The sequence below is a fragment of the Oryzias latipes genome, chromosome 19, assembly GCF_053564925.1.
Source record: "Oryzias latipes strain Hd-rR chromosome 19, Olatipes_Hd-rR_3.1".
NCBI classification, from domain to species: domain Eukaryota; kingdom Metazoa; phylum Chordata; class Actinopteri; order Beloniformes; family Adrianichthyidae; genus Oryzias; species Oryzias latipes.
In genome coordinates this window covers 18443296-18546187 of record NC_136255.1, presented here as the reverse complement: position 1 = coordinate 18546187, position 102892 = coordinate 18443296, and the positions used below count along the sequence as shown (strand labels likewise).

The window sequence follows — 102892 nt, the reverse complement described above, 5'->3', positions numbered from 1 at the left end:
AATCAGCCTTTATTAAAAGATTAACCAATGACAGAAGCAATGAGATCCGAGGTTTTGGACTCTCCTGTCAGTTGGGCAAACATTAGTTGACATGTCTAGGCAACATTTAGTGTCGCTGCAGCGAGTTGGATTATTTGAGCTAATATTTGTAAGGAAAATTATAACGTTTTGAACTATAGAGGAAAAATATTCAAAGGTCTATGCTCAACTTTTCAGGGAATCCACAGACCTCAGGTTGAAAAAAAATTAATTATTTTGTTTATTAAAAAATAAAAGAAAACTGCCAAAAAGGGCTTGGAGGTTTTCCACTGTTTTCATGATTGTTTCACACTTTTACAACCATCAGCAGATCGTGCGTTCTTGCCTACCTGAGTAACTCTTGAGAGAAGAGAACTGTAGCAGCAGAGGAGTTGAGAGATGCAACAAGTTGAGTGGACACCATGAGCTGGAACATATCAAAATGCATCTTGCAGTATGAATTTGTGCCAAATGAATGCTAAGCTGGGAAAACTTCCGGCAATAAGGTTTTGGTTTTATTTGTATTAAAATGTATTCAAGGATTTCTCGACATGAAGACGCTAAAACACAAAATGAAGGGATTGTGACGCATTTGCTAGGTTGGGGTAAATATCCAAAAAGGCGTATATTAATGTAACATAATTGTAATTCTGCCCATCTTGAAGGCCCAAAGCGCTTTCCAGGCATAGTCCTATTCACCCATGGACCCACACATCCACACACTGCTGCTGGCTTTACCCTGGAGCTAACCTACAACCACCAGGAGTAATGTGGGGTTCAGCGTCTTGCCCAAGGACACTTAGACACAGTTGGGCATGGCAGAAACCAAGCCTGCGATCTTCCTCCTTTTTTAAGGTGGCACCTTAAAGAAGAAATTATTCGTTTTTATTTATTTGCTTCCATTTCTTTTTTTTTTTATTAAAATTTCTTTTGTGTGGAAATAAAATAAAGAGTTGTTCTAACATAATTTAAGGTTTGACATTGTGGCCTGTGCTTAAGAAATGCTTACTGCTATAAGCCTAAAAGTTATTGGAAAAAAAAAAAAAAAAAAAAGGTCGCCACATGCATTAGATGTGCTGACAGTCCTGCAGCATGTTTATTTTCCAACAAAGTGCACTGACACGCTGCACAGCAGCCCAGCCGCCCCGCGGCCTGTCTGAAGTGTCTGAGGCTCCCGAGTTTTCCCCTTCCTTTGCTCTCCACTCACTCCAGGGGCACATGTGTGCTGGAATTCTCCCCCAATTAAGACAGGGATTAGCTGGGTCCACTGTGGGAACCGGCTGAGTGTGGGAAAGCTCGTCCCTTCCCTCCTTCCCTCACTGAGACTCAGCCTCATTCTCACTCGCTCCTGCTCATCAAGCTGCCTCCCTCCTGTCCTCCTCACCCTTACCGTGACTCTTTTGTAACCCTTTATACTGTACACTCTCCACTTTCATCATTTGGGAGCCTTCTTTATAATTTCACTTGCTTTTAAGCTTAGCTCAAAAAACATCATTTATTTTTAGTCTTTTCATCTTTGTAATTATGCAAAAATCCCTCTTTCCTCACGACACGGCATCTGCATAGCTTTCATTTTTAATTCTTCAAGGTTTTCTGAAGTGCATGGTATCTCTACGCTCCCTTCCCCTACCCTTTCCCTCCTCCCTCTTAAAGCCTCTCCAGTCTTTAGCTTGTCTGGAGAAAAGCTGAGGACTCGGGCTTGAATTGTTCCAGGCTGTCAAGCTGACAGAGGGGGAGAAAAGACAGGTGTCCTGGAAAGTATGCCGTTACAGTTCTTCCAAAGTTTTTTTCTATAAAGAAATATTTTCTTTCTGCAAGTGTTTTAGTGTTTAAGGAGCTAAGAAAACCTTTTTTTTTTCCCCTGTCATTTCCCACCCCCCATCTTTCCTTGCATTCCCATAAAGTCCTCCCCTTTGCAGTCTTCCACACAAGCCTTGTCCATTCCAATTACAGCAGGGCCATCCAGCTCACGCTCACCGCACACCCAGGGAAGTTCTCATTAAGCCTGTATCAATTAGACATTAACCTCTTAAAACAAAGGAGCTCTTGACGAGCGGCCCATTGTGAGCCATGCGAGATACTTCCTCTGCACTGCTACACCCTGCTTCCCATCCTCAGCACAACACCGTCAACCAACCTTTTCCCCAAACTTTCCCACCATCAAAACAGAAATGTGCTAAAGTAACATCAACAAAGCAGAAGAAAGTGAACGGGAATCACATGTTTTTATGAGACCTCGCATGGTCTTTGTGCCTCATTTTAAACCCATTTACTTCAGAGTATAAGTACAGAAGATTTACTGTTTTTGGATAGTTAATTAATAGATTTTTCATACAGATGTATTGATGATATAAATGTGAAGCGTCTACAGTTCAGAAAGGAACAAAAAACATGTGGCATCTCAAAAATGACATGTGCATGCAATACATTACAATGTTTATGCAAACTGCATTGCAATAGTTTTTAGTTTGCGTTAAGAAAACTTTTAAAGTCACTTGACTTTTCAAAAAAAAGCTGAAATTCCTGCAAAAGTGAAAAGTATGACAATGGAATTTTAAAGAGAACATTAGTATTTGATAAGAAACTTATAACCTACTTATAAACAAAACAAACAGATTCTATCTTGTTTATGACATATAAAATATTCTTTGCTAAAAGATAATACAGACCAGGGGGCCATGATTAAGTGATTACAAGGAAAAATGTCACATTTTATTTTAGAAGCAACTATATTTTTTCTGCTTTGGATTCCAAAGACAAAAACTTTTTTTCCGTCCTCTTTGTTGTTTGAACTTTGCTTAAACTATAATGTGCTGCTGTTTTTGCTCAGTGACTGAGCAAACAGTGAAACCCAGTCAGGACTCCATGTAGGAGTTCAGCTGGTGGAGCGGAGGTTGACTCTTTTTGTGTCTAAGAGCCGCCGTCTCAGAGCTTTAAAGAGCCAGCACTGTAAAACCTGCTCCACTTATAGTTCAAATTCTGTGATGTGGTATAAAAGGGTTAAATTGAATGTTATGTCTAATTTACAGCTATTAAAATATAAAGTTTTCTGGAGTTAAAAAATTGATCTACAACTGCAAAGTTTGTCATCCACATTACTAGTTTTCAAATTAAAACGTATTTTTCTTGACTCTTTTAACAGCGGAACTGAATCTAAAGTCTGTATTTACATCATAATAGTGACCACCTACTGTAAGAGATGGACAAATATCCAGAAGTCAAGTGTCTGAAAATGCTTCAATCCTGGGGGAAAGTTGGCACGTTGCCTTGAGGACCAGCTGTGGTGCTGCACACATCTGAATATTTCTAATATTATGACTTTTTTACACACAGATTTTTGGAATATTTACAGGAACCATTCTGAATTTCTATCCGCATCTTCTTCTTTTTTGGTGAATGAAATCAAACAACAACCAGGTTTGGATTTTCCCAGAGTTGCCTGTGAGAGTATAGTGGTCCCCGACACACAGAGCTTTGGCATGGTGACTATGTTGGCAAAGGCCCAAGCCGAGCAACCCCCACCCCTTTTCCCAGGGCCATGGGAGTGTAATACATTACTAACAAAATCCCACTTCCCATTCCTCTCATCTCAACCCCCCCCCCCCCCCCCCCCCCCGTTTTCCTCCCTCCCATGGCTGGCATGGCCCCATGAAAAGGGAATTGGGGTGACATGCGTATGACTCTCCTCTGCTTTTCCCATCATTCCTCACCGCACTTCACCGTAAACATTTTAGCCCTTTTACTTGAGTTTTCCACAAGATTATAAAAATAAAAGCTGAGCAATTTACCATTTTGCTCTAAAAACCTACAGTAACCCCCCCCCCCTTCAAAAAAAGACACAACTACTGATTAAAGGGAATCCTTAAAATACAAACCCCGCTTCTTTATCCTGCAGTTCTCAGCTCAGACATAAAGGGAGAAGTATTCACAGGCGGGTACATGTCTGGGTAACATGCAATGACATTATTCTCACCGGGGTGACCCCCTCATTGTCACAAGGCTTTCTTCTCCTGAGCTTGTGAAATTGACATAAGCTTTGCAAACATTCCAGGCATTTTTTTCTCAAGGCCACATCTCTTTGGGGGCTTTTCAGTGTGAGCACCACCTACTGATGGCATGGTCCCACTTCAGACAAAAACCCCAAATTGGTTAGAGAATGAAACACATACATGGAGCCATTTAGAAATAAGCAGTAGGACTTTAATTAGACTGCAGTAAATTAACAGCAACAAAAGATGTTTCAAGATGTTTACAACTTAAAACTCTTTGGATCATTTATCAACACACATCTGGTGTGGAGCTTTGTCGAAATTCCAGTTAAAGAGATGAATGAGCACATTTTACCTTTCTTTTCCCAGGCAGTCTGTAGTGATGTGCAGTTTTGTGTCTGAATGGTGTGGTACAGTTGGAGTAAACATAAAAAGATCTATGCATGAAGCCATACTTTAGTTTAAAGTGCAAAAGCATTTTTAAAGGAAAACCATTAAAAAATTTGACTTTTTTTGCAAAGCCTCCACACTTTTGCACCAGTTTCCTCACTTCAAATTCAATTTTTTGTCTTGATCAAAAGTCCTTTTTTATTCTGTCAATGGAAGAGAATTTAAAACAGGCAGGTGAAGATGAATCCCCTTACATAATTTTAAAACAATGTAAAATATCTGACATTTTCTTCAAATATGTAAAGGTATTGATTGGTTCTGTTCAATAAAGAACTTTTGCCATTTACTTTACCAGATGCATAGGCCCATAAAATGTGCAAACTACATTTCCATAACAAGAATACAGACTTTACAGCCCCCCCAAAAAACTGGGTCATGTGAGGACAACTTGCAGGAAAAGTTCTAAGAAACGGCCAAAGACTTTTTATATTTGACACTGTTGCAAGGCATTACAAATGTAAGCAATTCCATCAAGCTGCATGTTGTAAAGTCAGATTTTTGTCTTTTATTTTTATGTTAGTAGAGTTGCATAAAAAGAAAAAGCATTGGAAATTGATCAATTGAAAAAAATAGATTTAAAAAAAAGTAGTTTTATTTAATTTAGCATAACTATGCATTTAAAACTCAAAAGAATGTGAATAAACACACCACAAGCTAATGTTGCTGCAACAGTTCAAACTATTTTGGCTGCTTTTTCCCTGAGACATGATGTACGCGACTACGGACATCCATGTTGTGTCTCTGAGGGGCCAAAACTTTGAAGTCATTTGCACAGATCCCCCTTCTCACCAAACAAAACCTCTTGGGCGTTATTCGGGAAGTGTGCACACAAACAAACAAGACCCAATATAAGCATTATTCCAACAAAACAGAAGCAGATCATCCCACTTCAAAGTAGTCGCCACTCTGGGCCGCCTACAGCTGACCCTGCAGTCTCCCCTTTTCCTGATGACAGCGCTTCAGCTCACTCAGGTCACTGCGTTGAATTCCAGACTGGATTAGGTTTCAGATCCTTCAGCGTTTTAGATACTTTTATTTCTAAAATGTATATTTTCTGAACTGCTGTAGCAAGAATGTATATGCAATTCATCAAAAATACCAATCTTTTGGTATTGTAACGAAGTTGTCGACGTGTTTAATTTGTTATCTGTACTCTCCCATTGTTTCCTGCTTTATTTTGAAAATATCCGTTTGCCTCCTGACATTATCCTAAAGTTTGTTCTTTCTTGGTTTTCTTTGTTTACTTGCTGGTGTGTCATTGTTGTTCCTGTTTCGGTTTTTTGTATTATTAAAATATGGGAGAATACTTGTTCATGTGTAGAGAAAACTAATTGAAACTGCCCAATCAAGTTATTAGAAAAGCTATATGTATAAATCTAAAATAAAATAAAAAGTTATTAAGCCATTATAATTTTTTTTCCTAAATATTTCATTCTAGCCACCGTGCTGATGGCAAAACAGGGTCCCAACCACAAGAGAACTAGATCATTCTGAAATGCAGAGCCACATCACAGACAAGAGCAGAGAAACCACATGAACAAACATGTGCACATGCAAACATATGTCAGAACAAAAACAGTGTGGGAGCAGCAACAGACCTTCTCATTCAAATGAATGAGGTGTGTCCAAACTTTTGGTCTGTACTGTACATCCTGAGACGGGTTTGACTAGAAAGGACGATGGGATGTTGTTTAATTAAGTTCAGTTTTGTGCATAAGCAACAACAGCTGTTCTGTATTTTCTTTAGCTCATTTGTGATCTCATCTTAGTTTAGAAACTTCTGAAATAATACATAAAAATCCATCAAGAAACAAGCACCAGCTCAAACAATTTCCTACAAATCTTCTGCTTTTTAAAACAACTTGAAATGCTTTTTTTTATTGTGAACATGAAACATGAAAAGCAGCATATGTTGATCAGAAACTTGTATTTTAGACAAACGTAAGACAAATGCTTCAAATATTAAGGCTTAAAAACAATTCATGCTCATTGTTTCACGGTCTCTGCTTTGATTTGTTGTAAAAACATTTTTGGACCTTCTTGCTGTTGCTTTGTGGAGCCTGGGGTTGATTTTTGTTCATGGTTAGTGTATACATTGAAAGTTTAAGTCGCTCTTCAACACACATTTTCAATAAACAAATGCAAGAATCACATGTAAAGGAACTTCAGATGTTCCACAAAGGTGTATGAATTAAAACGGCCAATCTCTGCTTTAACTTCAAACCAGATTTAAGACAGGTTCCTCAAAAGTGAAAGTCAGAGTACAACTTAAGACCATTTTTGTCTCTCGGTCAAATTCCACCCGCTTTAATCTATCAAAGCCCTAAAGTTTAACTTAAACGTTTTCTGGTTTCTTGTGATTGACAGCTTTTTTTTGTTGCCATGGCTACAAACGCGGTTCCCATAGCTTTGGCTACAAACTCTTTTCATGTTCTCTTTGACACAGTTTACGATGGTTTTTAACTGAAATTAGAAAGAGAAGCGACCAAACTTTTAGTGTATAATTACAGGATTGTTTCTTTATCTTGATCATTTTTAGCCCACCAACATCATCTTGTTCGTCTGTATTTAACCTAGAAGAACAGACTCCGCCCCCCTAACACTGACTAAATCCTTAACACACTTTTACATTTAGCAAATGTAAAGTTCCATCTGAGTTGGTTTTTCCTTTGAGTTTCAAAGACAACAGCGCCACCTTGTGACAAGAACTGGACATTACTACAGTCTGTTGTTTTATCTAAAAAAAAAAGAAAAAAAAAAATTCATGTAAAAAGGTTTTGACAGAAGACAATTTTTAAAGATACAGTGAGTGTCTGATTCTACAGGTTGGCTTATCAAAAATATTTCAGTAAAAAATACTTCTCAGCAGCACAAATATTGATGGGCAATATTACAATTTACACATCAGAATAAATTTGATCTTCAGGGCAAAAAGAGGAACCTGCTATCATTGTAGGATTTAAACAAGTGTCAGCTCATATCAAGAGTCTTTTTGAAATTTTTGGAGAAACTTTTTTAATTTGCATATCTTCCTCTGTGTTACTGTCAGAAGCTTTTTGCAGCCATTTTTGTGCCTATTTTATTTTCAAACAACTTTCAACAGTAAATTAAAGATACATAAAGCGTCTAAGAAACAACTAAAGGTCCTCCTCCACTTCATCCTCATCTGCTACTCCAGCTCTGCTACCAGGACCTTGAAGCACCTCCATCTTTGACTGCAGAGCCTGTAAACTAGTCTGGCTGATGTAGCACGCAATTTTCTGAGACGGCAGCAGCTTCTGAAGCTCGGCTAGCTTATGATAGGCCTAGACAAGAAACAAAAAAAAAAAGATCAAATGAAATAAGACTGCAGCTGAATGCTTTGGACTCATCCTCATGAACCCAGTCCAATTCAACATCATGATCACAAATGTAAACAGAGGAGCCTCACCGCTTCCAAGTTGCCTTTCTGACAGTGGTGATCAATCAGGAACCCAAATGCGTCCCCGATCCTGATGGGGGGGTCCAACTGTGGCTCCTGCAGCAAAGCTTCACATAAGAGTGCCGCCTCCTGTGCATCTTCAGAATACAACCTGTAAATCAGAAAAAGCTGGATTCTCAATGCCCAACAAGAACATTTGTGTTCTGGCAACCAGATATACATATAACATAAACAGATAATATTGTCAAGAAAAAATACATCTTAACTTTTTTCTTATCAACAGAGGAATTCCAGATCTCCATCCTGCAGTGTTAAATTTACCTTTGCATGTGGATAAACTTCTTGATGAGAGTGATTTTATGCTGTAGCTCAGCTAATCTCGTTGCCTGTTGTCCTCCTGAAGTGTCCTCGGCTTTTGAGAGACACTTAAAAGCTTCTGTCAAAGCATCCAGAGCCTTTTCATAATTTTGGTAATCATCAATTTCCACCTGAAACACAAAACCCCCCTAATTTAGGATTATTGAAACTTGACAAGTCTTTTTCCGCAAACTAAATTGAGACAGTGAGGATGATACTGAAATATTAGGGAAATTGAATATACCTGAGCACAGGCTTCATAGAAGCCAGCAAGGAGAGCTAATGCCTTGCCTTTAATGTAGAACTGTATTATGGTCTTTAAGATCTTTGGATCTTCATGCCAGGCCAAGGACTGGAGATAGTTAGCTGCCATGATGAAAAGCTCTTTCTGGCGACAGAGATTGGCAAAGAAAATCACCTTTTCTGTGTCGCCTGACTTCAGGAGTGCCTTCATTGCCTGTTAAAAAGAAGCAAACAAGCAAAAATGATAGTTTAGGTTCCCACAGCCATGCTTTAAATGTAAACTGAATTGAATGATAAGTTTGGGATTTTTGTTAAGGAAAATCATGAATACGCAGCCACAGCCAGAATCTACCACAGCTTGAGCTAAGAGCTTATCAAATGACATCAATATTTCTAATATGGTAGAACAAAGTATCTCTTGTTGTACCACCAAAAACCTAAAATTTTCTCTCAACTTTAAGAAAATACAGATTTACCTTCACCCTGTTTTCTGCTTGTGAATATTTCTTTGCCGCCATATGATAGCTGCCCTGTCGCATGCAGCAGTCAGCTATCCTCTCCAGGAGTTCATTGCGGGCCTCTTTAGATAAGTCCTTTGAATCAGTAACTGTCATTCTCTCAGCCAGATCATTTGTGATGGTCAGGTTGTGACTCAAACACAGCTCCAGGGCCTGATGGTACTGAGGATCATACAGAAATAAAAAAGGGAGGTATTGCATTGGTTTGATTGGTCTGTGCAAAAATGGTACACCAATAGGTACCTTCTTGGCTGCAACTAGTAGTTCCAGAGCCTTTTCATATTGGGAGTGTGAAACGAAGAAGTCAGAGCAGCGAGCTAGAAGGGCTGGATCGGAGTTTTCATTCAGATCTTCTGCAATTTGCTGAAGGGCAGAGAACTGCTCTGTGGAAAATGCGAGCTCCAGAGCTTTGGAGACATGACCAGCCTGAAAGAAAGTAACAAAAAATAATAATCCAAGTTCTGGTTTCCATTTCAGGATGTATCTTTGTTTGTGTACATGTTCTATGATCGCCCCCTTATGGACAGCTTTAAAATGCATCAGCTGTTCACAGAATCTGGACTGACAATTGTGATCAACCTTGTGATAGAGCACCACAGCTCGGTCCATGTGGCTGCCTTTTTCTTCATAGTAGCGGGCAGCCTCCATCATGTCCTCTGGGTTACTGAGCAGAGCCAAATTCATCAGCTGGTCATCCAAACCATTCTCCTGAACAGACATGGGTCAAGTCACAAGTCATTTATTAGAATAAAAAAATTAGAACAATACTTAAAAACATTAGCAGCTCAGTGTTTTGGTGAATTAAAAGATACTTGTTGGTCCACTGTACCTTACAAAGTCGTATAGCATTATTGTAGGCCTGGGCCCTTGTGTAAAAATGGACTGCCTGTTTGAGATCATCGTGGCTCTCATAATACCTGGCCAGGTGGTACGATGCTGCTCTGTTACCCGTCGCATTTGCTATCTGAGATGCCTATGAAATCAATAACACATCAACAACACATTTCTGGTTCACTTTCAGGTGCAAATAAAAAAAAAGTTAAAAACCAAACACAATTTAAGGTTGTTTTTTTATTTAAATAGCAAAAAAAGATTCCTCATAACCTCACTTTTTGAAAAAATTCTGTTATTCTGTTTACCTCTTGAATGCTCCCCATGAAACAATGCACCCGGACCAACGAGAGGTAGTCCTGAGCGAGCTCATAGAAATGCAGTGCTGCATCCATTTTTGACTGGCTCTCCAGGTACTGGGCCCACCACTTGTATATGCTCCTACGTTGACAGGATACAAGACTGAAACTCAGAGCATGCTCATAGCTTGGAATTTGTATTATAAGTAGGTCATGAGTTGCAGACTCACTTGTCCTTCTTTTTGTTTACATAAACCTCTAAAGATGAAGTGTCATCCTGTAGCATTCTGGGCACCTCAACCCTGTGTGTGTCTGACTTCTCGTAGCTACAAGAGAAAACATTAAAAAATCCCACTTTTTATTTACTTTTTAACAACTTCCTTGTAATAGAAATCTAATTCCCCCTTACAAAGTAATTGCCTGCATTTTGTCACCCATAGACTCCAAGCATTTGGCATAATTGTAATAGGTTGTGCGCAGATGGATGCGATCGTGAATTTCTGCCGTCTCCAAAGCTTGCTGCCATTGGCCAGAGGCCTGGTAAAAAGTATTCAGCAGGTCAAACCGCTGACAGCTCTTGTACAACTTTTCTGCATCTTCCTGTTGGAGAACAGGAAAAGATCATGGAAAGGTAAATGCTTTCAATAAGGAAAGTCCCACGGCTTGTGTGTGGTGACATGCTCAGACCCAAACAGAGGATGTGTTATTTGCAGAAAAAGGATGTAGCTTTACTTTATGTTGGATAGCAGATAATTTATGAAAACCACAAAAAGAGATCAATCTTCTTTAGGTTTTATCTTAGCTCTAAGCTGACTTTTTATGTTTTCCTGGAAAAGAAAATACCAATAAATAAAAATGGAGGTCAGTTTGCACCTTATACTCTATATTGTGTTCTTCCTTTAAGGCTAAAAGTTGTTTGCAATCAAATGATTAAAGGACTTACCAGCATGCCCAGCTGAATGGCCAACATTGCTACTTGGGCCTCTGGTTCAGGCTCAGCCTTCGCCTCTCTCAGTGCTTTCGCTGCCCTTGCATTCCCCATATTCCCAAGGCACACTTGGGCTACATCCAGCCGGCGGGTTTTCACACACATCCTTGCCATGTTTTCCCACACCGCTTTACTAAGGAGAAAAAAAAAGAAACGACTGTTTGCAAGGCTGATGTTTTGCGCACTCCAGGGGCATTTTATTATTCAGTAGACAAAACTATGGTGCAAACGTAAACACTTCCTGAATGGAAAAAGGCAATCTGTGTTGTTTTGTGTTCTTTATTTCCACTTATTTGAAGCTGAAATGTGTGTCCGACTCAAAGTGTGCATCTGAAAATGTTGACAAAGAAGATTCCCGTATTAAAACAATGACAAAAAGTAAAACCAAACTGAAAAGAAAAAAAACAAGAACTGATGGTTCAAAGTTCCTTTAGTTACTGACATATTTAAGTCATGATCAGGTTTAGCTTCATGTCCAAATTTAAGATTCCACAGCCATCTGGTTTCTATTTGCATCCACTCCCTCCGCCTTTCTTCAGCAGATACAGATGTGGGCTGTTTATTGAAAGTTGAGCAACAGGAAATACCCAGAATTTTAGGGGCCTTGCTTTTGGAGGGCTAACAGAAGTTAAATGCATACAAAATTGTAAACAGTCCTAAGTATGAACCAAAATCAAACTTAATATGGTGAGGGAATATACTGAGAAAAGTCAAGCTTGTTGCAACCCAAGTGGCGAGATCTACAGAGCCACAAAAGGAAAGACGAGAGAAAAAACGAGTCTACATGTGGCCCCTCTTCCCATTCTCTTTTCCTCTCAGGAAACACATCCTGTTGCTAGCTGACTGTGGCCGTCAGTATGTTTGTTGCACATAAGAGAGGGCACTTCAGTGACGCCCCCTGGTCCCCAGACAAAAGAATACACTGAGCGGTGACGTCTGAGACGGCGTCTTTTAGACGCTCTCACTCCAGCACGCTGACAAAGAGTCATATTTGAAATGATCATGAAGGAGGGCCGTGTCTGTTTAAAGGAGGCTGCACTGCAAACGAAGGCTTCGGGTCATGATTAACGGCAACTCCCCTGCATTTTAACTCTGACCTCTGGCAGGCAGAGAACATTTTAGAAAGCCGGAGAGAGGGAGAGCAGCGGGAGGTGGGATTGTAGGACTTCTTGTTCCAGCCAAACAGCAGGAGCTCTTCAAACCAGGACGGACTTGGCCAGGCTTTGCAGAGACACTACAATGTTAGGTCTTCACCAGGCTGTCGAAAAAACATCTTTTTGATTTTTTTTTTTAAAGCAATGTGCAGCTGCTGAAGGCAGAGAAAGTAAGGAAAGAAAAAAAATCTTTAAAAACATAGAAGTTAGGCAGATATAAAGGAAAAAACTTGAAAAACAGAGAAGAAAAAGAAAAAGGTCCAAAAACCCAAAAAAAAGATTGAGATCCAAAAGTCAAGCTGCAGCCAGTTGGAGCCAGTGGAATGGACCCAAGTGCAAGTTGGATCAACCCCCAAGTACCCACACTGCTGTCCGAGGAAGAAGGCTGAGGATCTGCTGCAACAACTAACACCTGAATGAGGATGAATGGAGATGTTCTTTAGAAAAGCCTACAATCAACAAGTTTGCAAACTCTTCTGTGCAAGCTGGAGGCGTACAAACTAACAGCTGGAAGAAGAGGAGTTGTTGGAGGGGAGTGAGGGGGCCCCGAGCACCGCTCGTGCCTCTGGCCCGAAGCAGAGGGAGGCAGACTGCAGAGACACTCAGAGCTGCAAGAGGGACACCACGGAGGGGAAGAAGTGGCGGGCGTCAGGTGTCGCATGGCAGCGCAGAGGCTGGTGGCGGCAGCAGTGGTGGTAGCCCTGCTGTCCCTGGTATTAAACAATGTTGCAGCCTTCACCTCCAGCTGGGTCCTTCAGGCTCTGGAGGATGGACGTAAGCGCAGTGTGGGACTCTGGAAAATGTGCCCTAGTGGGGCGGAAAGGGCACGGGATGATCTGCCCGCTGGAAGTAAGGTGCAGGGGACGCAGAGGCAGTGCGAAAGCCTCGGATGGGGCTCAGAGTATGCAGGTTATCAAGAGTCCCGCAGCACAGTTAAATGTAAGTTTATTTCATTAAAAAAAACAAAAACAAAAACAAAAAATAAGCGTATGATATTTTTCCAGCAAATGTTGACCGACTGATCAATTCCTTCTACGTAAAATTTATTAAGAAAAAAGATGATTAAAAAAGGCATTGCAAAAAGTAAAGGAACAAGATGTGATATCAGCACGTTCAGACATAAAACATGAAATGTTGAGTTCTAACTGGTAGTTTTACTGTCGTTTTTGTCTTTCATGGTGGCTTTGCGTTTCTGAGATTCGTAGCTGAAGTTCCATTAAGAAAATGCCATTCAAGAAATGCCCAACTTTCATTGGGAGAGCAGTGGGCAGTGCTGACTGCTGTTACAAAGTAGAGTGCTGAACCCATTCATGAAAAAGCAGTCATGGCTGGCCGGTGCTGCCTTGTTACAAATGTGCAGAGGATTCCTCTGTGGGGTGTTGATTACACCTCAGGATTCATGTTTTTTTTGTTTTTAAAGAAAACATCACAGATTTAGAATTAGTCCTTGGTATCAGAACAGGTGATTTGACGCCACTTTTGCTCTGCTTCTTAAAGTGCAGTTCAACATGATGCGAGCATGCAACCTGATGGCAACAGTGGCCCTGACTGCTGGTCAGCTCATCTTCCTTCTCGGCTTGATGGAGCTGCCCTTCTTTACACAGGAGTCCCAGTGGTGGGAGGAAGCCATAGCGGCACTCTTCCAGCTAGCCAGTGAGTATTCATCTGTAAGGCCAAACCTGTACTACGTTTGTTGTCAAAGTTATGGACATTTCAGTCTGGCATGCGTCATGCAAAGTCTTGAGAATGAGAACGCACATCTGTTTTGGGAAGGAAGGAATTGTAAAATATGTTGTTTATTTTTACATGTCTTGACCTACAGGCCAACGGTCAAAACATGTAAAGATAGGGTATGAAAGCATTAAATCCATCTATCCATCAACATTGAGAATTCACCAATATGGCGTATCAGTGCCCCTTTTCAGGAGCCCTGTTGCCATGCTATGTGTCCGTTCAGCTGCATGGCATTAAAGAAACATGAAGGGGGTCTGCTCTAGGTCTAAATTTAGTCCCAGTCCATAATCCATGGCCCAGGGCTCCAGCTAACCAGCAAGCGACTGCCGGGCGCCAGGATATCCCTGCTCAGGACGAGGAAATGTCTGTGACTACCTGTTATGCAAACCCCTGAGCTGAAGAAGGAAAAAGAGGGGAGGGGGAACGAACGGGAAAGACAGCGTGCAACAGGCGCCGTTGTGTTTGAGTGCGCGCTTGGAAGGGAGATTATGTTTGTGTGTTTTTAATGCGTGTTTTGATTGTGTGTTTATGGCATGCTTTGAAAATGTCCCTCGATACACATGAAAGAACGGTGGGAAAATGGCCAAAAAAATCTCATTACATGAAATTTCCAAGAATTAAATTAAAGAGATAATTAGCTATTTTATTTGTTTATTTAATTCACATTCCAGAAGGCAGGACCATGTTTATCCAAAGCGTTTGCTAAAAACAAGAGATGAATATAAAAATAGGACTACATGTTTTACAGTAGTTTTGCAGGAACAACGGAGGAACATCTGGGTGGGTTAAAACTGTTCTAACAAAAATGGAAGCTCTGTTTGTCTGACCATGTTCAGAAGCACAAAATTATTTCCCAGTTATGCTTCCAATCTCATATGGTCACGAAGTTGCTAAATAATTAGATGCAAATGTGGATAACTAAGCAGAAGGGATGTCCTCAAAAAAAAGATGCACATTTGAAAAAGTAAAAACAAAAATGAAAATGTTTCATGTTAGTTAGGCCTAAATTGCATAGCTGTATCTAAATTCTTGAATATTTATTTAGTTTGGCTTCACTAAAAAAAGTAAATATTAATCATTAAAAAAAAACTATAAAAGACCAACATTTGTCTTGGTTTTATTGCATAAAAGGTTGAGTCACATTTCCAAAAGTTTAGAGTATGGATGAAGGTTCTTACATTGCATTGAAGTTAAATCATGGCATCTGGACTTAAAATCATATTTCTTGAAATGTTCAGTCTGAAGCCACTTGGATGAGTGTTGAAAGGTCTCCAGAATATTGTATGCCCAGAAGCTATGATTCGACTTCAAGATAAGTTTGGAGTCAATTTGAGTTTATCTTAATGTGATATTGGAGCTAATTGTTAGGGTCACTCTAAAGTAAAAATAGCTTAATGCCTAATTATGAAGGCAAGAGTGTCCTAAGTGGTCGTTTAATTATGATGATGCAGTTTTTAGCCAAAATCAGAAGGTACCGATCAATTTTCTGAAGAATTAGAAATTAGCCTTGAGTTGTGGACAAGACTGTTGGCACTAGGGCTGCACGATATGAAGAAAACTCGCGATATGCGATATTAGTAATTAATATTGCGATAACGATATAATTTGCGGTATATAAACAATTAGCAAAACAGCCAAAAATATTATTCCCATTCCATTACAACAGCTTAAAAATTGTACTACAAATAACCCTTGTTGACGTAGGAGGCGAACATACAACATAATAGGGCGCCATCCGATTAGTTAACAACGTGAAGGGGTCCATCTGATTGGTCAAATGCAGAAAGGGATTCTTTCGATCCATTAAACACTTCAAGCTGCCATAAGATTGTTTGGCCACATCTAAGGTAACCATTTATTGCAAATTTGCTGTCTTTTGCGATATGCATATTGCACAGCTTGAAATTGCGACAACGATAAATTTGCGGTATATTGTGCAGGCCTAGTTGGCACAGTAGTAATCCTTCGCCGATGTCCCATCCACCCTTTGTTTACAGACTCTCCCACTAGCTTACAGCTCCTTGCAACCCTAAGCTAACATTACTAATGCAACAAAAACGGTGAGCAAAATCGAAGCTATCCGGCCGTACACCTTTAAGCCAGATGCCAGCTCAAACGAGGAAAACCAAGACGTTAATGCACCTATTTTTCTGCAGAATGGAGTGGAGCAGAGAGACTTTAGCCCGCCCATTTCAGTTGCTGCCTAACAACTGAGAGCTTTTTTAAATGGCTGGTTTTTATCTGCTGCTAATGCATCACGATTTGAATACAGAAATGCAGTTTTAGTCTTACATTTTTTCTATATGCCCTCCATCATGATAAAAATGCTACAAGAACATGTTAAAAACACCAAAATGATGTTTTTAATTGGAGTGGGTCTTTAACAAAAAAAAAGTTTTCTCCAACTGCACAAGAAAAGGCTGAATAAACCTTTGCTGCTTTACAGCATAACATCTAAGCAAAGCTTAAAGTCTGGCATTAAACTTATCATTTATCAAGTCTTTTTTTCTATGTTGACATGAATTTAGCTTATTCCTTCAAAGAGACGTTTCTTTAGATTTGGAGGAAATTGCCAATCGTATTTCCTGTGTTTATTTCTTAATAATTCACTAACAATAAGCAAATGATAAATAAAATCATTTTTTGCTGTTTAGAAGTAAGCAGAACTACTGGAAGGAACTTGGGACAAGACAAACAAACTTTCAAGAACTAGCATTGATACAGAAACTATTTTGACGTCTTGTCAAATGTCCAGTAAATACATGAACTTGGAAGCCTAGGGAGTGGTGTGGAGGGAAGGAAGGAAGGATGGAAAGAGGAAGAAAGGGAAGGAAGTTTGGGAGATAGGTTTGTGCCAAAAAAAGAGGTTCACACACACCCCGAACTGGCTGGGACACGGACAGGAGATTATTCATTTTACTGGATAAGGAGCCAGACAGGTTAACATGAACAGATTAGGCAAACAGTTGCATGTGTGTGTGTACACAGAGGGGCAGACACACAATGACATACAGACAGAATTATCCACATCCTCACTTTAAACAATGACAGTCATCATACTGTAGCGGAGGAAGAAATATAAATGAACTCCCCTCAGTGGTGCCGCTGACTGTTCCAGGAAATGTATTGATTCATATCCTACAGAACTAACATCCCTGCTTCCACTCATTATTTTGGCTCTTGTATTTATACCTCTGCAAAAAGGTTTCAGACATCTAAACAGGTGAATGGCTCCAAACCATCTCCTAAAGCAATGAGCAACAAGTCAAATGTAGGTCACTTCAAAAGCAAAGTCAAGAAGACTGATTTAAGGGAACAGAAAGCAAAAAGATCAAAGGCATTACACTTTTTTTATGTCTTTGTGGCCTTGCATGCAAACACACAAGTTCCTCATTGCGTGGCTCTAACATCAATGAATGAAAGAAATTTGCGGATGTAACAAATCAAAGGATTTTGGGACAATCTATCCCAAGCTCGTGTATTTTTACGCTTTTGAGAACTTTTATCTCAAAGTCTCTGAAGTTCTTCAGAAGAGGAAGCAGATTCTCTCATTTAAAGGCCTCCCACAGAGCTCCAGCTCTTTGACAACTGGAAGAATGCAAGTAGTATTCAAAAAACTATTTTCTGGAGCTCCTAGAAATAGTGTTTGGCTTTGTAGGTACATGAATTAAAAGATGTCAGCATCTGTTTTGACTCACGAAAAGCGCTAATATCTTGAAGTGACCTGAAATTGGGAACAGATTTATCCATTTTCGACTATTTTCTGGGAAGTGTTGGCAAATACCAATTCTCTAAACAGTTACCTTCATTTTTTATAAATATAACAGGCCTCAACTCGTGTCAAAGTGCATTCTTCCCAAAAATAAAAAAAAAATAAAAAGATAATTTCCCATCTGCAGCGATTTCTACTAAAATTTTACAGTAAGTATATTTACCGTACTTAACAAAATAAAGTTGGTTGTCTTTCAAAATAAAAGTTGTTTTGTTGGTTTCTCCTGAAGCGTACATTCTCAATCTTAAGGGTTTTACCTTCTTAAACCAGATGTGAAACACTGTCTAATACAACCATGAACTAACTGTTATTAACAGGTAAGGATTGTGCATCAATGCAATATTCAAAATGTTTTTAACTTTAGCTTTATTGAGATGGGCCTATTCATTAACCTTTAAGACAAAAGATTTTAGACAGCCTCAAATGAAATTTTCATTAAAAAAAAACAGAAATAAAAAACTGTCTCTATTTTAAAAGTAACTATATTTTCTCTACATTGCTGTCAATAAAATGTGATAAAGAATCTTGACTAAGTGTATTTTTTTCTGCTTCTGCTCAGGCTTTGTGCTTGTAATTGGACTTGTGACTTTCTACCGGATCGGACCCTACACACACCTGTCCTACTCCTGCTATGTGGACATAGTAGCTTGCCTTCTGGCCACACTGGCCGCAGCCATGCTAATCTGGAACATTCTGCACCGGCGGGATGACTGCCTGGCTCCTCGAGTTATAATCATCAGTCGCTCGCTCGCATCGCCTTTTCACCCACGCCTCAGCAACGACTACGTGGAGTCTCCGTGCTGAGGCTTCATGAACACAGAAGGACTAATCGCAGAACATGAGAGGACTGCTTTCTCCACCATAACTGTTTTAGTCCTAATACTCATCTGAATTGTGACTCTCAGGAGTAAAAAAGGTTTTCTGTGGCTCTGAAAGCATGTACCTGCTACTGCAAACACAGTTTATTTTACTTATTAGAACAGTTCTGCTGCTTCAAGCACAGGAGTCACGTATTTAACAAAGATAATGTATTAGGAAGTCTTTAAGCTAAACAAATACAGACCTAATGACACTTCTTCACATATTTACACTTGGGTGAGCTGGTAGCAAGTAGGAGATGGACTTATGGAAACCACCTTTAGAAAAAGATCAAGCTGGAACTTGACCCTTGTGGCAAAAAGGAGCTTTTTGAATAACTCCCTTCATAATTTAATTTGGAAATAAATACAACACCACATTACCTCATGTTTGTCTCTATCTTAAAAGTCATTCAATTTCAAAGGAATATTTTATAATGAATCTGTTGGAAGTTGGTGAATCAATAAGCAAAAACAAGTTGTGCTTCTTTTTATTTTGTCTGTCACATTCTGGGACACTTTTCACTTTTAACCATCTGAATTGTGGTTACATGGAACTCTTTTTAAGAATGTTCTAAGAACTGAGAAAAAAATGGCTGCTTACAGAAAAAGCAGATGTGATCACAGATCAGTTTTGGTTTCCAAGCACAATTTTAGTAACTAAAATGAATAATAGTCATCTTGTAGATGAAGTGAATCGGGATTGGCAGGAAAAAGACCTGGCTCAAATAATGTTTGTATTAAGCATTTTAAATGAACAACTGTTGCTTTTGGTACATCTTGTATAATTAAAAATGTAAGAACTTTAACTCACTGATATGCTTGGACCTTTCACTGTCAGATAGGAGCGGGTCAGATAATATATATAATATTTTTAATTTCAATAAATGTATTGCTTACTTTGGAAAAACTGTCTTTTTCAGGCCTAACAGATGGGGAGGAGGAGAATTAACAAATGAAATAAAAATGTGGATTAAAATCTGTTTAAAGCATCAGATGTTTGGTCTGAGCTGTAATATTTTATTTTTATGGTTTTTACTTTCACTTTAAAGAGTCAAAACTAGAGTTACAATATCGACTACTTAAAAATGAAGGGACAGAGGTTTGGACAGTGCTACTTAAAATGAACATTTTCTATACAATGTTACATAAACATTAAATGCATTCCTAAAGCTGCAAAATTGACGTTTTTTTCTTTCTTTTTTTTACATGCAAGTATGTAACTGTGAGAGCAGCATGTGTGCATATAAAAAAACAAAATAAAATGAGTATATTTATTTTTGTCATTTGAGGACTGCAGCAAAATAGTGACCTTTTAATACTTACTTATGCAATAATGTTAAATATGGATCTATGTTCAACCAACCAGATGAAAAATTATGTAAAAAAAATAACTTTAGCCTTTTTGCAAATTCTATTTTGAAGGATTACTTAAGTAAAAAAATATGTCATCGCCTTGAGGAATAACTAACCGTAAAACAAATATTTTAATTAAAACAGGTCTCACGTACAAAAAAAAAAAACAATAAATGAAGATGAGGATTTTAGTTTTTCACTGACAAAAATGACAAATTCACATCGATCTCAATTGGGTTCATACACTGACGTGTTTAGGCTTATAAAAACAAGAGTAATACTTTTTCACAGAAAATTCCATTCTAAAGTAACTTCACAATAAGAAAAAGGCTCTGAAACTAAAAGCTGGTTTCAAACGTAAATTCAAAATGTTGCTTTATAAAATGTTTCTTATTTGCTTTTATCAGAATTATTCTCATTCTACAAACTCATACATCAGCACATTATTTAGAGGTTGTTAACTTCAACCCATAGAGCTGTAAGGAATAAACTGCCAACCTTTAAAATGGAAGTTCATCTCTGCCCCAACTAATTACCAATAAGTCTGTATTTTACGTGAATACCAATTTGATTAACCACTAAAGCAAGGGTGGGCAATTTTCAGGGTTCAAGGGCCCGTGTCCTCATGTTTCCCAGATATCACTGCCCAACTCACGGCACATTACCTGGATCAGGCGTGTCAAGCCAGTCAGAACATACCAGAGCAGGATATGCTGGAGAACAAGCAGGAATGCACCCCTCTGTCATCAGCCGTTAAATAAAGCATCCTGAAATTTGACTGACACAGACATACTGTCCATCTATGTGAACAGAGGTGATGCTATCAAGTACATTCCTTAAAAAAAAAAAAAAGGAAAAAGCTAAATTCATATCTAAAAATGAAACCCATTGTTGATCAACCCCACAGTCAAAAGCCCCTAATGATACAGGTTACTCCTGCAGGAAATGCACACTCATGTGGGTGGGAGTCAAACACAATATCAACTTAAGCGGGCATAAAAATAGCCATCAATAAGGAACTCAGTAAAACTGTCATCATGACTATTAAATTCTTTGGAATATCCGGCTGACGGACTGTTTGACCATGCCAACGCCGTTTTGCCTTTTGCGTAATGTTTGTACGTGAGAAAGTACTAGGACTTGAAACGAGTGCCCTCAATCACGTATTCTCCCCAAGATAATATCATATCAGTGATGAATATCCATGTACCTTTCTTTTACACACACTCGCGCATGCACACACGCACAAAGGAAACGAGCACACGCACCCTTCTGCTGACATGATTTCATGTTTGGAAGAATGGAGCGGGCACTCCTTCTCCATCAAACTGGCAGGGGAACTTCATGTGTGTGTAATTCAGAATGTGTTTAGAAAAGTACATCCCTTCAGAACACACCCGCACAATAACAAAAACACTCACACATATACACACACTGAAGAGTTCCTTCCCTCCATGCAGATACCAAAAAAAACATTAAACATCTCCTGTGTTGTTCCTTTTTTTACTGTAAGTAGCATATTAAACTAATAAAAGATTGTCAGTTGTATAGGCAGTTCATTCATGATCTGATTATTTCTTAATTCTTAGAGAAAAAAAGAAGGATTTTTTTCCAAATAATTATGAAAATCTTTTATCAATGAAGATGTAAAAAGGGAGGTCTTAAAAACGTTTGCAATCGTATTTTGTGCTGATCATCAATAGTGAAGAACTGCTCATTTATGGGATCTACAAGTTTTTTTTTCAATTAAAGGTCATATTTTCCTTTTTCACAATTTTTCTTATTTAATCTTTAAAAAAAAATCTCCTTTAATTTACATTGGGCAGGCTATGTTTTAGTATTATTATCTTACCTTTTTATGAGCTTGATTGACCTAAAGGCCTTGTCCATGTCACCAGTGGTCAGATAGAAGCTGAAGTTGAGCATGGCATCCCGAGTGGCCTTTTCACAGCTCTCCAGACCAACAAAGTCTTTGAGAGGCCGCCTGGACACCATATGAGGGAACTGAGAAGGCTTGGATTTTGATGAGTGGGTCTGATGTGAAAGTGATGAGGCCTCAGTTGAGCCTTGATCCATCTCACCAGGCTGAGAAATGAAAGGCAGTTTTAAAAAAAATTGTGATTTTGCAAGTAACATTTATGGAATTGTGTTAAAAAGTTCTGTTATTTAAAAAAAAGCAAGGAAATACATTCAACAAATCTGGGGGAAACAAAAACTCTGCGGTTGTTGCGGAACAACATTGCATCACAGATCTACTCTATCCACCAACACAAGAGTATACAGGGCTGACGCTGAGGTCCAAACAAAGCATGGATGCATTTGTGATCATCTTTAAAGTTTCCTTTTTTAAATAAATGCATCACAAGGTGTACACAGTTGAAGGGGCTGGAAGCTGGGAGGCAACATTAAAGCTTTTTTGAACATTTTTTCAGGGAAAAGACTTACATCCGGTCGAAAGACACCACCTTTCCGAAATAACAGCTAGGGTGTGTTGGGCCAAACATACAATTTCACATAAAAAACAATGGTGGGCGTCAACAAAATCCCAACAAACATGTCAACATAAAAATGAGCGGAGCAGATCTATCTCTGTCCTCACCTTACAGCTGTAATAATAATAAGGCACATCCAGAGCGAGGAGGGCCTGCAGGCCTAAAGGTTTCAGGTAGTAATCGTGGAGAAGGAGTCCATCCTCCTGAGTACAAAACAGTGTCACAACGGACACATCCGCCTGAGAGAAGAGAAGATGTTTAGGTGTCATATGTTCCTAAACTGAAGTGGTCCTAATAAAAAACTGAACACTCTTGGAGAGTAAATAAATACAATTTCATAGAGAATAGATTCTTTAAAAGCCTCTAAAAGCAATCATGTAGTAAAATGTTTCGTGATTGAACATTAATCTATGCTATTGAGAGAAATGTTTATGTTTTGCATCTACCAAACAGTGAGGTAAATAATAGGGTATTAAACCCTATTACATAGATAATAGGTATAAAAACGCAAATAATTTTAAAAAAATGTATTATAATAGATGCACACATTTTATTTATTTTAGTAAAAAACCTTTTATTTACTTTGTTTTGTTTGGAGTTTTCACTTCAAGTGACTACCATTGACACATTTTGAAGAAGATTGGGATGTACCAAAGCAGGGAAGTCAAGTCTTTTATTATGGACACTATAAAGTGTGTTTTACAGTCTTGAGACCCGCGGTCTTGTCTGATTTTTCATTCCACAGTCCCATATGATGTCTTCATATGTGGATGCCAGGTCTCAAGAGGTTTCATTAATTTAGCTGATTTATGTTGGAGATTTAAATTATGCAGTATATTTTATTAATTAATTATTAATGATCAATTATACTTTTATTTTATTAATTGTCCTTTATAATTTTTTGTTATTGATGAATTGGTTTAACCCCTCCTTGTGTGTTGTATGTAGGCTACTTGTCTGCAGCTATAAACCTTCCCCAGTGTGTTAACCAGGAAGTGGACTTTTGGGGTATTCATTTTGTTTCTTTCTCTTTTTTTTTAGGCCCTAATGATTTTTTATGAACAAAGAATCTCTGTTTATTATTATTTGTATTATTATTATATTTTTTAAACAGGGAGAAAAAAGAATAAAAGGAACAAACAGCCTCCAAGCAAAACAACCTGACTGCTGCTGACTGATTGTGGACCTTCACATTACTTTTTAATAAATTTTACCTTTTGCTTGTGTAAATTTAGTCGCAATATTTTGATCATTTTTATTATTGTTTAGTAGCAAAGATCTGCACCTGACTAACTTATTCTTACCATATCCAAGAAAGATTCTGATGAAGTTTCCGAGCTGACTGGCACCGTCTCGCACGCAAAAAGACGAGGCTCGCTCTCATCCCAGAAGTGAGACACGGGGTAGCGACCACTTACTTCACTGTGAGAAGACTCCTGTCTGGGACTAAATAATACAAACACGAAGATATTTGTAAATAAAATAATCTAAAAAAAAAAAAAACTATGAATTTAAAAAAAGAAGTCCATTAATATACTTTTCACTTTCTTCTGGTTGGGAGATACTGCTGGAATGTCTGCCAGTAAAGAAGTCAAAGTGTGTCAAAGTGTCCATCTCGATGTCATAAAAGTACACCTTGTGGTCCAGTCGTCCATTAACCTGTAAAAAAGGTGTTACAATCCTCAGAGAAAAGCACCAGATATTTTTTCCTCTTAAATTTAAGTGGAAAAGGGAATGTTCTCGTAAACCTGAGAGATTAAGATGCTGATGTAGGAGCCACTGGAGTTACACTTGACGGACCTCAAGGCTCCCAGATTAGCAATGTGGTCTGCCAAATTCTTAGTCTTGCAATTAGCTTTGGCATCTCTACAACATACAAATGAAATGTCAGTCAAGACATCGATGCAGGTGAAGTGCTTTTGTTTCTAAAAGGAATTTTGGAGGCAAGATACTTGTACCTTCTGGAAAGGTCAAAAACTTGGATGTGTGCCGTGTCTGTACCCACCACCAGGTAAGACTGGCACACGTTGAGTAGCATGGGGTTCCCTTCTGCCTTCGAGAAATATAAATGCTGTTTTACCGTGCCCTGAAGGAAACAGAGTAAATATGTTCAAACAAGTTTTGAGCTACATCAATTCTAAATCATTGTTCATTCACTATTAGGCAACCGTTTTGAAGTGGTGCACTCAGACCTGTAGTGTTCGGATTTGCAACTTGTTTGGTTCTACTGTGTAGAGGTTCTCGTCATGCACGGCTACCACATGGGAATCGCAAAGAAAGGATCCTGGGAAATTACGAAGAGAGAGTAGAAAGGGGAGAATGGGTGAGGCAGACACATAGAAACAGAACAGTGCACTGTTGTACATGCCGATAGGAACGCTCATTAGTTGCTTTGGTTTGTACTCTACCTGTGTTGTGCAAAGCTGTCCCAGAAAGCTCGTACACATTAATCAATTTGCCATTCCAGACTATTACAGAGTCCTGCAGGTGAGACAAAGAAGTGATGATAGAATCAGCTTTGTCTGCAATACAGTTGAAGCCTGACATCTTTGCTCTTACCTTGGTGACACAAACTCCTTTGATGTGCATGTCAGACTGGAGAGCAAGGTGCACCCCTGTGGTAAAGTTAGAGATGCTGAGCTGTGTTGGGCTGAGCTGCACTGCTGCCACCTGCTGACTGAAGTGGGCAGACATCAAATGCTCGCAGAGGATTAGCACCGTCTTTGAATTGTTTGCAGCCAACAGATTCAAGCTGCAGCCCCACTGCAAATTTAAAGGACTGGTTAAACTTTTGGAATGTTGCCCATGCTACATCCCTGTTTATTATTCCATGTCAGATGAGTGTGTTGCTAAAAAGTTTGTTTGGACACTACCTGAAGTTGTGTAACGTTTCCCTCTATTTCAGTGGGTGTCTGTAATTTCCACTGAGTCTTGGTGTCTGATCTGCTGCTGAACTTCTTCCACATTGCTATGCGTCCATTGGAGGTACCAGCAGCAAGAATTTCTAGGATTCAAAAATATGAACACAAAACCTCAATCAACTCAGGTTCTAAGTACCTTTCAAAGAAAAATTATTAAGCAATAATTTATAGAATTAGTGTGTATGTAACAAATATTAATGGGTTACCTTTTGCTGAACAGTATGACACACAATTGATCAGCTCGCCTCTATCAAATCCCAATGTCTCATCGAGAGACAAAATGTAGTTGTCATCTCTATCCAAGTCCCATAGCCTAAAAAAAATGAAAAGAAGCTAAATTAAATGATTACTTAAGCCAAAACAAAGTATGGAGGTAAACATAGCACGTGAAAAACCAACCTGATCATGTGTTCCCCTGTTGCTGTAATGAGGAGGTTGTTTTCTGTCCACACAATATCGACATTCTGCCCAGACTTGCTACTCAGCTTAACCTGCCATGAAAAGTACAGTAATAAGCACAACATCTATTCTAGGCTAAAAGCACCAACAAATATGGTGTAAACATTGACTTTGCTGTTACATTGTTGTGTGCATTTTATGACCTTCCTAAGGAAAACACTGATTTAAATCACTTAAACAAAAATGTGCAAAAATGTTGCTAAAGTTCCATCTGTTGACAGGTTCTATGAAACACAGTTAGACTGTTTTATCTTTCCTTTACTCATTTCAAACCACAATGTTAGCTCTCATCCTGGCAAAAAAATGCCTATTTTTTGTCCCTTGACTATCATTTGAGTGTCACTGTTTCAAATATACACAAAATAAAACGTGTCATTGCTTTAAAAACACAAAAAAAAAAATTTTGGGAATACCTTCATGAAATCCTGTGCCTCACCCTCTGGTCCCAGAGTGTACTGAGACAGCATGAGACTGTCAGTGATCACTGCCAGGACCTCTCTCTTCTTCACAAAGACAAGTTTCCTGATGGAACCCTCAACACGAAGAAGTGGGCTTGTTTTACCATGCTCATCCACGCTGTGGACTTTCCCTGCACGTGACGGACAGAAATAGTGGCACTTGTGTGGATAAAGGATAGAAATTCTATTATTCAACAAAAGTTTAATTTACTTTTGTCAAAATTAATAAAAATTAACAACTGAGCTAAAAATAGACTTTATTCAGTGGTTGGAACAAAAATACACTCTTACCATCAGCAGAGCTGACGTAGAACACAAGTCCTTCCTGTGGTCCCATCTTCAGGGGAGCTCCCTTCCAGCTGAACATGTCCAGAGCGTTTTCATCCCCACTCACCGATGCCCGAGCAAGCTTTGCCACATCACTGTTAGACATGAGAGTTCAGATCAATGGGAATTTTGAACCAACACTTTCCACGGTATCCAGGAGTGACTAGACTGAGCTTAACTTTTTATTAATAGAGGTGTAACAATGAATCAACTTAATCGATATATCAATTTACATTCCTACGATCCAACCAGATTGATCTGTCTGAGGCAAGTTGTTAATCAAATTGGCCTATAGCATTATAAAATCGCTTCAAAATGAAATAAATCAATTATAATGGATATTGGAAAACACTATTTGGACTGAGGTAGGATTTTACTAGAACGTAAAAACGACCAAGTGCATCACTTTGAACAACACACATGTAATGGCAGCAAAAAATGATAAAGCCTTCAATACAGTCCAATGTGTGGAAACACTGAATTTTGCAAAGACATGTGACCATATAGTGTGGTAGAATGTTCTAATGTTTGGATTATTTTGATGTGGAAAAACAACAGTGGACTGAACTTTAGGAAACTAAAATGTGAATGAATTTGCCATTGACTCTTGTTTACTTGTTTGTTTGTTTGTACACATATTTAATGCATACTTGATTATCTTGCAAGAAATACAAGAAATCTGCAAAACTTCACCTGCACTGTTCAGTAGCCAGGTATTTCTCTCTGAGTCACACTGGTTACATGTTTAGCTATGGATGTCCTGGATTTATAGGTCAATAAATTGTATTGTTCAAAATGAACTAATATCAACTATGAATGGTTTCATAAACCACAAACTATGAATCCTTGTTAAAATGAATCATTACACCCCTAATTATTAAGGTTACATTAAAAATTTTAGCTGATGAAGCAATAGCACATTTTTGATCTAATCATCCCATATGGACACAAATGAAAAGTTACTTACATTCCGGGTAAAGCTGGTCTGAAGAGGCAGTAAGTCAAAGGTTTGTTGTATTCATGCTTCACTAAATGGTTTCCCTGAAGTCTTCCTCTAGCGTCCACTTTCCAAACAGCTAAAACTCCAGTCTGCCAACAAAAAATCCCACTACATTGAAATATATGTAAAAATGAGTCCAATTTATGTTCAAATTAACTTGAAACCTGAATAAATTTTATAAAAACTTCAGATTGTCTCACTACTTACAAACAAACATAAAGGCTTGGTTAATTAGCTGTCAAATAATCAAATGGACAGGTTAATTGTATCTTGGAGTTTCAGGTTGTTGTTTTTTTCCAGCTAAATACCTGATCTCCAGTTACCAGGCGGCTGCCAGAACTACTCCATTCCAGCAGAGTGATGGAAGCTGTGTGTAGGCTGGGTAGAACTGTCTGATCTCCAGAGGGGTGCATGAGCAGCACCACTTCACCATTCTCCCAGCCCAGAGCCAAAACTGGCTTTAAGGGATGCCAGTGGAGCACCGTGGGCTGATGAGGACGCTCTACATGACAGCTCTCTACATGTTCTCCCTGGACATGAACAAGAACTACAATCAAATACTTTTTAAAATGAGTCTTCTCACTAGTAGAGCAAAAATGTTTACCTGTTGCAGATAGAGATCTACATTCCCTCCAGCTGAAGGGCTGTGAGACGCCACAGCCAGAACAGGAAGAGTGGAGTGCCATGTCAACTGACTGGGAACATCCCCGTTTTCTGGAGCATCGATGCGGTGGTCAAAATACACCGCCATTTCCCCGCTGCGCCCCTAAAACCCTGACGAGAAAATCCGAGCGTGTATTACAAAACCACTCAAAGCGGATAAAAAGTTATTTGGATGACTTGAACGGTTGCTAATACTAGCAACTCAACAATTGATCTAGAAACGCTGCTACTTCGCCAAACAATAATATATTTATGCAAACCTATAGATTAGATACCCAGTGACACTGATTGAAGAAAGCCAGGCTTAACGAGAAAAACGTTTTGCAAGGAGCTAAAAAAAAAGGCTTGCATAGTAGTTTATTTTACTAGCTGCTAGCATTAGCTAAGCTAGCTAAATTCGTTCTTTCTCGGACTGTCGTAAATAAAATACAAACAAACCAAAAAAAAAAAACGTGTCGTTAAGTTTCTCAGAATCTTACCCCACTGTCGGTTTCTTCGTAATAATTATATATATATTTCAGGAAATTTTTAAAATGACCCGTTACTTCAGATGTTGATGTGTAGCTTCCTGCGTGAGTACAAAGCGTCTCACTCTGGTTGCCCATGGCAACATCGCAGCTGTAGTTTTTGTTTTTTGCAGATGGAGTAGTGAGTAGCCTAATTAAATTAAAATAAAATAAAATAAATACTTTAAGAACATTATGTTTAATTTTATCTTCGTGAGTTTATTATGTGAGCCAGTTTAAAAGACTTAAATGAGTTATCCTTATTGTTTATTTATGCATCTATGTTCCAGTGAATTCAGATTTAGACTTAGATTAAATTTTAGTGAGCTCTACTGCACACCAAATCATTTATATGAGCTCCTAATAATAATTGAAAACAATGTTTATTGACATGACATTTTTCTTATATTTAAAAAAATTTGGTATTATTTTTCGATTAAGGGTGTTTTTTGTCTGTTTTACAATTTTGTCAAACTGCAATTGCACCTCCATACAAATAAAATATGTTATTTTTGTAATAAGAAGATGAAGAACACCTGACATGTTGAGTTCAACCTTTTGAAACCATTTGTAAGACAAAAGAATTACTCCTGTTGCCAGTTCACTTTATTCTCATCATGGGGCTAAACTAAAAATAAAAATAAAAGTAATCAAACCTATTTTTCAAATATGAGAGCTAAAAAACAAGTTGATTCATTAATGTGGATAAAAAATGTAAATATATATATATATATATTAATAAACATTATACTTTACGTTTTATTTAACAGAATAATTGACAAAAAATTGTATTCAAAAACTGTTTTTAATAAATAAAGATAAGTGATTTAGGTTAAGCCCCTTTACAGAAACACAAAAACCTATCCATTTGAGTTTTCCATTGTTCCAGAGCTGACAGATAAACACTCCTTCCACTGACAGTGACCACAGGAAAGAGCGGTAGTATTCCCATTATTTGTAAAGGCCTACATGTACAAGGATATTCACAGGATGTCCTTGTGAAACAAAAGTGCAGAGAGGAGCTTGTTTGTCCAGGAAGATGTGGAAAAGGATGTCACCATTATTAATAAACTTAATTCTTTTTTAAATTATGCATATGGAAAGAAAGTGGCACTTTTTTTTTTGCTTAGACAAATCTTAATTTATTTAATCCAGAATAGGCATGTCATTTGAAACTATAAAATATGTGCATTCAAAATACACGTGATGATAATGCACTAATATGCCATTTTAGGGCAAAATGTGCTCTTCCAGAGAACGAAAGAGAAAAAAGAAATGTCGTAATATGGTTTTATGCCAAAGTGATACCTTAAATCAGATCTTGGATCAGATATTGACAGGTTTGCTACGTTTCTAATATATTATTTGTCAAATTATTTCATCAGTTCTGGTGGTTATGCTTCTTTGAGGACAGGTGAATGTGTTAGAAGATCACAAATTTCTCACCAAGTCAGATTTTGCTGAAATTTCATAGACTTTATTGTTCAAATGATCAAGAATCCAGACTTGGTTGTTTTGAACCTTGCAGCTGCTTTTTGAGACTCTCGTCCAGAAGCACCAGACTCTGCACAGCTAAACTACGACAGTCTGCATCAGGATCGCTCTCAGCTACATCTGCAATGACAATAGCGGCGAGATAAAAGTCATTATTCATGGTCAAGAAAATGAACTAATATTCTGTAGAAAAAAATTAGCCTATGCCCATGAAACAGGTCAATTACTTTCAAGTCACTTCTGGAAAATTAAGAAAAACAAGTTACTGAAAATAAACCCCAGCTGTTCACATCAGAAACAGCTATATAATACAGGAAATCCTGGTTCCTCATTGACTTCTCAGAAACGCTCAGTCCAGCTGTGCGAGTGTACCACACGTGTCCGTACATAGGAGAATGAAAGTGTATTACTGCGGCGATATGATTGTGTAGTTTTTTTTTTCTTTTAACACAATACTGGCTTCTGCATCACGCTCCACAACAATGGCTGTCGTTTCCCTTAGGAGGTGAACTGAATTGGCGATTGGAGTTGAACTAAAACTGCACAGTGAACATTGCTGGCTGAGTAACTATGCTGCACACAGGTCGTTCCCTCGTCTCCTATGCTCTTAATGGCTTCAACTTTTACATTTAAATTTTTGTAAAAGAAACATCAACTCTGTCTACAGACAGATCTCACAATGTGTTTGTAGCTTTGAAAGTTTGCTTATTTTTTTTTACCTGCAAGCCAAGTCCTGGTCTCAAACAGCTGGTCACTGAGGTCTACCAATAGGCTATGACTAGGCATGCTCAGGAATACTGAACAGACAGCAAAAAGGATCCCTCGTCTCACCATCCTTTACCAGAAAAAGAAAAACAAATCTGATTAGAAACCTAAAAAGCATTGCTAATCACTTCCTAAGTAAATTTTAACAAACAAAATGTCCTTTTTATTTCACAGTAATGCATGGAGAAAGAATCTGCACAAAAGAGAGGGATGAATCAGACGTACTGGTCTGTGTGGTAGCGGACCGTCCAAATGAAGTCTAGTAAAGCACAACCCATTTGTGCAGCAATCTGTGAGAGGAAAAACAAATCCTAAACATAAATACTTCTTTCATTGCAAAACATAATATCATAGATATTTATTTTTCTAATGTAATTCAATTTAACGGGACTTCAGCTATAAAATATAAATCTAACAGGTGGGCATAAAAATAGTCAATAATGAGACATATTTTACAATAGGATGATTAACTACATGACAATTGAGTCCTAAAGAAGCAATTCATTTTCATTGTTAAATTGGTAGAAAGAGTCCCTACATTTATAAGAGAAGAAGACATTCACAAAATGTATATTCTGCAGAGAAATATCAATCTTCCAACACATTCTGTACTAAAAACATCAGAACTGGAATGAAATAGTGTGTTAGATTACCGGTGCATTAACAGCTAGGTGCATAAAAATGCCCAGGGTGTGGATCAACCTGCCCAGTACCAAGTGGTCGCTTCCCAGGAGGTCAAAGGTCACCTGAGGTCTGCACGAAAAATGCTACCATCTTATTTGATTGTTACAGCACATAAAAACTGTGTTTTAACATTTTCTGCACAAATGAAATACCTACTTGTCATAATTTCTCAGCAGGGGAAAAAAGAAGTATCCAGCAACGGCAGCGTAACGGCTGCGGGTGCCCTTGGGTGCAGGTTGGGAAGCACCCTGCAGCAACAGGACAAACATGAAATGATGACCTTCAGGGTGAGCATTAGTTTGAACAAAGAAAAGTTCATTCATTTATTCATTCGTCTTCTAAGCCGTTTTGTCCCTTTCTGGGCTGCTGGAGTCTATATTGGCTACTTGGGGACATCCTGGACAGGTCGCCAGTCTGTCGCAGGACCACAATCACACACCCATGCACTCTCACATTCACACCTAGGGACAATTTAGAGTAACCAATGAACCTATGAAGCATGTTTTTTGGACAGTGGGAGGAAGTCGGACAAAAGTTGATTTCTTTAAGCACCTTTGAGATGTATTTTGTTTTGCTTTGGATTCGTTTTTCCACAACTTGTCTCCAATGAACAGGGTTGTCACCTGGATAAGGACTTATTTCAGTGGATGGCACAGAGTTTACAAGCGGAGTTTTGTCACCAGCAACTGGTTTAGAAAGCTCTTGGGCTGCTAAGGCAAGGACCTATAAAAAAGCAAATAATATGTCCTTGTGTGATAATAAGACAGGACATAAACGCTTTGAAATGTGGTAACGCTATTACACTCACCTCTAAAATGTCAAGTCGCTGCCGAAGACTGTAGTTCAAGGAGTAAAACTCACTTGTCAGATACTGAGTAACCTTAAACACAACAACAAAGTTGGAAATTTTCTTTGTAAATATAGTTTTTAGTATTGAAATTTGTGGTTAAAGATTTTGCTGATTATAAAAGGAATTTACAGGTAGGCAGTCGGTGACTGTGAGAGCCACCATCGTTGCCTGTCTGAGGTTCAGGAAGCCATCGATGCTGTATTTGTCCTCCATGTGAAGAAGCACTTTGGTCATCTGGACACTGATCTGAAAATGTTAAAGGATTGTGAGCTACGATACCGACAGAGAAATCCTTCAAAGCGGCCTTCTGGATGAAATGCTGCGATACCTCCTTCGCTGCAAAGCTGTTTTTCCGCACCAAACCTTCAGCCGCTATTAAACTGAGCTCCACACGTTCTGGGTCCGCAGATGACAATAAAACTAAAAAAAAAGAACATTTTAATCCAACTGAGATCAAATAATAGCATTCCATAAACATAAACATCAGAGCAATGGCCACATACTTTCCAGACAGTCCCGGAGGTAGCGCGGTTGGGAAGCCTTAGACATCTTTACATCTTCTGACATGTCATATGGGGTTAAGTCATCATCACTGGGATCATCCCAGAGAACAATGGTTAACATCTCTTCTTGACATATAAACTTACAGCAGACAATAATAAGTTTTTCCATTTATTTGCTCTAAAAATGCTTGGGAAGACTCACCTGTCAAGTTCTGAGTCTGGATCAGTTTTTAATTTAGGTTGTGATGATTCTTTCTGAGGAGATGGATCTGATTCCTCTGAAGAACAAACTCTGTTGATGACAAATACAAACAGACTTAAAACATTCTGGTTTGATCGGAATATAAAAACAGGAAACATATTCAGCACAGAACAAGTTCTAATATTCTGTTAGAAAACCGCACCCAATTCCAGGCTCGGGTTCCGACTCTTCGCACGGGTCGGGATTCATAAGAAACAGCAACTCACGGGTTTCTTCATCCTGCTCATACTGAAACACAACAACAAAAATTCTTATTGTAAACAGAATTATTTTTATGATATGAAGTGTTTAAACTGATCACACCTCAAATTTGAGTTTGATTCCACCGAAGTCCATACGGGAGCTCAGACACTCTCCCACCACCATGCCCATGTTTCTGATCCGCACCACACTGCTGTCCAGGTGGCTCTGCATGCCGCCCAGCATGCACTGGAGTAACTCTAAGAGAGAGAGGACAGCGTTTCACTAAACAGAACATAAACATTGTGTACTTGTAGATCCACCAGAAGGAAAATATACACAGTTCTGTACGTCTTTGCCAAAGCAAAAACATGGCTGAATGACAAGATTAAGGACACCATCTGATTAAAAAAAAAGGTGTTTTACGTGTTTTTAGCATTCTCTTGATGCATTTTTCTGATTATGCAGGACATATATAAAGAAACCTAAGCTTAAAATGTCATTTCTGTGTATTTTTTTTAATTTATTTTGTAGTGAATTAGGAGCAGACGCAAAAATGGCATTAGAAAAAGACTGTATTTGTAAGGCAGAAAATACGCTGGGTGGGACACAAGCTCCCTGATCTGGTCCATTCCGATCACTTGAAGACAACTAGATCCATGTACGTCTTCTTTTTTCCTCGTCCAAGCTGGTATCTGGTTTGAAAGTAGATGTCTGGACAGCTCCGACATTGCTCTCAATTTTTGTAAGATGTGAGGGGCTGTAAGCTAGCGGTAGAGTGTGTAAACACATGGGCAACAGGGAGAAGGGGGTTGCTACACTCCAACATCCACTCAGAGGTGAATTTCTAATAAACAACTACTGCTCTGCAGAAACTATGTCCCAGAAAAGGACAAAGGTTTTTAAAAATTTGGCTAAAAACAGCATAATCATTATTAAAAGACCACTGGGAACACTTTTAAAATAGATCAAACGATGATTTTCAGTGTAGACACTCAGATAATTCAAAGCAGCAGAAGTTTAAGCTAGGAAAAAAATGTGGGAACTGTTGGAGCTTTACATATAAACTCTCATTTTCAAGAAATTGTTTTTTTTAACAACGTTTAGGCAGGTTTTTAAAGTACCGGTACTATAAGAATATTAGTCTCTCTGATCGTATTCTTTACCTGAGCGGAGGTCCTGCAGCTCAGAATCCTTCAGCAGACTCACACTCAGCAGTAAAGCTTTACTGACATAGAACTGCTGCTCTACAGGAGTGTGCTTTATCGCACTGGGGTTTGCCCAGGCCTGTGACAAGGACCGCAGCACCTGATAACACGCAAACATACACACGTCAAAACCATGAATGATACATACAGGTCACTTACCTCACACAGTTGAATCCACAAACCTGGATGAGTAGTGGTCTTCGGTCCCTGTCTGCTGCGAGGTAACTGAGAATAGTTCTCAACACTTGGGTCTGTGAAATGAAAATAAAAAAAGATGTAGCAAATGATACAAGCATGAGTCACTGCAACTAAACCTTATTTTACCTTGTATTTATATTGTAGTAACAAAACTTTATGCGTAATGACGAACTGAGCCGTTTTATTTGTTAGGACCAGATTTCCAATAATCCTACCCAAAGCGTCAGGTCTGGGAATACAGAAAGATCCCTGCTTCAATAAAAAAGGATGGAAAAAAAAAGCTTATCTACATGTTTTCTTTTTGCAAATCAAGCTTTACCCATGGACGGCCTGCACCAGCCCAGTAAGCACACTCTCCATCCATCGCTGAGGAACGTTCTCCAGGAGCTTCCAGCAAACTCTCTGCCACACCATGTCGTTGAACGTGCAGGCAGAAAGATGAGGCGCCATGCTCGCCATGATGGCATCTATACAAAGAAAAGAGTCCTTAAAAGAGCACACTAACAGGGATCCTGTTATTGTGTAAACGATAAAAGTGTAACACTGAATCAGAAAAGTCTGAGTTTTAAAATACATTTAAATGTGTTTTTTTATCAAATGTTATATTTGTTTTTGTTTATGCACAAGGAGTTAAATGTAAAGATCTTATATTGGCAAGTAAAACAAAATTTATTTTCTACTTTAAGTATTAATAATTCATAAAAAAAACTAACAAAAGTAAAACTACATCACTATGAGACATGAAGCCAAACAATAGACTGAAAAAAGTGTCACTATGATAAAATACTGTTAAACTCACCACTGTGGCCCTGGATACAAACTTTTCCAAAGGTTTGAGCCACAAACATCAATGAACAGTTTGTGCCATCTGCAAATGACATAACAAAGATTAAGTAAGAATAAACACAAATAGAAACACATTATGACAGGAAACTGAACTGTGTAACCTCTGAGTGCTTGACAGGTCCGCTCCAGAGCAGTGAGCATCTCTTTGGCGAGCAGTGGGTAATACTGCTGAGGGGAAAAGAGCGGTCTGTTGTTTGGGTGTAGTTTATTGGCTGTCAGGTCAGGGAGCGCGCAGATACGGCTTAACAGAGTCTCTCTGAGCTGGGCAGAGTCTGATAAAGAAGTCTGCAGACAGTAGGACCACAGCAGGTCAGCAAGGCGGCCGCTCTGAAGAAACCTCTCAGTGATGTTGACAATGCGGTCCAAACTTCCAGAAGGTCTGGGTGGGTTATAAAGATCAGTGTGAAACAGAGCATGAATTAGCATGTCTTATATTTATCAATCAGCCATACCCACCTGAGCTCTCCTATCGCTTCCATCAACACAAGCAGGGTCTGTTCTGGAGGGCCTTTAAGAAACAGGCTGTCCCATAATTCTGCGCGCTGTCCACCTGAAAGCTTTTTTAGCCAGTCTGCTTGGATGTTGCTCACAAGAAACTGGAGAGTCCGAGTGTAGTGAGCTTTATTAAACTCTGACCTCTGAGCAGAGGTGACCGTGGTCCCTGGTCCATCATTCACAAAGGAGAGGAGCGTCTGAAGAGCGGCGATTATGTCTTTTTCATCCGTGGATGAAGCGAGTGTCCGGAAATTCTGGGCCACCGTTAGTCGAACATCAGCATTTGCCAAATCTGACGCCATGCTTTAAAAAAACAGTGCCTAGCATGCCTTTATACCTGGTGGTAAGAGTAGACTAATTATATTTTTGGAATTCTTTCTTCATTCATTCATTCTTTGAGGCTCACACAGTAGTCACACTGACGGTCCCACGTAAAGAAAATGCTTCAATTGCTAATCTGCATAAACATAAAAATGTGGTTTTAAAACAAATATTTAAATCCTAACTTATTTTATGATCAATGAATACAATTTGCATATATCGGTGAAATTTGAGGATTAAATTTAAAGTTTGCATCAAAATACGACAGCTGAACCGCGCAGTTCCGTTGTGTCCTTCATCAAAATACTTCCGTGTTAAGCACCAACACAAGGTTTGTTCCGGGCATGTTCATAAAGGCCCTAGGCGGAAATTAAATGTAAATATAAACTTACGCTATATATAATATAAATATGATATACACTTAAATGTAAATCTATAACGAGGGAAGACTATTGAATCAAGTCCAAGCCGACAAATATATACATCAAAATCCATGAAAATCTCGACGCGCACTTGTTGGTTGGATTTATTTTCTACATCCACGTAATAAAAGTAACAACGCAGAAAAAAAATGTTAGATGTGAATTCAAAGGAAATCTACACCCTTAAACACAAAACAACAAAAGGAAGAAAATGTACTGGGTAATTCACGATAATGAGACATTAAAAGACTAGTGGTCATTACCTAAATCAATGGCACAATAAATAAAAATTAAATGAAGATTAAGTTGAACGAACGGTTCACAGTCCTACTTTAGTCAATTGCCTTTCATAAAAAAAAACAACGATAAAATGGCAAGAAAATATTTCAAAAAAGAAAACTTGTCTAATGACAGTGTTTGGGTGATGTAGTACGTGTACCCAACCAGCAGGTGGAGCTGGTGGGTGGACAAACAAACGTGTGTGTATAAAAGCTTCGTTTTCTGTAAAGGTAAAGAAATCTTTATGTATGCAATTTAAAGCAAACTTAAAACAGGAAACCATGGACTAAAAAACACAAAAAAGTGAGGAACCAATAGACAATTTATTTTATACTCTTTATTTGACTGCTTACTTTTTCTTTTTTACAATGACATATTTCCCCAGTAATAATTAAGACCATTTTGTGAAGCTTTAAAAATAATATACAGCCGTACCCAATACTGATATAACTTATACATTTCTCTGAAAATAGGATTTTTTTTCCTTTTCATTATTTTCCTCTTTCCCTCCAGGTTAATTAATGGCAAGCCACGCACTACTCCAGTAGTGATGTTTGTGCCTTGAGCAATCTTTCTTTGGACACTGGAAGTTAGTGACAGGGAAAAATAAATAAAATTAAAGTCCAGAATACATAGTTACAGTTCAGCTTTCTTAGTTATAATTTAACAAACCGAGAGTCAGAGCGTTATCCAAGGTCCGTTCTCAGGAAAGTTCAGAGGCAAAGTTTGAGACACAGAGGCACAGTGTTTCGACTATCAGGCCAGTTTTCTACGTTTTCCATCACTGGAAGCTTAAAGTGTGCTGCTTATAATAACCAAAAAGATGTACTTAAAGGGTTTCTTAAAAGTGTTCTCAGTAGTCTTTTAATAATGATTATGCTGTTTTTTAGCCAAAATTGTAATCTTTGGTGATATTCCCACTAATTTCAACCGTCTATTTGTGGTCATTTGAATATAGGATTCTCATATGGAGAAAGGGCATCATCTTCAAATCTCCAATATTTTGTTCGCTGAAAGGTTTAACTGTCAAATATCATGTTGCAGGCCTTATTTGTCATCAATTGAATCAAAAATATAGAAACAAAAGTTAGGCTGTAAGGACATTTTCCGTATCTATAGTCATGACACAGACATAAGGAATAAATCTGCAGAGAAAGCCTCTTGTCCTACAAGAAAGCTGAACTAAGCAACCCTAGCATGAGGTTTAAAGGTGTCACATTGACATTATGAGTTCGCACATCTCGTTCATTTGTCAGTTAAAACGGACTTCCAACAACCAAAGAAGTGCACTAAGAAACGTGTCCGACTAAAATCCAGGAAGACAACAGTAGAAACTGCAGATTCTGCCAAATCTGAACCATAACCTTGGAGGTTACAGCAACATCAGCATTATGAGGAGAGTACTGACTTCAGCAAATGACAATTCTGCCTGTGACATTCAATGTTTGTTTGTTTTATTCACACCGGCAACTCACCCACAGACCATATCATCCCCCTTTAAATAGATTCCTCGTTCCGATATGACAGGTGTTGATAAATCTCCCTTTGTGACTTCAAAAGTTGGACAAACAAATCTCCAGCACAACAAAATCAGAGTGTGAGACTTGCCTAATAAATATCTATGATTCCAAATGATAGCCAAACCCTGGCTGGTCCTGTACACGCTACATGCTAGTGAAGAATACAGGCAGACGTGTCTGCGTAAGAAAAAGAAATCCTCTTTTCTCCCTATAAAAATACCTAGAATCTAGAATGTGTGTAGAAAAAGTTCACATGTACAAGTCATTTACATCCAAGGCCATTTTTCCATGGAGTGGCAGGTGAAGAAGAACAGTGAAATAGAGGTGGAAAAATTAGATGTAGCACATGGGTGCAGAATGCCATGCTTTTCTGGAAATAAACTCCCCGACTTTGACTGAAACATCCAAGAAGTTCCAAAAAAAAATACGTCCAATATCCAGGTGAACATCCAAAGGAAATTTCTGTACAGTACCGATAAGTCCAAGAAAAACAGAAACAGTTCACAGATTTTTGTTTCATCTCTCTCCATGAATGTCCTTCTTGTCCGGCTTTATTGCTACCAGTTCATCCATTCCTTTAACTGGTTTAAAAAAATAAAACATGAACATAGGAACTAAATATTTTCCAAACATAACAGCAGGTTACCTTAACTTTAGTATTTCTTTAAAAGGAATCTACTGTCCATTTTAGGTTCTTCGACGTAGTGATACAGCCAGCAATAAATGATCTTTGATTCTATACATTTTTTAAGCCAACAGAATCAGTTCAATCGAAATATAGTGCAAAATACAAACATCTGATTCGTTACACGCAAGTCCTCAAATATTTTCAGACTTGATATTTTTCCAAGTTTGCTTGAAAAACAAAAACAAAAGGTTCCCTTTTCACTCAGCAAGAGAACACTGGCAACAGGTGAGCTGTACTTACAAAAATAAAACTACAACTTCCAGGATCACTCATGTCAGTTTCCCTTCAAGTTTAATGCAAGTGTCTGGAGAGTTAAGGAGCGAGTCGATGTTAGCGGGTTCATTTTCTGTCAGACATTACCCAGTCTAATGAGACTCACCGGAAATGTAGTGCATTTCCAGCTCACCTGAGCTCCAGGACCCTGTTTCATTGTAAAAATTACCCAAAAAGCATAACAAAATGTCGTAAAGAAACGCCTCCTTCATTTGTAACCTTCCAAGAACGCCGGTGTCATTCTTTCCCCACTTCTAAAGCTTGCTCAAAACAATAAGAGTGCAAAGAGGGGAATGTCAAACACCACACACATTCACAAGGCCAGCAGAAATGTCCCTCATTGCGTTTACTGGAATGACAGTTTAAGTGGGTTCAAAGGTTAGAACACAGGCAGAGCCTGGTTAGCAGCACGGCACGCTTTCAACGTATTCACGACAAACCGCTCTCAGCTTCGGATCAGCTTCATACGGCTTGAAATTAAAGTAGAGTGGGGGCCGGTTTGACCCGTCATAAAGACCATTTAAATCCCAGTGTAGACAGAACTGCGTCCTCTGTGTACCGAGTTGATCCATTTTTACACCGTTTTTGGAAAAAAATAATAAATGGGCCAAATAATATTAACCACCAACACACTCGCTCAATAGGGGAGACTCTGGTCCCTCGAGCCAAAACGAACGGAAGTCACCAGAACCAAAGTGCTTTAAGGAGGGCAAACGTACAAATACACAGAAAAATAAAGCTTATTTCTTCCCAACAGACACGCACTTCTTAGAAATCTATAAATCTTCATTTTAGACAGGAGATGGGTGCGATTACTGCATTTAGTCTCTTCAGTGATGCGGATGTGTGATTGTTTCTACATCCTCTTGTTTCTTCTTGCCGTGTCCCCAGGATATGCTCTGAACAGCCAATGGAATCATTGCAAAGGGCCCTTTGGCTGCATATCATTTATTTGACCTCCAGGATGGAAGGGTTGCACTCCATGATGGCAACGATGATTTTGTCAATGTAGTCCTGCAGTCTGTAGTTGATCTCTTCTTGTTTGTGAACGGTTTCCATCAGCTAAGAAACAGAAAGAGCAGAAGTCAGTGAGGACATGGTGGGGACTGCGCTGGATGGATCTGTTTTGGTTTTGTACCTCCACGCGAGAGACGGAGTTAATCTCCGCTGCCAGAGAGTCCGAAAATGAAGCCGACATTAAGTTTTTGGCTCCCTGGATGCTCAAGTTGATAATCTGTCCGTTCAACTCGTCATTTTGCTCCTTCAGGGTGCGGTTGTCCTGAAACAGAGGAGTTAAATAGTTAGACATGAGAACGTAGTGACCCGATAAACTGAAAGTGTGCTTGTTACCTGTTTGAGCCGTTTGATCTCCTGCTCCAGCTCGGCTTCACGTGTGCGCGTCTGATACTCCTGCAGCCCTGCCCCCGGGGTTCGGCCCCTCTTTGCTTCAGCCTCCAGCTTGTAAAGCTGCAGGTGCTCCAGCTGTTTACGCAGGTCTTCAATAAGCTGAACAAAGATTTGGAATAAAGTGTTAACAGGCGTGATTAAAAGTTCTTTTGGGTTTGAGACTGACAAAAAATGGCCTCACTTCTTGAGTGCTCTCCTTCTCTTTCTGGTTTTGGTGGCGCTCGTGACTGAGCTTGTCAGCCATCTTCCTGCGAGCCTCCGTCTCCTCCTCCAGTCTCTGTGACATAACCTCAGCTTCGTCGTGAAGTTTTCTCTTCTCCTATAAGTAAAAGGAAAACACCAGCGGCGTATTTGGATGACAGGAACTAAGGAAATGACGAAGACAAAGCTTTGATAAAGTTGCTTTTACCTCCTCTAATCTCTCTATGTTTGCTCGGAGACAAGGAACACACGACCTCAGCTCACTGTTCTCTTCATCCAGCTGCTGCAGCCTGAGAAAAAAAACCCACAGATCCTTCACATGTGGACAAAAAATACAGCAACAAAAAGACAAATCTGCCCCTCCCTTAAGAAAAGCATTGAAATGGAAGATTAATGACAGTTCATGACTAGAGTAGTATCTGCTTGGAGAGAAATGTTCTCACCTGGCCTGCAGGTTTTCGAGCTCGAGCCCCTTTTCTCTTTCCAGCTTGCTTATTGCCTCCTTGTGGCGCCGATTCTCCTGCTGCAGCTGCTCCTCAGCGTAGACCTCCTGCTCCTTCAGTTGCTCCTCCAGCGCGTTGGCGCGATGCACCAGCTGGAGGTTCTCCTGGCGCAGCCGAGTGTGCTGCTCCCCCGACGCGTCGGACTCTTTTTCCAGCTCCGCCACCCGACGCTCCAGGAGGAGCACCTGGAGCGCAGAGAACCCATCAATGCTTCAGGGAAACCTTTCAGAAGTTATCTTCAGGTTCGACGGTTTGAGTGTGTTTTCTGAGAAGCTTTAGAAAAAGAAGTAAAGGAAAGTTCGTACCTTGTCTGTGATGTCGTTGTCAGCAAGTTCCAGGATGTCCCGTGTCAAGTCACTCATGGTATCTAGAGTCATGGAGCTGTTCTGAAGGAGGTGCCTGTGTGGGTGGAGCAATACGAAAATGCATTTTTTTTTAAATAGTAAAAGTAAAATCACTCACAGATTGTTATTCAGGTGCTGATTCATGCAGGATTCTTTTGCAGTTAGATCTTTTATAATGAAAGCAGAGATACTCTTTTGAGGTTTTTTTTTTTTTGCTTACCGCGCCACTTTCTTGCTGGACAGCCTCTTACCCGAACTGGAGAAGGAGAGACAGAACAACAGGAAAAATGGTCAGGAAGAGAAAAGTATAGAGGAAAGACCCGATCTGCTGATAGTGTCATAATCACCCTTCTCATTCGTCTGCCTAACAGTAAAAATGAGCATAAGTATTTAAACAAAACGTTCCAGTTGATCAAGTCCTGGAATCTAGTAACACACACAAACACAGCAATCTAAAAACACACACAGTATGTAACAAAAACACAGATGTTGATAGACCTGTGAAAGTATTAAAAAACCCTCAAAACATAAATCCAAAGATGATTATGGCCACTAACTTGTATTAAAATGGATTCAAACAGTAATGTTCAAAGGATGCGAGCCAACACTTTCCATAGTATAGTATAATCCTGGATTAGCAAATCTGTAATAACTGATGCTTGTTCTCTAAAATGTGTCCACAGCTAAAAGAGGGAAATCTACAGTTTTATAAAAATGAAACTTCACTACATGAGGCCCTAAAAGACTAAATCAAACACTTCCTTAAAAAGCTTTTGATATTTAAATCCTTTTTAATCAATTCTATGATGCAAATAAAACTATGACACCTATTTACAAGCAAAAGGAAAATAGATACTATCAAAACAAAACACAGGAATATGAATCAAAACGGTAACATAGCAACCAAAAACAAGGAAGGGAAGATATGAAGGAGTTGTGAGAAAACAAAAAGAGTTGGAGGGGAAAAAGCAGCAGAGCTTAATGTGTGTGCAAGCGGGTTCTATTAAAAGAAAGCATGATGTTTCTAGTCCCACACAGCATGCACACACTGGGAGAACATGCTCACTGACTCACAGCACTCAGAAACCAGAGGAGGTCGTGGGTGATGTGTTACCTAGTCATCTCTAGGAAATTGAGACGGGTGGAGAGGTCCTCGAGACGACTTATTTGTTTGTGACACTGGCTACAGAAAAAATCCAGTGCCTCCTCCCTGAGGAAGCTCTGGAAGCAGTCAGGGAGAGAAGCAGGTGCACTGGAGAGAGGAAACAGGGAGGAAGAGGAGGAAGGAGGAAGTGGTGAGTGACAAACAAGGCAGGAGGTGCACTTTGGTTGGACAGGACGCCTCCGTGGTGCAGGAGGTTTTAGTGAAAGGAAGAAGTGAAAGTGTGAGCTCTGGAGGAGGACGGTGAGGCGGGACAGACCGCACTTGGGCTGTGATTGACAGCAAGAAGAGCTCAAACGTTACTGTACCTAAAAAAGAATGGACCTTTACGTTATTTCAAGCTGGTTGTGAGTATTTTCCAACCTCACTTTCATGAGCTGACACTTTAGTCGGAGTTAAGCAACAAACTGTTCATGTCAGCAGGGAGAGACAGAGCCACCTCATGTGTTCTCACCGTTCTCTTAAAGCTGCATGAAGGAAGTCTTTGTTACAAAATACCATGAGTAACTAAGCAGCGCATGTACTCGGTGTGGTGATAAACACATCCGTGTGTGTGTGTGGGGGGGGGGGGGGGCAGCAGTGCTTCAGGACTGGCAACAACAAAAAAAAACAGTGACGTTTTCACACCGAGTGGGTGAAATCTGTGGGATGCTGTTTTCATTTGCAGGATTTTGCAGCAGATTCTGCATGGTGTCTGGAGGATCATCTTCTATATATACATATATATATACATATATAATATATATACAAGTGATAAAATAGTATAAAACTCATTAATTTGAGGCTAAAAGTTGCTTAACATCCACATCTATGTTTTTGCTGTTTAAAACAATGGGAGAGCACTAAACAAAATTATTTAATATCTAAGAATTTTTCGCTCAGCTCTGATGTTATTAGCTTGAGCTAAACAAATGGAATTAGCAGTGAAGCTTTCCTTCAAAGTGGTGGCTGAAACAGAGCGATTAGCCACAATCCAGCTTATTTCCATGCTGACACTGGGTCACACAAGCTAGACAGTTAGCTGTTAAGAGCTTCCTGGCAGGGCAAATCACGTAAATATCACCCAAGCGAGAATTACACATTATCCAGCTTAGAGACTGGGGGGAAGAGGAGGGGCAAATGGCTGCTAGAAGAAAAGCTAGAAAAAGAGCTTAACAGTCACAGTTAAATGCCATTATAGCTGGGGAGATTCATATTCATCTAAAATAGCTGGAATTTACAGTCACATAAGGAGCATCTATAGTGAGCTTGTGCTAAAACAATCTGTTTTAGGAGAATCCACTTCCATCCACTACAATCTGTTGAAGGATATTTGAAAACACATGTTCCCTTGAAGTCATTAACTGAAACTCAGAAGTTCATATAAAAAAAGGACAACTAGCTGCTGCAAAGACTAAAAACAACGTTGTTTTTTTTGCATTTCATTTTGTCCATGGCGTTAAAAGAAGGCAAAGTGGAGGGAAGAACATTCTCAGACAAGTCTTATCAATTCCTGAACTCTTTATTTTTTGTAAAAATCCTTTCCTCTCTGAGAAGGCAAGACAAAACACCCGAGGCCAGTAGGCAAAGGTAAGGATGTGACAGTGACTTTATTGTATCAGAACCCCTAAACTAAACATCTAAAAATTATATAGAAAAGGTTGCTGCATATAGAAGAACTTTTGGAAAATGTAAATAAACCTCCCATTGGGGGAAGTATTGTAGAATAGAACAGGATATAGTCTTGTGTTTGTTTTTACACTGGCCAATGTGGGGGCCACGTTTCAACTGGTAAAGTTTTTGTCAGTTAACTAGTCTTTGTGATGGAGGGTGGATGGTATAACATTTAGAATAATCTGACTTTAGCTTGACTGGTGTGTGTAATGAGTTCCAACCTGGGAGAGAGGACGGATGATCCATCGACCTGGACAGGGGGCTCTGACAGAGGGGAGTCCAAATGCACCACGGAGTCTTCCTCGTTGCTTTCCGGCAGCTCCGAATTATTACTCTCCCCAAAGTCCTCAAAGTGCTCCTCCTCCCCACCAATGACCGTTACCAGAGAGGTATTGTGGAGGTCAGAGTTCATGGAAAACCTGAAGGACATGTGTGATTGTGTTACCTACATATGATGACCATGTAAGATTAAAGAAACAGTTTAGACCACATGATAAACTTAGTTAGAGAACATTAAACTTTTATGACAAAAGCTCAAAGCAGAGTAGATAACCCTAAATCCCAAATGAAGAGTAGTAATCTTTTCCCTGGAAAACCAACAATCTGGACAGACTTCATTAATTGTCTTCAAAGGTAATCTGCTAATTCACATTAATCCCAAAGGCTGCCTTGGCTAAAACAAAATACCACCAAGCAGCAACATGTAACAAGATCTTTTGATAACGTTTGAGGTCAAATTAAAAAAGCAGAAATATACATGCAGGGAGGGTAAACTATCCTACAAGGCTATATTTCTTTTGAATGAATTTAATTATGTTTTTAATTTTTTTTTAACATAAATATGAATAACAACCAAGCAAGAAAAAAAAAGAAATACAAGTATCACCATATCAACCTAAAGACGAGTACATTTTAAGATAATTTCACTGAAGAAATGTGAAGATCTTTAAAGTAAACTTAAGAAGTGACATATGTTTCTTTAAAAGGGCTATTTTATCCCCACACAAAGGAAAAAGTTGAAAAAAAGGGACCGTTTCCTTTTTGGATGAGTCACGCAGGATAAGGATTCCCAAATAAGCAAAAAATGTGCTTTTTTAGCATTTGATAACATAAGGAGCATTGTGTTTCTAAGATGAGCAATACCATCAAGTTATCTGTTGCTGTATAATCTGAAGTAAAAAAAAAAAAAAAAGCCAGGATACTGTAATAATAACATTAAAAAAAACACTCAAATAAAGAGAAATGTTGCAGGGTGTTTGTAAAGTAAAATGTCAGTATTTAAGACACTTACCCTTTCATCATTCTCTTACAGTTTGGGCCCATATTTAAGTCCCTGAAATTTAGGGACGGTGATGATCGAGAACGCATCTTTAAGCGTCCTCCACTGCCCTGGCGTGAAAGCCTCGGGGCAACTGGAGTTAAAACTCCTGACAACCAGAGCGGAATCCTGAAGTTTCACAGGTTGCCCCAGATAAAGACAAAACCACAACTCTCCAGCTTGGAGAAAATCGAAATAGGCAGAACGTTCAAAAAGCAGCCACATCAACTCTCAATAAACTGAAAATCTCCAAAGCAACATGGCCGATAACCACCACCCGAAAAGACTTAAAGCCCCACTAGCGGACGGTTGACTGTGAGTGGCTTAATCAGATTGGAGACTAAGCAACAACCAACAGGCTTTCCTGCTGACTGTCCAAGGCCCATATGTGTGTGGGGGACACCGGGGTAGGACAGAGGAGGGAGGGGGGAACTAATCCTGTTATATTCTTAATCCTGAGATCAGTTTGTACATACTCGTATTCTTAATACCTCTTTGATGCAACCATAAGCACAGCCATCCAAGGCTGTGTGACACAACTTCAATTAAAAATTCTCCACTTTGCCTCAGTTAAGAGTTAAAATATCTATTGCACATTTAGGTAGTGAGGTTCAAATCAGCAGAAGACTTTTAGCAGGGTGAGTTTTCTAAAAGTAAAAAAAAAGAAAAAAAAAGGAAAACAAATAGGAAAAAAAAACCCACACTTCCTGGAATTCAAGGCTCACACATGCAAGAGGAAGTCCAAACACATCCATGTCAAGAGGAGCCTTCCAATCTGTCATCAAGTTGAAAAGACAGGTCACACAGTCAGCAGAGGCAGCAAATGAGCTGCACTTCCTTATTTCTGTTTGCCCTCAAGATTAAACCAACACAACTCATGACCAGACATTCACTTAGTGGCAACCAATAGACAAAAGTCTACTTTAGTGTTACATATTGGTAGCTATGTTTGATCATAACCACTCCAGGTAGATAACTTTAAAAAAAATACAAAAACAAACATTTAATAATATATTTTGCACCATCTGCTATGCTAATGGGTTGAACATGTGTCAAAAAAGATCCATGATTATGATTGTGTGCAAAGAAAATATAATAACATCCAATAAACTTTGACAAAAACACTAGAAGCAGATTCAAACTGTTGTGACTCATTGTCAACATTAAAGCTTCTGCCAGAGCCTGAGTAAATAAATGCCATGAGCTCACCTTCTTTCTCCTTCAGTTAAAAACTAAGTTTATTGGGATTAATTTATAATAAAATTATTTTACCTAAAGATGAAATGCAAACTCCTTTACCTCTATTAGCAGATTTGTAATTTATCCATTAAAAAAAAACACAAACATGCAACCTTTAACATGTTTCACTGACTTTCCACACACGGGTGTACGAGGAATTAAAGGTATTAAGTCAATATCACTGTGGCAGTCGACTGCCTCCATTTAATCTGCCTAGTGACCCAAATAGAACTAAAGTGATCTAGTGTTGGACGCGCAGACTCAGAACCATGTGATCAGAGTGAAAGGTCAAAGGAGGAAAGCTGATGCTCTATCTGTTCTGTACAAAATCAGCGTTTGACGGCAATGAAACGGTTTTAAAGTGCTAATTGGATTCACAGCAAGCCCAATAAAATGCAAAGTCTCAAACCAGCAGTTAAAAAGGCAGTATACAGTTATCCAAGCATATGAGTGCAAGGTAATCACTAAGACACACATTGCTGAATTCAAATGTGCACCCACCCATTTCCTCCATCTTCAGGATCATGTAGAGTGGCCTCAATCCCGCTATCCGTCTCCACATCCTCGTGCATCTCGGGGGGTACAAGGGCTCCCGTGTCCTCATCAGTGAAGGTCTCACACTCACTGTACGTGCTCTCGGAGCCCAGGTATGCGCTGTCTGTTACCTCATTCTGCTACATTCAGAGAAAATCAAGAACAACAACATGACATTTAACTTTTTAAAACAAGTATACATTCATGAAAGTCAGAGTAATTTAAAAACCTAGCAACAGATTTATGAGCACAGCATAAAAAACACTAACAACACTAAACACACAGATCTTTTGTGGCTTAATTAAAATTATGACTCCGAAAAGCAAACTCCACTTCAACAATACAAAGAATTTATAGTATAATCCTCCACATTTATGTCAAACAAGACATTTTTAGACATTATGTTGCATTTTGGATTATAATATTTGAACCAAAAGCTCAAATAAACTAGGCCAACACCTTTACAAAAAACAAATACAGAATGTTTTAAATTGTTTACTGTCTTATAAGATCAAATCCAGTAATTAGAGATGCATCATCATGTCTCAATGCTGGAAATCAGTTAAGACTAAAGAGCCACGATTAAAGCATTAACATACCAGTTTCAGTGAAGTGTCAGAGGAATTGGGACCCAGATGGATATCAACCATTTCCAAAACCATTCTTCCTATCCGCTTTCACTTAGAAGAAAGCCATCCTTCCATTAAAGCCCACTAATAACTTCTCAGAGGCAGAGAGTGCGTTGAAAATATCTGAAAGTGCTTTTGCTCCTCATTTAGCGCCATTGGGTAGTCAGAGGGGTGGAGACAGACAAAGTCCAAAGACCAATGCAAGTCAAATGTAAGGCTAAATCAGCTCCTACTGGTGCTCAGACGTAAGCGAACACCCCACACACTCAGCTGAACAAGTGTTCAATCGTTCCTGCTGCTTTACTTCCTGCCTCAGTGTCTGAGCAGAAATCATTATATCGCATTCTACACGCTCACTGCTGTGCAGTGTGACTGAAGACAATACATCCAAACAACCCCTTTTAAATGTCTGAGTCCTTGCCAACAGAAAACTAACACGTGCACTTGAACCCCAACTTGTTTTGCACAAAAAACACTTTAGATACGAGGAAATTACGCACTTCTTATGTCATTTGCATTTAGAAACAAGAAGCATGTTAGCAGAAATAGTCCAAGGAAAAATTTGGCAGATGGGGCGGTGCAGTTCTGTTGAACACCTTCACCTTGCCTGTTTTGAAAGCAAACAGGGCCAGAACAGCAAAGCCATTGAGAGAGGGGAACCTTTTTCTGCCAGAAACTCGAGGAAAAAAACAAGACCAGAGACACAGGTGTGGCGTCTACTTCAAATATGTGCAAGCTTCCCCAAAACCAAGCTCAAAGTTTATGTTATAGTAAACAGCAAGCACAGCAGCTAGACCATTTGATGTTGACTTTGCATTATATATACAAGTAATTTTGATTATTTAGGTCTCAAGTAATTTATTACACAATCCGAAGTATTTACCATCATGAAATTAAAAAAATAATTAAATTAAAATTAATACTGATATTTTGTATTTTAAAAATGCTTTCAAACAGGCTTTATATCTAATAGACTGAAATCCAAAAGGCAGTTTAGATGGATAACCAGGAATCCTTGGTCCAACAGCATCAATCTGCACTTTCTAACCATAGCAAAAGGTGGCGCTGACACGATGCAATCCAAAACTGCAGAAAGAATCCCCGTCCAGCAACACCCAAAGGTTAAACAATGGCACAAACATTTCTATCTTGCAGAGGCCAGCAAAGAGTGGTGGTTAAATATACAAGCAGTGAGCACACGAGGAAACAGGAATTCCAGATATGCCAGCCACAACTGTAAAAACACTCAAAATTCAGAAGCTTATGCACATTCCAGCCAGTTTAACGTTTGTCAAGGACTACGGAAAATCCTCTCCTGCCAGATGTTTTACGGTGTCAGCCAAACCGATGTGTTCAGACTGAGCGTTCACAGAGCGGTAATCATAGCTCTTAGGAGGAAGACTGAGAGTGCACATCGAGTTCAGCCTGCGGCCTTCACACTGTTCTGCTGTATGTACCCAAAGGGAGCAGGGAGTACAAACAACTGGACACAAGCAGAGAGCCTAAGCCTCCTGTTTTGACGCCTTACCTCATCGTACTCCTCCTGACAGCCAACAGCTCCATCCCCTGGACTGTAGTTTACACTGTAGAGCTGGGTTTCTGGGCCTGAAGATATGACAACAACAACAACAAAAAAGACAGGTTTATTGTGTACAGAATAACCAGCCTAGCAGTAAAATGACACTCAACAAACACAAGACTGCTATTAAAGGTACAAATGGCAGTGTGCAAACAGGTGGCTGATATGCAGACTTTACAGAGATAAGCTGACTCAGCAAACACTGCACACAACAGAAGGGAAACTCATTTTCAGGTTTTCACAAACTCCGACTCAAATGCACACTTAAAATTCACATACATGTTAGAATATACGATTTCCACATGTGTATTGAATAGAACAACATGCAAACATTCATCTATGCATAAAAAAACTGTTGGGAACATTAGAGCATTTAATTTAAAGTCCCACTCCAATCATCTTTTTAAGTTTTGTAAAAGTGTTCCCAGTGGGTTTTTTTTAGACTAAATCCAAAAATCTGTGTCATTTTCTAGGACATAGTTTCTGCAGAGCAACAGGAGTTCATTAGAAAATCGCCTCCAAGTTGTGAGTGGGACTGTTGCAATAGAGTAAGCCCTCCCTCATATCCCATCATCCCTTTGTATACACTCTCTCCCGCTAGCTTAAAGCCCCTCATACCCCAACCACACATTGCCAGTACAAGAAAAATGGCGAGAAATATTGGATCTATCGAAGCTCAGACATGGAAAACGAACAAGTACATGGAAAACGAACAAGTACATGGATATATTTGTCTGCAAGTAGACAAATGGATCAGAATGGAGTGGAGCAGGGAGCTTGTGGCTCTGTGATTATATATATATATTATATGTCCTCCATTATTAGAAAAATGCTACCAGTACGTGCTTAAAACAAAAATTGATTTTCATTGGAGTGGGTCTTAAAGAAAAAAATAGCTGCAAGCCAATACACTCTCAGGAAAAAAGGTAACAATATCCTTCAAAGAGTCAGTAAAATTACGTAAGAAATCGTAAAAGAAGATGCTGGACGAGCAATACTTTCTTTTCTAATAAATGTACTATCACACAGTATTCACATGAGTCCTAACTGAGGTCATAAGACATATTTACAGTCAGTAATCAAAAATGAGGAGACAGTCCATCATAGGCAACATTTACACTCCCATTTCAAGGGAACCATAAAATCTAACAACCAGACTGAGGGCGAAGCAAAACCTATTAAACAAGGGCAAAAAAAAACAACCCATATTTATCAGCTAAGGACTGATAGTGTAAGAACCAGTAGACCGGCAGTGACACATGAGATGTACTGAAGGAGTCTGATCAGCTGCTGCTGTTTTTGTAAACAGAGCGGTGAACAGCGTTCCACTGAGAGAAAGAACACAAAGACTGTAGGAAGGACCAAGTGTTTTAATGCCCCTGGGTTTTATGTCACCCTTTGCTTTCAAGGCTCAGAAAGCTGTGAAATGGATCTTTATCCAATCGAAGGTTACCTGAGAAAAAGACTTCTGCCCCAAACGCATCTGTGCCATCTTGGCATATGACAAACTGTATTAGGGACATATTGTTTATTTCTTTACACCAGGGATTAGTATTGCAGACATCCAATAGCCACTACAGAGTGTAAGGCATTTCCAGAGCCTGCAGACACATCTTTATTAAAGGTGCATTGTTCAATGGCAAGTGGGGCAGATATTAAATAGCTAGCATAGTGAAGGGGGGGGGGGGAATGTGAGGGCAAAGTTTGTTGCTAAAACAAGATCTCAGGATGGAACAATAGACTTTGGCCTCTTCTCTCATTAGAAATGCTCACAATGATGAACCACTATTTACCCAGAGGGTGGCATGTACACAGGAATTTTGTCAACAAAGCTGCGTGACTCGCAAAGTAACAAAACACTTTTACAGAGGCAGATCTCCAACAAAAATAGATGAAATCATCAGACTTTTGTGCAAAGAGACGTCAAATATGTTACGAGTACAAGTTATTGGAACAAGACTGCGTGCCAGTAAAGGCATTTGTGTGGTTTCGCTGTGATTTTGCTTTGGATACAAATAGGACAGAAAGAGAGAAGACACTAAATAATGAATGTGAACGGGACACTGACCAAACCTCATCTCTCGAGGCCACTCCCACACAGAAACCTCACCAATCAGCAAATGCATGTGTGCACGTCAAGCTTTCCAGTGCTTGAATCATTAATGATCCAAGTAACCAGAGCTGTGTAACCTAAAAAGCCTTAGGAGGGCTTAAAAAATAGCAGTCGATAAACTGGATTGATCTGGATGTTAAACTAACTGGTTTGTCAAACATCCAGTAAATGTTGTACACATTAATCTTTCATATGACCCCATTACAGTATATGTAGAACCATCATTTCTACATCTAACCAAAGAGGATTCCTAATTTCACATCAGAATGGGTTGCATTTGTTAATAAATTTAAAGCCGTGCAACCATTCTGCATTTGGATAATATAAATAAATAAAAGTACAACTTATTAAATCATTGGAGCTAGAGGACTGTATACAAGTAAAAATCTCTTATAGCTCAGAAAACCCTTTATTACCCATTCCTATTACCCATTTTAAGTAAATTAAGATCAAGAGATAAGTAGAAACAAAAATCCAAAAAGCTCATTTCAGACTCACTTCCACTAATGGCAGAGATTCCACGGTGAAAGTCTTCAAAACTGATCACACCGAGACCGCTAGGATCCAAAAACTTGGTCAGATCCTTGACCTGAAACAAAAATAATAATACGTTTATCAAATTTTTTACAGATTTTTTTGTAACATCTTCAACCAGTTCTGGATTTAATAAACACATAAAATCGAAGCTCAAGGACAAATTGCCATCAGTTACCTTAATAGCTATAAATATCTAAAATACAGAAGAAATTAAACTGAAAAAAAACACACACAAAAAATCTCTTAAAATTCCAAGTTAATGTTTATTCAGTTTAAAATATAGTGTCCCTTGCCTTTTTTAGGTTTCAGTTTCTTATAGAACTGCACACCAGTAGCAAGAAAAATCATAATTTTTTTATATTCAAGACAGACTTTCTTATCTCACTCCAGTTGTTTCTATCAAAGGGCCCTTAAACTGCAAAAAGTCTAAGTACATTCTGATTACGGAGCAGAAAATCACTTGTAAAACATTTGTGATCCCACTAAAACAGGGCATTTTGCAGATCTCAAGAGGTTTACCGGTATTTTATGCAGAGGGAGCAATACTGACTTTATAAAGACTTTAAACATGTCTAAAGGTTGCAGTGTCTTTAAATTGTTGCACTATGGCAACATAAAGTGTGGCCAAATTGTCATAGATTGGGAGATAAAACTGCCAGGCAACACCTGTCAGAATATAGATGTTTTTTGATTTTTTTTAGAATAGACATTGAAATTTAATCTCATGGTGTTTGGTGCAGGGAAACATATCAAGAAAATGTAAAGAAAACAGGGTAATGAACCTCCAAATGAAAGACAAACATCCTACTTTCAAATAAATTACCCCTAATGCAACAGTATCATATATGCAATTACAAAAGCCAGGAAGGAACCTGAGAATACTTTGATAAAAGGTTGTGGGGCTGCATTCTTTTTGAAAATATGAGTGTTTTGCCGATGCTTTGATTCTGTGTTTCTTTTCTGCGGCTCTTATATCAGTTACACTTTAAACAACTGATCTGCTTAGCAACCCTGAGCTTTGACTCAAGAGACTAAAAGGCTCTAAAGCCTCATAACTGACTCTGACAACCATAAGGCTGATTTGGTTTAGATGAAATGAAACCAGCTGTTTTGTACTAGAACTTAGTGAGAGTGGCCAATACCACAGAATTGTGGGTAATGATTGAACCACATACCTAATCTCAAGCATATCGCCTCTAGTTTTAGATCAGAAGAGGCTGAGAAGTGTTAGGTGTCTGAACATAACGTTCAATTTTCCAGTTAGCCACAGAACATCAAGCTTATAGGAAATTATTTTGTTCCACGCCGCTTCTCAGAAACGCCATCATGGGGTGAGGTGTGAGAAGGGGAGTTAAAACCAAGGCTCTGATAACGCTTTTGAATGGCACTTCCATTCAGCAGAGAACTGTTATTACGAGACTGGAACAATTGGCTGTCATAATTTACCACGAAACAAGCCAAAAAAAGCAGTTTTGAAAAACTAATTTTTAAAAAATCCATACATTCAAGAGTTCACTTCAAAATCTTCCATGATTTCATAATAGTATATCCAATGGGAACATTTTGTGGATATTTGCCTATTATTGTGTCCAATGAGGACAATGTTTTTCTCCCTAATATTGTCCTGTATGTGTTTTGGGGGAGGCATTCTCAAAAATACATAAATAAACTTTTTTTTTTTATATCATTGTTTTGATATAAAAAATTTGTTATCTACTGTATTCTACTGTATTTGTTATCTACATTTTCCTTACCTTAGGTTTACTTCAAATATTAGCTGTAATTTTCCTCGTCCAAAAGAGTTACTACCACTTCATTTTGAGAAAAAAAAAGAAATAAATCATGCTTGATTGCTCATACTTGAGCGGTGAAACTGAAAACTTTAATGCGTCTCTGCCTTTTCCACTGCTCAGTGGAGCAGCAAAGGCACTGTGGTTTTGCTGTTTCCTTTATTTGTATGTAATCTGTGCTGGGGCACGCCTGACTGCTTTCACGTAGGCCACAGTGCAAACCCCATGAAGAAGAATACATTTTAGCAAGTCTCTCATTAAAGGGTGAAAAGGGGAGTTCTCAAAAGTTCCTAAGCAAGCAGTATTTTCACCATTGTGACTAAGGTCTTCCAGTTTTAGAATTAAGTTGGGGGGCGGTCTATATACCAGTGCTGGCTAATGTGAGAACAAAAGTAAGCGCAGGAGAGGGGATGTTTTAGGCAATGGGACATTCCATTGTGGATTAGAGGAGTAAAACATAAAAGCTGTGGGTGAGGGGGGTGTCGGCAAAAGTGCGGGCAGTGGAGTTCACTCAAAAGGGAGACGCCAGCACCATGCAGTTTTCGCTCTCTGGTATCTAAGGCTCATTTCATAGTAAAATCCATCTAAACTTAGTCAATGGCGCACTTTTATATAATGCCTTTGTAATGTAGGGTTCAGTGTCTTGCCCAAGGAAACTTCAACATATGGGCAGAATGAGCGGGAATTAAACCTCGGAGTTCCAAACCTAAATAGAAAAGTTGGAAACAGAACAAAAACAACCTGTTACCGGATTGTGGCTCATTTTCATGAGTGTTTGACAAAGACACACACAAACTGTATGTTTCTTGGTGTGATAAGATTCTCTATAATGACCAAAGTGCGTCAACATAACCAGAACAGTGTCTTCCCTTCTATCATCCTGAAATTATTCTGAAGGAAGCATTTGCATGCTTAGCGTACAAGCACCAGCAGACATTCATGCAAATACTTTGTGAATACTTTCCTAAAGTCTGATATGTTACTAAGATATTGGGAGGAGGTAAAAGATGGTGAAAATGCAAATACTCCTAGTTACAAGCTTTAGCTGTTCAAAAACCTTTGTGACTAAAAAGAGGACAATAAGAACATTTTGGAATTCTGTAGCACATTATTTGATGTTAATGCACCTTTACATGTTTTATCAGTACGCTTTTAGAAATTTCTTGTCTAATTTTGCAAATCCAACTCGTTCAGGAAGGTTTATCTACAGATAACAGCAATACAGTGTGTCTCAGCTAGGCTTATTCAAATGTAAAAGCGCCTCCATAAGAATTTCAACATGATATGAAAAGAGTCAACCATTAGAAGCCATTATAGAGACCTTGTTAGATCAGACCTGGCCTTCTCCTTGTGTCTGGATGACGACTGTAAGACTGTAAGATTCTACTGCAGGGTGCATCCATCAAATAACTTCAAAAAATGCTCAAGTATGTCTCCAGACTTTTTTTCTTTTCATTTTAAAACGTACGAAGCATTTAAAGTGTTTCAACTCTTCAATTCAAAGGAGACTCAAGTCTGATGTCTCCATTAATAGCCCCTACAATAACTGGCAAAATGGCATTTCAGTTTAGCAGTGAACTCGTGAGCAAGTGTCAAATTTTTACAGAAGCTAAATGTTAAAACACCAGTTATAGTCATTTCCAAAGTCCAAAAGAGCTTGCAGTGTCAGGCTATAAATGCTGCAGAAAAAAACAAGTGTAACTGATCTACTTGAGACCAGTGTGACAAATATTTACTCTCCTGCCCTCAAAACTGTCGCAGTAAAGAGCCGCAGTTGGATAGTAGAGTTTGTACAACGTCTAACTTAGGTAAACTTATTATGCCTCTTCCTCCGAAAATCTATTCCTGGGATCCCACCGGAACCTAAAAATGAAGAGGTACGGTGACATTGGTGGGACTAAAGGAATAAATAAACAAGTTGAACTGGTCATGCTTTTCTAATAAGTTTGAGATTTGTCATGGAACTCATTTTTTTTCTCCCACTAATCAGGTTGTCCCACAGAGTTCTGCATTTGGACCCCTACAATTTACACTCATTCAAAAGGATAAAAAGTGACTTTGAAGCACAAAAGAAAATTCCCCAGTCCTGAGAAGGGGACACAAAAAAAACATCATTATTGATTAGTCACAAAGTGTTTTAACCGTTAAACTGTTTGCTATCAAACATCAAATGTCATGTCAAATACTTTAACGCCCCTCTTTCATGAGCAGGTAGCCAACACAAGCCTCAGAGATTACTTTTAGATACAGTACTGGACCTTATCTTAAGTTTGTAGCTCACTAATGAGTTTTGCACAATTGGCATCTGTAAAATAAACAGAAACTAGCTGAATTATGAAAACAATATGTAATCTACAAAACAAAATACATAAATTGACAGAAGTACTGGGGAGGGGGGTTGAAGTGACACAATATTCAATATATTTAATTGTTAACCGAAGGTGAAGAAAAATGCCTTTGCATGGTTTAATAGTGTATACTACATCTTTTAATCATATTTTTAAGCTAAAACCCCATGTTCTGAATGCAGAACTAAACAGTTATCCGTGCTAAAACATTCAGAAGTCTTCCAATTGATGTATAACTGACAATATTATTGAATGTATTCCATATTTCTGATGCACTTTACAAATAAGGCTTCATTTCGCAGAACGTTGATACAATTCCTGTAAATATATGAACAGGAACACAAACTAGTATTTATAGAAATGAAAGTGACGTCCTTTAAATACAAAGGATGTGTGAAGTTTGTATTTCTGGCCCAATGTCAGACCACAACCCTCTAAAAAAATATATTTATTAGGTTTCAGAGGCTCAGTAAATGTCTCTTGATTGTTTTGATCAAACATAAAAGTGAACCATAGGCCCAGAACCACAGGTTGAAGGTCACAGATGATCTCAAATGATTATTATAAACGTGATAAAGTGATCAACCTTTGTTGTATGACGCAGTTTCAGGCTAAACAGAAAACCACCATTATGACACATTTTTGGTTACTTACTATAATCCCAGCATTTAAACGCTCACCAAGTGATAGATGACATGATAATCTGGGCATGGCTTTAATAGTAGGCTCAAGAGTTATTATATTTGACTGAAATATAGGAACTGTTGAAAGTAGTTCCTTAAATACTTTCTAGTTTTTAAAGAATACACACATTTGCAGTGAAAAACAGCTAATAAATATAGTAAATAATACTTTTTTTTTTAAATTACCTGTTGATAAATTTAATAGCAAAAAGAGGACTATTTGGACATTCATGTATCTTATCCATGTTTTTTGGTTGTTTTTATGTCTACAATCAACAATACAGAATGAAAATGTTACAATTGGTGGATGGATTTCAGACTGAGCTTCTTCCAGGAAGCCCTCTAATGTCATGCACAAAATCAATAATGAATGGAGAGCAAGATCGTATTACATGGAGTTTCACTCAACATCCCTTACCCAGCCATCATAAGACCAAACAAAAGTGGCTCACCTGATCAGCCCCATAGGCAGCCGCGAACTCCATAAACTCCTCAATTCGAACGAAGCCGTCTCCATCTTGATCCAAAGCATCAAAGACGTCTTTAAGTGGAGAAGCATCTTCTTCTCTCTTGTTCACAGATGAGACCATTGGCAGTGAGTCATCTTCCACCATCTTAGAGAGGGAAACTGTCACCACAGGCGGCCCACTAGTCCATTCGGCTTCAGAGGAAGAAATCTTTGTGTTCTGAGCCAAAAAGTCTAAAGAAACCTCGTTGTGAGAATGTGCATTTTCAAGTTGGTTGTTGTCTTTCAGCGTCTCGTCCTCATTCTGCTCAGTTTTTGGACTGATTGAAGCTCGGTTGTGAACAATATCCTGGGGTTCCAAATCCCAAGAGTCATCCTTGTGAGCCTCCTCAACAGTCCAGCTCAGATACAATTCTGTCGTATCTTCACCCGCATGTTCTTCTTTGACTTCCATCACAGCCTTAGGAAGGTTCTCCACAAAAATCCTCTCACTCGTGAGATTCCCATGAGTGGAGGCATCTTCAGCTGGAGGTCGTGTTAGGAAAGATGAGCTGTCTGACAGATCCAGATTAAGTATGTCATTCTCACCTTGTTGTTCTGGAAGGATTTTAACTGCAATAGTTTGTGCCACTTCTGATTCCTTTGTAGGTGTTTCTAGAGCACCTGTGCAGGCAACAGCAGGAGGGCAGAGGCTGACGTCACTCTCAAAATGTGGAACTTTTAAATCCAGCAAAGGCACAGATCCTTCAAAACCCTCCTGGGATTGGCTGATGTTGTTAAGGAGCTGGTTACTTTCAAGTAAACCTTGTGCAGCAGGGCTGCTGCTGCTTATGGGCAGATCTGTCACTTGATCAGGGAATAAACCTTTGTGACGTGTGTCAGGTGACACCATTTCCCCTGTCAGTGAGGGAGGGAGATCTTCCTGCTCCTCAAAGGACAAGTCTATAAGTTTCTCACCAAAACCCTGTGGGATCAACTCATGCGACAGCTTTTGGGTAAGACAAGGGTTTTCATCTGAGAGGAGATCCACTATCAAAAATGGATCGGTTGTGTTGATCTCTCTGTCGCAATTGGAAGCTTCAAAAGGAGAAAACGGTGCACTGAGGCTTGCTAGCTCAGCCGGTTCACCATCTGAGCCCTCGACAGTGGGGTCCTGCGTAAAAGTTGACTCCTGACAGGCCGATGTTTTCCCGATCACATCAGCAAAGTCAGGAGACAAGAACCACGACAAAGTGTAGTCAGCGATTTCCCCAAACCCCTCACCGGCTTCTCGGCAGGACAGCTCATTGAAGCGAGCAGAGCGGTGAGACGAGTCCGAATAAGTCAAGTGTCCTCCATCAAACTTTAAATCCTCAGAGGAAAAAGTGGCACCATTTATAAGGTTTCCCAGCTCTACAGGTTTATCCACAAACCTTTTTTCCTCTCCATTGAGGAGCACAGTCTCATTCTGATCACTTTTCCTGAAATCCAAACCGGTCTGGTCGCTTTTGTTTTGACAGAGCACAGCTCCATTGTCCGAGTCTAGTATTGGAAATCCCAGAGGAAAAGGCTGCTCTGACTCCCACTGTGTGTGCCCCAAAGGGCCAGACAGGACTGTGGCTTCCATTTATCCTGGCTAATCCCCCTTATAGGTTGGGGGAGGGGGGGTACATTTATATATTTTTTTTTTTTTATCTGACTGCTGTTTTTCTTATCCAGTTCTTCTTCAGCGATGATGATGCCATGTCTACGCGCGTGCCGACTAAAAAGCTGACATAATAACGGTTTAATCCATAATTTCACAATATACAACGCCAATTTAAGCAACTAGCAGAATTTAGCAGATATTGTAAAGTCAAGGACAGAAACTAAATAACGACACAGCTGTTTGTTTGATGGCGATTCACATCGTAATCTTTAGAACAACGCGGTCCTGTTAGCTTAATTTACGGCAGGTTACATTTATCAGCTCGTGTTCACTATTTGCCTTCCTGATACAGCAGATTTAGCTGAAAATATCATAAACTTTATCACATTGAATATCAGTATCATTCGCTTCCACGAGAGTTAGCAATGTTTGTCAACATTGGATCATTTTAGCCGATTATCTAATCTGGTCATTCACTCATTGACGAGCTATTAGCGGTATCTCACCCTCAACCCGTGTCCTGCTTGGAGGCAGAAATCCCCACCTTTAACTGACCAAACAGCGTTTTTTAGACTGAATTTCAGATAGCAACTAGCGCTAACTCCACCTTCGAGCATCTCCCCCCACCTCAGCCACCACTGTCTGGTGGGGGCTGCTAAGTGACTAGCAAGCAAAATTAGCCCACTAGCTAGCTAACGTATAAACGGTCCCGGTTTTCAGGTCTTGTTTAAAAACAAACCATAGCATTGCTTTAGTTCACACAGGTAAGTGATAACAAAAACGTAACCGTTTGGGTCCAATTCCGTCATTGTGCCATATCGTCGCCTATTTCCCCCCCAGCGTCAAATCCACCTGTGTCACAGCCAAGACAGGCCAAAACGAGTCAGTGAGTGACGGGCTCTTTCCTCCTCAAAATCCCGGTGTCCCCGTTTTGGTAGAATCTTCCTTCTTCGCGTCTTCGGTTCTAAATCAAAAACAACTTACTAGAATAGGACGAATATGGGGTAAAGAAAGCAAGTCCGTTATGTTGAAGAGAGTGCATCGGTGTTGACCGCGAAAGCTCTCGCATCAGCATCAGCAACGTTTCATCCTCCTCCGCCTCCCCAGCTGCATTGCTCACAACCTCTGACGTTTCACGCAGGCGTACATTCTACCCCGCAATATCACCCGCGCGGGGTTTTAGCTCTCAATTCTGTTTCAACCGAAACTCTTTGATAGCAATCAACATAGATATGAAAATATTCAAAAGACATTCAAAGTGCTTCAAACTTTATGGTCACAAACTAATCAAATCTTTATCCATTAAACACTATTTTTATACATTTTTTACGCAGCAGAAATTACATTCCTTTGTGTCCAAATAAGTGTCAAATTTTCTTTAAGTTCTTACTTACATAGGAAAAAAGAAAATTAGATTTCAACTAAAAAATTAATTGGGTTATGTTTTGGCGCCCCCCTCCGACTTAAACAAGGTACTGCTAATCTAAAGGTGGATCATTAATTGTAACTTTTTCTCATATTATAATTTATTTTTTAAGGTTATCATTTTATACTATAAGTCAGAAGCTTCAGTATTAAAAAATATGCAGAGTAAAATTTTGCAAAATTTTCAACTCAGTTTTCAAAAACTTTAAAACATTTCCAGGTGTATATTTAGTAACAGAATAATGTAGTGTAAAATTAAAGTTTGTCAAACTTTTTCATGTTTTGGCCATTTATCTTCCCTTAAAAAAAAACAAAGTTGTAGATAACTTGCAAGGCCAGATATAAGCTTATGGGGTGGGGATTCTCCCACACACATGATGGCCAGCAAAAATTTAAAATTAACTATATAAATAAAAATGACAACAAAAGAAAACCCAAATCGAAAACAAATGAGCAAAAAAAAATACAGACATAAATTACAATAAAAGACAAACACATAAGAATGAATGGAATGGACAAATAGACTGACATGCTGCACCCCATAGTTGTGCTGGCTAAATCTGGGCCTGATAACTTGGTAATGAATGTAGACATGCTTCTTTTTAATTACCATAATTAAACATTTATTTTATTATTAAAAATAGGACAAATTAATACAAAAAACATTACAACACAAAGAGCATTGATACTACTGTTTCATAGGTGACATTTTAAAAATTCTTTGCATAACTGACCCATAATTGAACATTAGGTAGTGAGTACAGTAATATTAGTGTTTTTTCTTAAGTATTTACTAAAAACAAATACTGTTTAAGGGTAAGAAATACTAGAAAGTTGCTAAATTTCTCTTGATCACTTGTCCCTTTTCTTTTCAGATGACCAATAACCTGAAAGAAATAAGAGACGATTTAATTAAAAGGGCTTATACTGTTCAGCTGTCATACAATCTTTAGAAGGCATGCTCTACAAGAAACGGCTCAGACAGACTCTCAGCCCCCTTTTCATACAGATCTTAAGCTGTACCTCCACCTACACACCTGGGTAAAGAAGAGGACAGCAGAGTCCTTGTTTAGAGTTTAGCAGACTTAGAGGAGACTATACCCAACATTGTGGAAACGTCATTGGCTGAAGTCAGCCACGCTCCACCATCAGCAACCAGGATGGCTCCAGTCGTGTAAGAAGACGCACGGCTGGCCAGGAAGAGAACACAGTGGGCCATCTCTGTCTTGTTGCCAGCTCGTTGCAGAGGAATGGACTGAAACACACCTGCAGCCTCCCCTATAGGACCACCTGTGAGGTTTAACAGGAAAGTACATTCTTTTTAAAAAAAAAAAATCCTTTTAGTTGCTCAGATCTTTCTTTAATACCAGGGCTTTAACACCAGCATTTACATTCTTTTGACTACTGTATTTCATCAGGCATTGACGCAATTAACGCAATTCCACTGGATTCTGAAGCGGACAAAAGCCCCCTCGTGCTGATATGCAACACTTAACAGTGGTAAAGTGCTTACATAATCCGTGTAAATGAGTCAATCCTGTTGCTAAAAGCATGAAAAGCCGCCAGAATCCGCTGAGGCAGCATGATTCACAGTGATCCCGTGAATGGTCAAAGATTTACGGTATGCTTTGGTTTGAATCAGGAAAGGCTGCTTGACGGCAGTCTAAATGCAGACCAAACGCAAGGTTTAGAGCTTGATCAGGACCAAATTAAGCGGACTCTGTCCGGAACAAACGGTTTTCCCAGTCTAAATTCACCCTTGGAAATCGCTAGCAACATATCTGGTGTTAAAGGTAAAAAAGGACTTAATAGTCAAACCCTACAAACTCTATGCAATGCAATAAATATCTGATAAAAATGGGACAGGAAGAACCTTAAATTGTATTGGTGCACGAATATTAAAAGTTTACCCAGTTTCCGGTAGCCTTCTGTGCCAGAGATTGGTCCTGGAGCCACAGCATTGACCCTGACCCCATTGGGCCCCCACTCTACAGCCAAGTGCTTGGTCATGGCATCTGCCAACCGGAGAGGAAACATTCAGTAAACATATTTTTTTTCCTCATCAAACTTCAGGCCGAAAATGTCTTTTAAAATATATATACATTTTTACCATTTGCTGCCTTTGCAGAACCTGCATGCACCTGGAGGGCCTGTCCTCTGTACTGAAGGGTTGCAGAGATGTTGACTATGTTGCCTCCATGATCCTAGAAAAGCAGAATAAAAAACAACAATTGTACTTAATGCAGCAGCTTAGTAAACACTGCAGCAATAGAACGAAAGGAGAGGAGGATGTTTTATATGACCTATTAAAATCAAGTTGCCTTTCCTGCACTATGCTGCATCAGAAGATAGAGAATTTATATTTTTATGTCAATAAGTCAGGTGGAGCTCATTCTGAATCATGAAAAATTTAAAAAAAATAAAAAAAAAAGATAGAATTAGAACCAAAAGCAAAGAACATGACTGAAAGAATCTAAAAGAGCACATGCACAAATGTAAAATACAGATAGTGAAACGGAAACCGAACTAAACCGCTGATAAAGTGTGTGTAATCTATAGACTATATATACTATATTTCAGGCTACACAACACAGTATTAAGGTGACACACTATGTACCTACATTATGTATTTCCCTTGTTGTTACTGTTGTTTTTTTCTTACAACAGGTATTGTTGTTTGGTGTGTATTTTTATTTTACTTTTACTTAACTGCCATTAATTTAAATATGTTCTTCTGTTCTTTTATACTGTTGCACTGTTAAATGTCACTTTATTGCTGCAGACAAAAGAATTTCCCCATCGTGGAATAAATAAAAACTTATCTTACTCCTATCTAATCTTTTATGTAACTATACATATATTTATATTTAAAGTTGCAAGTTTTCTATCCCAGTTTTTTTTTTTGCTTTGTTACTTAAAAAACACAATTATTTCTGCTGTGATGGTTTGTGTCAAAACTGTGTTTTTATGGACTTTACCAAGCACAGGGCGATTTTCTTAAGTAAATGCTGAGATATTAGCGTTTTCTTTTTTTGTGTAAAATAAAAAGTAGGTAGGCCAAAATATACCTTAAACCACTTCTCATAAAGCAGTTTGCTGGTGTTGAATGTGCCCAGAGTGTCTATTTCAAGAACGGTCTTGAAGCCGTTGAAAGAAAGTGCAGAGGCAGGGCATAGGAAATTTCCAGCTGCATCTGTGCAAAATTAAAATAGGTGATTGTATATGAAGCAAGTTATTATGACACGTAACTGGAAAAAAAATAAAGATAGCACTTGACAGTTTCCATTAGGTGGGTAAGAGATCTGGTACAAGTATGAAAAATCACATACTGTTGATAAGAATGTCTATGCGGCCAAACTGTGCAAGTGCCTCATCCACAGCAGCAGCTATGCTGTCAGGCTGCCTCACATCGACACACAAAGGAAGACAGCGCCGTCCTGACACAGCAGACAGCTTTTTTGCCGCCTGAAAAAAAATAGTCATATCATGAGAAACCAGATTATTTCAAAATATTTTGATTTTAATGAGCTTTTGTTAGAAGTGTGGAAACAGTAAGAAATAACCTCCTTGAGCTTGTCCAGGTTTCTGCTGGAAATGATTGTGTCACAACCATGCCTGAGGAAAGAAAATGAAGAAAAGGACAAATCATAACATTTATGTCAATAAGACAATAGAAGTGTAATCAATTTATTGCTGAAGATACTAAGAAAGAAGAAGAGATTGGAACTGCAGTGTCAATAATGGTTTTATTAAAGATAGAATAAAATAAAAATTAAAAATGTAAAAAAGTATGCACAATTTTTAAATATTCAAAATAAACCAGCTAAATAAGTTTGATCAATAATCAACGAAAACATTGAGAGTCAAAATTAAGAATTTGCCATGTGCATTACAAATTAATTTCGATACCTGCATTTTTGACAAAAATTGGTTGAAATCTGGCCACAAATAGATATATTTGAAACTTACCAGTATCATGAAAAACAAGACAAACACACACAACCTTCTTACCTCATGAAGATCTCAGCAATACGAAGTCCAATTCCTGATCCCCCTCCTGTGATAAAAGCAACCTGATCTCTAAGATAAATAGCAAATATTAGCCTTATTATAAATAAATACCTCAGAAAGGACACTAAGAAAACAGTGTAAAAAAATAAAAGCGTACTTTAGTAAATCTGGACTGTAGATGTAAGTGTATGAAGTCAAGCAGTCATCAGTTCCAACATCTTCAGGAAGAAACTCTGCTTCTTTAGCTTTGGATTCTGCCATGCTGGTAAGTCTGTTAAATAAACACACGGGTTAAATGTGTCGCAATTCAGAAAACATATTTTCATGCAAATGTCTGCAGCGTGTGAAACTTTAACACTGCTTTATTCACATTCAAATAGGTCAAAGTCGTTTTAGAATCAGCCTAATCTGACTAAACAGTTAAGGCTACAAAGTTGGACCCTCGTGGGCGTCCGTCATTCAACACCTCTATAGTGTCCTGTGTTTATATAAGTTTATATACAGTCAATGGTTCAAACCGAATGCATAAATATATTTGATTAGAGCATGCACGTATTAAAAAATGCTGTGAATTCTCAACATTTGTTGAGTCGCGTGGTGTTTGCTGTGGCGTTACCCGTTAAACCAAAGCAATGCAAGTTTCGCTGGAAGAACCTCAAATCTCTTCTGTGGTAAAACGCGACGTGTGCGCCAGTTATTTCTGTCGGTTTATGCAGGCTCCTTTGCATTTACCACTCTTTTTTCTGCTCGAAGTTCTTTCCTTTCAGCTGCTTGAACTTTGGACGTCCACTTTTTCCTGATCGCCCTTCACTGGTGCATTATGGGCAATGAAGTCCCTCGAGGTGCATTCAAGATCATTTTGTCAGAATCCACACAGGATATGCAGCCTCCTTGTTTTATTTTATATATTTACCAAACAGCTCAGTGATACATAAAAGGTTCGGAAATTGAAGCATAAATTAGGATTACATTAGGTGGTTAGCTGTTCTATGAAGCTACGGACAAACAATTTAGGAATACCTCTCTGATTTTCTGTGTAAACTTCAATGTATCATACTTGAACAATTTATAGAAAAGAGCATTGCAGATGGTTATAGCATTTAGAAAATTATGATCTAATGGATCTGATGTGCAAACATCAATTTGCAAACAATAATGGGACGGCTAGTGGTTAAGTATTCAACTCTGAATTATTTTCTTAAAGTAAAGCCACAGAGACATTTGCAAGGGAGTAATGGGTATGGTGCTGATAAGGGAAATAATACATTTTTGCAGGTATATCTATTTTCATTTAGTTTAGAATGATGTAACTTAGACAGCAAGTAGGTCTACATTGTTTTTCTTACCTAAAGTGCTTTGGGAAAAAATGAAATAAAACTTTGACGTATTTCATGAACTTCCTTAAGTAAGTCTGGTATAATGGATTTAAATAATCTTCTGTTTTTATGACCTCAAACAGTTTTTACAAATAGTTTAACAAAATAAAAGTTTAACCCAAAACCTGGTGAAAGGGTTGTTGAATCTCAAACTAAAAGCAAGTATCTTTTATAATTCTTTTTTTAAAGCAACTAACAGTTTAGGATGGCAGCTGCAAAACACCACAGCCAACACTAAATCAAACGATCCAAGGTTTACAGTTTCAGGGCCAAAGCGGATCATCGTGCATTAGTGCAGACTGGGGTGTATTGATCTGTAATTTGTGCTTTGGGGCTTACTTAAAAAAAAACGACTGTGCACAATGAATCCCTCAACCACTTTCCACTAATGCTGCATGTCTGAAAGGATCAGAAATGTAAGACGAGCTCTTTTGTAACTTGATTTTTTTCCCATAAGGTAACTTGATTGTGGCATGATGGATTAGAAAATGCAGGCAGGGTAATGGCTAAAAGTCAATATCCTTTTTGGTGAAAAAAAAAAGATATATAAATATATTATTTTTTTTTTTTAAATATCTTAGAAAAACTGAGACAATGATTGACAAACTGTTATTTGTCTATAATTTACATAAGCTTTTAAACGATTTATAGCTTTTTGGCATCTGCTTGAAAGCACACATTATTTAATTTGGCAGACAGGTGGCACTGTATGCAAACACGTTAGGGACCTGAAGTATGTATTTCATAAGGACAAAAAGCTTTTATCTAAAATGCATATCCAGAGTTTACAGTATGTTTACATCTGCACGTTTAATGTGGTATAATTGCATTGTTGACTGCATAAATATTTAAAATGTTATGCAGCAATGCTTTCACAAAAATGTTTCAACAGATAGGTTTTGAGTTTTCATCAAGCTATAAAATGCAAAATAGTTTAACATCATTAAATAAAATTGAAGGGAAAAAGGATATAACTGTCCCTATAGTTAGGTTTTTTCTCAAAAAGTGTCAAACTAAACTGAAAAGTGTTCTTAGCAACATTTCAAATATTTTTTAAGACATTTAATAGATTTGACAAAACAGCACACTAAAAAAAAAAAAAAAAAAGACCAAAATGATGACCAGACAAATAAAGCTTTTACTGGAGCAATAACAAGAAGCCCTGAGGGCACTGTGCAAAACCAAAAATCTCATAAGCTACCATATTGAAACGTGAAGGTGGTATCACACAACTGCAGTTAGCATGACAAAAAGAGAAATATATTTTTATTGATAGTAAAAACATTCCTCAAAAAAACTTTTACATGTAATTTTTGATGGTAGTAATTGTTCTGAACATAATTGAAAAGTAAAATTTGAATGGTTAAAGAGTGCACATTTCAGTCTTTGAAAGACTGAGAATCCGTTTCATACGAATCCACCCCCCTTGATGAAGCGGCTGTCAGCTTTTTGTGCTACACTTCTACAGCATACAATCCATTTTTTTATAAGTATTTTTTATTGGTGGGCATGTTTTTTTAAACAAAATCACACCAGCACCTTCATATAAAATAAGCTTAAATTCATCCACAAAGAGCGAATGAAGATGAACTACGCTTTAAATTAGTGGTTTCTGATGAAGTCAGCTGTCCACATTGTACCAATTTGTAAGGAAAAATACAGCAGAAAGCTTCATTGCATGGATGCTTTAATTTTCCCAGAAACTGAAAGATATTTTGATGCTATTTTTTTTCTAATTTACTGTATGAGGAGGTGGTTTTCTTAGCCCCTTCCCACACTCTGTACATTTTATTTATAGGTTAATGTTGTGTAACAACAGAACAAGCACAGAGACAAAGAGGAATCAGTGTTTTACAGATTCTGATGAAGATCCCTGAGAAGACAGTGTTTTCACAAGACAAGCTGAGCTCTATGAATGATTGATGAAGTCAAAGTTCTGGAGAAAAAGAATGTCCTGATTCAAGAACATAAAGTTAAAGACACAACGTCCATCATGCCTCATTCTTTCTGCCACACAAGCTTAAGTCGAGAAATGAGTTCATGGAGGACTGCGACCCAGTTCTGGACTCTGTAAGGGTTTCTGCTACGGTTCTGAAACTCCTTCTTTCTTTAAAGAGCCATGCTGTCCGTTTTCCTGCAGACCCACCAGCCTGCTGCTGACCTCCCACAGTCTGCAGGCTACCTCGTCATCAAGAGCCTGCGCTGCTGGTTCTTTTTCAGTCATCACATCGTAGTATCGTCCTGTCACTCCTTCCATCTCCTCAGACACAGCAAGGAAAACTGAGGGCTGGGCCCCCAACGCAGGGCTCTTCACCAGCAGAGAGAAAAATGGACCTGTGAGTGACAATTCAAATTTAATATCAAACACATCGGCCTGGTTCCTTTAAGACCTTTTTGTTCTAAAACAACCTGGCTGAAGTGGCAGCTCCAGTCATGACTATTAAACATGTGTTTACCTTTTTTTATTTTTTTTATTTTGTTGCCCAACTTTGCTGAGAATACTTCGTAAACGTTTTACAGTATTAGATATTTAAATAAGTCTTTCATTTTAGAATTACATTTTTCTTTTGTTTTTAAATCTACATTTAATGGTGTTTTTCTATAACCCTAGTGCAGGGGTCGGCAACCTTTTTTACTCAAAGAGCCATTTGGGACCGCCCCTAATTAAAAAGAAAGCACCTGGAGCCACAACCCGTTTTGACATCATTATATATATTATGCATGTATATATTATTCAAAGGTGCTCATTACGTCCATCGCATCGACCGGTCGATCTTCAATGACATGAGTGTAGATCGCGGGCCAGAAAAAAAAAAAAAAAGAAAAAGAAAAGTACTTCTTTAAAATCCACCAGTCAATCAAAATCCTCACTGAGAAGTACGGGACTTGATTGACATGTAGATTGGCCAATCGGACATCGTCTGAAGCATACGTCGCTGCAAATGCACATTATGTTCTTTAAAGGATGATACCGCGGCCGCGTTGGGAGGAGCTACTGGTTCTGTTCTGATCGCTGCATGGAGCGATGTGCGAATGTGGAGAGATCAGGTTTATTATTTTGAAGAGATTTACTTGGTAATCATGTTTCCATGTTTGAGTTCATAAATCCCAGAGTGTCTGCTTCAACTCCCGCAGTGAAAGCTGCGTCTGAATCTGACGCCCGTGTTGGCATCTCTCTGACAGAGTTTGAAGCCAAAGCCCCTCCTCCGCCTCTCTACCTGCTTTTCCTCTCTACCTGTTCACCTGTTCACATCCTCTGCAGCTGAGATTTGTTTCCCCCGCGCTCCTCAGTGTATTATACACAGAGAGCGCAAAATACGGTAGTCTGGTCGCTCCAGCGCCGCACAAGGATGAAAGAGCCGGACGCAGGTTATAGCGGGGATAGAGCGGGTTAAGAAAATGAATGGAAGAAGGCGGCCTGCTGAAGAAATATTCAATATTGTACACATTTTATTATTATTCTGAACTATCTTTTATTTAGAAAAATCTTTTATTTTATCAGTCCAGTATGGAAAAAAAAAACATCAACAAAAGCTGTGTTGGGCGGTTTTTGGCTGGGTCTGGCCAAACACAGATGACTTTTCGGCTGGAAAACTGTGACTCTATCTGGCAACGCTGGCGCGAACTCTCAGTCTGTCATCAGTCTCTGCCCCGCGGCACATAAAGTTCCCGTCAGAAGACGGAGTGTTTATTGAAGCCGCCCCGCGTGCCTCTCCCTGCTATCAGCTCTGCAGGTCTCGCCCGATAAATACGAGCTCATTACGAAGCTGTTTTTTACGTGGCTCGCGCTTCGTACTGAGCCATCAGCGCCTTTGAAATACCATGAAAAATGAAAAAACTAAAATAAAATTTAATTATTATAAAATACTCATTATTTTCCAAAGTCACAGGGAGCCACAACAGATGGATGACAGAGCCACACTTGGCTCCGGAGCCATGGGTTGCCGACCCCTGCCCTAGTGTAATCCTCAAATTAAAAAAGTTGTTGCGATGTTGTCACTCTCAAACACACTTGCACTTTCTTTTTTACCTCTAAATAAAAAAATAATAGTTTTGCATGCTTGTGTAATGAGAGTATACCATCTCAGGTAATGTTTAGATTCAAAAGAAGGCAAATTATTCCTGCATGTCAGCCACTGTTTGCTTCTGTTTTTCAAGACAATTTTTGCAGATTTATCCAAAAAAAATATTTCTTTAAGTTCCTTAAAAATATTGCACATTTTAATACTTGGAAAGGTTTTTGTGCAAAAAATAAAAAAAAGGAATAAATGAAAATCTGTCATTTGAAAAATTAAAATAAATGCTTAGTTAATGTAAAATATTACGTTTATTTCTTTTATTCATTAATTTCTTACAGCCATATTAATCTTTTTTACAAGTTTCACTTCCCTGCCATTTATTTTCAGGAGTAAAACAGTTCAGAATATAATTATAGCTCATTTTTCAAACGCTATTAGCATTTCTCCATATTAGATAGTTGTTTTCAGAGTTATGAATGATAAATATTTCCTTAAAGCAAATAATTATAGCACAACAGAGTAAGTTATCTTAATATTTCTGCTAAACTTACTAAAACTAATTTGTAATCAGAAAAACCTGATGGTTTTTTTTTGCCTGAAATAACTCTGTTTTGCCTTATTATTGTTACTTGTTTCGGTATATGACAGTTCAGTGCAGTAGACAGGCAGAGATCCTCACCGAGCATAAAGCTTGAGAACTGGGATTGGTGCAGACCGGTGTGCCTCCCGAGCTCCGTAGCAACAACTCCTGGATGTACAGCATTCACGGTGACTCCTGTCCCTGTTGCACACAAAGTATTGTTGGAAAATTAACATCCAAATACGACCACGGGGCTGCAGTCCCTCCCACACGTGCCCACATATGCAGCAGCCGGGAAAACTCGCCTTGTAACCGCTTGGCAAGTTCTCTGGTGAACAGAACATTGGCAAGCTTGCTCTGACAGTACGCCTGCTTGGTATCAAACGTCTTCTTCTCCCAGTTTAGGTCCTCAAAGTCAATGTTTCCAATAATGTGGGCGAGGGAGGACAAGTTGATCACTCTGCTGGGGGCGGGCTCTTTCAACTTCTCCAGCAGGAGATTCGTCAACAAGAAGTGGCCTGGAGGAAGTCAGATACAAAGAATCAAGTAAAAACAAAGTTTTGCTGAAACGTGAGGAGATCTTGGGATCTCTTAGGTGTTTTTTTTTGTACTACTTTACAACTTCTTGTCAGTTTCAACAGTGTCCTGATGTTCGTACCTAGGTGGTTAACTCCAAACTGCATGTCAAAGCCGTCTTCTGTTTTCCATGCGGGACACCTCATGACTCCTGCATTGTTGATCAGCACATCTACACGCTTCTCCTCTACACCAAAGAGAATTTTTCCACGGTTTGCTTTGCAATAAAACACTTGGAAAAAGTAAATCAACAATCAATACCTTTATTGACTCTTTCAGCAAATTCTCGGATGGACTTTATGGAGGCCAGGTCCAGGTGACACGCATAAACATGAGGGTTCAGGGTTGCCCCTCGAATTTCTTTTGCTGCAGTTTCGCATTTCTCCATGTCACGGCACCCCATCAAAATCCTTCCCCCTGGGGATGTAGAGATTAGAGAAGAAGTGTTCATTTTAATTAGTCCCACCAAATCAAAACAGTGCACTTTCTTCACACCTCTCTTTGCCAGCTCTCTTGCTGTTTCCTTCCCGATTCCTGTGTTTGCTCCTGTTATCACCACGGTCTTCCCGGTAATAGTAGCCTTACTGGGACACCGGCCTCCAGTCACATGATGTCTATGGAAATCAAAACACCTCTTATTACAGCACTTAGACCAAAGGCCCTATTTTTTGGAAAGAATGAGTAAATCATGTATTTTTTCTCTGTTGTCGCAATAAATAAATAGGATCCAACATTCTGTGTTTTGACTTTTTCATTCTATTTTAATACAAGGAACATCATACAACCACAGCTTTAAAAGTATTGATAGGTAAGAAGAGAAAAAAATGTGATTTCTGTGTCAGTTCTACAAGAAAAGGTTTCAAAAATGGTCAATCTCAGACGACCCAAAATGAAATAATCTGTTCTTTCATTGGTTCATACTTACACAAATAGAGCAAGAAGGAAGAAAGCTAAAGGTACAAGGAAAAGGTCAAATATCTCTACTAAAAAAAGAGCCTTAGAGTAAAAACAAAACATAATTTTGAAATATCTGTGCAATTCAAGGATAAATAAAAATGACGCTACGCTATTTTCAAATATTAAATTAAAAATCAAAGATGAACTTCCGGCCAAATGACATACATTGACTTTTGTTAACCTAAAGGGAGTTTATTTAACAAACATTTCTAATCAAACTCTTAAAACAGACACTCGACAAGTTTTTTATTGAAAAATCACTTCTCACTGACATGCAACCTCGCCTTTTTTCCCCTCTGTGTTGACTATCTATTCAAATATATCTCTCAAGCAATATTTATTTTCCAGAAAAACCAATGAAAATTCATTGTAAGAAGTATTTTATGGGCTTCTGTTAGTTTATAGTTCCTAAAATATAAAAAAGGTTTACGGTCTATGCAATAAATAAAATAATTGACACTAAATTATTGTAACTTTTTTAAAACCCTTAGAGGATTTACCTATTTAATAATTTATCAACAGATATAAACTAAGTGTTTGAAGAAAAAATACTATACAAACCAAATAAGAACTTTATCACCAAAGACAAAAATTAAGTTTTTAAAGAAAGTATATAAAATACTAATCAAAAGCAAGAACAGCGAATGATTAAGACTGTATATGAAATCAAATGTCAAAATCAAACTTTTTTTTAACGTAAATAATATAAACTTAGTTCTCTGTGTTACTTAATCGAAATAAAGGTATATGTTTGAACAAAGAAGCATTGATTCTTTAAGAATAAGATTACATTATAATGCAGGGGTAACTAAAAAAGAAGTGTCAGTGAGTGACTATTATTCGCACGACTGTCTGTTCTGTGCGGTTCCATCACATACTGACATTATAAATTACTCACTTGAGTAACACAGCGCTTCCAAAAACTGTCCCAAACACGGACACTGGTAAAATATATTTACTCATGTTAATATGAAAAGGCTGTTAGCCGATAAGACCTATTACAGCGGGTTTTGCACTACTTCCACATCTGTGCTATACAAGGTTACTCGCGCACAGCTTTAGCGTCATCATATCTAGACCCAAGGGCATTGTGGGAAATGTTGTTTACAATCTACCGTAACTCAAACGGACGGACCCATTTAACACACTCGTATTGATATACAAATTACTAGCTACTGACTTCATATTAACGTTTGAGGTTTTTAAAAATAATTGCTTTGATAGTTATTCATGAAATAAGTGAAATTTAAAGTAAAGCATTAAAAAATACCATTAAACTGAATCCAATGCACTCTGCAATAAGCTTACTAAATTACAGAGGAAAACTAACACTCCGGCTACTTTATTTGAGTTTTGGTAAGCTAAAGTTGAGAAAAGAAAAAAAAGTAATTATGAAGCCGGAAATGTTAATTAAATGAAATCAATTTCGAGGATAGATACATTCTCGTTAATGAAATAGTTGGGTTTTTCTGAACTGAATTGTGTCAATGTCTGATGACCTATAAACTCATCCCATCCAAATAATTTGAATTTCAGCCTCAGCTTAATTTGTTTACAGATTCCAAATGTGTTGGTGAAGCTCATCATTTGCATGTTGCACTTCCTCTAAAATTCTTTATTAAGTGCTGAATAAATGCTCTAACCTTGATTAACTGTTTACTAATTGTCTTTTATAAATTATTACGCTGGTCATTTTATTTTATTAAATGCATAGTTTGTTATGCTTTTAAATTTTTGGTCAAAAATCTAAATCAATAAAGGTTTGGCACATGGATTTGTTTTTCAATCATCTCCAAATTTGATAAAAATTACAGATCTGTGTCTTTTTTTTCCTACATCATCATAACAATATTGGATGACTTAGATTTCAAAATATAACTTAATTTTAGCCATTCATCAAGCAGTTCTTCAGGCTTCTCATACTAATCCCTCATTACTAAAAATCTAAATAAAAAAATTCTAATAATGGTCTACTTTATCAAAAGAAAGGTAAAAAAAAAGCATTTTACTTTTGAAGAAAAATCTCTGGTCAATCCAAAGTTAACACGAGATTCAAAAAACAATGCAAATTATGAAACTATGCCATTCTTTAAGCCAAAAAAAGGATGTCAAGGACCTTCCTTTGACTTTAGTATATTCTTTTCAAACCTCAAATCCATTTACTTTTGATAAGTTGGATCTTATTGTTATCAATTCATTGTGTTCGTGTAATTTTGTTAGGATAGAAAACATAAAGATGACCTTGAGAGTAAGGGAAGAAGTAGACTAATTTTGTAAAAACCTTGAGGTGACACAAAAACTAAAAAGTAGGACGAGAAACTGGTGCCAGAGAGAAGTGAGGCAGAGAGGAGCAGCAGGCCCACTGTTTATTCGGAGCTCACAGGTGTGCAAGAGTGTGTGTGTGTAGGTGTGTGCGTGGGTGTGTGTGTGACTGTTCAAGGACCCCTGATGTCAGTGTGCTTGACCTTGATTGACATCTGTTTTCTACACTTGCTGAGAGAAAACTTCTTTACCTGATTTTTTGTTTTATCATTTAACAATGAAAAACCTCGTTTCCAATGGAAATCGCAGTCTGTATTTCCAAAAGAGGTCAAATATTGCCAAGTCATGCCAAAAAATACGATTTTATCTGAGGCTTATGCCTCAAGTACTTTCATACTGAGGCTTACTTTTTGGTATGTTCTTGACATTGGACTTAAATTAAAAATTAGAAAAGAGAATTTTTCTTACTCTGTTAATTTTTATGTCTCTTACAAGAAAAATTTACAAATAATTATTTTCATTTTCCTTTTTTCCCTGATCCATTCATCTTTAAAGTCCCACTCAGATCATCTTTTTATCTATTTTAAAAATATTCCCAGTGGTTGTTTGATTATGATTATGCCGTTTTTAGGCAAAATAATAATAAAAAAAATTTTGTTTTCTGAATAGTTTCTATAAAGCAGCAGTAGTTAATCAAAATGTTGCCTCTTATGGATATGGTTGTTGACATGGAGTTAGCCCACTCCCGTGTCCCGTCACCCATCTGTTTACGCGCTCTCCCGATAGCTTACAGCCCCTCACACCTCCAGCCCAACATTACTGGCGATCAAATGGAGCTATTCATCCATCAGCGTTTCAATATTCTGCAGCTAAAATCTGGAACAGCCTCCCTGAAGGCGTAAGACAGGCCTCTTCTGTGTTCATGTTCAAATCTAGACTTAAAACATTTCTGTTTAGCCGTGTATATGACTGAAAGGTCCTATCTGCACTTTTCTTTCCTTCCTTTCTTTTTAAATCTTTTTTTTTTCTTTTCTTTTAAAGTAAATTTTATGTTGATTATTTCTATGATGCATTGTGATTTTAATGCATTTTTCTGTTTTGTGAAGCACCTTGAATTACCTTGTGTACGAATTGTGCTATACAAATAAACTTGCCTTGCCTTGCCTTGCCATACAGTTTTGAGCCACATGCCAACTCAGACGAGGAAAGCGTAAACACACATAGATCCATCCTAATGTAGTGAGAAACAGATTATTTATTTATTTTCCTTTTGATGTCCCAAATAATCTCTTTTTCAAACAGCATTTTTTTCTTTGCTCCTGATTCACAACAATTTGAATAAAACATACTCGAAAATACAATAAGAAAGGAGGCGTAGGGAGGCTGCGTATTTATCTGTCGCTCCTCCGGCGGTCCGCATGACCCAGATCAGCAGCGCGCACACACGGGAAAGGAGTCCATTCATTCACATCATGCTAAAAACACCAAAACACTATTATCAATGGCATGGGATTTTTTTTTCTTGTGGCAAAATTATATTCTTAATGCATCTTGACAGTAAGTTAAAGCCCTACAATCATCTAACAAACTGCACAGCGGTGTTGATGTGAAACTGCAGGCTTTTATGTGGAAGAGCAGAGCTGCGTTTTCCTCCAAATCATGAATCAAAAGTGAGCTGCTGCGTCGGCTAAGTTCCCGGCGCTAGGACCCAGAACACGTGAGCGTATTTTGGTTATATAGAGGGTGGAGACGGTGAACAATGAGTGAGCTGACTGGTAGGACCAGCAGAGGTACAACATCTGAATCACTCCCCTCCCCAACTGTGGTGTCCCGCTGGACCGACAGACTGTTCAGACAGACCGAGCGCAGGACGCTGACAGCTGAGCGGAGTTCAGGCGGAGTGGGAGCATGCAGATTTGTTTATGCACACTGCAGAGATCAGAGCGCTGCCTGAGCGTCCTGCTGAGCGCGGATGTGAATGAATGGACTCCTTTCCCGTGTGTGCGCGCTGCTGATCTGGGTCATGCGGACCGCCGGAGGAGCGACAGATAAATACGCAGCCTCCCTACGCCTCCTGGCAGGTTGAAAAAGCTCAGAGGAGGCGCCGAACGCGTCAGATGGGATTTTGATGGTAAAACAAAGTGAGGAGCATTTCCAGGAAAGGGGAACGCATCGGTCAGCAGGCGCGCAAAGACGCACTGCTCTCAAAAGCCCACAGCTGTGCTGCTGCTGCAATTGGGTTTTCTTAACACTATAGTGGAAGGAAGAGATCCGTTTGTTGTTTTTGTCAGAGGCTGCTTCGCAGAGCGCAGCAGTTCTGCTCAGCGAGCGGATGCAGGACCATGGAGGAGAGAGACAGGTCGCCAGCAGGTGAGCCAGTGACACCTTGATGCACCCCGAGGTGCCTGAAACTGGGTCAGTCTGCATGAAAATAAACACATTTGCTCTACTTTCTTCAAACAGTTCAATTAAATATGTGTAATTTACAAGGTATTCATGTTTTAAACAACTTTATGTGATTTTAATTCAGTGCTGAAAAGTACATTTGTTTTTGAAGCCTGCTGTGCATGCACCCAACTCTTATTATTATGATAGCATTTCTGTTTGTGTTACTCACTTTCATTTCTAAACCTTTTGATTCCCGCTGCTTTTGTTATCCTGTCTGTGCCTGATGGATGCGAGGGCATTCGGGGCACTTCACTTTTTTAATGGCTCTGTAATATTTTGTCCAGGCTGAGCAGGTGATATTTCATCCTTAATGCTGTCTGATGCATTTAAATGAGCAGCTGACTTGCAAATCCTGGAAAAGAAAATCTCGTGTGATAAAGTCCAAACAAACACAACTGCAGCCAGTGGGTCACATCGAAGTGAAAGCTCATTTAAGGTTCTGCTTTGATGTGCAAAATCAAAATAAATGGCATGTATTAAAACTAGTCTAGAAATTGTAAACTAAGAAAATGAAACCAAAGGCTGGTAAAAAGATCAAATATAATGATTATTCAACCATAATTCATCTTTATGAAGAAGTGATTTAAACAAATGTTTTTATATAAAGAATTTAGTTTTTCACACCAAACACTTTGGTCTGAAATGTTTTCCAGCGTCTTGTTGCATATTTATATGATTTGTTGTAGGTGTGTAGGTGTGTAATGATTCATTTTAACAACGATTCCATTCATATAATATTTTTAGGTTTGCTTACATGATTTATAGTCAATATTGGTTTATTTTGAACGATCCGATTTACTGATTTAAAACGGATCCAGGACATCTTTAGCCAAAAATTCAAGCAGTGTGACTCAGAAATACCTGGGAGGTGACATTTTGATTTCTTGCAAGATAATCAAGTGTAAATTAAATATGTGTAAAAGAAACAAGTCATGAAGTCTTGATCATTTTCTGCTGCCATCACATGTGTGTTGTCTGCTGTGATGACACGTGGGTGTTTTATGTTATAGTAAGATAAACCTACAGTGCCTCAATCCAAATGATATTATCCAATATTGATATTTGTTTAATTTTGAAAAAATTTATAACGGTTGATCCAAATAACAATTTGCCTCAGACAGACCGATCTCATATCTAAATTGAGTCATCGATTAAGTCGATTTTTCGTTACTCCCCTAATTTATTGGTTTGTCAAAATGACCAATTACTGCAAAACAAGCCCAAGTCATTACCTCACCATCACCATGTTTCAAATTGGTCACTACAGGTTGGATTTTTATTAGTAGTATTTTACAAAACATTGATGATAAAAGGTTTTAAAAATGCTGTAATTGTTAAGATAAAATAAATGGAGCTTAGACTGTAACATGGCTGAAGCATTTTACAATGTTCTTTTTTTGCACATTTCTTTGTACATTTTTCTTTGCCCCCAGTTAGATTTTGGGTTGTTTTTTGCTGAGTTTTAGTAAACTAAGGCTAAACATCTCCTCTTTGTTCTTCTAAAGGTAGCTGTACCAAATCTCTTGTCAGATGTCAGCCCTGAGAACACAAGAACAATTTTCTTCTGGGCTTTTTAAGTTTTGAGTTTGACATGTTTCTATTTTTTTGTGACTACAAAAAAGGGGAAAAAACAGCATACAAATTTGACCCCATGGGGTTTGGGCTTAGGAAAAACTGTGCAAACCCAAGATGTGCCGCAGAAAATTTGTTTGCTTTTAAAAATACATAATCACTTTGATTTGCACTGCCATAAACTTTAATCTTACATGTAATCACAGATGTAAGTTTTGGGTATTATCATAATTATTCTAAACATTTATTGGGAAACAAGGATTGTTAAAGCTCCAATATTTGTACTTCACAAACCCACCTGCACCAATAATGATGTAAACTCATAAAACTGTACATGTCTTTCTCTCTCTCTATATATATATATTATCCAAAAGCAAAAAGAGACTATGAGTCATTGCAGGAAGCTTGAACTCCAGACAGCCTGAATAATCCCCCTTGTAAACATAAAAAAAACAAAGAAACTGATATGACTAATACACAGGTTTATGATTAATAATAGAAAACTGAAGCTAAAGGTGGTTAAAGACTGCAGACATTTAGTCGGGAAAGTAGGGTTGTTTGTTCTTTCGGAGGAGGTGGCACACACGCACACACATCATATAAAGACACATGGAGATCAAAAGCGTGAGTCTTGCAGGGGAGACGGGGAGGAACAGAACGGACACCTTGCTGGTTAATCCCACCATGTCAATCACTGTTGCTCATTTATCCTTTTATTATTATTACATTGATTTGACCCATAGACTTTTTCCCAAAACACACAGTTTAGAGGTTTTTCTGTGTGTTTAAACATGTATTCTGAATCTGAAGTGTGTACATTTATTAAGACAATTTGAGCAAATGGTCTGTTTTCTCAGAAATGTCAAGTGAGATTAAAAAAAGGGGCTGATTATATTTAAAGTGTTATTAGGTTTTGGTTTCAGATGAATGAGGAGAAGAGCTTTTTGTACACACACCATAAATAATCAACATTTGTCACTTGACGGTTGGAAGCTGCTGTGTATGAGCAGCATAATAAATCACCATCCACTGCTGTTGCATCATTTAGCTACACCCCCATTTACCAACCTCATATTAGAGTCAGATTTCCCAGTGTGTTTGACATCAAAGGGTCGATGGGGTCTGTGCGGTATAAAGCAGGGAGGATTCAGCCTTTAGATCAACTGTCTTTTTCCTGTCATTTCAAACATGCAAGGCCTTCTTAATAAATAAAAGCTATGTGGGTTGTGACATTCTGATGGAATGGTAGTTATGGTACAATTTCTTTCAAAGGCAGCGCACTGCAATGCAACATAAAGTGGACTTAAGTGACACTGATCTTGATTGGCATTCATAATTAAGTGCCGAGGGAGGTGTTTATGACAAAGTCTTTATCCCAAATTGCAGGGATGATGGAATATGCCCGAGGATAGAAAATGCAACACAAGTGATTAGATGGCTTTGCCATCACTTTTCTCACTTCTCCTGGCAAGAAAAAGATGACCTGCTTAAAAAAAAAAACATTTGAAAATTCTCATTTTTGAACAAAAAAATGAGATAAATTAAAAGAAATAGCACATAACATTGTGTTACCTTTGAGTTTGTGTTCAGCCCATTTCTGCTCTCCAAATTTGGGGAACAGTTCACCTTGGGTTACCCCTCCCTGGTGGGCAGGTCATCCCTGCAGGAGGCAACCGACTGCCAAACATTTTTCTCTTTCAGTAGTTGCGTTGAGGTCATTCTATTGAGTTGAGACACAGAGATGAGAGAGAAACATTGCAGGAAAGGCACGTTGCAAATCCCTGCATCCCAGCAGGGATTCTTGTGGGCAGCTGTTTAGAGCTGAGAACCAGCGATTTGTCTGTAAACTGTGCTGAAGGGTTCACCTATCGCAGCACAGCAGGAGGCTTCTTCATCTGTCCACCAACTGAGAATCAAGGACCACCAGCTTAGCGGCCAGGTATCCCCTGGTGAAGGTGAAAACCTGGTGGGGAACAGGTTGTGCAGCTCATTTGGTTTTGAACAAATATATTGTTTTTCTATCCAACCATACAGGAACAACAAGGAATTAAGAAAAATAGTTTCTGTCATTTTTGCAAGTCCTTTTTTCAATTTCCAACCAACTAGTGGGAGAAACAGAGCCAGTCACATTGAATTTTACTCCGTATTTTCTCTTCAACAGAGAAGCAAAGCAGACTGAGCATTCTGACAGTAAATTGGACACTCCCGATATCAGTCCTCATCTATAATGACTCTTCTGCAGAGAGCAAAGAAATCAGTCCATTAACACTGGGAGTAAGAGGTAAAGACGTGTGACATGGGCTCTGCAATTTATTTTTCTTTCATTAGTACCTTACATTTGCAGCAACAGAAAGATGAGAAAGAGGGCTAGATGTAGGGAGACTTTGTGAACTGAATAAACAAGATCTGTGTATGCAAAGCTGCTGATTCAAATTCATCTTGCAAATGCTGCCTTGAGCTAATTGTCGGAAACTCAAACAGCTTCATTTTCTTCTTAGCTTATTTTTCAAACATAAAAATATTTTGTTGATTGAAAATTGTTTCTGTCACAATTTGTTTTAACTTCATTATCAACCAACTTCCTTGGAGGTGTTTGATTAGAGGAGCTGTAATTTCAAAATCAAGTGTTCCAAGAGCTGTATAACAAAAGTGAGTTTTTTGATGACTAAAAGCTTTGAGTTATAATAATTGCAGTGGATATGAAGATGTAAATAAGCTTCGAATTGAACTGTTATGTTTCCTTAAATGTTTACTGTTGAAATGACATTTTCTGCTGTTGCCTTGCAGGCAAAAACAGAGGAATACTAAAATACTTCACCTCATGATGGCACTGCTTGAAAGGCTGAGGGTCCAGGGATTAGCATAATTAAAACAATTCATCCTAAAGGGAGAAAAACATTAAAATATGCATGCAACATCCTTTGCTGCTTTTCTTTCTGGAAGCCTTTTGTCTTTTGCGGATAAAACAAAGTCTATTAGGCTTACACTGAAAATGTGCTGTTCTCTGTTTGAATAATTGCTCAACTAAGCGAGACTGTCAAACAACGTTTGTGAAGAAATTAGTATGAGTTTGTTGCTTCGGAGCAAAAACCTTTTTATCTGCTCTTTTTTATGAGCCAGGAATTGTTTTCAGACTGCGAGGCATACTATGCTTTAATTCTCTTGATATAAGAGGAAAAAATACTACTTCTGTTCATGATATTTAAGTTTTGTCCAACATTTACCGGTATATAAAACACATCGGAATAATCGCTGTAGCTATTCCAAAAGATTTGTAGGAATTGGCACAATCCCTCCAGAGGTTAAAAAAACGAAGATTTGAGGCAGAATTGTATTTGTATGTGCAGCATGTAAATGTTACCTTGTCTTTTTCTGGCTGAGCGGGCAGAAGAGGAGCTAAGGGCAGCATGGCAGATCAGTGGTGCATGAAGCAGTGTGGCCGAGCACGAAGGCTGTGCTTGTGCGAAAGCTCGCAGCTGCTCCCTCTCAGATGTAGCAGCACAGAGGGCCTTTGATAGTGTCCCCATCCATCTGATACACCAGACCACCATTGACCCCCCCCCCCCCCCCCTCACACACACAACCCCCCCCCCCCCCCCCACGGAAACTTTTCAACACAATCACACACACGTTGATGAATCACCTCTAAGACACTTCCTGTTCACTGTGAGTGTCGAAGCAGCTTCAGAAAGAGCAAACTCAATGTCATATTTTGGGGTTCCTAATTCCAAGTCTGCATAGGAAATGAAGGAGAGGGGGAGTCGTCCTTTCAGGATCTGAGTAATGTGATTAGCGTCCGTGCTGGAGTGCTGTGCATTCTGGCCAGAAGAGGAGCCTGCCAGTAAACAAGAGCTCCCTGCTCAGCTCTCACTGTTCAAGGCCACAGGGCCTCACGGGGTGGGCGGTCAGAGGAAATGTGCTTCCAGTTTGTCTGTCTGGCCTGTTTAAATGTTTAATCACCAAACTCAGACCACCGACTGGTTTGGACAATGATCAAGCTTCGTGTTGATTTGCCAAAGGCACAAAGTGATCTGGCTCAGCATGAGCTGGCAACAATATTCAAAGAGTCTTATATAATCATCTCTACAGTTATGATCAAAATCAAGATCTATAAAGATCCTGGCACAGGGCAACTTTTTCTATTTTTGCTCTGAGTTTTTCTTTTCGAAGCTTCAAGCCAAGCACAAAAGGCTGCAGAGGGTTACGTCTTGTTTTAGTCAAATGACTATATTTATCAGATTCTTCCCACATGATCGGCACCTTTAGAAATGTCTGAGCAAAACAACCTGATCCATGTTTTCAGTGTGTATATTTAGCACTAAGTTCCATTGTTAATTCACCTTTTTGTTCCTGCAATGCACACAGCAGGAGGCTGCCACATTTGCGATGCTCTTGTTTTGGTCCTCAGAACTTACTTTATGGCAGTGATGATGTGAAACTGATTAGAGGAACGGACAATAAACAAAGAGCAAAGCATCTGGCTTTGAATAGCAGATGAAAAATGTGTCATCAAAATGGTTTGTGCTGATTTGGTGCTTATTAGTTGTGTGTGTGTGCATGCTGTGCACAATTGGATGATTAAATTGGGTTGAGTGTGCGGAGAGAAGAGATTAAAGAGAAACACACAATAGATGTCGCAATTAAAACAAAACAAAAAAAGCATTTGACCTATTTCAGAAATCACAGAAGCATTACTGTTAAGGAATTTAATTTCTATTTTTTTTTATCTTTAACACTTTGATTAAAATAATAACTCTAAGCAACCAGAACACAAAGTAAATGTTGGAGCAGCTCTGCAGACAGCGTGCAGATGTATGGCTCAAAATGGTCACAGATTTTCTTTGGCATCTCTCAGCTGCACGCGTATCCCTTGAAGTTGTCAGTGCTCTCAATTTATTGCTATTTGTGAGTCACTCAACTTATTGATTTTCCTATATCCCTGTGCCAGTAAGTGCTGTCTGAGGTCTGCCATATAGCATGCAAGAGTAATCCAGAGGCAGCAGGAAGTCCAATACATTAACTAAAAAGTCATCATGTTGATGCTTTCTCAGTATTGATTGCATTGATCGCAGGACATGAATATGGAAAAAAAAGCTAAATGGATGCAGAAATGAAGAATGTTCTGTAATAAACGTGCATTCATTAATTTCCCTGTGATGTTTATTAGGAAATCGAACCCTAAAGTACTCAATTTTTTATTTTAGTCTGCCTCACAGCGTCAAGGCGAGCCTGTCTCTTTCTCCATTGGGACCAGGACGGGTGGGCAGCAGCGGAGGCTCACCCACATCCAAAGTGGGATGCTGTGGAGGAGTGCCAGTGGAGGACATGGAGGCACTGGCCATCACCTCCCTGTCGGCGGCAGATGTAGCCAAACAGTACGAGCACATCAGCGAGCTTGGGAAAGGCACATATGGCAAGGTGGACCTGGTGGCTCACAGGACCCAGGGTGTGTTAAAAAACACAGTCTCCATTTTTTACTGTGATATTTTTTTTCCCCCAGACTCTTTAGAGCTCAAACAAAAAAAATCTGAATTTAGGGTGCACCACATGCCTCACAGCTAAACATTGGTTATTTCTGCTTTGCAAAATCAGCTTATGAGCTGTCCCTAAAGCAGAGCAAGCCTGTTTTTTGGCTTGTTTCTTTGAGGAACTGCCTCCAATGATGCTGTCCCAACTGCACATACAAATAGGCTATCCCCACCACAGATCTGTAGAAAACAAGCAACATTTTTGCGGTGCGGGGTCGTAAATATTTTAAAGAACATTGCAGCAAAAATGAGACAACTCTTCAAAAGGAATCCTGTGCTTTTTGACATCATTTTGAATGTAGAGTTTATTTGTTGAACATATGTTGAACATCAGAATCTTCACCGTTTTTCCCTGTATTCTTCATCTTGTTTCCTGTAGGCACCAAAATGGCCCTGAAGTTTGTTACCAAGAACAAGACGAAGCTCAAAAGTTTCCTGCGGGAATACAGTCTAACAGGCTCACTCAGCTGCAGCCCTTTCATCATCAAAGTCCTGGATGTGCTTTTTGAGACAGAGGACAGCTATGTGTTTGGACAAGAATATGCCCCTGCTGGAGACCTTTTCGACATCATACCCCCACAGGTAGCACCATCATCCTCCCTCTGCATCAACCACCATTCTTACCCAACCCAAACCCACACCAATCAGTCGCAATAATCACACGCAATGGTTTTAACAAGCTCTGCTGGGATTGCAGTCTTTCTTGTGTCCTGATTGTTGGTCCTCATAAGGCTCTCACTTTGCTTTAGTACTCTCCCGGCTGATATGCAGAAAATATTTGACTTCAAAAGACCTTTGAAAAATTCATTAAAAACATGGCAGTAAAAATTTAGAGCTGGAAGTTTTCCTCTCTGGAGCATGGTTCTTCATGCATTTTAATGTACAAAAGTGCTCTTTGTTTCTGTCTTCTCTTAGGTTGGTCTGCCAGAGGAAATGGTCAAACGATGCATGCAACAACTTGGTTTGGCCTTGGACTTCATGCACAGTAAAAATCTGGTCCATCGGGATGTCAAGCCTGAAAATGTGCTCTTGTTTGACCGAGAATGTCGGCGGATCAAGCTGGCTGACTTTGGGATGACCAGGCGTGTCGGGTGCCGGGTGAAACGTGTGAGCGGCACCATCCCTTACACAGCACCAGAGGTGTGCCGAGCCAACCGAGCCGAGGGTTTCCTTGTGACAACCAGTCTAGATGTGTGGGCATTTGGCGTGCTGGTGTTCTGTATGCTGACGGGTAATTTTCCGTGGGAGGCAGCGTTGCCCACCGATGCCTTTTACGAGGAGTTTCGTCGCTGGCAGAAAGCAGGGTGCCCTGTGGGAACCTACCCATCTCAGTGGCGCCGCTTCACTGATGATGCTTTGCGTATGTTCCAGAGATTGCTTTCCGCTGAGCCGGAAAAGCGCTGTGGGGTGAAGGACGTGTTCTGCTTCATCAAGTATGAGCTGGTCAGCGAGCTGCGGCGCAGAGCCTCTCACAGAGCAAAGAGAAACGAGAGGTCCAGCTCGGGCGTGTGTACCGGAACCTGCACTCCCTCCTCATCATCTACTTCTTCACGTTCTTCCCACAGACACCCAGAACCCTCCACCCCTCCAGGGACCACTTGTCTGCGCCCAGCGCCACTCAAACGCAGCGTCCTCTCTGACCCGCTGTCTCCCAGAGAGGAGTCTGGACAGCACCAGACCTCAGGCCGCGACAAGAACAAAAGCCAGATGGTGATGGCAACAGCTATAGAAATCTGTGTGTGATCATGCTAATATTAAGGCAGGAAAACAGATGGCTTTTTACAAACAACAAGTTTTGAGGAGGTGTGAATGACTACCACAGTGAACCTGGTGTAAAAGGAGAAGTACTTCAACCATGAAGGAGAAGCTCAGGATCCCACCCTAGGCTGTGGATAAAGACTCAATCAATCAGCGGTCGAAAAAGTGACAGACTGTCTCTGAATTCAATGCCATTTAGGGTTTGATTTGTGACCAAAGACTGCTTCCCAGGCAGAGAAGCCATGCAGGCGGCAAAGAAGATGCTTCTCTAAGCGGCTCATTCTGCCAACCTGACATCCGTGTGTTTCTGCTCATACACTGTGGTGGTGCTAACAATTTCAACTTCAATTCAATCCACTTCTCAATATTTCAATGTGTATTTATCTAAATTTTAGTTCCATTACCTAGTGATCACTGAATTAGAAAGCAGCTTGGGTTTAGAAGAGAAACTATGACCCAAACCTCATTCCAGCATCAATAAAGTTATCAAATACTTCACTTGAAAATGTAAAGTATAGTAAAAAAAAAATCACTTATGTAGCAGTGTGTGAGATGTACTTTCATAAATAAGTCTGGATTGATCGTTCCCAATGACCGGCGTAAACTCAGGACTGTTCATTTCATCTCTTGCTGTTAAATCTTTAACAAAAAACCCCATTTGGATAACACTTTTCATCATTTAAAAAAAATCTAATGACACTTTTTTCCTGGACAAAATACAAGTATGTGCGAATGTTCCTAAACAAGTTGAAAAAAACTATTAAAAATGTCAATTTTATGTGTTACCCGTACTTTCACATTTATATGTGTGCGTGTGTGAGAGGGGAGGTAGGAATGTGCGTCTTAAATGCTGAAGCACATTTTTTTATTGTAGTAGAAGAGAACTTAGAGAAAACCATGACTATATTGTACATAACTGAATATTCCTGGCGTTATCAGGTAGTTCAACTATGTAGCTGTGTTGATTTTCTACAAGAGGGGAGGAGGGTTATAGAATTCTACCTGTATTTTTAGAGGTGATACACTGTATGTAGCAGCAAAATATGACAATAATATATGTATAAGAACCAATGAAATGTATAGATGTATGAAATAGAGTCAGTCACATCAGATAACACTGTAGCAGCTGCTATTATCCCTTTTTTGTACAGTTTTCCTAGAGTTTTTATTTTTATTTTTACTGACTCGACCAGTGAGTAGACATTTACCACGACCTGCGATCTGATTGTGACAACATGTATCCCTTATGTCCTCTCGGTTTTTTAATCTAATTCGGTTTTACTTGAGGTGGGCTTCACTGTAAACAGCTTCCAATCCCGTCCAGCTTTTGATGCAGTATATTTTAATGTATGTTGGCCCTTCCCTCCCTGCTGATTTTACTTCACTGGTTTTCCATGGTTTCATCTGCACTTACGTAATTGAATCTGAAGGGGGGATTTTATGGTTGGGTTTGGAGTGTCTCCTCAAGGCAACCACTGCACAACACAGAGGACGCAGCAGGACACTTGAATGCAGCAGAGATTCATAACTGTGCAGTATGTCATCAACACACACTGCCAGGATGGAGAACGTGACAATCTGAGATGTTTTATGACCAGAGAAAAAAAGAGTAAAAATACAGACACTTCTGGAGGCATCCTTTAATTCATAACTGACTGCAGATGCAGCGATAAATCTTCAGTATACCAACTGGGATTTATGGTTGCGGATAAAAAGAGCCATATCTGTCAAACACACATTAAGGTTTTTTATTACGCTGAATACATTTAAAAGAAATTTGTAAAATAAAATTTGAGATCAAAAATAGCCCACAACTAAAAGAGGTCGTGCTTGAGATGCCATATGAAGTAATTTTGCAAAGCAATGGCAAATATATGTGAAAATGTATTTAAACAAATACCGAAATATATTAGGACTTTAAACCCTGATTCAAATAATTTGCAATTATTACATTTTCCACTGTAAATGTACTAAAATAAAGGATTTTCTTGTATGGTTGACTGGATTTGCTGAACTAAATCCATTTACTATTATTTCAAGTAGCCATAAAGTGAACATTTACCACTTTTTTTCAGGGGTTTCCATTTTACTTTTTTTTTTAAAATTTTTACATTCCCTACTTTCCTAGGTCTTTTAAAACATTTTAGATTTCCTAATCAAATTAGAATAATATTCTTAAAGTGAAGGTGTGGACCTGAATTTTAGCAGTAGCACATGCAATTTAAACACTTGCAAAATTATTTTTCGACAAACACCACATAAGGAGAAGCAGCCAAAAACAGCTAAAATTATTTCAGTTATTGTAAAGAAAATTCTAATTAAACACAGCAGAAATAGAGAATTACATGCAGAAAATGTAAAAATAAAGCCATAAAGATAAATTGTAGCACATAGGCTTTTTTAAAATGTTGACTTTATTTTACATATACACAATTTGTAATTTTACATTTTTTTTCCAAATGAGATGTCTTTTTGTTCGCCAACAATTCCATGAAGTTCTTGGCTTAAACGGTCTATCAACTTCGAGACGTTGACCATAAATTTGATGATCGATGGTCTCTTTAGACTTAGAATTCTAATTAGAATGTAGAATTAGAATTCTACACTGCATTACAAAGGGATGTCAATATCTGTATATTTTAAAAAAAACAACAGAATGACAGAAGACTTAAAACATTGAGAATATAAGAAAAAACACAATTTTGGCAAAGCAACAAAACCTCTTTTTTCATGATCTTAACTGGGTTGAAAATCACAGTTGATGCAAGGATCCAGGATCAATACTTTTACTTCCACATAAGTTTTTTTTTTTTAATTTAATCTTTCATTATCAACATTTCTTTTTTCTTTCCCCTTTATCATCCCACGATGGCTCATCACCTCTGTTGCCATGGTGACGAAACTGCCACCCAGCACTCCAGTTCAATTTACGTTCCCCATCCTGACCATGAAGTCTAATTGAGCTCAAATGAAACAACCAGTGGTTGTCCTTCTTTAATCTACAGATCCTCATGATGGAATGGGTTTCCTTGTTATGCTAGATGAGGTTATTTCTGCAGAAAGTTGAACTTTTCCTCCAACTTTAAGCAAGAGGTTTGTTTCATTCGACTCCTTTTCTGTTTTCATCTACATCAGGGTAAGATCTGCTTGTGTCAGAGGAAAGAGCTGAATGATGAAACATATGTGGGAGAATAATAGGTTTAAGAGTGTTCTTTTTCTTGACTTGAGATTCATTCCCAGTGCATTTATATGATATTTCATAGATTTTAAGCATAAATTTGTGAAAGAGATTAAATTGATTTTATTCTCAACATCCTCAAAATTCAGCTTTCTGCATAAGAAAATGCCGTATTAAGAAGTTCAAATTGCCTTTTCCTTTACAATGTTTTTGTTCCTCACAAATTTCAACCAAAACTCAATATGTTTAACCACTTATTAAATATGCAAATGGGATTTAAGAGAATATTTGATGAAGCCACCTGCAGCTTTCTATCAAACGGGAGAAAATGTGTATGTTTTTTGTAAAAAAAAATGTTTTATTAACCCTTCAAAATCAAACTCCAATGCCTAATTTTAAGCTTATTTTTAAAATAGAATCTACTGTTAAAGTACAACGCAAGGTCAGAACATATTAAATGTGTTAAAAGCATTTGGATAAACATTATGATGAAAAACCTAAAGGTTTACCTCAAAACGAGTGCCCTTTGTCATTAAATTGCTATTAGTAATTTAAAAAATATCTATTTTATTGCTCATGTATAATATAATTACAAATATTAGATGTGAAGATTTATTTGAGATACAAGGAATGTTGCTTTCTCCTTTCCCTTTTTATCCAGATTCCATCTTGAAGAGTATCCTAAAAGCACATTTTTGGTTATAATTGTATCTATAATCTTTAACAAAATGTTATTATATGTGAAAATAAATTTATGCACCACCTCCAATGTCTGTGAATGTTTGGAAATTGCCATTTTTTAAATTAAAGCTCAGCATTGTGTGGTCCACTGAAGATCGCATGAAGGTCATCTTGACTGATGTGATTGCCTGAGGCTTTGGCTTCAGATTGGGCCCTCAAACTACTTTAATGTGTTGGACTTTGTCTGAAAAGCCCAATTAGCACGTGTGTAGATTGTAGTCATTGGCTGGCTTCAGAGAGGAAAAGAGTTCAAGGGTAGTTGGAATGATAATGCTGTCATCTTGCAACCGCTTCATGCCGCCTCTCAGCTCTTGAGTCACAGAAGAAGATGGGGATGAACCCGTCATCAGGGTAAATTCAAGCAGGGGCTGTAAGAGCTTGGCGTTTCTGACACTGAAAGATTATCAGCTCAATCAGAGGCAAAGACACAGAGAAAGGTCAATTGGGACACAGTTTGTTTGTAGGCAGATAAAATCATGGCCAGAGTTAATAAATTATTTTCTGCTTGGACCAGACTCACGATACATTACGTTTCCATGATCCCCTTCTTCTAAATATTGATACACCAGAAAGATGAGGGAAAACTCTACATTTTTCTAACTGGGCTAAACTGCCCCTGTTCAACCCTGTTGGATTATTCTGGAGCTTTTAAAAGACTCCCCACTAAACCAAATTGCTTCCCAGGACGAGAGAAAGCTGGATATTATGCCTATAGTTGGTGACCCGTGAGAGCGCACAGCAAGGAAAGTGATCTCTGTGGTTGCAGCTGTCTCTGAGAGATCAAGCAGTAAATCCTCTTCAGTTACGCTCTTTCACCAAGAGCTGAGATCATGAGGTGACAACAGGGCTGATGGGGAAACCATTTCCTGCCCTGATTCTGATTCTGTTCCTATTCAGGTCAGAAAATCTCATCTAAAATAAATACAATAATGGGAAATTAACACTTGGTTGTCGTAGAAATATGAGTTTTTTGTAGGAAAATAGGTCAATTTCAAGAATGAGTAATTTATTTAAATGTTTTCCACAAATTGTTTGTTTGTTTATAATTTTACATTATAAATGAAAGAAATACGTTTTGAAGGCTACATTTAAAGCCATCTAGCTGTGCCAGTAGATATGGAAATGAAAGACCCTGATGAAGCTAACCAACAGAAAACATCCCAAAATACAGTATTAAAAGATCCACTCTGGTGAAAATTGCGTTTTTGGTGTTTTTAATATCTTCTTTGGCATTTTTCTGATGATGGAGGACATACATAAAGAAAATTTAGCTCAAAATGGCATTTCTGAAAATGTCTTTGTTCAAATTGTTGTGGATGTTTGAAAGTTTGAAAGACTTTAAGTTGTGATGAAGAAAATACACTGGGCGGGAGACAAGCTCCCTGCTCTGCTCCATTCTGATGCATCCACTTGTATACAAATAGCTCCATAAATAAACCACGTCTTTGTTTTCTCGTCAGAGCTGGAATCTGGCTCAAACTTGTACGGGTGAATTGCAGTGGGACTGTGACTGTAAAGCGCCTTAGGCTTCTGAGGAAGGTAGAAAAGCGCTACAAAAGTGTACGTCATTTACCATTTAGTATGCAGGAAACCAAATAATTTATCTTTCTATAAAGTTACATTGGAAAGATGCAAATGATAAACGCATCTTTTATATTTGTTGCTAGGACCTAAATAGTGGTCTCTGTTGTATAATTAGAGTTAACAGGTGTAACACAAAACAACAGTAAGCAAATGTAAAAAGAGAACTTTTCAATAAACCAAACAGAATAAACTGTCACACATGGAAATAAAAAGAAGGCTGGGAATCTAAAATATATGTTTTAATGTTAAAAAGGGCTTCAAGATCATTGACCTTTGCATTATTTCTGTATGGGATTTTGAAATCTTTTCCTCTTGATGTCTGGTAGCATTCAAATTGTATCATTGAAATTCAGCACTCTTAAAAAAATGATCATTCAGTTTGCTATTCTAAGATTAGTTCATGTGCAGGAAAGATGTTCTGAGGAACAAACGTTCTAAGCTGAATTCCCCAAGCCTCTGAAGATCATTATTTCTGCTCATTTTAACACCATAAGGAACACACTGTTCAACAGAAAATCTTCTATGCCATGTCAGCCTCCTGCCTCTGGAGATCAATCATTCCAAGCCTATCAGATATAGAAAGAATTTAGTACGGCCTTTGATTTTACCTGATTTTACTGGATGTTTGGTGAGAAGGTTGATGTGTGTTTGAAAGTAGGAAACTCGGTCAGGAAGGGCGCATTTAGGAAAGGGTGTTCCCCTCAACTTTGGATGTGAAAGAGGAGGAAAGAAGAATGTCAGAGAAGGCTGTGATACAGGGAGAACAAGATGCTTCGAGAGACGCTGATGCGTTGTTTTGAACTGTGGGAAGTCACTCTTCAAACAATTGTCTACAGCATAATGAGCTATACTACATTTGAGCATGCCACCTTCAATATTACTGCAAACTACATGTGTGAAGCTTTAAGGAAAAAATCAGTGCACAAACCTTCAGACGGAGTGTAGTCGTCTGCCACCATTGCTATAGCAACTGAGGTGATCCCAATTTAGAAGAGCGGTGAAATGCTATTCTTTTTTTAGAAGCATCCCCATGTTTCTTGCCATAAGAGCACAGTATGAGTGTTCACTGCATCTGTGTTTGTTTGTTTTTTTGGTTGAAAATAAGGAAACAACTTTTCCATTTTTGTTCGAATAGATCTTTCTTTTGCACAGACTTCTCATTAAATGTTGGTGGCTTGGCGACTGGGCCGTGTTTGCTTATGTGAGTTTGAAGCCATGGAGCATTTTCATGTTTTAGACATGTACTTAAGAGCTGAGGCAGCAACAATTTCAAGGCTCCGATAGATTTTGTCAGAAATAATCTGTTTATTTATGTAGCATTAAATCAAAAATTTCCTGCATCCACACAAATAAATGAAAACCAAAAACAAGAAGCACCTCAGACATATAGATCTGAATCAATACTAACAATCAATTTAAAGCTAAAATATCAATAAAAAAGCACAAAGAAAAGTAATGGCTAAAAAATGATGGAAGATTAAACAAGATTTATATCATTAAGCAGGAAAGTGTCCAGCATGTACAGAAAATGACTCAACACACTTTGTTTAAAGAGCCAAACTTGATTGCTATTATTGTCAAAATGTCTTTTATTTGAGTTCTGCTTCAGTACCTTTACCTACAGAAACCAGTACCAACAGAAACCTTTTCTGAGCTATGTAGTTAAGGTTATAGAACATTTGGCTGATGCATCCCCAGTCTGCAAATCAGCATAACAAGGGCAGACACAACATCCAGTCAACACTATGACAGCAATCAACAACACAGATACATGGACATGCAGAAAGATTAAGTTATGAAAACCCTTTCTTAAGGTGAAATTCTGTTTGTGTTTTTTCACTACATTGTTTTGCAGACATCTTGCCTGCAAAAAATAAGGATCAAAAAACCTTGTAGGAAGTTCTGAGTTTGTGGAATTAAAACTCCTGTGTCCAATCACTTGTTGTCTTCCATTCAAAGATACACCATCTTTGCTCATAATACCCCAAAGATACACGCACATACTCTTTACATATTAAAAATGGTGAAGGGACTCTTTTTGATTGGCTGATGGGAATCAGGTGGGCAGCCAGGACAGGTGGTGCCAATCAAGTTCCAAGACACATGAGCAAACTCAAATTTTCAAGTCAAAACAACCTGAAAGTTTTTGGGAGTATCTTGCACCAGAAAGACCACAGTAAGGAAGAGGCTTTGTCAGTAAATGTCTTGATAGCAGTGTCTTCCAATAATCTCCTCCAAGCTCCAAGTGAAGCTGCAGGAGTTCCCCTCAGCCAGGGGTCTGCAACCCTGGGCTCTGGAGCCACATGCGACTCCTTCCCCCCCTCCATAGTGACCTTCTGGCTAAGAGAAATAAAATAATTGTTATTTTTAAAAGTCAGGGTTACTACATTAACATTGATTTAAATTAAATTAGTTAAGTTTATTCATTTTTAGGCTATGGTGATCTATGTGAATGTTTTTACATTCCTGCTCATATCAGAAGGCCTTGTTTGCTCTACGCATCCTCCAGAATCTGATGATTTTAAATTTTAAGCAAACGTTAACTTTCCTGATGGCTTAGTTTATTTCATGAGTTTAAAGCACATTTTATCTTATACTACACAACAAAGGTTAGTAGTTAGTAATTTTACATTCTTTACAGGCTGCTCTTTTTCTACTGGATCATAAACTGACAAATGCATGTTTATGTTCAGGTTAACAGCAGGATTAAGAAAAAAAGAATGGAAAAAGAAAACTTCCATTTTTATTGTTTAAAACCTTTCATAGGAGCACATTAGCTGCACTGTGATGATCTTTGGTGGCACAGGAAGTCTTTTATTTTGAAAGGAAGTCATATGAGCTTCTATCAAAAGTTAAAAACAAATTCATACTTGGATAAAAAGCTAGTTTCTCTTTACATTTTTGTTTTGATTCATGCCAAAAGAGAAAAATAATTTAATTTTATGATTAAAGTAACAGCGTAATGAATGCAAAGTAGTATCAAATTTTTCTACAAGGAATTGATCAGTAAGAAACAGGGCCAAATGGCTCATTTACTATTAAAAGTTACAGACCCCTGCCCTAAACGGTTCACCTTCAGTGGGGCTGAGTGACCTGTAGAAAATATACGTGCAAGACTCTCATTATATAGAGTTTATGTCTGGTTAATTTTTAAACCGCTGCAAAAAACCAAAGTGTCTTCACTCTCAAACCCTCATTTAAGAGATTGGCATAGTTCCAGAACTCAGAAGACTTTTCATGGTCACACGAATCAGTACCCAGAACAAATACAATGTGTGGACCTGGTATATATAGAGCCATTACAATCTGGGGGGAAAAAATGCCAATTTTAATCAAAGCCAGTTGAAAGTTCATTTTAAAGGATTGATGGAAAAACACCAAACTCCTACATGCCTGAATTCATTTCCAATCAAATTTAATTTTCCTTTCAAGGTGATGCTATGACATACGGCCCAAAGAGGTTATGCAGAATAGTTTATTTTGTGGGTAATTGCATGACCATTATGTTTGTTTTTTTTTTACGTGTTATCCTGTCTTGTGGATCGCATTTACCAATGTTTTTGCAGATAGCAGAATCCAAACATCAAAAAACAAGATCTGCAGCATTAAAACTTCCACTTTACAACGGCTTGGTCCAATTATTTAAACTCTAATACGGGCTTAAAGAGCCAGGCTCAAAAGAGGACTATGTGCATTATAAAACCAAAATGCAGCAAAGGGATCACAGTGTACTGAACAGCTCAAATTGATTAATGAATGAAGAAAACAAAAGTATTTTTTTGATGATTTATAATTTGTCATAAAATGAAGTAATGCAGCAAAGAAAGACAGCTTTTTTTCAATCATTTTAGAAAATAATTGCATAGGGTTTTTCAATTTTAATTGCACTGCCATCATAACAGTCTATCCTTCTCTGTTTTTATTTTTTCATTTAAAGGAAACGTCCATCCATGCATCCATCTTCAGAACCCACTGAACCCCTTGGGCTGTTGGGCGAAGTCGGGGGTGAACAGATCTCCAGTCTGTTGCAGGGCTGCACGCTCATATGCACTCCTAGGGACATATTTTCCCCAGTGTCACGTCTTAGTCAAACTGATCAAACTCTTTCAGAGTTGAGGCCCCACCCTTATTTTCCAAGTGTTGGTGTTAGAGTTAAAATGTGCAGAGTAAAAATGACTCTGTGGGGGTAAAAAAACATGCAGTGTAAAATCTTGACACTTCCCATCGAGCTAATTCAACACCAACATAAAGTTAATCCTGCTAGTGCTCAATTATTAACACCCAAAAGAGTTATGTTAACTAAGTTAACTCAAATTTAGTGTTATGTGTCACTTCAACACTGTGTAGATAAGGATCATGTTATCTGGTTTTGAGTTAAAATCAACTCTTTAGTGTTGCATTAACACTTCTGTTGCATGTTTATGGACTGTAGGAGGAATCCGGAGAAACTACCTCTGCCGGTTCCAAGCCCGGTTTGAGAAGGTTGCGTCAGGAAGGGCATCCGGCGTAAAACATTGCCAAATTTACCATGCGACTTGTTCGCTGTGGCAACCCCTGATGGGAGAAGCCGAAAGTGGAAGAAGGAGGAAGCCGGAGAAAACCCACACATGCAAGGAGAACATGCAAACTCCACACAGAAAGAACACAGTCCGGATTTTAACAATGGCCTTCTCACTTTGAGGTGAAAGTGCTAACCATGGCATCAATGCATGAATCAATGCAGATGTTTTATCAATACAACGTTTTCATATAACATTAAAGATAAAAGGGTTAAAATAATGCATTTATTAAAACCACTATATCGTCCTTATTGACATCAATTACATGAATAACTTCTGTTAAATGATCTACTAAACATTGTGTTTTTAGAGTAGTTAACCCGTAAACCATCAAATTGTTTTTCAACTTCACAAAAATACACAATTTTTCATAAATAATATAATAAGTAGATGTGAATTGTGTGGGAATGTTAACTTTGGATAGTCAGAAATTAACAAGACTTATTTGAATGCAGTAGTGTTTTTCACACAACTCTTAAATAACTGCTGCATAACTTTAAAGCCACATTCATTGTTAACTTTTATTTCAAACTGTTTTCTTAAATTAGTTTTCATAACATCAAAACATATTTCTTTTCAAAGTTTTATTAGAAAATTGGCACTCTAAGAATTCTTGAAACAAATGGAGAGCATGAAACAAATGGAAACAAATGGAGCGCATGCTCCATTTGTTTCCATTCGTTTCACTCTACAAAGTAATCAAAAGTTAGAAGAATAATTTTATGAAATTAGCAAAATTGCCAGAGAAGGAGATAATAATTAAGGCGTGACAAAACAATCCCTGATGTTTGTGTGGCATCACTCAGTCTCTGCTAAATAGAAAATTGTTTTATCTTCCTGTCACTGAGGTGCACAGCCCCCTGTTGGATTGCGACAGGGCCAATACATGCCATTGCATACTTGAAAACTGAAAATGTCACTGTGATGTGACTCAATCACATCTTATGATCAGTGCAGTTACTTTCAATTATGTGGTAATGAGCTTCTTCAGCTAGGAGCTGCAATGAGGACCACAGTCCATCCCTAACACAGCTCCCACCCTGATAGCAAGAAGGCACGCCTCCATCTCAGTCTAGACAGGAGAGGTGATTTCCTGCATAATGCTCACAGTTTCCAATTTGACTGTAAGAACATTAACTTAGCCTTTCCTAAGATTCCAACTAGAACGGAGCACAGTTTTCTTTGCCCCTTTGCCCACCTAATAACTTTGACATTTAACTAACTAATATGGGAAATCTTTTCAATTAATGCTTGTTATATTGAGAAAGAAGTCTATTGATGGTGGATTGGAGTTTGGGGGAGGTCTGGTCGAGAGATTTGAAGATAAATCTAGCTTTGACCTTTAAAGTAAAGCTAAATACAGCTGGGGAAAGGTATTTCTAGGCTGCCTTTTTTGTGTTACCCAACATGTAGCACTGACTGCAAAGAAGAGAGAGTCAATCTTGATGCCCAAAATCGAGAACATGAGACCAATTCTTTTTGGTAATGTGCAGATTGTTAAGTTCATAGCACCTACCCAACAAGAAGCACTTTCTGAATCTAAAACAAAATATAACATTTAAGTTGGGCAAATAGCACACAGAATACCATGTCCTCATGTTTGAAAAGGATCAGCTGTTTTTAAATGGACTTGAAAGTTTGATGTCCAACTTTTCCCAGGTTAAAACCAAAAATATTTTTAGTGAGAAACTTGAGCAATGTTGGTATTCACGTTTGTAATATTTTGTTAAGGAAATACTTAAATACTTTAACCTTTTTGACTTCAAGGTTAAATAATCTTGATCAATAAATCTGATTTAATTTGAAATGTCTTTAACAGCAAAGACCGTCTCTGTTTATTTCCTGCGTGTTCCATTTCTGAATCAGATGTTTGTTCCTGTTGCATTTCCTGTCTCATCTTTAAACTGATTGTTAATCACAACTCCTCTCAAATTGGGCTTGTTTCATGTTTGTTTTTGCTCCACCCTGCACCACCTTTGTCCTCTGCTCCTTGGATTGCTGTGCTTATGTTTTTTTAAAGATCTCTATCTTTTTTGTGACTCTTCTGCTGTATTAGTCTTTTTTGAAAATCTAAATAAAACTATACAGAGCTTGCAATATATGTCAACGCATGATTGGTGGCAATTCACAAGGTAGGCTAAAGGGTTACAAGGAAAGATGTTGGATCCAGACGTGTATATGCTGAAGTCTAAAAAGAAGCAAAAAAAAGAGGAAATGGCAGGCATTGAGACTGGTGTGACTCATAAGCTGCTCAACCTTTTGAATGAAATACAAAAAAGTGAAATGCAGCCTCGCAGCATCTTGTTACAACCTGTGATCTCAATTTTAATTCTGTGAAGCAGTGACAAAGTTTGACATGTGTGACTACATCCCCCTGCTGCTTCAAAGTAATGATAAAGACACGTTCCATGCTCTCTGTAGTGGTTGCCTTTGCATCTGCTGTAAACACCCATTTTAGTTGCCAAGGTAATCTCAGTTATCAAGCAAGGCTGGTGACAGGATGTGACTGGATAAGTACTGTTTAATGCTCGAGAAGAAACAGCCTTTTAGGAGTGGTAAAAAGAAGCAGGCAGTCCACAGAGGGAGCCCACCGGTCCCTGTCAATGATAACGCATCCTAAAAAAATTAAATATGCAAAAACCAGCAGGTTGGTTCTTTATTCGACCCTGTGGGCCAATCTGATGATTTTCTGTTTATGATAAAAAAAAGAAAATGGACGGATGACTCACTCTGTTGGAGTCAAACCAAAAAAAAAAAGAAGAGAAACAAGCTCTTCCGATTCATTGAGGAGACAACTTCATTAACTACTCTTTTTTACTATTTCTTCTGTTTCCACTGTTGACTGTATGAGAGAACTGGAGTGAGTGTGACGTCATCCACAGAAAATGACTTACATCCAGCTCCAATGAAATGAAGTCAATTCAGTCGTCATTTTTTCCTGGGACATGTTGGAATCAGAAATTGTCAGTAAGCACCAATTGGTTTCGAGTCGGTCAGAGTCATCATTGCTATGGCAACCACTTTAGCCAATCAGGAGTGAGATTGAAGTCCACCCCCTAACCACTTGAAAGTGTGGTCATTCAAACTTTTTAAACGTTAATGAGACATCATAAACAAAGGTGGCATTGCATCAGTGGCTATTCTGACAAATACAAGGACTGAGTGATAGCTGTTTATTTCTCTATAAAGGTCTATGGGATTTTGGCTTTTTTGAACCAGCAGGGACTTCCTATTTAGTACACGAGAGGGGTCACTCGGTGCAGTTCTCATATACAGTCAATGGCAGAAACAGAAATTTTGTGTGTGTGTGTGGGGGGGGGGTAAATCTGAAGAAAAACAGTGAATGAACGTTAATACTAACAATAAGGCTGATTACCTGAAACCTTTTTGCCATTACATCTTACATTCACACTTGGGAGCAATGCTGATTTTTGTCATCAAGTCGTTGTGAGAAGGATACAGGGAAAACCAGGTCTTTGTTAAAAAAAGAACATTTGATGAATTCTAAAATGATACCTACAGACCAGTATGTCACCTTATTCACAGTGACAGTCTCCACAATAAGCCACTCATGATAAAAATTCCTTATAAAGCAGCAAGAAGGGATTGAAATGAAAATAAATCTAGAACAAATAAATAAATAAATCCAATAAATTTAAAGAAGTTTTACATGGTATAGAAACATAACCCTTTTTGTTAAATTTAAAAGTCCCTTGATTGCTGTCTAGACAGTGTCACTTTATTAATACAGAAGATGTTCAAAAATCCCCAATGTCTGTCATTTACGCTTAATTTTTAAAAGCTGTTGGCCAATCAAGCCAGTGGGACGTTGTCGGCGTTGTCTTTCCTTCATATTATTATCTACTCCTTCAAATATGTGGCAGCTCACAGTTTGGATTGTTCTGTTTTGAATCTACGGGATGAAATCTGGCGACAGATGGATGTTCTAGATTGCATTTTCCCAACGAACAGACACTTTTTTTTTCATAAAATCAAGTAATTTGTTTTCTTGAGAAAACGTGTTTTGTTTATTAAAATAAATTAACAGTTGAATGTTAATGCAGTGATATGTTGTTTGATATTTTTCTTGTTTATTTTGTTCTACTGTTTTGGTGGTAAATTAATGATTTTACATCTAATTTTGGAAATGTGTATTCTAAAAAAATTGTGCAAAATAATAAAGCACCCTGGATAACTATTCAGTCATTCTCGGATTCTGTGGACAGTTTTTGCTCTAAAAACACTGATTCTCAGCAATTTCTTTGCAAAATTGTAGAACTATGCGAATATGCAGGACCCTCTGAATGCATAAACATGGACAAAGAAACAAACTATTAAAAATGACAATAATCAGCTGACTGAAGCAAATCTTTGAACAAATTGAGTAACAAATAAGTAGGAAAAAGATGATTGAAAGGGCTGTTAGCAGGAGCTGAACTGTGGACCAAAAAATGACAAAAACACCCACAGAGGTCAGCTTTTGTATTGTGTTGTGGTTGAATCTTGAAGTGTTCTTTCTGCCTGCAGAGTTAAAAAGAAGAGCAAGCTGTGCGGGGGTGGGATGGAAGTTTCATAAAATGACCTCTTCTTCCTCCATGATTCCAATGTTTGCTGCCATGTGAATGCTTCTGCTGTGTGCGTATCTGGCGTGAAAGAATGTGTCTAAATTTAAAAAACGTAAAAGTGTTATATATGGTCAGGCTATACATGTAACAAGCTTATCAAGCAGTGACAAATTACACAACAACCCAAATTAATGGCAGCCCTAATTTCTTGTTGCATGTGTTTCAGGGACCTGAGGACAGACAATCTATTTAAAAGTTCCAGTTTCCCAGAGAACAATCCATTCCAGCATTTATATTCAGATCAGATTCTCTGCATACTTTCAACTGTCAGATAATGCAGAAAGCTTGTTACACAACACAGTGTTGGATCCAATTTTCCTGCAGTGCAATGGTATCTCTGGAAATTGTGGTCTGCAGTCTGTTACACGATGGTGGTCAGGAGGAAGAGAGTTTAAATTTTAATTGTTCTTTGACTGCTTTTGTCTCAGTCAGCCTTCCCAGGCTCCAGCAAATGTTACCCAAACACAAGACACAGACTGAGAAATGCAAGAGAGGAGTTACAAAGTTGAAAACCTGCTTGACCGAAAACATTTGTGACACAGAAACTCTGAAACAAGTAATTTGTGTTAAATAAGTTATAAGAAGTAACTGATGCACTGTTAAAGACTCACTCCAAACATCTTTTGATCTATTGTGAAAAGTGGTCTTTTAATTATGAAAGCCAAAATCCAAAAACTTTTCCCATTTTAAAGGGCATAGTTTCTGCAGAACATACAGTTTTGATCAGACGGCAGCTCGGATGAGGAAAACAATGACTTACATGGATCTGGTCGTCTACAAGGATGAGTCATAATAGGGAGCTTGTGCCCCGTCCAACGTATTTTCCATAAATCTCTTGTCTTTTACGTTGCTTAAAACGTCTTATGCAACTGGAACAGCATGGTCAACTTTATAACTTTTTTTTCTCTTTCCTAAAAACCAAAAGAAACAACATTCTCAGGAAATTAGATACGTTTGTTTATGGTAATATGCATTACTTTTTCAAACTTAGCACACCTGATGTTCATACTTTAATGATGCCTTTTACCTTAAAAACAACTTGGTGAACTCCTAGTTCAAAAAGTATGTCAACAGATTGTGTCATGGTGCCTCTGTCAGTGCTCCTCCCCCTCCCAGCTCTGCTTTGCTCCAGACTCACCAGCTGTGACGACTCACCTCATCAGCCACCTGCTCTTCTTACGGAGACCCAGCTCCAGCAGTCTTGATTTGATTGATTTATTTCAAGCATTGTAGTCAAAGCAATAAAGAATTAACACATATTTTATCAAACTCATTACAGAAATGATGAAATGCATAGATTAAAAAGACAGAAAATAAAACAAAACAAAAACCTCACTTGAATCACATTTGCTTAATTAAATACAGTGATCATTAACTAAAGTTTGAGTAGAGTTTGATTTATTGCTTGAAAAGGAGTGGGAAGAAGCAAGCTTATATAATCCCACCCCTACTGAGTTCATTCATTTGATAGTTTTACAGTGTTTTAAATCCGGTTCTGATCAGATAGATTCTCTTGAAATATCAAAATCCAGTGCCTAGAAATGATTGATGATCTTCAGAAAACATTCATTCATGATTTCAGTAAACAGTAACGGTACCGATATGTAATAATAATTGATTATCATTAGAACACATGATAACATTAAACCAGTAGTTATTGCTACACATTACAGATCAAGTAAACAAAATCAATAGCTTATTGATTTTAATTTAAACATTTCAGAAATCATTATTGCACATTACAATGTAACACTCAGTG

The 102892-nt window shown here is 38.4% G+C and overlaps 7 protein-coding genes across 16 annotated transcripts; 2 read left to right on the top strand and 5 right to left on the bottom strand.

Annotated features, from left to right (window-relative positions):
- Positions 1 to 7176: 7176 nt before the first annotated feature.
- ift140 (intraflagellar transport 140 homolog (Chlamydomonas)) lies at positions 7177 to 28927 on the bottom strand. 2 transcript variants are annotated; one of them, XM_023949107.2, is made up of 30 exons: positions 28787 to 28927; positions 28249 to 28410; positions 27953 to 28174; positions 27612 to 27733; positions 26609 to 26739; positions 26273 to 26448; positions 25800 to 25891; positions 25607 to 25713; positions 25353 to 25483; positions 25039 to 25242; positions 24888 to 24960; positions 24672 to 24763; positions 24438 to 24565; positions 24228 to 24345; positions 24017 to 24138; positions 23784 to 23925; positions 22587 to 22718; positions 21840 to 22072; positions 11070 to 11247; positions 10536 to 10726; positions 10357 to 10452; positions 10136 to 10268; positions 9826 to 9969; positions 9576 to 9704; positions 9240 to 9422; positions 8955 to 9158; positions 8480 to 8692; positions 8200 to 8366; positions 7888 to 8029; positions 7177 to 7762 (listed from the first exon to the last, which is right to left on the bottom strand). In XM_023949107.2, the coding sequence occupies exons 1-30, from the start codon at positions 28910 to 28912 to the stop codon at positions 7595 to 7597; spliced, it is 4461 nt and encodes a 1486-aa protein (XP_023804875.2). In that variant the 5' UTR covers positions 28913 to 28927; the 3' UTR covers positions 7177 to 7594. The 2 variants fall into 2 exon arrangements, with proteins under 2 accessions (XP_023804875.2, XP_023804874.1); XM_023949106.2 differs by having other exon boundaries at positions 28249 to 28418; positions 28787 to 28921.
- Positions 12002 to 19812, top strand: tmem204 (transmembrane protein 204). The gene is made up of 3 exons (XM_004080343.4): positions 12002 to 13207; positions 13766 to 13921; positions 18334 to 19812. Exons 1-3 carry the CDS (start codon positions 12928 to 12930, stop codon positions 18576 to 18578), a joined length of 681 nt encoding a protein of 226 aa, XP_004080391.1. The 5' UTR covers positions 12002 to 12927; the 3' UTR covers positions 18579 to 19812.
- Positions 28928 to 30268: 1341 nt separating the features above from the next.
- On the bottom strand, positions 30269 to 36943 carry telo2 (TEL2, telomere maintenance 2, homolog (S. cerevisiae)). The gene is made up of 20 exons (XM_004080522.5): positions 36260 to 36943; positions 35905 to 36182; positions 35757 to 35825; positions 35277 to 35424; positions 35084 to 35186; positions 34942 to 35010; positions 34718 to 34859; positions 33675 to 33811; positions 33514 to 33599; positions 33312 to 33401; positions 33110 to 33198; positions 32935 to 33026; positions 32736 to 32852; positions 32565 to 32636; positions 32309 to 32479; positions 31913 to 32004; positions 31726 to 31825; positions 31298 to 31362; positions 31027 to 31142; positions 30269 to 30427 (listed from the first exon to the last, which is right to left on the bottom strand). The coding sequence occupies exons 1-20, from the start codon at positions 36598 to 36600 to the stop codon at positions 30306 to 30308; spliced, it is 2499 nt and encodes an 832-aa protein (XP_004080570.1). The 5' UTR covers positions 36601 to 36943; the 3' UTR covers positions 30269 to 30305.
- A 699-nt stretch (positions 36944 to 37642) lies between these two features.
- rab11fip3 (RAB11 family interacting protein 3 (class II)) lies at positions 37643 to 61096 on the bottom strand. Of its 4 annotated transcripts, none has more exons than XM_004080523.5 (14): positions 58294 to 61096; positions 52982 to 53072; positions 50320 to 50396; positions 48130 to 48302; positions 45293 to 45490; positions 43371 to 43508; positions 42477 to 42512; positions 42218 to 42311; positions 41853 to 42097; positions 41618 to 41699; positions 41390 to 41527; positions 41152 to 41307; positions 40940 to 41080; positions 37643 to 40863 (listed from the first exon to the last, which is right to left on the bottom strand). In XM_004080523.5, the coding sequence occupies exons 1-14, from the start codon at positions 59911 to 59913 to the stop codon at positions 40750 to 40752; spliced, it is 3303 nt and encodes a 1100-aa protein (XP_004080571.1). In that variant the 5' UTR covers positions 59914 to 61096; the 3' UTR covers positions 37643 to 40749. The 4 variants fall into 4 exon arrangements, with proteins under 4 accessions (XP_004080571.1, XP_020567840.1, XP_011486438.1 ...); XM_020712181.3 differs by having other exon boundaries at positions 48130 to 48299; XM_011488136.4 differs by lacking the exon at positions 43371 to 43508.
- An 859-nt stretch (positions 61097 to 61955) lies between these two features.
- On the bottom strand, positions 61956 to 66239 carry decr2 (2,4-dienoyl CoA reductase 2, peroxisomal). Of its 5 annotated transcripts, none has more exons than XM_078937321.1 (10): positions 66103 to 66239; positions 65528 to 65641; positions 65371 to 65439; positions 64923 to 64974; positions 64689 to 64824; positions 64428 to 64552; positions 63470 to 63563; positions 63270 to 63374; positions 62397 to 62649; positions 61956 to 62246 (listed from the first exon to the last, which is right to left on the bottom strand). In XM_078937321.1, exons 2-9 carry the CDS (start codon positions 65629 to 65631, stop codon positions 62429 to 62431), a joined length of 906 nt encoding a protein of 301 aa, XP_078793447.1. In that variant the 5' UTR covers positions 65632 to 65641; positions 66103 to 66239; the 3' UTR covers positions 61956 to 62246; positions 62397 to 62428. The 5 variants fall into 5 exon arrangements, with proteins under 5 accessions (XP_078793447.1, XP_004080392.1, XP_011486439.1 ...); XM_004080344.5 differs by having other exon boundaries at positions 62461 to 62649; XM_011488137.4 differs by having other exon boundaries at positions 62461 to 62649; positions 65987 to 66207.
- A 1745-nt stretch (positions 66240 to 67984) lies between these two features.
- Positions 67985 to 82638, bottom strand: LOC101164512 (retinol dehydrogenase 13). 2 transcript variants are annotated; one of them, XM_078937318.1, is made up of 10 exons: positions 82522 to 82638; positions 81979 to 82041; positions 81026 to 81123; positions 80733 to 80880; positions 72417 to 72535; positions 72183 to 72338; positions 72004 to 72108; positions 71651 to 71863; positions 71445 to 71546; positions 67985 to 69080 (listed from the first exon to the last, which is right to left on the bottom strand). In XM_078937318.1, exons 6-10 carry the CDS (start codon positions 72322 to 72324, stop codon positions 68830 to 68832), a joined length of 813 nt encoding a protein of 270 aa, XP_078793444.1. In that variant the 5' UTR covers positions 72325 to 72338; positions 72417 to 72535; positions 80733 to 80880; positions 81026 to 81123; positions 81979 to 82041; positions 82522 to 82638; the 3' UTR covers positions 67985 to 68829. The 2 variants fall into 2 exon arrangements, with proteins under 2 accessions (XP_078793444.1, XP_004080572.1); XM_004080524.5 differs by lacking the exons at positions 80733 to 80880; positions 81026 to 81123; positions 81979 to 82041; positions 82522 to 82638 and adding an exon at positions 73777 to 73956.
- On the top strand, positions 76877 to 90393 carry sbk1 (SH3 domain binding kinase 1). The gene is made up of 4 exons (XM_023949141.2): positions 76877 to 77510; positions 84365 to 84606; positions 85068 to 85270; positions 85604 to 90393. Exons 1-4 carry the CDS (start codon positions 77473 to 77475, stop codon positions 86429 to 86431), a joined length of 1311 nt encoding a protein of 436 aa, XP_023804909.1. The 5' UTR covers positions 76877 to 77472; the 3' UTR covers positions 86432 to 90393.
- Positions 90394 to 102892: the final 12499 nt, after the last annotated feature.

Excerpts from the sequence above, each read along its gene's own strand:
- tmem204 (XM_004080343.4), top strand. The coding sequence starts at position 12,928 with ATGGCAGCGCAGAGGCTGGTGGCGGCAGCAGTGGTGGTAGCCCTGCTG. Across the intron at positions 13,208-13,765 it reads GTCCCGCAGCACAGTTAAAT|TGCAGTTCAACATGATGCGA; the intron begins GTAAGTTTATTT and ends TGCTTCTTAAAG. Across the intron at positions 13,922-18,333 it reads GGCACTCTTCCAGCTAGCCA|GCTTTGTGCTTGTAATTGGA; the intron begins GTGAGTATTCAT and ends GCTTCTGCTCAG.
- ift140 (XM_023949107.2), bottom strand. The coding sequence starts at position 28,912 with ATGGGCAACCAGAGTGAGACGCTTTGTACTCACGCAGGAAGCTACACA. Across the intron at positions 25,243-25,352 it reads GAAACGTTACACAACTTCAG|TGGGGCTGCAGCTTGAATCT; the intron begins GTAGTGTCCAAA and ends TTAAATTTGCAG. Across the intron at positions 7,763-7,887 it reads AGAAAGGCAACTTGGAAGCG|GCCTATCATAAGCTAGCCGA; the intron begins GTGAGGCTCCTC and ends TTTCTTGTCTAG.
- telo2 (XM_004080522.5), bottom strand. The coding sequence starts at position 36,600 with ATGGCGTCAGATTTGGCAAATGCTGATGTTCGACTAACGGTGGCCCAG. Across the intron at positions 35,425-35,756 it reads TTGTATCCAGGGCCACAGTG|ATGCCATCATGGCGAGCATG; the intron begins GTGAGTTTAACA and ends TTCTTTGTATAG. Across the intron at positions 31,363-31,725 it reads ACCTAGCTGTTAATGCACCG|ATTGCTGCACAAATGGGTTG; the intron begins GTAATCTAACAC and ends TTCCTCTCACAG.
- rab11fip3 (XM_004080523.5), bottom strand. The coding sequence starts at position 59,913 with ATGGAAGCCACAGTCCTGTCTGGCCCTTTGGGGCACACACAGTGGGAG. Across the intron at positions 50,397-52,981 it reads AATCTCTGCCATTAGTGGAA|GCCCAGAAACCCAGCTCTAC; the intron begins GTGAGTCTGAAA and ends TCATATCTTCAG. Across the intron at positions 43,509-45,292 it reads TCATCCGTCCTCTCTCCCAG|TGCACCTGCTTCTCTCCCTG; the intron begins GTTGGAACTCAT and ends TCCTCTCTCCAG.
- decr2 (XM_078937319.1), bottom strand. The coding sequence starts at position 66,098 with ATGCAAAGGAGCCTGCATAAACCGACAGAAATAACTGGCGCACACGTC. Across the intron at positions 65,440-65,527 it reads TACAGTCCAGATTTACTAAA|AGATCAGGTTGCTTTTATCA; the intron begins GTACGCTTTTAT and ends TATTTATCTTAG. Across the intron at positions 62,650-63,269 it reads AGAAGGCTACCGGAAACTGG|GTGGTCCTATAGGGGAGGCT; the intron begins GTAAACTTTTAA and ends TAAACCTCACAG.
- LOC101164512 (XM_004080524.5), bottom strand. The coding sequence starts at position 73,841 with ATGAGTAAATATATTTTACCAGTGTCCGTGTTTGGGACAGTTTTTGGA. Across the intron at positions 72,109-72,182 it reads TGCTGAAAGAGTCAATAAAG|AGGAGAAGCGTGTAGATGTG; the intron begins GTATTGATTGTT and ends TCTTTGGTGTAG. Across the intron at positions 71,864-72,003 it reads GTTTGGAGTTAACCACCTAG|GCCACTTCTTGTTGACGAAT; the intron begins GTACGAACATCA and ends GACTTCCTCCAG.
- sbk1 (XM_023949141.2), top strand. The coding sequence starts at position 77,473 with ATGCAGGACCATGGAGGAGAGAGACAGGTCGCCAGCAG. Across the intron at positions 84,607-85,067 it reads GGTGGCTCACAGGACCCAGG|GCACCAAAATGGCCCTGAAG; the intron begins GTGTGTTAAAAA and ends TGTTTCCTGTAG. Across the intron at positions 85,271-85,603 it reads TCGACATCATACCCCCACAG|GTTGGTCTGCCAGAGGAAAT; the intron begins GTAGCACCATCA and ends GTCTTCTCTTAG.